The sequence below is a fragment of the Copadichromis virginalis genome, linkage group LG6 (genome assembly GCF_057382275.1).
Source record: "Copadichromis virginalis isolate Kocher_CV1m ecotype Utaka linkage group LG6, C_Virginalis_male_GT1.1, whole genome shotgun sequence".
Lineage (NCBI taxonomy): Eukaryota > Metazoa > Chordata > Actinopteri > Cichliformes > Cichlidae > Copadichromis > Copadichromis virginalis.
In genome coordinates, this window is record NC_140623.1 from 11,590,671 (window position 1) to 11,722,416 (window position 131,746).

The following is a 131,746-nucleotide window of genomic DNA, read 5'->3' on the forward strand; positions in this document are numbered from 1 at the left end:
GTGAACTTTTATTGAGACAGAGACAACCTCTCAACACAGCTCACATCAGGAGATTCCCAAGATTTGCTGTGAGGATAGGTATATATTCTCTAAAACTTACAGGAGGGGGTTGTGAGGAAAGTGCTGCATTAGCAGAAAAACAACTCCATAAAAGGAAATCGGCCTTGGGTGTTCTAGTCTCTTCGCTTGCAGATATCTTGCACCTGCAGGATGAGGCGATCGCTTCTTATCGCTCTCAAGGCCAAAGTCGTGAGCACATTTTTATTACACAGTTGCACAGTAACTTTAAAGCTGAACAATATTTAAAGCTGAATAATGTTTGATCAGATTATATTTTCTTCACCAGGTTGCCTAGCAACTATGATACTAACAGCTGGAAACGTGTCATACAACTTTTTTTGACAGAAATGAAGGAGAACATATTTTTTTTCATTTGTTTGTTTGTTTCTACAAGAGCTTTGTGTGATTTGATAAGTATCTGAGGCTGAGACCACAGGACAGTAAAACATGATTTTTGGGCTTCATTTCTGTACTGAACAGTCATTTAAGATTAGCTAGTAAATAACAATTAGCTAATGTTGTTCATGAGACTAAAGTCATATCACTTTGGTAATGTAAATATAATATGGCCAATATTATGGTTATTATATTAGTCATTATTAGGTATTACAGCAGTGAACATGAACTCTTTGTCAAATACTGAGCTTCAGTACAGATTCAAGTTGCAGTTATTTACATGTCTTACCACCTTAAATCTTCACTCAAAGACAAGTATATAGGAATGACTGCCAAATTTATTTGCCACTGAAGCCGAAGGATGGCATCTGAATAAAACCTCTCTTGACATGCCTAGATGACATTAAAGCTTGGTTGGCTCTAAACTTTTTAAATTTGAATGAAAAGAAAACAGATTTGTTGGTGTTTGGACCCAGTGGCCCCTGTGAGTCCTCTTCTTTTCATTTGGAACCCCTGGAGGTTTATTTTAAACCTGTTGTTACTGCCCTTGGTTTTAAGTTGGACCAGTCCATTTTTATCATTTAAGGCGACTGGCAAGAGTGAAATCGTTTCTTTCTAGGCAGCACTTTGAAACCGTGATCCATGCTTTTATTTCTTCCCCTGTGGACTACTGTAACGCACTTTATGTGGGGGTTAGTCAGTTGTTACTCTGACATCTGCAGCTGGTTCAAAATGTATATTGACAGTGCATATATAGGTGTATCATATATAAGAGACAAATGTTGTTCCTTCAGTATGTTGGCATTACTAAATTTGGCTCAAATGCTTACATACATGTGTAAAAAGAAAATGTACAAGCTGTGAGCTGTTTCAAATCAAATCACTTTTATTGTCACATCACATGTGCAGGTACATTGGTACAGCACATGTGAGTGAAATTCTTGTGTGCGAGCTTCACAAGCAACAGAGTTGTGCAAAATACAATAATGTAAACAAGCAAAATACAAGAATGGCTACATCTGAAACTAATAAATATATGTACAATATATAATAGTATATATATGTTTCTGATAAAATGAAGAGTAGACTGATGTATTAAATATTCCTTTATTGGGTGAGAAAATCAGACCATGTCATAACTGCTTTAAGTCACACAGAATAGATATCAGAGCTTTAAACAGGCTGACGTCTGCTAAATGGGTCAAACTGGGCAGAAAGTATACAAACACATAACATCCTTATAGAATATGATGTAACACTATAGATCAACTTACCTCAGAATATATAAAGCATATAAACAATTACAGCAATATGATGCAACAAACACAGCAGTGCTACTGATCCAAAATACTCAAAGCTTCATAGAACTGAAACAAACATTTATTTTTAGTTCCATTCTGCTGCTAATACAGACTTTAGGTTTCTGAACATTAAACTTGTTGCTGCCTTTCATAGTGTGTAACTTGAAGGCCCTGAGTACTTTCTCCCACACTGGAAACACTGGAATGATAAAATTATTTGAACATTACCTAATAAGACTGATTCAGGACAGACAATTAGTTATTTTAAACTTTTCTAGCAGTCCTTCACAAACAGGGAACAGTCTGTCTATTCTCTCCATCTGTCAGCTGCTGCTGGCTCTTCCTCCTCCTCTTCCTCACATACTGCTGAGATTGTCCTGGTGGATCATCAGGGGTGCAAAGCCTCACAGATGATGTAATGCAGTGGGTCCCTCAGTCTGTCCTCACTCTGGACACTTGCAGGTGTCACACATAGAAATCAAATGTGTGATAAGCTGCAGGATTCAAACACAAGTGTGACTTATAAATACATGTTCATACTTTTATTCCACAATCAGAGAGAAAGAAACAGAGAGAGAGTGCAGGACAGACAGACAGGTGACAGTCTCAGGTGTATACACTGCTACAAAACAGCACCAGAGAAGGAGGATTTAGTGTTTGTGTCATTACGAGTGCTAAACAAGAAGAGTTCCCAGATGGTACAGTGGACACATGTGTGACTCCTGTGATTAAAGCATCTTTCTTTCAGCTTAAGGAGTGAACCGTCAGCTGACTGACATGACTGACTTTAATTACGCATAAAATCATCACATTCTCTGTAAGATTAAAGTCAGCTATTGAACGGCGAATATTTTGAAGTGAAGGCTTTAAAACCAAGTTAGTACAAACGTCGCTAATGTCACATAACTTTCCCGACATGTTGCCAACAGTAATGTTTTAATGTTCTTCATTATAAAAACATTTGCGCATAAATAAGTGACATAATATTCAGTACTTACTTCTGGAAGTTTACTCTTCGTCCGCTCCGCTTCCGCCGTTTTTTTTCGGCAAAATTATCCAAACCACCGCCGCGCTATGAAGTCTGGGATATGTTGGGCCATGAAGGCTACACAGACCCATCCTTAAAATTCAGGGAAATTAAGGACGCATTTGAGGGCCGCATTTCGAGCAGCCTTTGAATTGGGACAGTCTTTGTCGTGTCGCTGTGACATAATCGGCCTTAAAATGCGGCCTTTAAGGCTGCAGACCCCAAATCCGGTCATTGGTACTTCCTGGCTTGTGTAGTTACTAGGTAACAAAAGCTCAACACTGCCCCTAGCGTCCTGGAGCACTTCCGTTGTGTTTTGGATTTTGCATGTGTTTTGGAGTTTGCGCGTGTTTTGGGGTTTGCACGTGTTTTGTATTTTGCACGTGTTTTGTATTTTGCACGTGTTTTGTATTTTGCACGTGTTTTGTATTTTGTACGTGTTTTGTATTTTGCATGTGTTTTGTATTTTGCACGTGTTTTGTATTTTGTACGTGTTTTGTATTTTGCACGTGTTTTGTATTTTGTACGTGTTTTGTATTTTGCATGTGTTTTGTATTTTGTAAGTGTTTTGGAGTTTGCACGTGTTTTGTATTTTGCACGTGTTTTGTATATTGTACGTGTTTTGTATTTTGTACGTGTTTTGTATTTTGCATGTGTTTTGTATTTTGTACGTGTTTTGGAGTTTGCATGTGTTTTGTATTTTGTACGTGTTTTGTATTTTGCATGTGTTTTGTATTTTGTACGTGTTTTGGAGTTTGCATGTGTTTTGGATTTTGTACGTGTTTTGGAGTTTGCACGTGTTTTGGATTTTGTAAGTGCTTTGGAGTTTGCATGTGTTTTGTATTTTGTACGTGTTTTGTCTTTTGCATGTGTTTTTTATTTTGTAAGTGTTTTGGAGCTTGCATGTGTTTTGGATTTTGCACGTGTTTTGGATTTTGTAAGTGTTTTGGAGTTTGTACGTGCTTTGTCTCTAGGGGCCACCGTAATACGGAAATGTGTGCAAATGTATCTTGTTTACACACCTTTCTACTCTGTGCCATCCATTCACTGATGGTAAAATTGCACCAGACTTTGATACATTTCAAGGGTGTAACATCCTCTTACTTAACAGTGAATCACATGTTTTCTTACACCCTTTAATAACTTTCCAGAAATTTTCTACTATTGAAACATTTTTTTTCAGTCTTCAGTCATCATAAGAAGAAGAAATAGTAATTCCTACCTGAGAGGTAAAGAATGAAACCCAAAAAGAAAAATCCAACTTCTGCCAACACCATGACTGACATACAATCAATCACTAATCAAAAAGTTGATTGTATGAGTCTTTACAGCTGAATATTCTCACAGGAAAGGCTGAAAACAGAACTAATGTCAGTGGGCCTAAAGATAAACCACATGCAGCTTTAACACAATTAACACTTCGTCATTCATGATGGTTTTTAGAAGGAAACCCCCTAATTAGGACTTTTATAACACAGCAGCGTAAATTCACTTCTGGATAGTTTTAACAACATTCTTATCCATTTTATAATTATTAATAACATGAAGAAACAAAAATATATTTTACATTACTTAAATATAAAGTATATTGTTGATTTTAAGAAACTGAGTGTACTGTACATTACAAACCTATATAGTAGATTACAAATGACACTAAGTATCGATATATGTAAAAGTGGCTCAGCACCTCATACAATATTTAAATCAAAACACTGCAACTACAGCCTAAAAATTAACATAGTACTACAATGTGCTACTGTACTGTAGATGTGTCAGATTACACAAACTGTTACCCACTTCAATATATTTTTAATGGTTCATTTCAAGGTTTATGAGAATTAATCATTTTTTGAAAGAAATAATTACACACTAACATATTTATGATTGTATATTTATGAGAACAATTTTCTTCCTTTTTTCTGTAAAAACAAACAAACAAACGACTGACTGCACCTTTAGAAACGTTTGCACTCGCCTGACGTAGCGGTGATGCAATATCAAGTTCCGCCAGTAGATGGCAGTAACAGATTGGATAAATGAGTGAGTAGCACAGTAATCATAGCAGAAGCAAGAAACCACCGTTGCAGGGGAGAGACGGTCAGGTGTACATGTAAAGGTAAGCTTTTGAGTTTCTTTTTATTAAGTCTGGAAACATGGGGGATCCCAGGTTTCACACTTTGATTAAAAAAAAAAAAATCCCTCATCATTTCCATTGGATCACAGCTGATCACAGACTTCAGCTTGGCCAAATTCCCCCTTAAAAAAATGTAGATTACATACATAAAAACATACATAAAAATAATTAGTATTTCTTAAATATTTTTTTTAGGAACAGTGTTGTTTATTTACTTTGATTTGGCCATCTTTAAGGTGTGTTTCTCTTTAAAGGTGTTTCTATTACACTGTGTGCAGACTGAGTCCCCAGCTGTCTCAGGAGGACCAGTCCTGGTGGACATGTTGTGGGAGACTCAAATGGATGAGAAAAAAGGAGATCCTCTAATCTCTAGCAAAAATACACGGAAACAACTGTGTAGTTTTCTTTCTTTTCTCGTACCACACAAAGGTCAGAGGGTCCGTCAGAAAACACAGGGTCAGGGATCGATCTCTTTGGCAGGAATCCCCTTTACCTGCAGCTCAGTGAAATATAAATAAATAACATTCATATATTGATTATTAAAGTCATTATTTTGTTAGTTGGTAAAACCATTGTACCTGCAACACATAAAATCTGCTTTGCTGACAGTTTTGTGATTTGTCAGCAGTTTCTCTGCAGCAGGAAAAAACTTCACTGCTCTATGTTAGACTGTTAGAGTGACGTTCCTCTCTGCTCCCATGATGCTGTACATTATAGGATCACTTTATTTCTTGCAGTGGCTTGTTGATCTGAGCAGGACAGATTCACTGATGAACCTTTCAAGGCACATATTCTGTTTTGTTTTCCCAGAACACCTTTAACACAACATTTGAATAATAAACATTACTGTTAAGGATTAGAATCTGGTACTTTAATACAGTTGAGAGAACATAGCAGGAAGAGAAACAACAGGTGAAAACAACAGTAAACTTCCTGTTTTCTAAAATAATTTCATAACTTTTGCATTTACATTGAAGATACAGAATTCCAGCAACATCATCAAGAGGAGGAGAAACAAATTATTTTTACCTGAAAGACAGAATGAAACACAAAAACAAGCCTCCAGCTTTGGTCACCATCATGGCTGCTATATGTTTTTAGTCTAAATGAGAAAGAAGGTTGTATGTTGATTAACATTATTATGATAAATGGCTGATTACTGGTAGTACATATTTCTTAAAACTCATCAGAGATTAGAAAATATCAGAACTATGAATAAATGTCAGAAATCAACTTCTGTCTAACAGGAATGACCAACTTGTGTGAGTGTGGCTGCAGACAAACTGCATTTAGCTTTAACATCATCACTTCCTCATTTATCTTTTTTTTCTCTCGAAGATGAGCCCTCTAGTGAAGAATTGATGTATTGCAGGTGGTTTTTCCACTTCATACTGATTTTACCTCTGAGGTTTTTGTTTTGTACTACTTATCAACATTCTCTGGATTTAAACATGTGATATGACCACATTTCATTACATTTTCATCCCCCCCCCCCCCCCCCCCCCAAAAAAAAAAAAAAGTTCCTGCAGACATGATAGCGTGTTTTCATTTCTGCCAGAAACAGTTAGTTTTACATTTAAAAGTGCAAATCAGCCAAAAGATAGTAAAAAAAGCAAGAACACACTTCTTTTTTATAAAGTTGTCCTATTTTTTTTGTCTTGAGTTATGTTTCACAGGAATTTTTAACACATGTATTTCATTATCAGACATGTTTGAATGGGAAAGCTCAGACATTTCTGTATTTCTGTTATTCCTTTCTGTATTTTATGTTCCAGTACAGAGAGTACAAACACTGACAGATGAAGCAGCTTTGGTGTCTCTGCTATGATACTGAACTCATTTTAGACACAAAAACCTTAAGGGGAAACGGTTCCTTTAAATCACCATGGTAACAACCTTTTCTTTAGTGAGCAGGCAGTGGCTCGATGGTGGAGTAGAGGTCAGCTGTGTGGTTGTCATTGAAGTGCAGTCTGCTGTAGTGATGATCATCCTGCTCTGCTGACTGAGTTGAGATGTTTCCATACATGTGGTCAGGGTTCATCTGAGGAGACGAGACAGTTATTATAAATTCATATTAAACTGCATTAAACATTTCATTGTTCTATCAGAATATTATAAAATATCTGTTTGTAGGTCTGAGCTGATAAAGGTTGGTTCATTGGCTTATTAAAAAACTATTTAAATCACAGGTTTTCATGCCATTGAATTCAGAGAGAGCTGATGTTTCCCATCAGTTATATCACTACTGTTTAATCCAGTCAGTTACAAAACCGACATATGAGACTGATATGAATCTACTGTGTTGTAAGAACTGTTAATGTAAAGTTTCTATTAAATGTGATACAATGATAAACAGGTTAGTGTAAATGTCTTGTCTTATAGTGATATATCAATGCTTAAAAAACAATCAAATAGTTGTACTTGACAGGAAAAAAAAATCAAAGGATAAAGTTGCATTGAAGAATCTTTGTTACTGATGCTCATCAGTAATCATGATTCTTAAAGGCACTATGACCATAACCACCTCAGGAGCAGGTTTTGTTCTTGATTAGACATCAGCAGGTATGAAGTCATCACAGGCTAAACAATCATTTGTCAAGAAAATAGCATCACTATTTTAGGACATTTCCTTTGATAGAAGTACGGTCTAAAGTTTTTAAAGAGCCTCTAAAGTCTTTGCATTTCCCTGAGAAGGATCAGTAAGAATACAGATTTTTAGAGGACTCTTTATTTTTTGACTTTTGACTGTTGGCTGCAAAAAAATTTAAGACACTTGCCAGGAATATTGACGCCTGTAATTATTTATATGTGATAATAAAACAGAGCACCTGTTTCTACTTGTAGACCTTATTTCAAATTTGCACATAGACAAAGTATTATCATTGAATTATGTTTATAAGGTAATTATTTTCTTTATATGATAGTTTCTTGATCAATTCTTAACTTTAATTGATAAGCCTGATCAATTTTTACATCTGCTTTTTTTTTTTTAACCAACATTTTGTTTTCCTGTCTTCAAATGCTATGCAGCAGTTCTGATCACACTGCTAAATACTGACACATTAATTGATTGGCTTTAATACTAAAATACTGTACAGTGTGATCAATACACACACACACACACACACACACACACAAACATTTTTTTCCTGATGGAGAATAAATGATCATTCAAATAAACAGTAATAGAACAGATGAGGAGTTGTTCTTGTTTGAATCCTGTTAGTACCTGCTGTTCGTTGTGTGAAGTTTCCCTTCTTGGAGGTTGACTGAAAGTCCTCTTTTTCCTGATTCATAAAAATTAATGAAAAAGTCAAGAAATATGACATTAAAAATAACAGGATCAATTTGAAAGAAAACATATGTTTACCTAACACACCAGCAGACAGTGAGAAGTACTAAAACCAGCAGAGCAGCAGAAACTCCTGCAGCTGCTGGTGTCCATGTTCCTGTGATACTTTGGACAGTGAGAGTCTTTGGAGCAGAGCTGATATCTTTGTTGGTTTTCACAGCACAGGAGTAGTTTCCTGCATCCTCCCTGCTGACTGGGTCTAGGATCAGATGTTTGTTCTGGTTCTCTCTCGGGGTCAGAGGTTGACTGTTCAAGTTCCAAATGTAGTTTGTGTTGTCAGTCAGAGGACAGCTGGTGCTGCAGGTCAGTGTGACTCTCTGACCCTCTGTCACCACTGCAGAAGGACTCATCTTCACTCTCAGCTCTGGAAGAGGAACATTGGTCAAAAACAAAAAATCTCCTGTGTGGCTTAGACATGAAAGATGGTTTCATGACTTTACTACAAAACCTCCTTGGTACAAGAACCAAAAAACCTCTCGGGTTTACACAATCCTTTTCTCCAGTGATGAAAAGTATTTATTTATTAAAGCAGTGTACTTAAGTACAAATTCAAGGTACTTTTGCTTTCAGTTTTGTGTAACTTTATATTCCACCATCTCAAATGATTATACTTTTTACTCTTCAATATTTATCCATCTTGCTATGTCTGGTATTAAAACTATTGTATTAAACCTGAAAAGAGTCAAATTTAATAATGTAAATATATTTAGAAATTAACGGGTGACAGCAAAACTACAAATGATTATTATGATTTAAGGAACTCCAGTTTGAAATACCAAACAATCTGTGCATAAAACTGTCAAAATTAGCTAAGCACAGATGGGGAAAACTTTTATTTATTTAAGTTGATTTCTTGAAAACATGTAAATACTTTCAAGGTGTTACAGAGTGCTGATACTATATTCACAACATTTGAATATTTCTTCCACCTCTGCTCCTGTTCAGACATTAATGAGTAAAGTCTGCTGAGGGAGGAGTTTAGATTTACCTGTGACAATCAAAAAGACTCCAGGCAGATCAGACTGTGTCCATCTTTTATGATCTTTGTTGAATCTGAATGTGTATCCTCCTGAGTCATTCTTCTTCAGGTTGTTGATGGTCAGGATGTGTTGGTTCTTCATGTTGTCCTGATATTCCACACGACCTGCAGCCTGAAGCAGCTCTTCAACTTCCACTTTATCTTTTCTCCAGTTTTTACTCCAACATTTGAACTCTGCCTTCATGTTATCAGGATGTGAGTATTCACTTGTGATTTTGACTGAAGATCCTTCCAGAGCACAGATTCTCCTGCTGACATAATTCCTAATCCGGCATTTTTCATCCTGAACACCTGAAATATAGATGGAAGATTTAGAGTTGTTTGAATGGTCTGTATGCTGAAACTTTTGTCTATAGTTAACTGACAGAAAAAAACGAGTTGTGTATTACTCACAGACTTCTGCAGACTCAAGGTACTTGTGGTTTTTTACAGCACAAGAGAACTTGTATGTTGAATTGTTGTGAGTTAAACATTGTTGATTCTTGTAGTTTCCGCTTGTGTTTCTGCAGCTCATGTAGGCAGTTTGAGGGTCAAACAGCTTACAGGTGGTGTTACAGGTCAGTGTGACACTATCTGATGTGTAGGAGGTTTTTTGAACACGAACCTCTGAAAGATGATTAAAAAGTTTTCATAAGACACAATAATGTATAAAATTTTATTTCTGTTTTTAGAATGCCTGCTACTAGATTTATTAACAAAGGCAATATTTAGCCTTATCTTATATAAGGAAAATGACATTAAACTAATATAGAGGTTTGATGGAAGATATTTGCTTATTTGTTGAAGCTTCACCTCTGGGATATGTGATGGAGCACGGCTCATCTACTGTTGTCTTCCTGTAAGAACACATTCTCCCTTTAGCATAGGTCACACTGAAGCAGGTCTCTGTGAGGGAATCTGTACAACAAAGAAATAATATTGATTCAAATGATTCACTGTGTGACTCGTGTTTGTTTTGTTGCACAATAAACATCATGACTCACCCACAGAGACTTGAGGGGCTCTGAGATGCTCGTAGCCTTTGACAGCACAGGAGTATGTGACTGCTTCCTCACTGCTGAGCAGCTCTTGGTACCAGGGAGACCAGTCCTCATAGAGAAACTCTCTGTTCTTGTACCAGATGTAGGCTGCAGGCTTTTCAGTCAGAGGACAGCTGCTGCTGCACATCAGTGTTACTGTCTGTCCCTCTGTGGCAGGAATCACCTTTACCTGCAGCTCTGAGAGGATGATGGAGAACAACGTTTACAATGATGTCATTTGGAAAGTTATTAATGAGTAAAAGTCACTGTACCTGTAACTACTTGAAGAGTAATGTTACTGAGTGAACAGTTTCCTGGTCTGTCTGTAGTCTTCATACAGCAGTAAGCGTTTGCATCACTCTCTCTTAGATCATTGATGGTTAAAGTTGACTTTTTCTCTTCAGACATGTTGTACGTTACACGTTGTCCATCCACAGAGAGCTCACTCATTGATCCATTTAAGTGTACAGTGAACCATTTGCTGCTTGAGGTCAGATGTTGATGTGAGCAGTGCAGATCCACTGATGAACCTTTGAAAGCACAGATCCTGGTTTCTCCTCCATTAACACCTTTAACACAAACTTGCATTAGTGAGCAGATCAGCTGTGATTGTTGCTGTTCGCTGACATTTAAAGTTAAGAGTAAATGTAAAAAAACTCAGACATTAGAAAGACAAACTAACCACCTCACCTTGCTGGGTTAACTTCTCTTTATCAAAGCAAAGGATTAAAATGACGACAGAGTGACAGTTTCATATTCAGTTTAACACACTGCACAGTGAAACTTAACTTCCTGTACATGCATCTTCCTCTTCATGTACGTGTATGCTGTGTCTTTAGGCATGAAAAATTACATGCAACCATTTCCCACATTATTTACAACACAAAGTGTATTTTAGTACTTTGTGTTGTCTCTACAGCATGCTGTTGTCTTTAGTCACATGTTCAAGTTCAAGTTTATTTTTTCCTTTTGTGAGAGCAGAAAGCTGCAGAGGTGTTAAAACGGTTTTCTGTTTCTGGTTTATGATGGAAACACGTCTGTGGTGTCAAAGAATCTCCAGACTGATGCTTCGTGAGCATGAACAGCTGTAATGATGTAAACCTTACTCTGGTGTCAAGCTGCAGCTGCTCTTTGTATCAGTGTAAAGGATCATGATATTTCAAAGACAGCAGTACCAAGCACTGTTTCATGGGAATTTGTAGTTCTTGTGTTGTGTTTCAGGGGCTTTAAACTGATTTTAACAGCTGTTTTCTGTTGGTTTCACTCTTTTTAAACCTCCATCTGGGCTGAGAGTGGATTTTTCCATTAATGATGTTCTAATGACAAAATATTCATTCTGTGAGCTGAAAAAAAAAAACAATTTCTGATTTCTTTATATGTTCATGGCTTTTAAGAGTTCAAGTGTGAAGAGTCCTGCATGGTATCTGTTCAGTTTCCCTTCAGTGGATTAACACAACATTCATTACAAACATCTGTTTAGACATGTTTCTACTCTGTTCCAGTCATTCAGTGATGATATTATTGTCCTTTTGTGCACTTCAGGAGCTCTTCAAAGCAGAACTCCTGCTGCCTAACAGTGAATCTCATGTTTTCTAACATTCTTTAATAACCTTTGTAAGTTTTTCTAAACATTTTTATAGTCTTCAGTTATCATAAGGAGGAGAAAGAGGCATTCCTACCTGAGAGACACAGAATGAAACCCACCCCAAAAAATCCAGCTTCTGCCAAGATCATGATTGCTGTAGATTTCAGCTTCTAGTCTGAAAGTTGGTTGTTTGAATCTTGAAAAGATCTTTACAGCTGAGTGTGCTCGCAGGAAAGGCTGAAAACAGAACTAATGTCAGTGGGCCTAAAGATAAACCACATGCAGCTTTAACACAATTAACACTTCCTCATTCATGATGGTTTTTAGAAGGAAACCCCCTAATTAGGACTTTTATAACACAGCAGCGTAAATTCACTTCTGGATAGTTTTAACGACATTCTTATCCATTTTATAATTATTAATAACATGAAGAAACAAAAATATATTTTACATTACTTAAATATAAAGTATATTGTTGATTTTAAGAAACTGAGTGTACTGTACATTACAACCCTATATAGTAGATTACAAATGACACTAAGTATCGATATATGTAAAAGTGGCTCAGCACCTCATACAATATTTAAATCAAAACACTGCAACTACAGCCTAAAAATTAACATAGTACTACAATGTGCTACTGTACTGTAGATGTGTCAGATTACACAAACTGTTACCCACTTCAATATATTTTTAATGGTTCATTTCAAGGTTTATGAGAATTAATCACTTTTTGAAAGAAATAATTACACACTAACATATTTATGATTGTATATTTATGAGAACAATTTTCTTCCTTTTTTCTGTAAAAACAAACAAACAAACGACTGACTGCACCTTTAGAAACGTTTGCACTCGCCTGACGTAGCGGTGATGCAATATCAAGTTCCGCCAGTAGATGGCAGTAACAGATTGGATAAATGAGTGAGTAGCACAGTAATCATAGCAGAAGCAAGAAACCACCGTTGCAGGGGAGAGACGGTCAGGTGTACATGTAAAGGTAAGCTTTTGAGTTTCTTTTTATTAAGTCTGAAAACATGGGGGATCCCAGGTTTCACACTTTGATTAAAAAAAAAAATCCCTCATCATTTCCATTGGATCACAGCTGATCACAGACTTCAGCTTGGCCAAATTCCCCCTTAAAAAAATGTAGATTACATACATAAAAACATACATAAAAATAATTAGTATTTCTTAAATATTTTTTTTAGGAACAGTGTTGTTTATTTACTTTGATTTGGCCATCTTTAAGGTGTGTTTCTCTTTAAAGGTGTTTCTATTACACTGTGTGCAGACTGAGTCCCCAGCTGTCTCAGGAGGACCAGTCCTGGTGGACATGTTGTGGGAGACTCAAATGGATGAGAAAAAAGGAGATCCTCTAATCTCTAGCAAAAATACACGGAAACAACTGTGTAGTTTTCTTTCTTTTCTCGTACCACACAAAGGTCAGAGGGTCCGTCAGAAAACACAGGGTCAGGGATCGATCTCTTTGGCAGGAATCCCCTTTACCTGCAGCTCAGTGAAATATAAATAAATAACATTCATATATTGATTATTAAAGTCATTATTTTGTTAGTTGGTAAAACCATTGTACCTGCAACACATAAAATCTGCTTTGCTGACAGTTTTGTGATTTGTCAGCAGTTTCTCTGCAGCAGGAAAAAACTTCACTGCTCTATGTTAGACTGTTAGAGTGACGTTCCTCTCTGCTCCCATGATGCTGTACATTATAGGATCACTTTATTTCTTGCAGTGGCTTGTTGATCTGAGCAGGACAGATTCACTGATGAACCTTTCAAGGCACATATTCTGTTTTGTTTTCCCAGAACACCTTTAACACAACATTTGAATAATAAACATTACTGTTAAGGATTAGAATCTGGTACTTTAATACAGTTGAGAGAACATAGCAGGAAGAGAAACAACAGGTGAAAACAACAGTAAACTTCCTGTTTTCTAAAATAATTTCATAACTTTTGCATTTACATTGACGATACAGAATTCCAGCAACATCATCAGGAGGAGGAGAAACAAATTATTTTTACCTGAAAGACACAGAATGAAACACAAAAACAAGCCTCCAGCTTTGGTCACCATCATGGCTGCTATATGTTTTTAGTCTAAATGAGAAAGAAGGTTGTATGTTGATTAACATTATTATGATAAATGGCTGATTACTGGTAGTACATATTTCTTAAAACTCATCAGAGATTAGAAAATATCAGAACTATGAATAAATGTCAGAAATCAACTTCTGTCTAACAGGAATGACCAACTTGTGTGAGTGTGGCTGCAGACAAACTGCATTTAGCTTTAACATCATCACTTCCTCATTTATCTTTTTTTTCTCTCGAAGATGAGCCCTCTAGTGAAGAATTGATGTATTGCAGGTGGTTTTTCCACTTCATACTGATTTTACCTCTGAGGTTTTTGTTTTGTACTACTTATCAACATTCTCTGGATTTAAACATGTGATATGACCACATTTCATTACATTTTCATCCCCCCCCCCCCCCCCCCCAAAAAAAAAAAAAAGTTCCTGCAGACATGATAGCGTGTTTTCATTTCTGCCAGAAACAGTTAGTTTTACATTTAAAAGTGCAAATCAGCCAAAAGATAGTAAAAAAAGCAAGAACACACTTCTTTTTTATAAAGTTGTCCTATTTTTTTTTGTCTTGAGTTATGTTTCACAGGAATTTTTAACACATGTATTTCATTATCAGACATGTTTGAATGGGAAAGCTCAGACATTTCTGTATTTCTGTTATTCCTTTCTGTATTTTATGTTCCAGTACAGAGAGTACAAACACTGACAGATGAAGCAGCTTTGGTGTCTCTGCTATGATACTGAACTCATTTTAGACACAAAAACCTTAAGGGGAAACAGTCCCTTTAAATCACCATGGTAACAACCTTTTCTTTAGTGAGCAGGCAGTGGCTCGATGGTGGAGTAGAGGTCAGCTGTGTGGTTGTCACTGAAGTGCAGTCTGCTGTAGTGATGATCATCCTGCTCTGCTGACTGAGTTGAGATGTTTCCATACATGAGGTCAGGGTTCATCTGAGGAGACGAGACAGTTATTATAAATTCATATTAAACTGCATTAAACATTTCATTGTTCTATCAGAATATTATAAAATATCTGTTTGTAGGTCTGAGCTGATAAAGGTTGGTTCATTGGCTTATTAAAAAACTATTTAAATCACAGGTTTTCATGCCATTGAATTCAGAGAGAGCTGATGTTTCCCATCAGTTATATCACTACTGTTTAATCCAGTCAGTTACAAAACCGACATATGAGACTGATATGAATCTACTGTGTTGTAAGAACTGTTAATGTAAAGTTTCTATTAAATGTGATACAATGATAAACAGGTTAGTGTAAATGTCTTGTCTTATAGTGATATATCAATGCTTAAAAAACAATCAAATAGTTGTACTTGACAGGAAAAAAAAAATCAAAGGATAAAGTTGCATTGAAGAATCTTTGTTACTGATGCTCATCAGTAATCATGATTCTTAAAGGCACTATGACCATAACCACCTCAGGAGCAGGTTTTGTTCTTGATTAGACATCAGCAGGTATGAAGTCATCACAGGCTAAACAATTATTTGTCAAGAAAATAGCATCACTATTTTAGGACATTTCCTTTGATAGAAGTACGGTCTAAAGTTTTTAAAGAGCCTCTAAAGTCTTTGCATTTCCCTGAGAAGGATCAGTAAGAATACAGATTTTTAGAGGACTCTTTATTTTTTGACTTTTGACTGTTGGCTGCAAAAAAATTTAAGACACTTGCCAGGAATATTGACGCCTGTAATTATTTATATGTGATAATAAAACAGAGCACCTGTTTCTACTTGTAGACCTTATTTCAAATTTGCACATAGACAAAGTATTATCATTGAATTATGTTTATAAGGTAATTATTTTCTTTATATGATAGTTTCTTGATCAATTCTTAACTTTAATTGATAAGCCTGATCAATTTTTACATCTGCTTTTTTTTTTAACCAACATTTTGTTTTCCTGTCTTCAAATGCTATGCAGCAGTTCTGATCACACTGCTAAATACTGACACATTAATTGATTGGCTTTAATACTAAAATACTGTACAGTGTGATCAATACAGACACACACACACACACACACACACACACACACACACGCGCAAACATTTTTTTCCTGATGGAGAATAAATGATCATTCAAATAAACAGTAATAGAACAGATGAGGAGTTGTTCTTGTTTGAATCCTGTTAGTACCTGCTGTTCGTTGTGTGAAGTTTCCCTTCTTGGAGGTTGACTGAAAGTCCTCTTTTTCCTGATTCATAAAAATTAATGAAAAAGTCAAGAAACATGACATTAAAAATAACAGGATCAATTTGAAAGAAAACATATGTTTACCTAACACACCAGCAGACAGTGAGAAGTATTAAAACCAGCAGAGCTGCAGAAACTCCTGCAGCTGCTGGTGTCCATGTTCCTGTGATACTTTGGACAGTGAGAGTCTTTGGAGCAGAGCTGATATCTTTGTTGCTTTTCACAGCACAGGAGTAGCTTCCTGCATCCTCCCTGCTGACTGGGTCTAGGATCAGATGTTTGTTCTGGTTCTCTCCCGGGGTCAGAGGTCGACTGTTCAAGTACCAAATGTAGTTTGTGTTGTCAGTCAGAGGACAGCTGGTGCTGCAGGTCAGTGTGACTCTCTGACCCTCTGTCACCACTGCAGAAGGACTCATCTTCACTCTCAGCTCTGGAAGAGGAACATTGGTCAAAAACAAAAAATCTCCTGTGTGGCTTAGACATGAAAGATGGTTTCATGACTTTACTACAAAACCTCCTTGGTACAAGAACCAAAAAACCTCTCGGGTTTACACAATCCTTTTCTCCAGTGATGAAAAGTATTTATTTATTAAAGCAGTGTACTTAAGTACAAATTCAAGGTACTTTTGCTTTCAGTTTTGTGTAACTTTATATTCCACCATCTCAAATGATTATACTTTTTACTCTTCAATATTTATCCATCTTGCTATGTCTGGTATTAAAACTATTGTATTAAACCTGAAAAGAGTCAAATTTAATAATGTAAATATATTTAGAAATTAACGGGTGACAGCAAAACTACAAATGATTATTATGATTTAAGGAACTCCAGTTTGAAATACCAAACAATCTGTGCATAAAACTGTCAAAATTAGCTAAGCACAGATGGGGAAAACTTTTATTTATTTAAGTTGATTTCTTGAAAACATGTAAATACTTTCAAGGTGTTACAGTGTGCTGATACTATATTCACAACATTTGAATATTTCTTCCACCTCTGCTCCTGTTCAGACATTAATGAGTAAAGTCTGCTGAGTGAAGAGTTTAGATTTACCTGTGACAATCAAAAAGACTCCAGGCAGATCAGACTGTGTCCATCCTTTATGATCTTTGTTGAATCTGAATGTGTATCCTCCTGAGTCATTCTTCTTCAGGTTGTTGATGGTCAGGATGTGTTGGTTCTTCATGTTGTCCTGATACTCCACACGACCTGCAGCCTCAATCAGCTCTTCAACTTCCACTTTATCTTTTCTCCATTTTTTACTCCAATACTTAAACTCTGCCTTCATGTTATCAGGATGTGAGTATTCACTTGTGATGTTGACTGAAGATCCTTCCAGAGCACAGATTCTCCTGCTGACATAATTCCTGATCCGGCAGTTTTTATCCTGAACACCTGAAATATAGATGGATGATTTAGAGTTGTTTGATTGGCCTGTATGCTGAAACTTTTATCTATAGTTAACTGACAGAAAAAAACGAGTTGTGTATTACTCACAGACTACTGCAGACTCAAGGTACTTGTGGTTTTTTACAGCACAAGAGAACTTGTATGTTGAATTGTTGTGAGTTAAACATTGTTGATTCTTGTAGTTTCTGCTTGTGTTTCTGCAGCTCATGTAGGCAGTTTGAGGGTCAAACAGCTTACAGGTGGTGTTACAGGTCAGTGTGACACTATCTGATGTGTAGGAGGTTTTTTGAACACGAACCTCTCAAAGATGATTAAAAAGTTTTCATAAGACACAATAATGTACAAAATTTTATTTCTGTTTTTAGAATGCCTGCTACTAGATTTATTAACAAAGGCAATATTTAGCCTTATCTTATATAAGGAAAATGACATTAAACTAATATAGAGGTTTGATGGAAGATATTTGCTTATTTGTTGAAGCTTCACCTCTGGGATATGTGATGGAGCACGGCTCATCTACTGTTGTCTTCCTGTAAGAACACATTCTCCCTTTAGCATAGGTCACACTGAAGCAGGTCTCTGTGAGGGAATCTGTACAACAAAGAAATAATATTGATTCAAATGATTCACTGCGTGACTCGTGTTTGTTTTGTTGCACAATAAACATCATGACTCACCCACAGAGACTTGAGGGGCTCTGAGATCCTCGTAGCCTTTGACAGCACAGGAGTATGTGACTGCTTCCTCACTGCTGAGCAGCTCTTGGTACCAGGGAGACCAGTCCTCATAGAGAAACTCTCTGTTCTTGTACCAGATGTAGGCTGCAGGCTTTTCAGTCAGAGGACAGCTGCTGCTGCACATCAGTGTTACTGTCTGTCCCTCTGTGGCAGGAATCACCTTTACCTGCAGCTCTGGAGGATGATGGAGAACATCTTATACAATGATGTCATTTGGAAAGTTATTAATGAGTAAAAGTCACTGTACCTGCAACAACTTGAAGAGTAATATTACTGAATGAACAGTTTCCTGGTCTGTCTGTAGTCTTCATACAGCAGTAAGCGTTTGCATCACTCTCTCTTAGATCATTGATGGTTAAAGTTGGCTTTTTCTCTTCAGGCATGTTGTACGTTACACGTTGTCCATCCACAGAGAGCTCACTCATTGATCCATTTAAGTGTACAGTGAACCATTTGCTGCTTGAGGTCAGATGTTGATGTGAGCAGTGCAGATCCACTGATGAACCTTTGAGAGCACAGATCCTGGTTTCTCCTCCATTAACACCTTTAACAGAAACTTTCATTAGTGAACAGATTTATTATTTTTGTTACTCTCTGTTTTTATATCATGAATTTTAAAATAATGTTATAACTGCAGTGTAAGAAATAACTTGAGTATTTTAAGTTATAGACAGCTTATATAATTTATAATATATTTATAATAATATAATCCTTTTTATTCATGTTTAGTGACTCCTAAATAATTACTCATATCTTAGAGGCAAAGCACAAATTGAACACGGTATCAGACACCCATCATTTGTTCTTGTTGTAACTTTTACATGTAAAGTTGAGAGAATAAATACAACAGCTTGAATATTAAAAAGACAATCTAAGTGCACCAGCTAACAGGACAGTTTCGTACTTAGTTGTCTAACACATCGAACACACAAAACACAACTTCTTTCTTTCATTTGAGTCTGTTTTGTTCATCATATTATAAATGACGTGTTCTTTGAGGTTGTTTTTGCAAGAGCAGGAAGCTGCAGTGGTGAAAACTGTTGTCTGTGTCTGGTTTATAATGGTAACACCTCTGCGGTGAAACAGAATCTCCAGGCTGAAGATCAGCGATCAACATGAACAGCTGTGATGATGAACTCTGCTTACTCTGCTGTTTTTAACAGCAGAGTAAGCAGAGGTAATTGGAAGTAATTGGAATCACAAACAGCTTTAACATTCACACAGCATGTGTGTTCTAGAAAACCCCCACAAACAATGACATGGGATAGGAATTTTATAAGGTGGCCTTCAGAGGTCAGATGCACTGCAACATGGAAAAAAAAGAAACAAAAAGCTGCAAAAACATGCAAAACACAATGGAAGTGTTGTTGGGGCGACAACAATATGATTTCCTGCATGTTTTTGTGTCTCACAACATCAACGAATACTCATCTTCTCATCAGCATGTCTCAGTGCAATCCTTTGTATCAGCAGCTGTTCTGTCACATTTTATTTTTATTATTTTATATTATTTATTTTTTATTACACAGGAAGATGTAATAAAAAAAATCGCCTACAAATAGAAATGCACGTGTAAAGAAGAAACAGAACAGCTTCAACACAAAATAAAAAATGCACAGGTACATAAATCAACAATATTCTTATGGGGTGTGAATGTGTGTATCTTTGTCACAAAATGTACTTGAAAATGACATGGGATGCCACAATAACGCTCCCATGAGACAGAGGCAAACGGAGATGGATCCGGGAGAACCGGGCCATCTGCAGCCCTGTAGAGCAGCGGTCCCAAAAGTTTTTTGCGCCACCTGTTTAATGTCAGACAATATTTTTACAGACCAGCCTTTAAGGTGTTGCGGATAAATACAACAAAATAAAATGATACAACCAAGACAAAAACTGTGTAATTTTATAAATATAATAATAAATGTGAATTCACCTTGTAATTGTGTAACATTATCAGCAACATCCTCCTGAAATGCACCAAAAACATCCCCCTCTCTGCCCCTTAATGCTCTCTGGTTGCTATGGTAACTCGGAAATATTTCTCTCAAAATAAGACACAGAACTACAACACGGGAAAAGACCCAGGTAAGCCAATTTAACAATAAAAATCCTGAAAACCATAAATTTCACACCTGAGCCTCAACTCTCGTGGCATGGTACCAAACGACACATGGACCGGTACTGGTCTTTTGCCCGGGTGTTGGGGACCACTGCCGTAAAGTACTGAAGACCTAAGGCCACACATCTTGGCAATATCTGCACATACATCCCAGCAGGAGAGGAAGGGAGGCCTTAATTGGGCCAAGGTTCATGGCCAAAAGGGTTTGAGTTCCAGCGGACCAGATGATCTGTCATAGGCCGCCCCTGGGCTCCAGGCGCCAAGAACTGCCCAGTTTGCCTGCACACGCATACCTGCTCAAGATCAGGTTATGTGTTCAACAAAGGTTACGCTGGAGATCTGACATTGTACTAAGACAGCCACCTCTGTGATACTGACTGCACTTTAATCTTAACACACCTCATAATAATTATCTCAGTCTGGGGATTGTTGTTCCAGTAATGATGTTATACTTCTTATACTATCAACATATTCATACTGTGAGCTGACAGGAGACCATTTTTGATCTTTTTATATGTTGAAACACAACAGAAGATTCATTATCAAATGTGTGCAGATTTAAGTTTACACGTCTTTCTACTCTGTGCCAGTCATTTAATGATGATATTATTGTACCATAAAAGATTATAATCTTGCACTTTCGGACTCTTCAAGAGCTCATCAAAGCTAAAACGCTAAGACCTGTAAGGAGGAAGGAGGAGAAAGAGTCATTCCTACCTGAGAGACACAGAATGAAACCCAAAAACAAAAATCCAGCTTCTGCCACGATCATGGCTGCTGTAGATTTCAGCTTTAGTCAGAAAGTTGATTGTATGAATCTTTAAAAGATCTTTAGAGCTGAACGTGCTCCCGGGAAAGGCTGAAAACAGAACTGACAGGTATGAACATCACTACATCTAAAAATAAACTGTGTGAAGGTTTAACACCTTTTAATCACTTCCTCCATCATCATGAGTTTTAAAAGGAATTGCGTAATGCAGTATTTTTGTCTCTGTATGTTTTTCATCACCTTACAACAAAAAAAACCCCCAAACATTTTTAATGTTTTTAGTGTGGAAAAAAATGTCATTCTACATTTCTACATTGATATGGACTGGGTAATGTGTTAGGAGTGAAAGGACACCACTACTCTGATCAACCAATGAGCAACCAACAGAGAGCAGAATTCAAACACACTCTGAAAATCAAAGTGGAAATATGATACAAAATTTTGTTTTTGTAAATAAAAATGATTCTTAGTAGTTTGTACTGCCCCCACATGCTTTTATGCATGCCTGACAACATCAGCACATCCTCCTGAAGTCACAACAGATGCTATCCTGGGGGTCAGGCGAGTGTTGGGGTCAGTCAATGCTATTAATTCTTTCATCCTCCAATAACTGCCTGCATACTCTCACCACATGAAGTTAGGCATCGTCGTGCACCAAGAGGAAACCAGGATCCTACACTGCACGAGGTCCGACAGTAGGTTCAAAGATTTCATCCTGGTACCATGTCAGTCAGGGTCCAACACAATCAGAGTGCTTGTGGGCAAGAGTTTGTGTGCAAGTGGGGTTGGGGCAGTCAGTGAAAAAGCGATGGTGGAGGTTCAGAGTTTTGCATGTCTCGGGGGTGGAGGGAGGAGGAAGGAGGAGGAGAATGTAGGTCTGGAGTTCATGTGTGAGAGAGTCGAGAGGTAATGTAATGCAAAGGGCTTTTCCCGTGAGATAGTAAATGTCCTGGAGAGAGGGAAGGGAAGTACCCATGATCTCTCTGCTGCTCTCACTACTCGTTGTAACTTTTTCCGGAAGGACCCAGTGCAGGAGCCATACTACCCAGTGATGGAGCTGGTGAGGATACTCAATGGTGCCTTTGTAAAAGGTGCTCATGATGGGGGTTGAGGCTCTTGCTCTCCTCATCTGCGGGGTGGGGGGTTCAGAAATGAGGGGGTGAAGTTACTGGGAGGTCTCAGCCTACACAACAAAATCTCCAGTGTTAAATTAACACTGGAGAGTGTCTATATGGGTCCACACCTCTGAGTGTTAAATACAACACTGTTGAGTGTTAAATTAACACTTTTGACAGTGTTATATGTTTAAAAGTAACCTAGTCAGTTTTGAAGATTAACAATGGCTAACACTGAGCAGTGCTGATTTTCTAACACTGGAAAATAACTCAAAATGTTAGAAATATTCCAGTATTGTGAGTACAAGAAAACAATTATTACAATATGATGTGTTAAATTTGCTTAGATGAGAGGGTCCAGCAGTAGATCAGAGGAATAGGTCTGTGTGTTTTAGTTTGGCTTAGCTGTAGGCCTGAGAGTGTGTGTAATTGTGTAGAGGGAAAGGAATTTATTGACACTGGCGATCTGCCTGTCATAAAAGGAGACAGGAAGCTACAGTTGGGGGGATGCTGATGCTGATGTTTTTACCTGAATTTAATAAAAGCTCATAATTGTCACAAGTTAGAAGTAGGTTTGCAGGAGACTCTCCACTTGCTTACCTGTAAATGTAAGACAACAAGAGGCCAATGGCCCAGTGGGTGCAGAGTGGGGGTCTCAGTGCTTGTAATCTGTTAACTCTGTTTTGTATGTTGTGTAGAGGAATTTGGTGTAGCTTGGGAGAGGGGAGATGCTGCTATAACTACACATGTTTCTTTTCCAAATATTTATTTATAAGTGACTTATGTATGTATGTATGTATATATATGTATATATTGTACTATTCTTAGTTAGTGTATTGTCTGTCTTGTCTTAATGTTGGTTTAAAATGGAGCACTGTAACAAAAAATAATTTCCCCCAGGGATCAATAAAGTATTCTGATTCTGATTCTGATTCTGATTACTTTTTTGACCGGCAGGAAGTCACACACACACACACACACACACACACACACACACACACACACACACACACACACACACACACACACACACACACACACAGTGCTTTGATGGTTACGCTCACACACCCACATGCACAGTCACTAACGTGTACTCACATAAACACACGGGTACATGCACACACAGGCACTCACGTGTTTGCACATACATACACAAACACAGAGTTTGCAACACACCATGGGGGTTTTACAATGGGGTTGCTTCTATAAAACTGGTTGTAACAAACAAAGAAGTGAAGATCTGCAGAGGGACACCGGCCTTGCACATCTCCCCTTCTAGAAGATGCATGCGTAACTGGATGAATAAAGGTTTTGTAAAATGACTACTGAGTCCGGTGCCATCTCTGGATGCCCGAGGAATAAAAAAGAACAGGGGCGAAACTGCTTTACTTAACAGTAAACAGTTTGTATTTGCTAATGTTTGTTGAGTTGATAGAAATGTAGAATCGTTATGTTATGCTACTCTCTTTAAGCTGATTCCTGTTCTGTAGTGCTAGCTAGATGCTGGCTACAACTTACAGACACCAGAACTAATTCGGGCCCATTTTAACCCCCTGAGTAACCAGTATAAATGTTATAAATGAAAGATGTTCTTCTGTGTTTATTCTCCTTCCCTACATGTAGGATGGTGGGGGAGGCTATAGCTATAGTGTTTAACTGCAGGCACATTCCATGTAAAGATTCTGGTTTCCTTATTTAGTTAGAAATTTTCCCTTCCTGCCCTTTATGGGCTCACCTGTACTTAGGGATGGGTACCGGTATCCGGTGCCATGTTCTGACATAAACGGTAGTAACCAGACCGAAAAGCAGCGCACATTTTGGTGCTTTATTTCGGTGGGTTTTTTTTCCTGAGATGCCATACATTTTGGATTCTAGCCAATCATTTTACCTTTCCGAGGATAGTAGGTGGGCCCAGGTACGTACGTTCTTTTAGAGCAGAGCTACAGATTGAAAATGCCCAAGGCGAAGCGGTCAAAGTCTGGCTGTACTTCACAGCAAAAGATGCAAACTCAGCAGCCTGCAACAAGTGCTTTAAGGTGATACTGTGCAAAGGAGGTAACTCCTCGAATGTGATGAAACACCTGGCGACCTATAGCATTTAGTTAAAAGCCAAGAAATGCACCGTATTTGATAGCTTGCTGCGAGACCTCACACCGTGCACATCTATTGCGGGTGGGTTGCCTTTTATCGGACCCGGAGTTAGCAACATCCCCCAAAAACCCAAAGAGGAGAGTCCTGGCCCCTAGCCCTGCCAGTGTAGCAGAAATGATGACGGATGATGATGGCAGCAGCCGTTCTTCTCTGTGTGAGTAGCTTAATGTTGTGTGTGTGTGTAATTTACATTGAGTAGGCTAACCATGTTATTACATTAATGCATGTAAGGTGAACTAGCAAACTCCATCGTAGTTACATGCGGCTCTCTTCTTGTTTGATGGCAGATACTCCCCTCACCCTGGCCAAAAAGGTTAAAATGACCAAAGAAAAAGTGGAAAACAGTTAAACATGAGAGGTTTTTGGACAAAGTTTGTTTTTTCCATTGATTAAGCACTGCTTCCAGCCAAGAGTGATACCATAAATCCCCTATAGCTTCAGAAAAGGCTAAAATTGTTATCTTTTTACAAAAAACAGCTAAACATGAGAGGTTTTTGGACCAATTTTGTGTTCTCCATTCTTTAAGCACCGGTTCGAGCACCGTTTAAGCACCGGCACCATTTCAAAAGTACCGGTTTGGTGCTGGTATCGGATAAAACCTAAACGATACCCATCCCTACCTGTACTTGTATATGGTGGACCATTAAAGGGGTTAAGCCCTATACGGGGTGTGAGGGGAGATGACCCTTCTATGAACAGAGATGTTGTTAAAACGGTTGTAACCAGGAAGTCACGTATACAGACACACATACACACACACACACACACACACCCACATTCACACACATTCACTCACATACTCGCACGTGCATATACACACATAGCCTTAGCTTCTACGACACACCATATGGGGTTTACAGTGGGGGGTTGTGTAACTGTTTTCATTCAATAAAAGCTGCGAAGGGAAGCTGGGGCTTTGGAGCTGACTGAGGTCGGGTGCAGAACTTGCAACTCTGAGAATCTGACTGGGCTTCCCTTGCACAAGTAAAACCAATTGAGCTCTGATTGTCTTGCTTTGTTCATGGTGATAAGTCTCTGAGTTAGCAAGGCCTGAGAGTGCAGACCTAACAGAAGGGAGTAAAAGTAAAAAGTTGTCAGAAAAATACTCAAGAAATGCAGAGATACCTGAAAATTGGACTTAAGTACAGCAACTGTCCCAAACACAATCCAAGACAAGGGATTTAAGTTGTGGAGGAAGCTTTATTTGCTGAGATGCAGAACTTAAAATGAAGTATAAAAAACACTAAAAGAAACAAACAAAAGCTAAACTAGAAACTAAGACTCTTTCAACTAGGAACTCACAACTTAACATAAACATACTTAGCATAAACAACGGAACGTGGACCACACACGAACGAGATTCAGGACTTAAATACACACACACAATAACGAGAGAATGGACAGCAGGTGGCAACACAAGGGGAACAAATCCAGCATAACAACACAGGGGCAGCAAAACTGAACACAATGAACACAGGATGAAAGACTAATAAAATAAAACAGGAAGTACAAAAAATATAACTCATTAAATCACAAAGAACTGAAGACTGACTGAAACAAACTTAATAGAAGATGTAAAAATAACCATGAATATTTCAAAAATAAAAAGCATAATGTCCACAAACTAGAAAACACTGGGTTACAGGCACTGACAACAGCATCATGGAAATGCTCCTGTTTTCAGGGCTGAACCGACTGTAAGGTGGAATAAAGAGGTACCACGTGTTTGTTTGTGAAGTGCACTCTGCTGTAGTGGACTTCATCCTCCTGCTTCAGTTGTGTTGAGATGTTTTCATACACAGGACCAGGGCTGACCTGATGGAGAAAAACAGCATTACATTATATTGCACTTTAAACTTGACTCCTTCTACTATATGATGGCAAAAATGAAATGGCCACTGGAAAGATTAGACAATCTACAACCCTAATCTTTACCTGTTCAATGTGGTCAGAACTTGTTGTTGTTGGAGACTGAGCAGAAGTTCTCTTTTTCCTGGTTGAAGTGAATAAACTGAAAATAAGTGACTTCAGAGCAGAGATTAAAGGTACTGCTGTGAACCAACACTTACCTAACACACCAGCAGACAGTGAGAAGTACTAAAACCAGCAGAGCTGCAGAAACTCCTGCAGCTGCTGGTGTCCATGTTCCTGTGATACTTTGGACAGTGAGAGTCTTTGGAGCAGAGCTGATATCTTTGTTGGTTTTCACAGCACAGGAGTAGCTTCCTGCATCCTCCCTGCTGACTGGGTCTAGGATCAGATGTTTGTTCTGGTTCTCTCTCGGGGTCAGAGGTTGACTGTTCAAGTACCAAATGTAGTTTGTGTTGTCAGTCAGAGGACAGCTGGTGCTGCAGGTCAGTGTGACTCTCTGACCCTCTGTCACCACTGCAGAAGGACTCATCTTCACTCTCAGCTCTGGAAGAGGAACATTGGTCAAAAACAAAAAATTTCCTGTGCGGCTTAGACATGAAAGATGGTTTCATGACTTTACTACAAAATGATCCTTTAGTCCTGTTCAGCGGTGAAAGGTATTTACCAAAGAAGTGTGCAAATTCAAGGTATTTGTAACTTCAGATTTGTGTAACTTCAATCTAAATCCTCTTACACAAAAGTATTGTAATTATTACTCCACAACATTTTTTCCATTTTGTAAATTAGTGTTTTCTCCATTTTTTTTTTACTATGATTTGGAATCATTTTCCTAATAAAATAAAATACCTATATTTTCATATGATTCATACCTATGATTTATTTCACTGAAGGCACTGAAGGCTGATCTAGCCAACAGTGTACATGTAGAGTTGTTAAGAACTGTGTAAATCTTACACAAGCACAACTATAAAAATACTTCATATACCTTCATGCATTTTTTACAGAAGGAAAAAAACTTGAAGGATGTGAAGCCTAAAACCCTTCTACATTACATGTAACAGTTATTTTTACAGTCAGAAACAGGCAGGTTGTCTGAGTCCTTTTAAAGTCGACTATTCAGAGATACATTGATCTGACAGAATGACAACATTTGAAATGGTGATCTTACAGATAGAGTTTTATTACTGTAGATTAATCTAATCAACAGTATACATGTAAGGTAGTTAAAATGAACTGATCCTTAAACAGCCACAGCTGCAAATCAAACACATGAATGTATCGATACACTTTTCTTTTTTCATCAGCAAGCCGAAATCAATTTCTTGTAAAGGGGTTTTGTGGGCCTACAGATTAACAACCTATAAATGGCACTGACAGATACAATGAATTTACCTAAGATTTACCTGTAACAACCAAAAAGACTCCAGGCAGATCAGACTGAGTCCATCTTTCATGATCTTTGTTGAATCTGAATGTGTATCCTCCTGAGTCATTCTTCTTCAGGTTGTTGATGGTCAGGATGTGTTGGTTCTTCATGGTGTCCTGATACTCCACACCACCTGCAGCCTGAAGCAGCTCTTCAACTTCCACTTTATCTTTTCTCCATTTTTTACTCCAACACTTAAACTCTGCCTTCATGTTGTCAGGATGCGAGTATTCACTTGTGATGTTGACTGAAGATCCTTCCAGAGCACAGATTCTCCTGCTGACATAATTCCTAATTCGGCAGTTTTTACCCTGAACACCTGAAATATAGATGGATGATTTAGAGTTGTTTAAATGGCCTGTATGCTGACATTTGTATTTATAGTTAACTAGAAAAAAAAAGACTTCTTTATTACTCACAGACTTCTGCAGAGTGAAGGTACTTGTGGTCTTTCACAGCACAAGAGAACCTGTATGTTGAATTGTTGTGAGTTAAACATTGTTGATTCTTGTAGTTTCCGCTTGTGTTTTTGCAGCTCATGTAGGCAGTTTGAGGGTCAAACAGCTTACAGGTGGTGTTACAGGTCAGTGTGACACTATCTGATGTGTAATTCGTTCTTTGAACATGAACCTCTGAAAGATAATAAATACAGTTTTCATCAGTAACCGTAGCATAATGTTTATAATTCAAATTTTGTTTTTAGGATGCTAAGAAAAAAAATTATTATGTCAATTAAGCTAAATATGACCTTTGTTAAAAAATTAACAAAGGTCATATTTAGCTTAATTTTTTATAATGAAAATGACATTGAACAAATATATATTAGAGGTTTGATGGAAGATATTTGATAATTTGTTTAAACTTTACCTCTGGGATATGTGATTGTCCCTTTAGCATAGGTCACACTGAAGCAGGTTTCTGTGATGGAATCTGAAACAAAGACATAATACTGATTCAAATGATTCACTGTGTGACTCATTCTGTTTGTTTTGTAGAACAATAAACATCATGACTCACCCACAGAGACTTGAGGGGCTCTGAGATGCTCGTAGCCTTTGACAGCACAGGAGTATGTGACTGCTTCCTCACTGCTGAGCAGCTCTTGGTACCAGGGAGACCAGTCCTCATAGAGAAACTCTCTGTTCTTGTACCAGATGTAGGCTGCAGGCTTTTCAGTCAGAGGACAGCTGCTGCTGCACATCAGTGTTACTGTCTGTCCCTCTGTGGCAGGAATCACCTTTACCTGCAGCTCTGAGAGGATGATGGAGAACAACTTATACAATGATGTCATTTGGAAAGTTATTAATGAGTAAAAGTCATTGTACCTGTAACTACTTGAAGAGTAATATTACTGAGTGAACAGTTTCCTGGACTGTCTGTAGTCTTCATACAGCAGTAAGTGTTTGCATCACTCTCTCTTAGATCATTGATGGTTAAAGTTGGGTTTTTCTCTTCAGACATGTTGTACGTTACACGTTGTCCATCCACAGAGAGCTCACTCATTGATCCATTTAAGTGTACAGTGAACCATTTGCTGATTGGAGTCAGATGTTGATGTGAGCAGTGCAGATCCACTGATGAACCTTTGAGAGCACAGATCCTGGTTTCTCCTCCATTAACACCTTTAACAGAAACTTTCATTAGTGAGCAGATACATTATTTTTGTTACTCTCTGTTTTTCTATCATTAATTGTTAAATAATGTTTGTACTGTACTGTAAGAAATAACTTGAGAAAGTATTTTAAGTTATAGACAGCCATGCAGTATCTACTTTCTAAATTCTTTTTATTCATGTTTAATGACTCCTAAATAATAATGGATTGCATTTATATAGCACTTTTGAGACCCTCAAAGCACTTTATAGTTCCACTATTCATTCACTCTCACATTCACACACTGGTGGAGGCAAGCTACAGTTATAGCCACAGCTGTCCTGGGGCAGACTGACAGAAGCGAGTCTGCCATATCACACCATCAGCCCCTCTGGCCATTACCAGTAGGCGGTAGGTGAAGTGTCTTGTCCAAGGACACAATGACCGAGACATTACAAGACGAACTGCCAACTCTTGAGCCACAATCGCGCTTACTCATCATAATTCAATACTCAATAATTACTCATATCCTATAGGCAAAGCACAAAATGAACACAGTATAAGACACTCGTCATTTGTTCACAGCGTTATTGTTGTAGCTTCTACATGGACAGTTGAGAAAATAAATACAACAGCTCATATGTTAAAAAGACAATCTAAGTGCATCAGCTAACTGAACAGTTTCATATTTAGCTGTCTAACACATCGAACAGCAAAACAGAACTTCTTTCTCTCATTTTAGTCTGTTTTGTTCATCATATTACAAATGACGTGTTCTTTGAGGTTGTTTTTGCAAGAGCAGGAAGCTGCAGTGGTGAAAACTGTTGTCTGTGTCTGGTTTATAATGGTAACACCTCTGCGGTGAAACAGAATCTCCAGGCTGAAGATCAGCGATTAACATGAACAGCTGTGATGATGAAGACCTTACTCTGCTGTGAACCCTACAACCCCAATCAGAAATAATTGGAATCACAAACAGCTTTCACATTCACACAGTCTGTGTGTTCTAAAAACCCCACAAAAGATGGCTTAGAAAAAAAGAAACAAAAAACTGCAAAAACATGCAAAACACAATTAAAGTGTTGTTGGGGAAACAACAATGTGGTTAGCTGCAGCTTTTTGTCTATCACAACATCAATGAATACTTATCTTCTTATGAGCATGTCTCTGCAATCCTTTGTATCAGCAATCTTTAAGCAGCTATTCCGTCACATTTTATTTTTATTATTTTATATTATTTATTTTTTATTACACAGGAAGATGTAATAAAAGGATAGAGTACAAATAGAAATGCACGTGTAAAAAAGAAACAGAGAACACCTTCAACACAAAAAAATCAAAAATGTACAGGTACATAAATTAACAATATTCTTACAGGGTGTGAGTGTGTGTCTTTTTCGCGAAATGTACTTGAAAATGAGGGTGGGATGCCACAATTACGCCCTCATGAGGCAGAGGAAAAACAGAGATGGAACCGGGAGAACGGGGCCATCCGCATCCCTGAAGAGCCGCGGTCCCACCCCTTTTTTGCGCCACGGACTGGTTTAATGTCAGCCAGGATTTTATATCCTCCTCTCTGCCTCTTAATGCTCTCTGGTCGCTATGGTAACTTGGAAATATTTCTTTCAAAATAAGACACACAACTACAACGCGGGAAAAGACCCAGCTAAGCCAAGTTAACAATAAAAACCCTGAAAACCATAAATTTCACACCCCAGCCTCAACTCTCGCGGCCCGGTACTGGTATGTTGAGGCCACACTTCTTGGCAATATCTGCACACACATCCCAGCAGGAGAAGAAGGGAGGCCCTAATTGGGCCAAAAAAAAGAGGGGGGGGGGGTGCAAGTTCAGAGGACCATAGCCAACAGGCAACTGTCCCCATCATAGGCTGCCTTTGCGCTCCAGGCGCCCAAGAACTGCCCAGGACTTGGCAGAGACCACCCTGATTGAGCAATCCCTGATCAAGACAGTTGGTCAATGACCACGCCACAACATTCAGCCTCAAGCCCCCAAACCCCTCACTTCATGACCATGTCCCCAGAGACCAAGGCTCAGCAAGCCCTACACACGCATGCATAACTGCTCAAGATAAGGTTATGTGTTCAACAAAGTGCTTTACTTGTCCCTAAGGACCCCAAAGCACTTTACACAACCAGTCATCCACACATTCACACACTGGTGATGGCAAGCTACATTGTAGCCACAGCCACCCTGGGGTGCACTGACAGAGGCGAGGCTGCCAGACACTGCCGCCACCGATATTATTGTACCATAAAAGAAAATAATCTTGCACTTCCAGACTCTTCAAGAGCTCATCAAAGCTAAAACGCTAAGACCTGTAAGGAGGAAGGAGGAGAAAGAATCATACCTACCTGAGAGACACAGAATGAAACCCAAAAACAAAAATCCAGCTTCTGCCACGATCATGGCTGCTGTAGATTTCAGCTTTAGTCAGAAAGTTGATTGTATGAATCTTTAAAAGATCTTTACAGCTGAACGTTCTCACAGGAAAGGCTGAAAACAGAACTGACAGTTATGAACATCACTACATCTAAAAATAAACTGTATGAAGGTTTAACACCAGTTAATCACTTCCTCCATCATCATGGGTTTTAAAAAGAATTGCATAATGCAGCAGGTTTTCTCTGTATGTTTTTCATCACCTTACTTAGTAATATTATAGTTTTTATTTCCTTTTAAACAAGTGCCTGACTTTATTTTTTTCAGCAAACCCCCCCCCCCCCAACCCCCAAATTTTTAGTGTGGAAAAGAAAATGTCATTTCTACACTGATGTGGACTGGGTACTGTGTAAGGAATTAAAGGACGCCACTACTCTGGGCCATGTGTGATGGAAATGAGAATGACCAAGCAACAGAGGGCAGAATTCAAACACACCCTAAAAATCAAAGTGGAAATATTATACAGCAGGCTTTTTTGCCAAAATTTTGTTTTTGTAACTCAAAATGATACTTAGTAGTTTGTACTGCCCCCACATGCTTTTATGCATGCCTGACAACATCAGCACATCCTCCTGAAGTCACGACAAATGCTATCCTGGGGGTCAGGCGAGTGTTCGGGCCAGTCAATGCTATTAATTATTTCATCCTCTAATAACTGCCTGCATACTCTCACCACATGAGGTTAGGCATCGTCGTGCACCAAGAGGAAACCAGGACCCACTGCACCAGTGTAGGGTCTGACAGTGGGTCCAAAGATTTCATCCCGATACCTAATGGCAGTCAGGGTGCTGTTACCTAGCCTGTAAGGTCTGTGCATCCCTGCTTGGATATAACTCCCCGATGTTACAGACAGCATAACATCCTCCACAGCTTCTCCAGATTCTTCCACATCTGTCACATGTCAAAGTCAAAGTCAGCTTTTATGACAAAAACCCAATCTACAGGTCATACACAGGAATTTGAAATTGCAATGCTCCCATGACCCTCCTGTACACTAAAACAGTATAAAGATTAAAAAATAAAATAAAAGTCTTAAGTACAACACAATACAATACAATACAATCTTACATAAATAACAGTGTCCAACACAATCAGAATGCTTGTGGGCAAGAGCTCATGTGCAAGTGGGGTTGGGGCAGTCAGTGAAAAGGCGATGGTGGAGGTTCAGAGTTTTGCATGTCTCGGGGGTGGGGGGGTTCAGCGGGAAGCGGCAGGAATGCAGGTCTGGAGTTGGTGTGTGAGAGAGTCGAGAGGGACAGAGCAGGGAGAGAATTCAGCACAGCCTGATGGATGAAGCTATCTCTCAGTCTGCTGGTTCTGGCCTGGAGGCTCTTCAGTCTCCTTCTGGATGGAGGAAACACTGCAAAGTGTGACATAAGATAAAGAAAAAAGTGCACAAGCAGCCATATCTGAGTCGTGTTGGGTCCTTTCTACAAAATGATATTGATTGAAGCGTTTCACTGTATGACCCACTGTGTTTTTTCCTGTCATATCTTTAAGACTTCTTCCTCTAAAGCAGTGGTGGGGGAATTTCAGTCCTCAAGGGCCAGTGTCCCACAGGTTTTCAACACAGCTGATTTAAATGGTTAAATTATCTCTTCAACATGTCTTGTAGTTCTCCAGAGGCCCAGTAATGAACTAATCATTTGGTTCAGGTGTATTGACCCAGGATGATATCTAAAACCTGCAGGACACAGGCCCTTGAGGCCTGGAGTTCCCCAACCCTGCTCTAAAGTGATATGGCAGTAATATTCAGTTTTGTCAGTAGATGGCAGTGTGGCTTAAATAACTGTTGCTAAAACCAGTTGAGATATTCATGCATAAATTTAACAGAAGCTTTTAGCCCCAAATGGGCAGCATGGACACAAAGTTTGTGAATGTGATAACTCAAGAATGAAGCAACATAGGATTTTGGCATTCATGTCGTAGGTGCATCTACCAAAAACATGAGTTTAAATCATTTACTGGTGACTGGTCAAGGTGTGAGTTTTCGCCTCAAAAAAAAAAAAAAAAAAAAACTAATACAGATGTTATACAGCTTATTCTTCTGTGATTTGTGAGTACAGAGGAAATGTATACTGACTGTGACAGCGTCATTTGGCTGTTGCATTCCTTCTCTTTTCTTTTTGTCTTGTTCCTCATTCTCACTCCAGCAGTTTCAAAAGGCATCCAAGTCACTGAAATTTTCCCTTAAGCTGCGCAATAAAAAGAACCTTTAATACAACCAGACCATCAAGAATATATTAGGTGCAGCTGAGATGATGGTGATGATGAACCAGTTCTGAGTCCTCTGAGTCTGGGATCAAGATTTTTACCTTTTGTTCCATCCACAATAATGTACAAAGTCATAATACCTAAAATAGCACATTTATTAGAACAAGTTCAAATATGGTTTGTGTTCAATGAAAAGTTCCTGGATTTTAGTAGGCCTGATTTCAGACAATTTACTGGTTTGCTTGCCTTTATATGAAGCTAAATCTGATTAGGTTTCACAATGAACACACCCGAAACTCTGGCTGATTGGGACCCACGCCCAGTTTCCCACCTTGGCTCAGGCGATTAGAGGATCATCAGGGGGTCCTTTTGTCCCTCTGTGGGGGGTCACTCCCACTAGATTTATATCTGGGACTCTCCACCATTTGACCTTAGAACTGAAGAAGCTTCTCGGATGAGAGGTGAAACGTCTTCAAGCAACTTAAAGAGGTCCAGACGCTTTTCTTTGCAAGCTCCTTTGATTAGGTTTTGGGGCTTCCTCTTATTTGGTGTGAGAGAGCCTGACAGAGACAGAGTGTCTCAAGTTCAAGAGCTGCTAAGTCTTTAAATATCTTACTTTCAGTTCCTATAAGAAACTGCATCATTTCAGAAGAATTTTGGCCAACCCTTCTTTACAGCATTGCTTCATTTCATGGAGGTTTGCACATCCCTCTTAATGACTCAACACAGTATTTCTATCAGGCTAAGGTCTGGAAAGACTGGACTGGACCATTGCAACACTTTGATTCTTTTCTTTTTAAGCCATTCTGTTGAAGATTTGCTGCTAAGCTTGGGTTCACTGTCCTTTGTATCACTCATTTTAGTCTAGGATTTAGCTGTCACACAGATGGCCTTAACTTAATAATTAATAATAACTTACAGTAATAAGTCCGTGAAGGTTCTCAGTCATCCAGGTCATCGTAGTCAAAGGAGCTTGCAAAGAAAAGCGTCTGGACTTCTTTAAGTTGCTTGAAGACGTTTCACCTCTCATCCGAGAAGCTTCTTCAGTTCTAAGGTCAAATGGTGGAGAGTCCCAGATATAAACCTAGTGGGAGTTTTCCCCCACAGAGGGACAAAAGGACCCCCTGATGATCCTCTAATCGCCTGAGCCAAGGTGTGAAACTGGGTGTGGGTCCCAATCAGCCAGAGTTTCGGGTGTGTTCATTGTGAAACCTGGCCCCACCTTATCATGTGAATTCCTGAGATCAGATGGCCCAGGATGTGAGTGGGCGTTAAGGCGTCTGGGAAGGGATCTCAAAACTGGATTATAGATGGCAGAGAGTTGGTGTCATAAACCACCGCCTCTGTTCAAAGATGGTCGCTCACAGTGGACATAAATGGCTTATTTCACTTCATCTGTCCTCTCTGTCCAAAATGTGAACACTGGCATCCTCGAAAGAGTGTCCTTTATCCTTAAGATGCAGATGGACTGCTGAGTCTTGTCCTGTGGAGGTGGCTCTTCTGTGTTGTGCCATGCGTTTGTGAAGTGGCTGTTTGGTCTCTCCAATGTAGAGGTCTGGGCATTCCTCGCTGCACTGTACAGCATACACCACATTGTTAAGTCTGTGTTTTGGCGTTTTGTCTTTCGGGTGAACCAGTTTCTGTCTGAGCGTGTTGCTGGGTCTGAAATTCACCGGGATGTCATGCTTGGAGAAAACTCTCCTGAGTTTTTCTGATACACCGGCTACATAGGGGATGACAATGTTGTTGCGTCTGTCCTTCTTATCCTCCCTCGCTGGTGTCTGGTCTTCTTTTCTGTGCCTCTTTGCTGACTTTAAGAACGCCCATTTAGGATAGCCGCACGTTTTGAGTGCTTCCTTTACATGTGTGTGTTCCTTCTTTTTCCCTTCAGGCTTAGAGGGAACATGTTCTGCCCGGTGGTGTAGGGTCCTGATTACTCCAAGTTTGTGTTCCAGAGGGTGATGGGAGTCAAACAGGAGGTACTGGTCTGTGTGTGTGGGCTTCCGGTAAACTTCGATGTTGAGGTTGCCGTTTTCTTCAATGTGCACAGCGCAGTCCAGGAAAGGCAAACAGTCGTCCTTTGTGTCTTCCCTGGTGAACTTGATGTTTTTATCCACAGTGTTAATGTGCGCAGTGAAGGATTCCACTTCTTGTGTCTTGATTTTGACCCAGGTGTCGTCCACATATCCGTACCAGTGGCTGGGTACTCTTTCTTTGAAAGAGCCAAGAGCCTTCCTTTCCACTTCCTCCATGTAAAGGTTGGCTACAATAGGTGACACGGGGGAGCCCATGGCACAGCCATGTTTTTGTCTGTAAAAGCCTTCGTTGTACTTGAAATATGTAGTGGTGAGGCAGAGGTCTAACAGTGTGCAGATCTGATCGGGTGTGAAGTTGGTCCTGTCTTCCAAGGAGCTGTCTTCTTGTAGTCGTTTTCTGACAGTCTCCACGGCCTCCGTGGTGGGTATGCAAGTGAAGAGAGAGACTACATCAAAGGACACCATGGTTTCATCTGGATCCAGGGTAAGTTTCTGGACCTTGTCGATGAAGTCGGTGGAGTTCTTGATGTGGTGTGGGGTGTTCCCCACGAGAGGAGCAAGGATGGTAGCAAGGTGTTTAGCAATGTTATAAGTGGCTGAGTTTATGCTACTGACTATGGGTCTGAGTGGGACAGCTTCCTTGTGGATTTTAGGAAGTCCGTAAATGCAGGGTATGGCATCCCCTGGGTAAAGGCAAATTACTGTAATAACTTACAGTAATTTGTGAGGGCCATGGCCACCTCAGTCACTGGAAGGTTACTGAACCCCGTTACACATATTATGTATATACTTCATTTTGTTTGATCATTGTATTTGAAATAAGCTTGAATCAGGTTGGTACAGTTGTTGGTAGGTTAGGACATCTTAGTTGCACTGCACAGCAGCATGTTATAGTCAGAAGCCAGTTTTGAATGTTTTTCACTTGTCGATAATCTTTCTCACTGTAGAATGATGGACTTCATGTGTGAAGAAAGCACGTTAGTGTTAAGGATGCAAATCTGGTACTTTAATACAATTCAGAGGTCATACAGATCAAATCAAATTATAAACTTAAATAAATTAATGAGTAAAATTATGCATAATTTCTACATTCCAGAAACATCATTTTCATTACTCCTACCTGAAAGGCTGAAAAGAGATTTGATTTTTCTGAGTCTTTCTCCAGACAAACTACATTCAAACAGCTCAGTTAAACATGTGACATGGCTACATATTATTATATGTTCATCTAAAACCTGACAGTGCTGACAGTGAGAGCAGAGACATGTGACACTGTTAGTGGTTATTTTGTGGTACAGACAAAAACCTAACAGAAGAGAAACCTGCAGACACAATGACTTTGATGTTTTCATTAATGGCATCAGAAGCACACAAAATAAAGTGCTTAAGATTAGAGCTTTTCAATCTCAATTGGATTTCAATTTCAACTTATTTCTCCTGTAATTTATATTCCAATAAAGTGAGCGTAATCCACTGATGGATCAAGAAGCTGCAGTGTCTTTGCTGTGATGGTAAACGTTTATCATTGGAGAAAAAAATCACCATATTAACAAACGTTTCTTTATTGAGCACACAGTGGCTCGATGGTGGAGTAGAGGTCAGCTGTGTGGTTTTCACTGAAGTGCAGTCTGCTGTAGTGATGATCATCCTGCCCTGCTGACTGAGCTGAGATGTTTTCATAAATGAGATCAAGGGTCATCTGATGAGACGAGACAGTGATCATAAATTCATGTTAAAGAGAAGACCCTTGGGCCCCCACCCCAGCAGGCCCTGGACACAGCCAGGGGGACCAGGCCACACCAAGCAGCAGCTGGCGGGTGGGGCACCAGCCACCAGCAGGGAGCATGGTAGGGTGAAATAGGCCCCCACACCTGGAGCAGCATGAGATGTTCTGAGAAAGGTGGAGTCTAAGACACAACCTGACACACACACATACATTCATATTGCTGCAATGTCTCTGAAATTCTGTAAAGTTTATGGATTGGAAGTCCTGTTGTACAAAAACAAATAAAGTTTAAACGTGACTGGTCTTAGAGATAACACAATAATGTTCACCTAATACACAAGAAGACAGTGATAGGGAGAAGTATTAAACCCAGCAGAGCTGCAGAAACTCCTGCAGCTGCTCGTATCCGTGTTCCTGTAGTACTTTGGACAGTGAGAGTCTTTGGAGCAGAGCTGATATCTTTGTTGGTTTTCACAGCACAGGAGTAGCTTCCTGCATCCTCCCTGCTGACTGGGTCTAGGATCAGATGTTTGGTTTGGTTCTCTCTCGGGGTCAGAGGTCGACTGTTCAAGTACCAAATGTAGTTTGTGTTGTCAGTCAGAGGACAGCTGGTGCTGCAGGTCAGTGTGACTCTCTGACCCTCTGTCACCACTGCAGAAGGACTCATCTTCACTCTCAGCTCTGAAAAACACTCAGACTGGTCAGTAACTGTAACGGTTTCTCATTAAAGAGACAACAGGATTTGGTGCTTTGGATTTTCACTAACTTCTGAAGAGTGCAAGAAGCATTAAAAACTCTTTGTAGCTTTTTGACTAAATAAAACATCATCATCACCTGAGGAAAATTCCTGCATCTTTTTCTTGTCAATTCAGTTGAAAGCATTGCAGAGGATATTGTGTTGACAGCTGTTTTTACATATATAATGACAAACCATGATTACCTGTGACAATCAGAGTAACTCCAAGAAAATCAGACTCTATCACTTCTTCAGCTTCTGTTGTGATGGTGAACCTGTATTCTCCTGAGTCATCTCTCTTCAACTTCTTTAATCTGAGGATGTGTTGGTTCTTCATGCTGTCATCATACTCCACATGATCTGCATCCTCAGTCAGCTGTTCAGCTTCCTCCTCAGCATTTCCCTTAAATTTATACCAACATTTAGACTGTATCTGCTCGTAGTCAGGATGTGAGTATTTACTGGAGATGTTCACTGAAGATCCTTCCAGAGCACAGATTCTGCTGTGGACATAATTCAAACTCCAGCAGGAATCACTGAAACCTGAAATATGGATGAAACAGAAATATAACATACATAAACAGAAATAATTAACAAATCATTTCTGTTTATGTATGCTCTTGTATCACATATGTAAATGATTTCCCTTGATCATAAATTTTTAATCAATTGCTATGCAAATATTTTATCAGAACCTATAAGATATACAGTAAATTATTGATTCAAAAAAACTGTTTTCAGAAAAAAAACCCTCAGTGAATTATTACAAAATCATTACAAAATATATAAAATTATTGCAAAATAAGCACTGACAATTGCCAATAGCTATAACAGAGACTCACACCTCATACAATAATGAGTCAAAACAGCATAAAAATGCAAAAGAACAACATCTGTGACTGTTCCAACAAAATAAAACATTATCAGATCTTAAAAATGGTGTTTACCACATTATTATTGTAGCATTAAAATTTACAGTGTTTCTGTTATTGTGGTCAGATATTCTAACAACAACACAGAACAATCAACTGTACCATACCATAACTGTTCTATTTTGTAAGTTTACAGACAATAAGTAATAAGTTTACTCACAGACGTCAGCAGAGCGCACATCCTCAAGACCTTTTACAGCACAAGACAAACTGTCTGGCTGAGAGATGGAAACTAGAATCTGTTTTCCCTTCTGCACTGTAGGCTTTCTGTTTTCATACCACACAAAGGAAATCAGAGGGTCAGTCAGAAAACAGCTGCTGTTACAGGTCAGTCTGATGTGATCTCTGTGTTCAGCAGGAGTCCTCTGGACATGAATTTCTGTTGGGAGATGATGAACACATTTTCCACCAGTTCATCTCTGTCATGTCAAATAAATTAACAAATAAAAATGAAATTTCAAAGTGCAGTTTGTCCAGAACTTCACCTCTGGGATATGTGATGGAGCAGGACTCGTCCACTGATGTCTGCTGAGAAGAACACATTCTCCCTTTAGCATAGGTCACACTGAAGCAGGTCGGAGTTACAGAATCTGAAAAACACCACTGATGTTTAAACAGTGAAATTATTCATGTCTGTCAGACATCTCATAACATGATGAGGAGGTGTCCATCATGACTCACCCACAGAGACTTCAGGGGCTCTGAGATGCTCGTAGCCTTTGACAGCACAGGAGTATGTGGCTGCTTCCTCACTGCTGAGCAGCTCTTGGTACCAGGGAGACCAGTCCTCATAGAGAAACTCTCTGTTCTTGTACCAGATGTAGGCTGCAGGCTTTTCAGTCAGAGGACAGCTGCTGCTGCACATCAGTGTTACTGTCTGTCCCTCTGTGGCAGGAATCACCTTTACCTGCAGCTCTGAGAGGTCACATGACCAACATGAATACACTGATCATTCATAAACTCATTCATTTGTGATGCATTTGTAAAAAGAACTGTACCTGTAACATGGAAATTAATTCCACTTTGTTGGCACGTTGATCTGTCAGCAGTTTTAATGCAGCAGTAAAAATTTCCATCACTCTCTGTCAGATTATTGATTGTTAGAGTGAAATTACTCTCTGCTGACATGCTGTACTTTACATGTGTTTCATCTGTAGTGAACAATATCTTGGAGATACTCAAGTATCCAGTGTACCAGCTATTTCTTGCAGTGGGATGTTGATGTGAGCAGGGCAGATTCACTGATGAACCTTTCAAGGCACAGATGCTGTTTGGTTTTCCCTGAACACCTTTAACACAACATGTGATTAGAAAACATGGTGAACATTTATGCTAACTTTCTTTTCTGTGCTAATCTGTGATGACAGCATGTTACTGTGAAGGATCACAATCTGGTGCTTTGATATATTTCAGATTTCAGAACAGCAGAACAAGTAACTGAGACTTTTCTCATTTCTTAAATAAACTTGTAACTCTCTGCGTCTTTTTTCTACATTCCTGACACATATTCCTTACAGTTATCATGAAGAGAAACAAATTATTCTTACCTGAGAGGCACAGAATGAAACCCAGAAACAAACATCCAGCTTCTGCCAATAACATGGCTGTTATTAAATTTAACTTCTAATGAGAAAAAGTTGGCTGTATGAATATTTTAAAGGCCTAGTTACTGCCGCTGTTTATTTTAAACTTGAAAAAATATCAGAAACCAGAATCAATCAAAAGCCATCTAAGAGGATAGACTGAATGCAGAGCTGATTTAAGTGTTTCTCCAAGCTGCATTCAGTTTTAATACCGTCGCTTCCTTGTTTATCAATCATTTCTTTCACTACAAAGAGACCTCTAGTGTAGAACTGATATACTGCAGCAGAAATTAAAAATCATATTGGATTCATGTTAATGTAATTCTCATTAACGTGACAGGTAAGACCTGAGTCTGGGAACCACCTCTGGTAGGCGGGGCTGTTTTTCCTCTTTATAATCACAGGAATCTGGGGCTGTGTGAATGCCTGGTCTAAGCAGTGCTATTTGGCCTTCTAAACTTTCTAAGACAGCTTGATTTAGGTTTTATACAGTGTTGGGGAGTAACAGAATACATGTACTGCTGTTACATATTTAAAATACAAAATATATGTGTGTTTTATTTTTAATTAACAATACTTTTATGATGTATAAGCAAAGTCCAACATCCTAAACTCTCACAGGAGCCATTTTATAGTGACTTCATTTCTGTTTAAATTGTTGAAATCATCACATCACACTGGCTTTAATACTAATCTTCATATCTACTTGTTATCCAGTTATTTAACAATGGATGCTCAACATCTTTAACAGCACAAGAGAAGCTTTCTGAAGAGTCTGAACAGTAAAGTATTAGTGTTTAGCATCTCATAATATGATGAGAACTTGAACTAAGCTTTTCAAAAGCTAAATGTGGCCTTGGAGAGGTACCTATTTCAATAGGAATTATCCTTAGTGGCAATGGACTCAGTAAACTTGGAGAACACATCAGTAAGAATCAATACATTTATATGACCATCAACAGAGGGTTCAAGGCATTAGAAATTAATTGCTAGAATCTGATTAGGCCTCCCAGCCATGAGGTGACCCATGGTTGTTTTAGGTCTGGAATAAACTGCCTTAGTCTGAACACAGTGTTGCTGACAATGATCTTCAACCTCTAAACACACCTGGACTATAACATCTCTTCTGTATCAAGTTTTCAATTCTGTCTATCCCCTGGTGACTATGCCCATTATGTAAGTCATGCAAAACCTCATTCCTGAAGCTCTGAATGAGCTAGGGAGGCAAAACTTGGGACAAAGCGGTGATAATAGCTAGCAAACCCTAAGAATGATCTTAACACAGCAACAGAGCAACATTCAAGGACTCCTCAATTCAAGGCAGGTGAAAAGCATCCTGCCTAGTCCTTGAATTCAACAGACGGTAATCCACACAAAGCCTCAGTTGCCATGGTAACACATTTTTACTGGTTGATCTACGTTCCTACCCTCACCTATGGTTACAAGCTTTTGCTAGTTCCAGGCATGTCCCACTGAGAGGATGCCCCAGGGCAGACCCAAGACATGCTGGAGAGATTATATCTCTCTGTTGGCCTCTGAAGCCTTGGTTTTCCCCTGGATAAGATGGAGGAGGTGGCTGGTGAGAGGGAGGTCTTGGTCTTTGCTTTGGCTGCTGCCCGTGGTACTAGTTTACTTTACTAGTTTACTATATTTATAATCCACATATACCATAATGGTTTCCTAAATGTTGCCAATACAAACAAAGTAGTAAACCTAAGTAAGTCACATTTTAAGCACAGTTTAAAAAAAATAAAATAAAAAAATAAAGCCTTAATGTCAATTCAAACAATGGCAGTGAGAAACAAAGTTTAAAATAGCACAGGGTGGGCCATTTATATGGATACAATGTAATAACATGGGAATGGTTGGTGATATTAAAGCCCTGTTTGTGGCACATTAGTATATGTGAGGGGGAAAACTCCTCAAGATGGGTGGTGACCATGGTGGCCATTTGGAAGTCGGCCATCTTGGATACAACTTTTGTTTTTTCAATAGGAAGAGGGTCATGTGACACATCAAACTTATTGGTAATGTCACAAGAAAAACAATGGTGTGCTTGGTTTCAATGTAACTTTATTCTTTCATGAGTTATTTACAAGTTTCTCTTTGTTCACAGCCATTGACATGTCGAACAGGTTAACACGTGAGCAGCGGATCGAAATTGTGTTGATATCTGGTGAACGCAGTAACCGGGTCATTGCAGCAGATTTCAATGCAAGACACCCTACGAGACCACCCATCTCCCATGCTACAGTTAGCAAACTGCTTGCTAAGTTTCGTGAAACTGGTTCAGTGTTGGATTTTCCAAAATGTGGACGCAAGAAAACTGTCACTAATGAAGAAACATCAGTGGCTGTCCTAGCTTCATTCAGCAAGAGCCCACAGCGTAGCACTCGCCGCATGTCACTGGAGAGTGGCATCAGTCGAACATTCCTTGACTGAGTGACATCCTATTTTTATTTATAAAGCACTTTAAAAACAGCAACCACTGACCAAAGTGAATGATATGGAAATAAAAATAAAATTTTAATAAATTTAAATAAATAAAAACAAATAAAGGGCAGCACGGTGGCACGGTGGTTAGCACTGTTGCCGCACAGCAAGAAGGTCCTGAGTTCAATTACAACATCAGGCCGGGATCTTTCTGTGTGGAGTTTGCATGTTCTCCCCGTGTTTGCGTGGGTTCCCTCCGGGTACTCCGGCTTCCTCCCACCGTCCAAAGACATGCAGCTTGTGGGGATAGGTTAATTGATTAATACAAATTGTCACTAGGTATGAATGTGAGTGCGAATGGTTGTCTGTCCCTGTGTGTTGGCCCTGCGATAGACTGGCGACCTGTCCAGGGTGTACCCTGCCTCTCGCCCTATGACAGCTGGGATAGGCTCCAGCGCCCCCTGTGACCCTGAAAAGGATAAGCAGAAGCGGATGGATGGATGGATGGAAAACAAATAAATATAAAAGAAACAAAATTAAAATTAGAACACAAAATAAGAGCCTCAATACAATATACAATTAAACATGAGCATTTTTAAAAAAAAACTTTTAACAAATAAAGTTACTTTATAACCTTAGAAAGGTTTTATATATGTTGACAATACCCACTACACTTGTAAGGTTCATAGTTTGTTTAAGTTATACTTGTCTATGCTTTTTGTCAATTTTCAACAAATGACTCATTAAGTTAATTCAGGTTTTGAGCTATCGTGTTTACAGGCAGAATGACACTCAATCAAAAACAAACCTGATGTGATATTCAGTTTCATGATGAGGTGAAACTGAATATCAAAAGATAACTACAGCAGCTTGAGTGGTGTGGAGGGAAGAACTCACCGCTGCAGGGTCAAGGAAAGATGTTTGTGTGAACATTTTTCAATTTTAAAATAAGCTTTTCAGCTTCTACAAACATCTGGGAACCCAAATGCTGCAGTCTCACATGGATGATGCAGAATTTCAAAACACACAAAATATTTTTACAGCATCACAGGTCTAGAGACTTCAGCTGGCTCAGTTTAACTGTCACACTCCTAATACAAGTACATGATACATGATTTGGAATTGTCTTTTAGCCAAAGTCTGAATGTCAACAAACGTTTGCTGCTGTCTTGTGACAAAAGGGTTAACTGCAGGTAGCTCTGCATGTTGGATTTGGCATTTTTAAACCAGATGCAAGCTCAATGGGGATTTGTGTCTCTAGCTGGAAGTGAACCAGCAAACTTTCACTTTTCTCTCTTTAAAGAACTGTCTGTTTCCATTATCTAGTAATCACTGTGTGCAGATTGAGTCCCCAGCTGTCTCAGGAGGTGCTGCTGGAAGAGGTGAGCGATGCAGTGTAGTGTATGAAAAGAGGGAGGTCCTCCAGTATGTGGAAAAATATTAGTGGAGAACTGAAAGCACAAGAAAATCACAACTGAATGAGTCAGTTTAACCAAAGTTCCTTTCACTATTACTCTGAAATTGAGTGCAAAGCAGTATATATGGAAAACTAACACAGGAAACACCTGACGTGCTAAAGCCTCTTTAAAGATGTTTTACAGCATCTGGTCACCTTATCCTGCTGCTCAAGTTTACTTTTAACACATTAACCAGTGAAAAGGTTGTACAGCTTATCCTTTTGTGGACTGAGTAAAGAGGAAATGTATACTGTCTAAGACAGTGTCAAGTGACCATCGAGAAAAGAGTTGCATTCCTTCTCTTTTCTTTTTCTCTTGTTCCTCATTCTCACTCCAGCACTTACAGGAACACTCCTATGACTGATTTGTTTTTTTGCAGAAGAAGTAGGCAAGGAATTACTTAGCATTCTTTTATTCATCTGTTTTACCTGACTTAATCCTGTAATACAATGGTATGTTAATAAAATGTATGAATAACATTTGAAATTGGTCTTGTTTTAAATAATCCCAGTCAGGCTACACTCCTATATTTTATTAAGAAGTGTGGCCATCAAAAAAACATTGGAGCACAGGTTTAATTTAACTCAACTTTTATAAAGACAGAAGTAGACACAAAAGTGAAAAACCATGGACATTAATTGTAATGATAATGTGCATGTCAAATTACCTATATTTTCAAAAGTAGTCATATTACAAACCAAAAAAATAACATAATGCACATGATTATGGCAAATACTGAAAACACATGAGAACCTTTGGATATTATAAAACATATTATGTGTAACTATAAAAGTAGACAAGAAATCATAGGGACCCCGGCTTATTAAAACATAAAATTCATAACTGTAGCCTAAATAAAAGCAAAAGTTGAAAAAAGAGTTACTTACTAATACTATATTTTATTAAAATATCCAATTAACTGGGTATATGTCATCTGACGGCAGATGTTTCATGTTGGTTGAGAATTTATTTTCGTTATCTTGCTCCAGAATGCTTCCAGCAAGTCTTGAAACTTGACAGAATTACATCTGGGAACTTGGGAAGTCATTTATGAATCTCTAAATCCTGTGTGTCCAACTCCAGTCCTCGAGAGCTACTCTCCTGTAGCTTTTAGATGCATCCCTATTCCAATACAGTTGAATCAAATGATTGGATTACCTCTTCAGCATGCCATCAAGTTTGGTAAAGGCCTGGTAACAAGCCATTCATTTGATTCAGGTGTGTCAGAACAAGGACGCGTCTAAAAGCTGCAGGACAGTAGCTCTAGAGGACTGGAGTTGGACTTTCCCCCACCTGGAAGTTGTGTTTCTATGACCTCTTATCCTGTTGTCAACTCTGCAGTCTTGGAGTAACCAGTCTCTTTCTTCTGTAGTGTCTCTGCAATGCCTAAAAGTCTACAAGAGTAACTTGCTTGCATAACATAACCATAACCTGGCAAAACATCTCTGACTTGCAAACCTGCTAGTCAACAGTTTTGATTAAAACAGTAGATGATAGTTAAAAAGGTTAAATAAGACTCCCAGTTTGATACTAAAAAGTAATAACTCCTAAAATGGCACATTTTTGGGAAACAGTTCATTATATATTCAGTGGAAAATTCCAAGACTTAACTGAGATTTTGTAATGTGTGAAAGACTAGTGCTTTTAATTACACACTATACAAAAAGCACAGGTTTTGAGGCTTCCTCTTATTTGGTGTGAGGCAGAGCCTGAGAGCGAGTGTCTCAAGATCAAGAGCTGCTCAGCCTCCCTAGTCACTTAGTTTCAATTCCTATAAGTGTATCCATTAATGCTGTCAAGAGCACCCACAACACGTAAATACTCATCAAAAAAAGGCCAACATCTCAACAAATTCACTCAAGTCCTGTACAGCCAGATGTGTTGTTATATTTTATCTTCTTTAGGTTGATGTGTTGTAAAGTTTCTAGGTGTCCAGAGCCTGTTCATTGAGCCTGAAAGTAAGAAAACTAGTGCATTAATTAAAATAATTCAATTAAAGTGTGATTTATATCCACAGAACATACTCACTCAGGAGCAGTCTTGTTTCTCAAGTCCACGACATCATAGGGGTGATGGTCCTGCTTTTGTGGTTGAAATGGCTGAATAGTGGAGTAGAGAGTCTCTGTTTTATTCTTGGACAAGCAGATTTCACTGTAGTCAGGTTCCTCCTCTGTCAGCGGAGGTGAGAAGCTTTCATACTTGAAATCAAAGTGTAAGTGATGCAAAACAGAACAAACATTTCAAATTAAGTGGTGAAAAAGAGGAGTGGTAGGATTAAATGTGGAAAAGACTGTCCCTATACAGAAGCAAGATTATTAAATGTATTTTCTTTACCGTGAAGTTCTCCATTGTTTCATTTCCTGACCTCTGTTTTCTGGTCAGTGAAACAGATGAATATAGAAACAGGTTAGTGTGTGAACTTGAGATTGAATCTGGTTGATGTGAGAGACAAAACATTGATGTTCACCTGATCCACCAGCAGACAGTGAGAAGTACTAAAACCAGCAGAGCAGCAGAAACTCCTGCAGCTGCTGGTGTCCATGTTCCTGTGATACTTTGGACAGTGAGAGTCTTTGGAGCAGAGCTGATATCTTTGTTGGTTTTCACAGCACACGAGTAGCTTCCTGCATCCTCCCTGCTGACTGGGTCTAGGATCAGATGTTTGTTCTGGTTCTCTCTCGGGGTCAGAGGTTGACTGTTCAAGTACCAAATGTAGTTTGTGTTGTCAGTCAGAGGACAGCTGGTGCTGCAGGTCAGTGTGACTCTCTGACCCTCTGTCACCACTGCAGAAGGACTCATCTTCACTCTCAGCTCTGAAAGAGAAACGTTGGTCAAAGAAATCTCTTTTATAGCAAATCTCCTCTGTGGCTTATGCATTAAATGTGAATTGTGAATAAGAACAAAATGATAAATGAAGTGGTTCTTATATAACACTTTTCTACTCTATTTTGAGCACTCAAAGTGCTTTACACAACTTGTGCATTCACCCATTCACACTTTTTTTCTACCATTTCTCAGTGCTTCATAACTAACATCCACATATATTCATACTCTGATGGATGCATTGGAGAGCAACATGGGTTTAGCATCTTGCCCAAGGATACTTGGCATGCAGACTGGAGCAGACTAGGATTGAACCACCAACCTTCCAGTTAGTTGGTGACCTGTTACAGCCACCCTGTAACATATGATACATTACACTGTATTATTATTTTTTTTAAACTAAAATGAAAACAAAATGCAGAAGCAGTGTGTTAAAAACTAGCAACATTTTATGATTATAGTATAGTAGCAGGTAGTAGCAGTAACATGTATAATAATTGTACAGAAATAAAGCTGACTACTTCATGGATTTCCCCTATCGCGAGTTAGTGCCTGCCTTTTGCTTAGTATTTTTTGGAATAAATAGTGGCCCAGGATACAGGAGGAACAATGCAGTTTTCGTCCTGGTCGCAGAACACTGGACCAGCTCTTTATCCTCTCCAGGATACTTGAGGGTGCATGGGAGTTTGCCCAACCAGTCAACATGTGTTTTGTGTACTTGGAGAAGAATCAGAGAATCTCATCTCTGATTTTTGCAGATGATGTGGTTCTGTTGGCCTCATCGGGTGAGGGCTCCAGCTCGCACTGGAACGGTTCGCAGCCGAGTGTGAAGCAGCGGGAATGAGGATCAGCACCTCCAAATCTGAGGCCATGGTTCTCAGCCGGAAAAGGGTGGAGTGCCCACTCCGGGTCGTGGATGAGTTCCTGCCCCAAGTGGAGGAGTTCAAGTATCTCGGGGTCTTGTTCGCGAGTGTTGGGAGAAGGGAGCCGGAGATCGACAGACGGATTGGGGCTGCAGCTGCAGTAATGCAGACGCTGCACCGGTCCGTCGTGGTGAAGAGGGAGCTGAGTGTAAAAGCGAAGCTCTGAATTTACCGGTCGATCTACGTCCCTACCCTCACCTATGGCCACGAGCTGTGGGTAGTGACCGAAAGAACGAGATCGCGGATACAAGCGGCAGAAATGAGCTTCCTCCGAAGGGTGGCTGGCCTCTCCCTTAGAGATAGGGTGAGAAGTTCGGCCATCCGGGAGGGGCTCAGAGTAGAGCAGCTGCTGCTCCACATCGAAAGGAGCCAGCTGAGGTGGTTCGGGCATCTGACAAGGATGCCTCCTGGGCGCCTCCTGGGTGAGGTGTTCCAGGCATGTCCCACCGGGAGGAGGCCCCGGGGCAGACCCAGGACACGCTGGAGAGATTATATCTCTCGGCTGGCCTGGGAACGCCTTGGTATTCCCCCGGATAAGCTGGAGGAGGTGGCTGGGGAGAGGGAGGGAGGTCTGGGCCTCTTTGCTTAGGCTGCTGCCCCCGCGAACCGGCCCCGGATAAAGCGGATGAAGATGGATGGATGGATAGTGGCACAGATATGCCATGTGTTGTTGTTTATCTCAGGTTACATTTGAATGAACATTATGCATAAGTTTCTATGGTCTCACATCTGTCCACTTCTAGGTGCTACCAGCTAAATCTAAGCTTAATCACTCCAACTCTCCCACACTGTCAAACTGTGCCATCACTGGTCTTGTCCAGTCACCTTCTCCAGGCCAATCAGCATTCATGCTTCATACATTAAATTTCATTGCACATCGCCTCTGTCAGTGCGCCCCAGGGCAGCTGTGGCTAAAATGTAGCTTGCCATCGCCTGTGTGTGAATGTGTGTGTGAATGGGTGAATGACTGAATGTAGTGTGAAGCGCTTTGGGGTCCTTAGGGACTAGAAAAGCGCTGGCCATGCAGGCCATTTACCATTTACCATATCTGTCATTCTCCTTTGCAAATGCCTTTGCATAACCCACCCCCCCTGCATCTCTAACACTCAAGCACCCAAGCTCCATTCGAGCCACCTTCTTCACCTCTACAATCAGAGTCTAGGCTCTGATACAGACTGAGCAGCATTATTCTGAAAATTTTCACAATTTGTACATGCAGTTTTTTGCAGGTTAGTGAACCTCTGCCCATTTTTACATGTAAGAAATTCTACATGTTCTTTTTATTTCTTATTACAGACCTGTTGCCAATGAAACTTAGCTGCAAAACTTCCTCCAATTTGCTTTACTCTTGCCCTGTCCCAACATTTTTGAGAAACATTTCTGGCATCAAATTCATAAGAAAAATATATTCTTATATGCTTGATTTGTTTTCTGTTTTATATTGTGTGATTTTTACAAATCACTGCATTCTGTTTTTATTTTGAATTAATTCAGATTTTATAATAAAGAATAATATAGCAGAAACATTTTTGCCTGGCTAAAATAGTTTCTTCTTTTTTCTTTCCTAACTGATCATACTAACATCAGAACATGCATGGGTGAAAAACATGAAGACACTATACAGGTGTCAATAGAGAATTGTATTTGTTCAGTCAGTATAAGCTTTTAATGATATAAGTTTATTTGTGATAGAATGCTGCATGATGATCTTTTCATTGCTCAGAACTGATTGTTCTTTATGAAACGTGTTCTGATATTTGTATCTGAATCTATCCACAGCGATAGTAAGAAGTTGAACAAGCAGTTCTGACCTTGTGCACACACACGCACACACACACACACACACACGCACGCACGCACGCACGCACGCACGCACGCACGCACACACACACACACACAATCACATATGCACATGCTCATGTCACTGAACGAATGTATTAATTCCTGTTGTATAAATAAAGAAAGCAGACGGTGACAGAGTGCAAGTCCGTGAGTGTCTCTTACGTGTAGGAGCGCTCTGTCACTTGTCCTCGCAAGTAAAGACAACTGCAGTGTTTGTGTTTTCTAACTCAAGTGTCTCAGCTGAAGAATTGTGGGGTGATTTTAAGAAATCCCCTGTCAACAGGAAATGCAGAGTTTCTACCTCAGGTAGTGTTTAGAAATAAAATTAAGTCAGCATTAACATAGCATAAACATTTTATGAGTGGGTGAGAAGGTGGTTAGCACTGTTGCCTCACACCTGGTTCAAATCCAGGCTTCAGTCTCTCTGCATGCTGGAGCTGTGTCTGTGTGCGCTCTCTCTGAGTACTCTATCTCACAAAGACATGGGTTTGGTCAACTGATGAAATTAAGCATAGGCATTATGTATTATGCCTTAATCAAGATATGTCAGAAGTACAATGTGTCTGTGAAGGTTCTCAGTCATCCAGGTCATCGTAGACAAAGGAGCTTGCAAAGAAAAGCGTCTGGACTTCTTTAAGTTGTGTTACGTTCTGGTCCCGGCAAGTAAATAAACGTAACAAATAGTTTGCCCCACTCACTTCCCACCCACGCACAAACCCCAACAACGACACCTTTTTTAAGTATTTAAGCAGCCATTTATTTTCATCAGCAGTGAGCAATGCCAAAACAATAAACAAAACTCCCTATAAAACAATCCCTAGTCTTCCCTACACCAAAATAAAAAGAAGCCAAAACAAAAGACAAGTCACTTACCTAACTATCTAACGAAAAACAGGAGAAAACTTGTTCAACAAAAGAAAACGGCTTCTCACGCCTACTAGGCTGCGACAGTGAAAGTTATACAGCAAAGGAACAAAAAAAGTGACCGCCACTGGTTAACTTATTTACAATTATTTACATGGCAAGGCTAGAGGTACACGTGAATACTCCAGCCTGCACTACAATGACACAACACACAACTCTGTGACCGAGTCAACAGGGTTCCAAACAGCACTCCCAGGTGACTGTCATCCGGACGTTAAGTACTGGAGGTGGTCCATCAATTATCCAGTCGGAAGGTGTGTAGAGACTCCACCCAGATACCTAGCAGCCACGCCCAGGTGTCCACCTCCTAGGAGAGAAAAAAGGGAAAATACCGCCACCATCCTCCGGTGGGAGGCACAACACCAACAAACACATCACTGGGTCATAACAGTTTCCCCCACCCAAAAAAAATCAAACATCCAACCCCACACAAAGATGTTTGATTTACGACCTAGAGAGGGCATCAGCCATAACATTCTCTAAGCTCTTATATATCGGATCTCAATGTTGAAATCCTGTAGGAGTAAGGACCAACGCATGAGGCGCCGGTTGCTGTTTTAGAAATGTTCTAGAAAAGAAACAGACTGGGTGGTCAATGCCATTTTCATCCTCCTGCACGAGCACTGCACCCGCCCCCAAAACACTGGCGTCCACCTCTGAATCCTTGGCCCCTCAGGAACCGCCCAGGGACACCAAAAGTCTCCAGATTGCTCTTTCGCTCCTCTGCCCACGTCAGTCTGAGCCCATTATCAGATGAGATGTTGTCAAAGAAAAACTTTGCTTTGTCATAGTAGCACTTTGGACCAAAATGATCCTCCCCTGAACTCAGCTGCAGCCCCTCCTTTTCCCTTCCCTCAGAATTCCCATCTTTTAGATTCAGCCCCTCCTGTAACTTCTTCTCAAGCGCCTCCTTAATGAATTGCGCGTTGGAGGAATCAAAATCAAAGTCTGTGTCAAATTTAAGGGTGGGAGATGGAGCATTAGCCACCATCAGCTGGCCTCTTCTGCGGTCCCTATGCCGTCGAGGTCCTTGTCTTTTTCTAGCAGGTGGCCTGGTTTCAGCATTTTGCTGCTGACTGTCCTGAAAAGTGAATCTACTTGGGTCTGATTGCATGGTGGCTTCAGCGACCCTTGTGGTTTGAATATTTGTTCTTCTCGTCCCCTTGGGCTGCCTCCTATTCTGCTGCTGCTGCTGCTGGGATCCACTCGCACCTCTCCTCTGCCTAAATGTCGTTACACTGACGGTTTGAACAGCCTTTGATGTGGCACGATCGAAACCACTGTTATCTGTAAGTGGTATATCGACTACTTCTGGCGACGGAAAAACTGTGCCGCCAGCTAGATCGTTTCCCAAGATGATGTCAATACCTGCAACCGGTAACTGGGGTCGCACCCCAAGCTTAACCTCACCAGACAAAAACTGAGACGAAAGCTGCACCAAGTGTAAAGGAACCCGTATTACACACATCCTAACTCCCCAGGCTAACACATCCGCCCCACAACAGGATTGAGCTGAAAACGGTAAGACCCCCTCACGAATGAGCGACTGTTTCGCACCAGTGTCTCGCAAAATACTGACAGGAGTCCGCCGATCTTCTCCTATCAAGGAAACAAAGCCGTTTGACACAAACGGCTTAAACTCCTTATCTACTTTATCATTTTCGGGTGCCATCACCTCCCCCCAAGTAGGAGAGTTTGTCTGTAGAAGGTTTATTGGGGAAGGAGATGTACCCTCCCTGGTCATTTCTTTTCTCTTCAGAGCAGGGCAAACCGCAATAAGGTGTCCCTGCTCATGGCAAAAAAAACACACGCGGTTCTCAATGGATGAGGGGATGGCACGGCGGGTGCCCCTTGGAGACCATCTGGGCGGGCTACTGGAAGACGGAAAACTGTGAGCAGGAACCGAAAACACCACTTTGTGTGTCAACACAAACTCATCAGCCCGTATAGCAGCAGCGGTGAGAGTCGTAACCTTCTGTTCGTTTAAGTAGGTTACCACAGTGTCTGGTAGTTGGTTTTTGAACTCTTCCAACGTCACCAATTCACGCAGGTCATTCAAGGTGTTTACTGCTCTAGCATGACACCACTTATCAAACAGAGTTTTCTTTTCTCTGGCAAACTCCACATAGGTCTGGTTGGCGGATTTTTTCCCATTCCTAAATCTCTGCCTGTAAGCCTCTGGCACAAGCTCGTAAGCGCGCAGGACAGCAGCCTTCACCGTATCATAGTCAAAACTGTCCTCCAGAGAAAGAGCGGTGCATACCTCTTGAGCTTTCCCCACCAATCTACATTGGAGTAAAAGAGACCACACATCCTTTGGCCAGTGCAGCGCACCTGCGATACGTTCAAACACTGTGAAATACGAATCCACCTCAGTTTCCCGAAACGCCGGCACCATTTTGATGTGTTTACTCACATCAAAGCCACCACCTGGCATCGGGGCCGGTGGCTGCGGAGATGGCGACTGCGGGGATGATGACTCCGGGGAGGGTATCTGCGGGGATGATGACTCCGGGGAGGGTACCTGCGGGGATGGTGACTGCGGGGCTAACCGAGGTACAGGAGGGCTGGCAGACACAGAGGCTCCCCTCTCTACCTCCAGAGCCCTGATCCTCAAGTGCATAGCGTCCACCTCCAACTGCTGTTTCTTTAGCTCCACCTCCTTAATGCGCAGCGTTAACCGCAGCTCCTCCACAGAAGGGCTAGGTGGAAAAGGGAGATTTTTCAGTGGGGCAGAAACACCAGCAACAGCCCCCAGCTCAACCCCCCCTGCAGGACCCGGCTCACCAAACAACCCCCTGTCCGTCAACTGGACACACAGGAGCTCCCTAAGCTCTTTCTTCTTCGCAGTCAACGGCACAGTCACATCAAAGAATTCAGCAACAAGCAAGAGGTCAGCCTTTTTACACCTGTCCAACTTCTCCGCAGACGGGCTCAGAGTGAAGTCCTCCAACTTAAACTCCATCCTAACACACACACACACACCCCCCACACAAGAAAAAACCGCCAACCAAGAAAACAAGCCACAAAAAGAACCACCAAAGGGACGAGCCCCCAATATGTTACGTTCTGGTCCCGGCAAGTAAATAAACGTAACAAATAGTTTGCCCCACTCACTTCCCACCCACGCACAAACCCCAACAACGACACCTTTTTTAAGTATTTAAGCAGCCATTTATTTTCATCAGCAGTGAGCAATGCCAAAACAATAAACAAAACTCCCTATAAAACAATCCCTAGTCTTCCCTACACCAAAATAAAAAGAAGCCAAAACAAAAGACAAGTCACTTACCTAACTATCTAACGAAAAACAGGAGAAAACTTGTTCAACAAAAGAAAACGGCTTCTCACGCCTACTAGGCTGCGACAGTGAAAGTTATACAGCAAAGGAACAAAAAAAGTGACCGCCACTGGTTAACTTATTTACAATTATTTACATGGCAAGGCTAGAGGTACACGTGAATACTCCAGCCTGCACTACAATGACACAACACACAACTCTGTGACCGAGTCAACAGGGTTCCAAACAGCACTCCCAGGTGACTGTCATCCGGACGTTAAGTACTGGAGGTGGTCCATCAATTATCCAGTCGGAAGGTGTGTAGAGACTCCACCCAGATACCTAGCAGCCACGCCCAGGTGTCCACCTCCTAGGAGAGAAAAAAGGGAAAATACCGCCACCATCCTCCGGTGGGAGGCACAACACCAACAAACACATCACTGGGTCATAACAGTTGCTTGAAGACGTTTCACCTCTCATCCGAGAAGCTTCTTCAGTTCTAAGGTCAAATGGTGGAGAGTCCCAGATATAAACCTAGTGGGAGTAACCCCCCACAGAGGGACAAAGGACCCCCTGATGATCCTCTAATCGCCTGAGCCAAGGTGTGAAACTGGGTGTGGGTCCCAATCAGCCAGAGTTTCGGGTGTGTTCATTGTGAAACCTGGCCCCACCTTATCATGCGAATTCCTGAGGTCAGATGGCCCAGGATGTGAGTGGGCGTTAAGGTGTCTGGGAAGGGATCTTGCATTTACGACACCAACTCTCTGCCATCTATAATCCAGTTTTGAGATCCCTTCCCAGACGTGAGTGGGCGTTAAGGCGTCTGGGAAGGGATCTCAAAACTGGATTATAGATGGCAGAGAGTTGGTGTCGTAAATGCGAGATCCCTTCCCAGACGCCTTTGACTCAGAAGTACAATATTTTCCTTTTTTGCACTTAAAACATCACTGTAGTATGGCTAGTGCATATATAGTGCAAAATTCACAAATACACAACAGTGGCAGTAAAGATTAGATGTTTATAGTTTTACTGCTGTTTACATTCACTGCCACTACCTTGGATGGGACCTTGAAACTTGAAAATGGATATGCAGAAGAAATGAATGGCTCGAGAAATCTGATGATTGCATCATGCATTTGGTTGGATCTGTGCGATGACTTACATTACATATGTAAGACACAGTTGAATGATGGCTCTTCATATTCTTTTGTAACACAACATGTACCTATTAAGAGCTAGTAGGTTTGAAAAATATAATATTTTTACTCTTGCTTACTGACAAACCATAATTACCTGTGACAGTCAGAGTAACTCCAGGAAAATCAAACTGTTTCACTTCTTCATTTTCTGTTGTGATGGTGAACCTGTATTCTGCTGAGTCATCTCTCTTCAGCTTCTTTAATCTGAGGATGTGTTGGTTCTTCATGCTGTCATCATACTCCACATGATCTGCATCCTCAGTCAGGTTCCTCCTGATGTCCTCCTCAGCATTTCTCTTGACTTTATACCAACATTTAGACTGTATCTGCTGGTAGTCAGGATGTGAGTATTTACTGGAGATGTTGACTGAATATCCTTCCAGAGCACAGATTCTGCTGTGGACATAATTCAACGCCCAGCAGGAATCATCATTAACACCTGAAATATCGATAAGACACAGATATTTTAACTGAATTTGTCAAATCAGTTTATTTATATTATATATTTAAACATAACAGATGTTGTGGGTCGGCTAACAACTGACAACAAAGTACAACGCAACAACTAAAAAGTACTTTAAATTACTGTAATAATTAGTGATAAAAAATACAAAATCAACTAAATAATTTATAAGAATAAAATAATAACATTAAAAATATATAAATCAGGAAAAGAAATATATTCAGGAAAATGAGAGACTGAGTTACTCTTGGCTGAGACTGAAAAAGCTGAGCAGAAGTCAGGAGATGAATACTGTTAGTATCATAGATGAGCAGATCTGAAGAGGGAGATGAGTCCAGAGTTTTGGATCTGCAGCTGAGAATTGTGATGTGATCACCAACATTTACAAAATAATTTATCACTCATTAATGATCAAGAAACTGACCTAGTTTCAGTCATTGTGGAAATGTACAGTTTATGAGGTTGGGGAAAACTGCAGTGAGCTGAGACTCAAGAAGTCACTTAGATGAATGACGAAACGTTTCTCCTACTGAAAATGCTATGTCCAGATGAACAGAATGAACCGTTTTGGATTTACTAGTGTGATGACTAATAGACTTAGTATTAATTGCAAGAAGGGGTGATAATATTTTGAGAAACAAAAGCTTTAGTTCTTTGAAAGTTGAGAGACAATAAGTTTACTCACAGACGTCAGCAGAGCGCACATCCTCAAGACCTTTTACAGCACAAGACAAACTGTCTGGATGAGAGATGGAAAACTGAATTTGTTTTCCCTTCTGCACTGTAGGCTTTCTGTTCTCATACCACACAAAGGAAATCAGAGGCTCAGTCAGAAAACAGCTGCTGTTACAGGTCAGTCTGATGTGACCTCTGTGTTCAGCAGAAGTCCTCTGGACATGAATTTCTGTTGGGAGATGATGAACACATTTTCCACCAGTTCATCTCTGTCATGTCAAATAAATTAAGAAATAAAAATGAAGTTTCAAAGTGCAGTTTGTCCAGAACTTCACCTCTGGGATATGTGATGGAGCAGGACTCGTCCACTGATGTCTGCTGAGAAGAACACATTCTCCCTTTAGCATAGGTCACACTGAAGCAGGTCTCTGTGATGGAACCTGAGAAAAACCAACAACTTCCAGTAAATTCATTAGAGTCTGAAGAGTAAAGTGTTTGTGTTTAACATCTCATAACATGATGAGGAGGTGTCCATCATGACTCACCCACAGAGACTTCAGGGGCTCTGAGATGCTCGTAGCCTTTGACAGCACAGGAGTATGTGACTGCTTCCTCACTGCTGAGCAGCTCTTGGTACCAGGGAGACCAGTCCTCATAGAGAAACTCTCTGTTCTTGTACCAGATGTAGGCTGCAGGCTTTTCAGTCAGAGGACAGCTGCTGCTGCACATCAGTGTTACTGTCTGTCCCTCTGTGGCAGGAATCACCTTTACCTGCAGCTCTGAGAGGTCACATGACCAACATGAATACACTGATCATTCATAAACTCATTCATTTATGATGCATTTGTAAAAAGAACTGTACCTGTAACTTGGAGATGAATTCCACTTTGTTGGCACTTTGATCTGTCAGCAGTTTTAATGCAGCAGTAAAAATTTGCATCTCTCTCTGTCAGATTATTGATTGTTAGAGTGAAATTACTCTCTGCTGACATGCTGTACTTTACATGTGTTTCCTCTACTGAGAACATTATCTTGGAGACAGTATCGTGTCCAGTGTACCAGCCATTTCTTGCAGTGGGATGTTGATGTGAGCAGGGCAGATTCACTGATGAACCTTTCAAGGCACAGATGCTGTTTGGTTTTCCCTGAACACCTTTAACACAACATGTGATTAGAAAACATGGTGAACATTTATGCTAACTTTCTTTTCTGTGCTAATCTGTGATGACAGCATGTTACTGTGAAGGATCACAATCTGGTGCTTTGATACACTTGACAGTTCAGAACTTCAAAACAAGAAAAAATCACGTTAACAGTAAATCTCTTAAGTGAGGTTTTTTTTTAGGAAATTCACTTTAATTTAACTTCTGAGAAAAACTTGTAACTTTCTGCATCTTTTTCTAGATTCCAGAAACATCATCACAGTCATCATGAGGAGGAGAAACAAATTATTCCTACCTGACAGACACAGAATGAAACCCAGAAACAAACATCCAGCTTCTGCCAACAACATGGCTGCTGTAGATTTTCTCTTCTAATCAAAAAGTTGATTATGTGAATATAATTTAGTCCTTGCTATGACTTCTGTTAATATCAAAATTTATAAAATATCAGAAATGTGAATAAATGTTCAAATTCATGAGCTGTCTAAGAGGAAAACCTGAATACAGAGCTGATTTCAGCGTGTCTGCAGGACAAACACGTTTTAACACGACCAAAGTCACTTCCTCCTTTATGATAATTTTTTTTCACAACAGAGCCCTCTAGTGAAGCATGCATGTTTGCAGCAGCTATTGGACTCTTACTTTTGAATTTATAGTGGGTTTTTTTGTGTATTGTCACACTTCTTGTCTTTGTTATTTTTAAAATTTACAAAGCATCCCAATTAAATATGCTACATGACCACATTTCATTACATTTTCATCAAAAAACCCAAAGTTGTTACTATTGGCAGAGTAACAACAATGGTGCGGCATTAATGGTTATTGTGGTGCAGAAAAAGAAACTTACCAGAACCACTAACAGGCGTGATATTTTTATTTTTCAAAATATCATTTCATTTCATTCATCTGTAAATATACTTCAGTAAATGAGCAGTAAAGGTAGTCTATTGCTATATATAATAAATACATGTGTGTTTTTATATATTACTAGTATACTCACCTTTGTAAAGTCTAAATTTAAAAAAATCAGACCAAGCAGATTTACTGATAAAGATGCAGTGACTGGCCTATATTAGTATACAGAAATAGAAAAAAGAAGAAAAACGATTACATTTTTTTTTATAACACATCAAATGTCTTCACTGGGTCTATACTTCATCCATGTTTGGACGAGAGAGAGAGAGAGAGAGAGAGAGGGGGGGGGGGGGGTATTATATGAATGGTAGCAGTGTGAGCCTCTAAAAGCTGTGTGTACTGTTCAGTAATATTTGTACCCTCTTTTACTCTGTTTTATTCATATTTTGTGGGAACCAAAATTTTCATTCATTTTATCTCAAATATCTTTAGCGTTTCTCTGAATTTCAATTTTCTATCACTGCTAAGATGGAGCTGTTTTCAGGTCGTGATTAGGCAGGAATCACCTTTACCTTCAGCTCTGAGAGGATATGCATTCATCGGTGTGATAATCATAAAATAATCACTGTTTGCAAGCATCATACTGAAACAATGAGTTTAACTCTCCTGTCCCAGCAGTGTTCTTGGTTGTTTCTATACTTGTTGCAGTAGTAAATGTTTGCATCACTTTCTCTCACATCCTTGATCACCTGTGTGGGGAAGCCATCAGACACGCCCACGACCCTGGTTTCGTCTGTAGAGAACATACTTGTTGCCCTGCTTGTGCATAGTGTACCATTTCCAGTTGGACTTTGCTTTATCTGACCTTTTAATCCATAGATGTTTTAGATGTTTTTTGTGTGTCCAGTCATCCCTTTACCAGAAACTTTCATTAGCAGACATCAAAGTTTTTAAATGAAACAAAGAAGTGAACCTTAAAGAACATGTATGCTTTCCTGCTTACATGTTCTAAAAGCATGGCTCTCCTCAACCTTCTCCTCATCCTTCAACTTTATTCAGAAACATTGATGGTACAGCTGTTTTTGTATGCCTAATCACTGTCATGACAACAAGGTAGGTTGTTGTTTTGTAGGTGATGACAGATGGCGTTAAGTTATTATATAAAAATGTCCTTCCTTCTTTAGAAGGAATTCATCTTAGTAAAAGAAGAAGAGGACATAGCGTGACAAGAAAGGAACCTTGGTACTGTATGAGGAGGACAGCAGTGGGACAGAGAGGGTGAGGCTGCTGGAGGACATGTATCAGAACAGTAAAACAGAGGTGAGGTGTGTGGTTGGGGTGAGAAATGGATTCAAACACAGACACACACACTGTAAGACTTGGCCCTAATGTCTCCTCAAATCGCACACTGAGCACTGGCTCCCCACCGGGCTGTGTGCTGAGCCCCCTCCTGTATTTTCTCTACACCCACCACTGCAGTTCGACCCACAACAACAAACTCATCATCAAGTTTGCTGATGACACCACAGTAGTCAGACTCATCTCAAAGGCAGAGGAGGCAGACTACAGAGAGGAAGTCCTGAAGCTGGCAGCATGGTGTTCAGAGAACAACATGCCAGTGAACACTAAGAAAACCAAAGAGGTCATTGTTGACTTCAGGAGGCACAGCACTGACATACCTCCCCCCCCTTTACATCCACGGGGACTGTGTGGAGAGGGTCCACTCCTTCTGGTTCCTTGGTGTCCTCATCTCTGCTGACATCTCCTGGACAGATAACATCTCAGTGGTCATCAAGAAGGCCCAACGTTCGTCGGGGGGTTCCCCAGGAGCATCTTCCTTGGGTGGCTCAACCCGGGGTAGCGGTCATGGCCTATTAGGGGCTCTGTTGGCTCTTAGGTGACGGTTTCCTCGTGGCTGCGTGCAGCATGGCTAGGGGAGGGTCTGTGCTGACGGACGTGGGTTACTGACCTGGTAGCCTGGCTGCCCCTGGGTGGGTCTGGGACGGGCGTGAGGTTGTGGGGGCGCTCCGTCTCTGGGCTGGGGCCCTGGCTGGGCCTCGGGGGCTTGGGTCCTGGTTGGTATGTTGCTGGGGTTGTGGGCGGGTGGGTGTATGGGGGCCCGGCCCTGGCGCAGGGTGCTGCCAGTGCATCGAGCCACCTGGGGGGCTCTTCAACTGGTGGGGGGGTGTTACACCTTGCAGGAGCTCTCCTCTCTTCAGGAACTCACTCTGCAGGAGGGGGAGATATAGGAGAGGTGGAGGAAGATCTCAGCCTGGGCGTCTATTGTCTTGTGTAGTCTGGAAGATGAGTGGATGACGGGGTGGGTGCAGTTTTCTCTGTGGTGGGGTCAGGTGGGCTGTCCCGGGCTCTGTGGGGCTGGGCGGCGCTGCTGTTCTGGGCCCCGGTCCGGATGGGCCTGGGTCCCCTTTCCCTGGCGGGTTGCGGAGTATGGAGGTGCCTACTGGGCAGCGGGGGAGCTGGCCCCAGGGAGGGGTCACTTGCCCCTCCCTTCCTTCCCTCCCCATCTCCAGCTGCCTCCCTCTTCCCGTTCCACCACAACCACCCACACATGCAGGTCCTTGGGGTAAAGGTGTGTCACCAGGGTGCAGGGGAGGCATCCCCCCCTCTGTCCCCTTCTGGCTTCTTGTGCCTTAATTTTATCTCACAACTTAGACATTCACATTACTCACACTCTCATAACACATACATATAGGATCTTGGGGGTGGGCACGCTACACGGACTCCAAAAGACCATCAGGGTGTACACCTCACCCCTGGCGTCGTTGCCCACCTCTCAATTTTAAATACAGACACTGAGGGCTATCAGGAGGGACTACCTGCTGCTCTCTGGCAGGTAGCTCCATGCCCTCCTGGGTTTTAAATGCACCTTAGAACACACATGCATCAACACTACATATGAGTGGGCGGAGGGAGGTTTTGGAGTCTTCTCTCACCCCCATTCTCTGCGACCTGCTGGAGCGGGGGGCCGGGAGGAGGAGTTGGCCATCCGACTGGGGTCTGGAATGTGGGGCCTCCCTGCTGCTGCGGAGTCGGGACGGTCTGCTTCTCGCCACCACAGGGAAAAAGGGTAACACCACCTGGGTCTGGGTGCAGTTCCCCCCTCCAGGGGCAAAGGTACCTAGACCAGGTTCTTAGAGTACGCTTGGGGAGTGTGATCGTGTGTACAGCGTCTCTTTATGTCTGTCTCCACGTTGGTTGAGTGTGGAGTAAGTGCATATGAGAGCATGAGGGTGGGAATGGATGTTTGTATCTGTGTGTGCCTGTTTGTCTGTGTCCATATGTCAGGTCGGGTATCAGACGCCACCTCTCTGGGGACATCTCAGGCCCTCTAAGGTATGGAGGCCTATCACCCACCACCACTTCCCCTGCCAGTGGCAGACGCCCTCAGACATCAGCGCGTTGGTGGTTCTTTGTGTCCGGGGGTGGGCGCCCAGGTACACACCGGCTCACTCCTTGGTGGCTGCTTATCAGGGCCTGGAGCCTGGGGCTCGCTCGGGCCACTTTGGGGGTGGGGTGCCCTCGGCCTCTCGGCCTGGGGTTCAGTCACTCTGGCGCAGCTGGCTGCCGGCGGAGCTCACGGGCACATCACTGCAACCCCCCCTGGCTTCTGCTCCGCAGCTGCTGAGTGAGCCCTCATCTGGGACTCTCCTCAGCTCTTTCTGGGACAGTGGCGCGGCTGCCCCTCTGTTGGTCTTCCTTGGTCTCTTGTGTTCTGGGGGCCTCTGGATGTCTGGAGTCTTGATCTCCTCCATACCTGCTTCATGCCCTGGAGGATGGGGCTGTGGCCCCCCCACACCCTCTAGCAGATCATTACATGAAGGAACCTTTTAAAAACAAACGTGTTCATGCTCACAGGTGTACACACGGGTGCTCACACACACAAACGACACCCTTTTTGGCTCCTACCTCAAAGCACACTGTGCGCTGTTGATATTACGTGCTGCACAATAATGTTTAATATTTAATATTTACTGTTATATTCCCATATATCATCGTGATGTTGTTTATTGTATTGCTCTCGTTTTCTTCTGCTTGTTTTCTTTTTTCTTTCTCAACAGGCGATCCAGGTGATTGATATATGCATTTTTTTTTGTGTGTCTGCTTATTTAGTTGGTTTTTGGGTTTTTTTGCCCTTTATCCCCGTCCCTCTTCTCCGCAGTTTTTTCCCCCTCTTCCTTTCTCCCTTTTCTTTTCCTCATTAAAGTCTGTCCCGTAACTATCCCATCCCATCTTCATCCGCTTATCCGAGGTCGGGTCGCGGGGGTAGCAGCCTAAGCAAAGAGGTCCAGACCTCCCTCTCCCCAGCCACCTCCTCCAGCTTGTCCGGGGGAATACCAAGGCGTTCCCAGGCCAGCCGAGAGATATAATCTCTCCAGCGTGTCCTGGGTCTGCCCCGGGGCCTCCTCCCGGTGGGACATGCCTGGAACACCTCGCCCAGGAGGCGCCCAGGGGGCATCCTTGCCAGATGCCCGAACCACCTCAGCTGGCTCCTTTCGATGTGGAGCAGCAGCTGCTCTACTCTAAGCCCCTCCCGGATGGCCGAACCTCTCACCCTATCTCTAAGGGAGAGGCCAGCCACCCTTCGGAGGAAGCTCATTTCCGCCGCTTGTATCCGCGATCTCGTTCTGTCCCGTAACTAGCAAGTGAAAATTAAAAAAAAAATAAAATAAACAATAAAAGGTGAATCAAATAGACCATTACGGCAAGGCTGGGATGGTCAACTTGGTAAAGTAAATCCGTTGGGCATCTTTCCTCGCCTTTAGACAATAATTCTGATGGCAAAAGAACCAAACGGGACAGGCAAAAAAAAACAAAAACAAAAAAAAAAGGCCCAACGTTGCCTGCACTTCCTGAGGGCCCTCAGGAAGTACAAGCTGAACTCCAACCTGCTGCTGACCCTCTACCACTCGTGCATTGAGAGCCTGCTAACTTACAGCATCACGGTATGGTACGGCAGCTGCACTGAGTTGGATAGACCGAGGCTTCAGAGTGTAGTCATGACAGCACAAAAGATCATCAGCTGCCCTCTCCCCTCCCTGATGGACATTTATTCCTCCCGCTGCCTCAACAGAGCAGCAAACGTCATCAACGACGGCTTCCACCCTGGTTTCAACATGTTCAGCCTGCTTCCCTAAAGGAAGTGCTACAGGTGCATCAGCAAATGTTTGCCAGGGGGCCAGAATTTTCTTTCTAATTGTCATGTCTAGCTTTTCATAAATAATTATCTGAATCCTACAACCAAAGTTTTCATCTGATGTAAAATGTATAAAAATTCATTATTTGATATAGGAACTATTAAGTCAAATTTATAACCTAGCAAGCTGTAGTACCTTTTCCTTTGGGAAGATACCATCTGTGCAGTCTGCAATTTTGTTGAAGAAAGATGTTGAATCTATTTAATTATTGTAGAAAAATTATTGATTTCTGTACATTTTCTTACGCGTGCATTAAATTAAAGTTGACTACGTCAATTAAGCATTATGAGGTGGAAGGTGGGGGGTGGTTCCCTATTTTTTTTTTTTGCTGGGAGTAGACTTGTAGTCAAGACCGCCTAATCCAAGACCAAGACAAGACCAAGACCAGAGGGTATCGAGACCAAGACAAGACCAAGACCAGAGGGTATCGAGACCAAGACCGAGACCAAGACCAAGTCGAGTCGAGACGAGACCAAGACCGGGACAAAAAAAAGACTAACTTTTGTGTGCTTTTGAGGGCTGACATGATGGTACTGACTGGCCCCAAAGTCATCTGACAAAACAGCGATCACCTCCAACAACTAAAATATGAAATATGTAACTGGTTTCAGTTATACTTTATATATAGATAAAATTGTAACATCAAACTGAAGATTATAAACTTGAAATTGCATCATGTCCTATTGTAGTAGTACTAACCAAATTACACTGTATGATACCAACTTCCCTAAAATGGATAAGGCCTGTCAACACAAAGTGATATGCAGATTTAAAAGTCAATGGTCACATTTATTTAGTCAAACAACACCATTTTAAGTAAAATTCTGTAATCAAACAATATAAAGACATGTGCACACCTCACATGAATCAGATGCAAACTACAAATATTACATACCAATACAAATTGTGCATTAATAAGAATAAGAACAAGTGCTTAAAAGATTCTGGCATCTTGATGTCTTCAGTGGCATGAGATTACAACACACTGCCAATGAAATCAAGCCTGTTGTTCAGTAGGGCAGGAACAATAGAACACAGACATTATGAACAAATAACAAATATCTTATGAACAAATATATAATGAACAAACAGCATATTTTCAGAGAGGAGTGAGAGAAAACAGTTCACATTTTAAAACAGTGATTGATTGCACTTCAAGAAAACTAAAGATTGCAACATCTTATAGCCTAGCCGTGCGCGGTGGGGTCTCATTAGAATGCCTCCTCTACTAAAAACCCTCTCAACTGGGGCAGAAGAGGCAGGGACAGAGAGGACCTTCAAGGCAACACTGTGTAGACTGGGGAAACGCTCTTTGTTTTTTGACCAAAAGGTGAGTGCATCACAGTCAGAGTCATTTATGCCGTCTAGGTACTTGTGCATCAGTGCTCGAGTCCTGGCTTGTGCTGCGTTGCAACCTAAATGCCTTGTAGCGTGAAAGAAGACGTTGTTTTGGGGGTGGCGCTGAGTCACTATCTGATAATTCTGTGTCTTCTTCTGTTGGTGCTGCAGGTCCGTCTCTGTCTACCTCTGCGATCAAAAGGTCTGGAAAAGGGTGCACACACACACATACAAAGACAGGATTAGACAGGATGCTTCTAATGATGCTATAAAACCAAAGACAGTGATATTAAGTGGAACAACAAAAACAACAATAACAATAAATTATTATTATTATACAGTAACCTATTAATGACTTTTTAAGGTCATCTCTGAACCTCTTCAGCGCTGGTCCGGTTTCACCATTTTGCACATCTAAATCTACCCAGGTCAGTCCAAACTGGGGGTCGAGCATGGTGGCAAGGAAGTAGATCCGATGGCTAAACGGCTCTTCTGGATCCTTTTCGTCCATGCAAATCTGCCTGAAAATTCCAGAGAACCGTTTCTCTAAAGATCTTTTCAGTGCCCTGACTATAGTTACGGCCTGGGGCATTTGTACTTCCATCTTTATAAGATGATTCTTCAAGTCCAGAACAGTGGGGACCACCATGCTAATAGTCACCTGATGATCACCTTCTGTAAGGTCTGTTGCATCAGAAAAAGGCTCAAGCAAAGCACAAAGGTCTTTCAGCTGAGCCCACTCTCGGGTTGAAAACACTAAATTCTCTGTATTGCTGCACATTTCAGTGATGGCCCCGTGGTCAAGTGTGATCAGAGCCTTTAACTGTCTGTAGGTGCTATTCCAGCGGGTGTTGTTTCCTGCTGGGATGGACTTATTGGAGCCAAAGTGTGCCTCAAACAAGTCTTTGTGGTTACTACTGCTGTGCAGCAGGTTTGTAAACTTGCTGGCTTTGGCAATGGCTCTAGCTATTGCCTTTACCTCTTTCATCCCATCACTGATTACAAGTTGCAGCGAGTGGGCGAAGCAAGAAAGACGTTCACCCGTTGACCATGGATCAGAACCTTCTGCATCCTCCCACATTGTTTCATCATCGAGGTCATCACTGCTGTCACCTTCAGGGTGCTCTACTTCTGGCATCTTGACTTTAAAGGCCCGCTTCATATTGGATGCATTATCCATCAGAATGTAGCTTATTTTATGGCCAATGCCATACTCCTCAACTATTCTGTCAAATGCTGAGGCGATTCGTTCGCCGCAGTGCTTCCCTGTGAAACGCCTACAGTCAAGCAAAAATGATTGTAAACTGTAAGAGTCCTTGTTCTTGCAGGCAGCATGAGCAGTAACTCCCAGGAAAGTACGAAGCCTCCGGTCAGACCAGAGGTCTGTTGTTATTGCTACATTTGGCTGGACTTCCAGGGCTTTGATTATGTCACCCTTCAATTTAGTGACAAGGTGAGGTATCAGCTTCTCTGTCAAGGTGGTTCTAGACACAGGAGTGTATTTGCTATCCAAGACATTCAGGAAGTGTCTAAAATGTGGATTCTCAACGATAGACAAGGGGAGAGAGCATCCAACTATAAGGTCCTGGAGGATGGACTGGGTGATGGCCTGTTGCCTGGGTGAATTTGGGGAAAATAAGTGGATGCTTGGAGCAAACAATGATAATTGAGGCTGTGTGGGATTGACCGCTATCACTGATGTTGCAGATCCTGCCTTGTACTCCAAGTACCTACAAAACAGGGAAATAGGAATCTGTAAAACATCGGTTTCTATTCAACCACAAAAACTACTGTATCTTACAAGCACAGTAATTTTAAACCTATCAATGAGGGCAGACCTTTGCATACAAAATAACCTAATCTAATCCAGTGTGACACATATAGATCATTAGGCACAACTAGTAATAATGAAAATACTGGAGTGTTCAGGGTTGCAAGACCTTAAATAAGAAGAACAGAAAAACAGTTGAATGGAATCTACAAAAGACAAAATGTCTGTGCATTAACTTTGCAGGTTGCATTAAGCCTCCTCCTGCCAGTCAGCTATCAGACACAGCTGTATTGACAAGAAATGAACTACTCAATAAAGTCTGAAGTTACACCAATACAAAATAACTGTGTCTAATAATGCTAAAATAGCCCCTACACACTGGACTGGTTTAGTAGGGCAACATAGTAGAAAACACCTAAGAAAGTCATAGTCAAAGGTCCTTAAGTTCGATTTAAGAACCTTAGGACTCAGTTTTGCGATCCGTGCTATCTGGACCAGAGCCATAGACCGCTCTGATCTGGTCTTCACTGTCGAGAACGCTGCTGTTAGCCGAGCAATGTTATAGGGACACTCTTGAAACGCCCGTCCTTACGAGTCAGCAACCATATAAATATGCCCATTAAAGTCCACAACAAAGCACCATACCAGCCCTTAAAGTGCTCACTGAAATGGTTTCGATATATTTCTGCTCAATGAATTCACCAAAATACCTAAAGTTAATGAAAATTGTTTAAGTAGCTGATAGCCACTGCTAGCTCTAGCTACCTGTACATAGCATGTAACGTAACGTTAAGTTAAAGTTAAGTCTGCAGGGACGGTTGCAAAAAAACTGTCCCTACATAATTTATAATGTTTGAAGAACACATTATAAATAACAATATTACATAAACATGACCTGGTCATCTGAGGTTGGAAAGGTAGTTAGAAGAGTTTGAAGATGGATAGATGGCTACCGGCTAACTTACCTTTGAGGGTGTTTGCGCTCCAGGTGCCTGGTGAAGGTTGAGGTAGTCCCGGCTGTCTCGGTCAAGGAGACTTTACAAAACCTGCACTTTGCCGAATGCTTCTTTTTTGCATTTACCAAAAACTCTTTGTGTTCTATGAACGCAAACTTTATGACAGACGAAGTCGCTGAAATTTCTGTAACTGACTCAATCTAACGGGTTGCATTTAGTTGTGTGTGAAGGGCGCGAAAGGCGAAATAATAAAATGCCACAATGTGGAGGGATTTGAGCATGGCTGAGCCACTGTGTGTCGCTGTGTGACAGCTGAGCAGCAAAAGGAAATTAATTGAGGAGCCGGCTCTCGCTCAATGGGAGTTGACTATTCTGATTCACTACAAAGCACTCTCTAAGCACGGCTCTCAGAGATAAAGCTTTTCCACATGATACATTATCGAACGTTACGCTGTGTGTGATGGATACTGTTGACTCCAAATCTCCCGACCACTATGTTGACCTGAGACAGCAAGACAGCGAGACCAAGACAAGACCGAGACCAAAGTACGTCGAGACCAAGACAAGACCGAGACCAAAGTACGTCGAGACCAAGACAAGACCAAGACCAAAGTACGTCGAGACCAAGACAAGACCGAGACCAAAGTACGTCGAGACCAAGACAAGACCGAGACCAAAGTACGTCGAGACCAAGACAAGACCAAGACAAAAGTACGTCGAGACCAAGACGAGACCAAGACGAGACCAAGACCACGTAAAAGTGGTCTCGAGACCAAGACCGGTCTCGAGACATCCAACTCTAGCTGGGAGTTGGCAAACCTATTAGTTAGGTTGCTTAATATTTCTGCTAAGTACTCTTTAAAATACCAGAATAGGAAGGATGATGTAGGTTTAAGTTTATTAGATTGAGCAGAATTGCTGAACTATGAAATATTTTGGGTGCAGTGTATTTTTTGCTGAATAGCTTCAGTGTTTTTTGTTTTGTTTTGTTTTTTAAAAACTTCAGTATGAACCTATACAAAATGCAGCAACATATTTGAAAAAAACATTATGTTGATTATAAAATACGCTACATCGGATTTATATTGGTATTGGCAGATATCCAAATTTATGATATCGGTAACGGTCTCAGACATAAAAAAGTAGTATGTGCCATCTCTAGTATATACATAACACTATTTATTACATATTACTTTTTAAAACTGGTTTGTATATTTGTAAACTTTATATATTTTTTCTCTGTTAATACTGTCCATGCGTATATAGTGCTGCAGAACTGTCCCCACCCAGCATGTTTGTACTGAGTAGGAGATGCCCTCTATCTCATTGTACAACTGTATAGGGAAAATAAGGCATTCTTTTCTCTTCTATTCTACTCTACACTACACACACACACACACACACACACACACACACACACACACACACACACACACACACACACAATGTGAAACTACATTTGCTCTCCCCTGATTTAGTGGTAAGGTATCATTCATTTTCACCCTGGCAGTAGTTTGGTTAGGTGAGTGACTGGCCAAATATTAAGAGCAGATGCAAAGTAACTCAGTGGTAATGCACTCCAGTTGAAAGCAGAAGAAGCGAACAGTATTCAAAGACAGTTTTTTTGGTTGGCTGATGTCAATGGAAAATTGTATTTAGTAGTCAGTATAATCTTTTAGTGATATAAGTTTGCATATGGTAGAATACTGCATGTAGTTATTTGTATTAGGAAATATTCAACCATGTATACTTAGAGGCATATAATTAATTGTGTGTGATCACTAACAGGCTGCAGGCTTGGGGTGCACCCCAGGAATGCACCCCCACGTCCTGGGAGCACGAGAGAGCTTGTACCTGGTTTTATTGTTTTATGGCAGGATTAACGTAGTTACGTTTGTTTTAGTCTAAGTGCTCTTTGTTTAGATGAACTGCAGGACTTCCTCACCGTGTTATCTAGGGTGAACCATCTAGGGTGAGGGGGAGGCTACCCTCTTCCTGACCAAGGATGTTTGACCCTTTGATCAGCAGTAACACACACACACACACACACACACACACACACACACACACACACACACACACACACACACACACACACTGAAGTATAAATAAAGACCGGGGCAGTTTCTTAGTGCGAGTCTCTCAGTAGGGAGCTGCCCTTGCTAGCAAGAACTCTGTGTGTTTCTCTTCTCTGAGTCTTTACTGAAGAAGTGTTTTAGAATATTTTCCCTAACAGCTGACATAAGCAAGTGTCGTGTCCTGTAATGACTATACCATATTGCACCACTAGAGGGTGGTGTCATGAAATAAGAGTAAAGTGCAGTCGGGAAAATTTAGAGTTAGAATAAAGTTAAGATGCTAACTGATAACTCAATGTGCATGTTTTTTTCTGCTTAGTTTTTTTGTCATCATGGCTGCAAACGCCTCTCCACTGCTTTGCCTTGCCCTGGAGATCCTGCTTTGGCCTTTAACATGTGGATGCGTATGTTCAACAATTATTTGCACGAAGAAGAGCTACTTTACTTCACTGCTTAGGAACAGAGGGACAAAGGATTTTCTGCTCAATGCCAAATACAGGTGATACTTCCGCCTCTGCTGTTACTGCCCTAGAACAACACTTTTCACCCAAGGTAAATGTTGTTGTGGAAAAACATGCTTTCAGAAAGCGAACACAAGCTTCACATAAGACTGTTATCCAGTATGTGGCGAGCTTGCGTGACCTTGCTTCTAAATGTTTGTTTGATGACAGGACAGAAGAAATGATCCGTGAACAGCTAGTTGAACATGTGTCTAGCCCCAGCATAAGAGAAAGAAATTTGCTTGAACCCGATTTGACTCTAGATAAAGCTGTTACACTGGGAACACAAATGGAATCTGCAGTTCAACAAGCTAAATCCATAGCTGCAGACAGCAGTACTCCAGTCCAAGCTGTGCAGTCTCACTCACACTCCATGCAGGAGCGTGAGTGAGAAACACAAATCCAATGCTCAACCTGCAAAGCCATCTCATGCAACCACACCCACTAAGAACTGTTTTAGATGTGGTTCAAACAGTCATTTAGCCAACCTTCGTCAGTGTCCTGCTGCCAAAGCTACATGTAAAATGTGTCATAAAATTGGACATTTTGCTCGTGTCTGCTGCTCATCCAAGAAAAAAGATGTATGGGAAGTCCATTTACCACAACTCACAGTCCTTTACTTAACAGATCCTTCGCATGCATCAAAAGGATTGCAATGCAGCATAAATGTGAGAACACCTACCTCATCAGCTAAGGACATTGAACTGATTGTGTACACAGGTTCTGCAGTTTCTATCTTGCCTAACCACATCTACAAAGAGCACTTCAGTGATACGCCACTACAACCACCTGACCTTCAACTGGTTACATACACAAAGAAAACAATTCCTGTTAGGTTGCCTGCAAGTCACAGTGAGCAGAGGAAATGCATCTGCCTCAGCTGTGTTCTTTGTTGTAAAAAAAAGAACTCCTCTTCTTGGAAGAAATCTGATGGAAGCACTGAATGTCAGCATTGCAGGCAATACTGTTCTACCTCCATGTACTGATCGTACTGCTTTTGTGATGTTTACAAACCAATCACCTGCTCCTTGCATCCCTGCTGCCCCAGATATTGGCTGTGTGCGTGCCTTTGTGTATAAAGTGAAAGTTGACCCAACAGTCAAACCTGCCCGTCAGAAGCTGCGACGTCTCCCGTTTGCTGTGAGGGCTTCAGTTTCAGCAGAACTGAATCGTTTACTCAAAGCTGGTGTCATTGAACGGATTGATGCATCACCATGGGTATCCACAATTGTTGTGACAGGATGGAAAACTGGTGGAATAAGGCTGTGTGCAGACCTCCGTGAACCAAACAAAGCTGTGATCACTGATTGCTTCCCCTTACTACATGTAGATGAATTGTTTGCCAGCTTACAGCGTGCAAAGAGGTTTTCTACAATTGATCTTGCAAATGCATACTACCAGCTGCCCCTGCATGAAGATAGCAGAGATTTGACAGCATTCATTACACATGATGGACTCTTCAGATTCTGCAGAGTACCTTATGGACTGGCCTCTGCCCCCTCAGCTTTTCAGAAAAGTGATGGCTGAAATCCTTAAAAAAGACCTCCCAGGTCTCCAAAATTACCTGGATGACCTTACTGTCTACAGTAAAAGTGCAGCTGAGCATGACCAAAACCTTAGCACTATCCTGCAGAAGCTCAAAGATGCTGGACTTGTGCTTAACGAAAACAAATGCCATTTTAGGAAGACATTACTATGCTTCCTAGGTCATGTTGTCACTGCTGATGGCATTCTTCCTGATGAGGAGCATATTGATTTTGTTTTAAGAGCCCCTCCCCCATCTGATGCTGTTGCTTTGAGATCCTTCTTGGGCTTGATGTCATGGTACTCCAAGTTCTTGCCAAACTTTGCAACTGTTGTAGCCCCTATGCATGCCTGTGCTAGCGACAAGAACACCTTCACACGGACTTTAGATGCACAAGCGAGCTTTGAAGAAGTTAAAAAACTCCTGGTGAATAGTCCTGCACTGCTACTGTTTGACCCTGCCTTGCGTGTAGTGATCTCTACTGATGCAAGTGACTATGGGCTTGGTGCTGTATTTGCTCAAGTGCAATCTGATGGCACAGAAAAACCTGTGGCGTTTGCTCCCCGCACACTGTCTGCAACACAACAAAAGTACTCAACTGTTGAAAAAGAAGCTTATGCTTGTGTGTGGGCTGCAGAGAAATGGAGAACATATTTGTGACGCCGACGTTTTACTCTGCAGACAGACCACCAAGCTCTGACAACACTGCTGAGCACCAAAGGGATTAATCGGGCTGGCATGTGCATCGCCCGCTGGTCTGCCTAGGTTCTCCAAACTATACAGCTGACTGTCTCTCTCGCCTGCCCCTGTCTGTTTCTTCCCATCCCACATCAGATGCAGATCATGAAATGATAGCTCAAGTTGCTGCTGCCATGTCCTCACTTCCAGTTGCTGACTCTGACTCTGCCTGTTCAACTTGCCCTGAACTGGTTGCTTTGCGTTCACAAATATAAAGCGGCTGGCCTGCCTCAATCAAAGCACTTGATGTCACACTTGCACCTTACTACAAAATCTGTAATGCACTCTCAACCCTAAGTGATTATGTTCTCAGAGGCTCAAGGCTCATTGCACCACTTTCAGTGAGACCTAAACTGATTGCACTGGCACATGGAAGTCACCAAGGGATTGTGCTCACAAAACGCCTTTGCCAGTTCAATGACAAAACTGCACATACTAATCCTGCTCCCAGAACATTGTAACTGACAATGGTACACAGTTTACCTCTGTAATAGAGGCATCTCCCACAGCAGAACATCTGTCTACTACCCAGCTGCAAATGGAGCAATCGAAAGGTTTCATGGTGCCCTCCGCACTTCTATCCAGACAGCAATCCAGCAGTCAAAACCATGGAAGGAGACTGTGCTGGATTGGCTTCAAGTTTACCATGCAACACCGCATGTAACTACTTCCCTCTCTCCCTATGAACTCCTGTATGGAAGAAAGTTGGTTACTAAACTGGATGTACTCCCTTTGCCTTCTGCTGTGTCTCCACTGGATAACATTGCACGTCACTCAGTTCAGAAATATCAGTTGAAAATGCAACGTTACACTGATTGTAGGCATCACGCACAGAAACCTTCGTTTCTACCAAGAGAGAGTGTGAGGATGAGGAAACCCCACCATGTTCCCAAAGGACATCCCAGATTTACCCCTCCTATAACAGTAACAAAAGCCAAAGGCTCAAAACTTTTTTTGTATGTCTTGTTTTTTTTCTTGAATAAATTTCATCTAGGTCATAATGGATGGAAAAACAGAAGGACTAACATGACTGTTTTATGTTCAGCAGGCATAGAAAGCACTGGATGTCTGGGGGTCTGGGTCTCTTCCATTCCTGCTTCATGTCCTGGGGGCATATGGCTCCCTACACCTACTATTAGACATTTAGATGGAGAAATCTTATGAACACAAGAGCTCTTACACACAGAGGTGTACAAACAGGTAATCACAGATGCACAGTATCTTGGTCGGCTGCTGCCTCTAAACACATAATGCATTATTAGTACTCTATGCTGCTCAGTAACATTTAATATTTATTATTTACTGTTACTTTTGCATATGTTGGTTGTTGCTGTGGTTTCCCTGCTGTTGTTTTTTTTTGCTCATTTTTTTTCAGCAGATTTTCAGTGTCTTTTCTCTCTCTATCTCTCCTCTCCTTCTGTTAACTGTCTTCCAAACTTCTCTTTCCTTTTTCTTTCTCTTTCCTCTCCCCGTCTTATCTGTTCTGATTGTAATAACTCATAATAAAAAATCCTCTATTTTATCTATCTATCTATAAAAACTATTACTATCAAGTGGACCAGGACAGCAAAAGCGGAACTTGGTCAACTTGGGAACATAAATCTGCTGGGCTTTTTCTTGGGCTTCAGACAATAATTCTGATTGCCGGGCAGGACAGGCAAGGACAAAAAGAAAAGAGAGTAAACATGAATGTCCTTCCTCTGTGGTTCTTTTGCTGTCTGCAGGAAGAACAATGGGGCTTAGTTGTCTTGTGCTGAATATTTTAGATGTTCAGGTAACTTTCAGTCTCAATGACTGTTCTAAGTATTGATATTATTCCTCTACATTTATGTATATATATGTATGCTGTATGTATTCATTACTTTTTCTAAAACTCTCCTGCTCAAACCTGATGGAGTGCAATAAAAAATGGCACAAGAGTTAAAATGCTTAAAATACAAACATTTTTACAAGGCATGTTTACAGCCTGTTAAAATAATAATAATAACAATAATATTAATAATAATAGTGACCATTTGGAAAACATCACCATTATTAAGCACCAGTCTAGCTTGTTCTGCTCTTTAGCAGTTTGTGGTCTGTCCACCGTAGGCTGCCATTATCACAGCTCATGATCTCAGCAGCAGTCTCTGCAGATGGGTATTTGGTTGGCGCTTGCAGGTTATGTTTTCAGTAATATTTTCCACTGAACCCTGTTATTATCTTTGAGTTAGCACGCAAAAAGACTCTCTGCTAGAAACTGATTGCAATCGCAGCAATGCACATGCAAGTGTGGGGGCTGGGTGAGGAGTTTACAGATGAAAAGCCTTTTATCTCTGCTTGTTGCCACAAATAAAATAATTTCTAAATCAGGTTATTTGTCTTTATACTGTGACACTGATATCTGTATTTGTAATTGTCATACTTTGTAAATCCAAATTTTCAACAAGGTTTACATATATACACAAAAACACATCATATGTTTATACATATATAAAAGTGACAAAGGGCAGCGCTAAGTGGCAAAATTCACCAGTGATATAATGATATAAGAACAAACCGTCAATGAAATAAAAATTACTAACAGCAATGAAATGGTTAAATGTACAGTTCTGAAAAAGACATAACAAGGTTTCCAGTTGTTACGAAATAAATAAGAGTAACAACTTGGACTTAAATATTCTGCACTGTGACAAAATCAAGGCTATAATGCAGTGACATTCCCGCATTTCAGTGTCTTCTGCTATAATAGCACATGCACACAAGGGTCATCCCCACAGCAAACACTACAGTTGTTGTATCCCTTTGTTCTTGGATTATAGTGAACAACCTTTCTTTGTGTGTAATTGCTCTCACAGTTAGAAAAGGGAGACAAAAGGCACGTGACCTGCTAAAATAGAATAAAAATAAAAATACATGAGCATAATATTTACATGATCATGAATTATTCCATTCATATGAGTAACATGTGAAGCCCATCGAACTGCCTAATCTAATTTTGTCGAACACAGCAAAAAGGTAAAATGAAGATTCAAGTGTGATGCACAAAATTTTAAATGACAGTTGCAGAGATGTGTTAAAAGGCTTGTTCAACACCATGTGGGGTCTGTTTCTGTTGAAAGGACAACAGATTCTTCATCAGAGCTCGTGTTATTTCTATACTTCACCACAGTGTAATCAGCATGCTGCTCTTTGTCTTGGCTGAAGTGGCTCTATGGTAGACAAAAGAGGATCTGTGTGGTTTTTAAAGAAGTAGACTTTGCTGTAGAGGACTTCATCCTCCACCTGTGGCTCACCTAAGATGTCTTCACGCATAGGATCAGGATTTAGCTGAGAACAAAAAGCGATACATCATAATTCACTTAAAGATTTGACTCCTTTGACTCTGTAAGAAAGATCATTCAGTATGAAAATGTGTTTTCCAACTCTACAGTAATCTTTACCTCCACTATGTTGTTTGATGTTTCGTTTGTGGAAGACTGACTCGTAGTCCTCTTTTTTCTGATTATTGAAAGTAATAAACAGAAAAAATAAGTGAGTTCATGCCAGAGATAAAATGTTGTCACTTTGAATCAAACACCGTGTTGCGTACCTAATCAAAAAGAAGAAAAGGAGAAGTATTGAAACCAGAACTATTACAGAAACTCCAATTGTCCATGTTCCTGTGATACTTTGGACAGTGAGAGTCTTTGGAGCAGAGCTGATATCTTTGTTGGTTTTCACAGCACAGGAGTAGCTTCCTGCATCCTCCCTGCTGACTGGGTCTAGGATCAGATGTTTGTTCTGGTTCTCGCTCGCGGTCAGAGGTCGACTGTTCAAGTACCAAATGTAGTTTGTGTTGTCAGTCAGAGGACATCTGGTGCTGCAGGTCAGTGTGACTCTCTGACCCTCTGTCACCACTGCAGAAGGACTCATCTTCACTCTCAGCTCTGAAAGACGAACATTTAACAACAACAATAATAATAATAGTAATAATAATAGTATTAAGGCAAGACATGAAACTCTTCCAAATCGCAACATGAATTACTCACAAAACATGAGTTTTAATTGAGGCCTGACTGCAGGCAGACCCTCCAGTCCTCATATTCAGTTAAATAATAAAACATTTATTTGACTTTGAGTAGTTTTCAGTTTAAATATTATATTTTCTTAGGTTAGGGTGTCATTCTAAATGTGTGTTTAAGATTTCGTTGTTAGTTATTCTCAGGTTTTTCCTGTCCTCCTATGTCTGTGTTTCTGTTGTTGCCCATATTTACTCAGTTTTATCTTTGTGTTTACTTTGGCCTGTTAAATTTGTGTTTCAGTCTCAGTGTTACTTTCCTGTTTTATTTTGTTAGTCTCTTGTGTTGTGTTCAGTTTTGCTTCCCTTGTCATTAGTCTGACTTATTTCACATGTGCCTTGTTTTTCCCAGCTTCCCAGTGTTCCTTGTCACGTTGCTGGTTCCTCATGTTGAGTGTGCGTCTCTGTTAGTGAGTATTTGTGTCTCTGCCTGCCATGCAACTGTGGTGGATCATAAATTTGATTAGTTTTGAAGTTGTACATCTCTGTTCCTTACATTTCATGTCATGCCCTTATTAATGTTTTATTTGTTGCTTTGACTGTTTTCAAATAGAATATGCAGTGGGAATATAGAGGGAGATAAGTAGTGAAAGTTTTGCCTGGGTTGATTGTGCATCGATCCATTGTTAATGCCTCAGGGCTCCAGTAGGTGGGTTCGCGCGCTTCCTCCTTCACTCAATACAGACGAGTGAGAGTGAGAGCTGCGTGTCTGTGCCTTTCTTTCACCTCTCCTCACTATTTCCCCTGTTTAAGGTAACTGTCATGCACAAATTTATATAAATGTGTGTTACTGTTGATTAATACATTGTTATCATTGTTCATTGTAGCGGAAGATGTGAATTGCGGACTATTTTGCTGAGAAGTTCCAGTTAATCTCTGTTGCTGCGTATGCTAGTTTTCGCTATTACTCCGCCATATTGTGTGAAGATTTTTCTGTTACTATCTGTATAAGTTAACTACTGAAAGACATGCAGTACTTAAAGTATTATTTCATTGCTGTGGAAAGTTAGTGACTGTGTCAGCTAACATGTGCGAGTTAAAAAGATGTTTTTGTCTAATGCTACAGTTCATGTTATCTAAAGTATTCTCATCAGCTAATGCAGCGAACAATAGTGACTTAGTTTGGATACAGAATATTGTTTTGGTTGTATTGCTTCTGAAACTCAATACAGACGAGTGAGAGTGAGAGCTGCGTGTCTGTGCCGTTCTTTCACCTCTCCTCACTATTTCCCCTGTTTAAGGGCACAACACAACCAGCCCATGATACCTTATCCAGTGGGACTGTGAAACACTATTGCATTTGAGGCATTTGGCCATCATTCTGGTACAAATGAATCTTGATTCATTTGTCCAAATATTTCATTTTTCCAGAACATTTTAGTAAATAAACATGAAATATTTGAAATAAACTCCGGATCTTTCTTTGCTTAATGTATCTTGCTATCAGATATCCAGTTCCCTTTTGAGCCTCTGAAAATGGGGGACCGTATAAATATGATTGTATTTCCTGAACCGTTTAAGTAATTCTTTCATTAAAATGCCTCAATTGAAGATGAAAGTTGTTACAAAAATTATTTCTTTGTCGAAAAACTCATTTGTATATAATTTTAAAACTATTATATTAAATCAAGCAAAATGCCAGTTTTTACTTTTGATATTTTAACTATAGTTATTTTTCATAGCATTTACATGCTTTTAATTAAGAACAAACTTTTCATTGTAAGGGAATATTTTAACATTGTTATATAACCGAGAAAGATCTGAATAGTTCTAGCGCTACTGCTCATATTGAAATATTAATGAGTAAAGTCTGCTGACTGAGGAGTTTAGATTTACCTGTGACAATCAAAAAGACTCCAGGCAGATCAGACTGTGTCCATCCTTCATGATCTTTGTTGAATCTGAATGTGTATCCTCCTGAGTCATTCTTCTTCAGGTTGTTGATGGTCAGGATGTGTTGGTTCTTCATGTTGTCCTGATACTCCACACCACCTGCAGCCTCAATCAGCTCTTCAACTTCCACTTTATCTTTTCTCCATTTTTTACTCCAACATTTAAACTCTGGCTTCATGTTATCAGGATGTGAGTATTCACTTGTGATGTTCACTGAAGATCCTTCCAGAGCACAGATTCTCCTGCTGACATAATTCACTCTCCAGCAGTTTTTATCCTGAACACCTGACATATAGATGGAAGATTTAATGTTGTTTGATTGGTCTGTGTTTCATTATTAGTTGAAAAGAAAAACAGATTTGACACTTACAAACTTTTTTAGATTGAAGATGTGTGTGACCTTTAACTCCACAAGAGAATGTGTCTGTTGAAGAGTTATGAGTTGAAAAATGTTGATTCTCATGATAGTTTATTTTGTTGTGATACCACATGTAGACAGCTTGATGGTCAGTCAGATTACAGCTGTTGTTACAGGTCAGTGTGACAAATCCCAAGGTGGAAGAAGCTCTTTGAACATAAACCTCTGTCGATCGAAGATAAATACACTTCTCGTCACTATTTAGATATAATCATGCGGCTCATTTAAGTCACATAATTGTGCAGTTTAAACGAATATGATATAAAGGTTTGGAGAAGTGTTTATACAATTTGTTTGTGGAAACTTCACCTCTAGGGTATGTGATGGAGCACGGCTCATCCACTGATGTCTGATTATAAGAACACATGTTTCCATAAGCATAAGTGACACTGAAGCATGTCTGTGTGATGGAATCTGGACAAAAAGAAATAAGATTTAATATTTTTACTGAGGTTATTTTTACAGTTTTTTGCTGAAGGGTTTGTAGGGACTATAAACATCATGACTCACCCACAGAGACTTGAGGGGCTCTGAGATGCTCGTAGCCTTTGACAGCACAGGAGTATGTGACTGCTTCCTCACTGCTGAGCAGCTCTTGGTACCAGGGAGACCAGTCCTCATAGAGAAACTCTCTGTTCTTGTACCAGATGTAGGCTGCAGGCTTTTCAGTCAGAGGACAGCTGCTGCTGCACATCAGTGTTACTGTCTGTCCCTCTGTGGCAGGAATCACCTTTACCTGCAGCTCTGAGAGGATGATGGAGAACAACTTATACAATGATGTCATTTGGAAAGTAAGTAATAAGTAAAAGTCACTGTACCTGTAACTACTTGGAGAGTAATTCTGTTTAGCCAACAGTTTCCTGCACTGTCTGCAGTCTTCATACAGCAGTAAGCATTTGCATCACTCTCTCTTAGATCATTGATGGTTAAAGTTGGGATTTTCTCTTCAGACATGTTGTATGTTACACGTTGTCCATCCACAGAGAGCTCACTCTGAACAAACTTGTAACCATCCCAGTCTATAGTGAACCATTTTCTGCTTGAAGTCAGATGTTGATGTGAGCAGTGCAGATCCACTGATGAACCTTTGAAAGCACAGATCCTGGTTTCTCCTCCATTAACATCTTTAACAGAAGGGAGTTAATAAATGTTTTTATCTTATTAATATGTCTTTGTTATTAATTACTTAATAATTTTCAGTACTTTACATTAGAAACTAATCTAAACTAAAATTCCTCATCTGTAAATATTACAAGATCTTTTTCTTAAGTTAATATTAACTAACGATTTTTACATAAGAACTCATAAATAATCTCTGATACCTGAAATGTAAAAGATGAGACCCACAAGCAGACGACCAGCATCTCTCAACTCCATTGTTGTTTTAGTCCAGACTTTGAGCGTAAAGCTGACAGTAAAAGCTCAAACCAAAAGATACAAAGTGAGTCATCAGACAAACTAAGCAGTACTCTTTATCAGAGCGAGGGGTGGGCTGCTGGTTCATATTCTTTGGTTTCACATATCTTGCATCTTTGAAACTAAAAGTAAACTTGCTTCCTCTTCCTTTGAATCGTTTGCATCCTTAAATGCTTTGTTGTAGCATGAATATTATTTTAATCTACATCAGTTCAATTCCTCAATAATAATGCTTTTAATTTATTTACTTGCTGCATGCAGTTGTGTTTTGAATGCATTAAATATTCAGTTTATTAAATATAAGTTGTTGAACAGAAAGGTGTGGAGGTGATAAACTGCTGAGCATATCTCAGTATGACAATTTGTAATAAACACAGCTGGAGCGATTCAGACTTTAATCTACTGTGACTATATTTTGTTTTAAAAAATATGAAACAGTGAGCTATGGGGAACAATTGATTAAAAATATCTGAAATGTGTTTGAACTCTCAGACTGAATTGTATTTTCCATTTCTATAAACATTTATTTATGAAGCACTTTTAACAGAAACTCATTTTCACTTTCCTATCGTTAATCACACAATAATATTCTGTAACTAATTGGACCTGAAAGTCATGATCTATGAATCATACAGTATTAACTCATCCTGTCGTTCATAAGTAAAGTTACTCCTGTTCTTATATCAGGATTCATGTATATTATATATAAAAACACCCAGCGCGCCCCTGCGGGCGGTTTATCCTTCAAGCTCGGGTCCTCTACCAGAGGCCTGGGAGCTTGAGGGTCCTGCGCAGTATCTTAGCTGTTCCCAGGACTGCGCTCTTCTGGACAGAGATCTCCGATGTTGTTCCCGGGATCTGGGAACAACATTAGCGTACAGCCTCAGGGTGCTGGACTTGGGGTGAAACCCTCCATGCATGGTAAGGAGCTTTCTTGTCTTTATGTCAGTGGCTTCTATCTCCTCCTTTGGCCAGCCTATTACCCCAGCAGGGTACCTGATCACGGGCAGGGCGTACGTGTTGATGGCCCGGATCTTGTTCTTACCATTCAGCTGACTCCTCAGGACTTGCCTGACCCTCTGCAGGTACTTGGTGGTTGCAGCTTTTCTAGTGGCCTCTTCATGGTTCCCATTCGCCTGCGGGATCCCCAGGTACTTGTTGCCTTCTGGTAGTTCAATCCCCTCAGTTCTGACTACCTTCCCTCTCTTCGTTAATGATCTCATTAATATGTCGTATTCTTGTTCGTTTAATGTCACTGCTAAGTGTGGCTCCACAGTCAAAACGTCTGCCAGTCTTTAGCCTTTTTTAGCCGCACCCAGAAGGAAAAATAGGATTTGAACCATAGAGGTAAACACTGGTGACAAGAATTTTGTTTTAAATTCACTCTGTTTTTGTTTTTGTTTTTTGGTCTTACTGTGCTGCATGAAACACTATCATATATAAATAATTAACATATAAAAGTCATATATATCATGTATTACTTTTATAAAATAAGTACTTTACTTGTTGCTGTGTCAACTTTAAGATAAATCCAGACAATTTTGGGTGACTTCTTGAAGTTGGTTAGCAGTTCAGGCCATGTCCACCAGAGGACACCATTATAACTCTTCATCTCAGCAACATTTTCTATTGTTCTCTGCCTACTTCTTTTCAAGTTCACAGACAAGATAAGTTAGGTATAAATATCTGTAGTTATTTCATTATCTTATGTTGCAGATTTAAAAAAAATGGTTGATCTTTATTTTTGTTTAAATAATTGGGCCCCACAACGTAAAAGGACCCAATTTTACTTGTATTTGTTTTCTGTCATTTGCATACAGTTACAGTGGTGGATGCCCAAAGTTTGGAAAAATAAATTTAACATATATACAAATGATCCCTGTAAGCCAAACGCTCAGGCTTCAGACTTTATTGCCTTTGTTTTTCTTTTCTTTATTAAGGTTATCAGTTTCACTTCTCGAACAAATCGTAACAATTTGAATTTTTCCAGGTAATTTTTAACAAATCATGGTCTACTTTCAAGTAGTCAGAGCCTTCAGTGAATTTTACAGTAAAACATAAATAACAGCTTCAATACTTCATATGTATTGTGTATGTATATTGTTCTATGCAGTATCTTCCATTACTGCTCCTAGAACTGCACGCTTCTGTACAGAGACCCTTGATGTTCTGCCTGGAATCTGTTGAAGCCACTCATCCTGATTTGGGGTGGCAGCTCCTCATGCTTCTATTACTACTAAGACAATTTGGACTTTACCTCCAGTTGGTCCTTAAGCCCCTGGTACTCCTTGATTTCATTGTGTTTCTGATTTCTGATCTTGCTGTTAGCTAGAATTGACACATTTATCCAACTATGGTCCTCTCGTCCTTGCAAACCACAAATTGGTCTGGTTAGTTATATATTATATATATCATATTATTATATTATGTTATATATATTCTGTATAATTTTGTCTTTATATGACCCTACACCCTCCTGAGAACCAGCTGTGGCGAGAATAAGGCACGGCGGGACCACGGAGTATCATTCGGATATGTACATCTCACCACAACACACCCAAACCCCTGAATCCCCGTGTTTTAACTAGGATGATTAAGGATGCCGTGCAGGTGCATCCGCCCTCCCTTCACGGCACCGCAGACCACGCCCCACCACACCAGCCTATTCATTTATGGCCTCTGTAATGGACATTTGTTTTTGGTCACATTCACAATATATGGAAACACAAGTCCATTTTATTTATAAAAAAATGTGTGAAAACAGAATGACAAGTTGCTAATACAATGACATGAGTGACATGTGTGATCACTCCAGCTTTACATGTTCTCTCCTCTGCCTGTTCCTGTAAAAATGGCATAAACATCATGACTCACCCACAGAGACTTCAGAGGCTCTGAGATCTTTGTAGCCTTTGACAGCACAGGAGTATGTGACTGCTTCCTCACTGCTGAGCAGCTCTTGGTAAAAGTGTGTTTGCATCACTCTCTCTCAGGTCATTGATGGTTAAAGTTGGGTTTTTCTCTTCAGACATGTTGTACGTTACACCAGGGCCGGCCCGTGGCATAGGCCGTATAGGCAAATGCTAAGGGCGCCGTCCAGTGCCACAAATGTTGAAAAAAAAAAAAGTTGGTACTATTATTTCTAAATACAAAAAATAATCCCACGTTAATTAAAATGCAAAGTAAAGCTTATTTAATAGAAATATTATTTGTTACAACATTACACTACACTGCTGATGTAGGGGGGCGCCACCTAAAATCTTGCCTAGGGCGCCAGATTGGTTAGGGCCGTTTCTGCGTTACACGTACAGAGAGCTCACTCTGAACTTACTTGTAACCATCCGAGTGTACAGTGAACCATTTTCTGCTTGAACTCAGATGTTGATGTGATCAGTGCAGATCCACTGATGGACCTCTGAGACCACAGTAATAGTAATTAATTAGTTAATTAATTAATTAATTAATCCAGCATAAATTCAGATTATTAATTTACTAAATATGTAATGAGTAAGTAACGTAAACCTTACTTAATAATCACTTATAGCTAAGATGTACAAGATGAAACCCAGAAAAGTTTAATGAGCATCTTTCAAAAGATTCATCTTCATCTTCGAAGCATAAAGTTCACAAAATCAAAGAAAGGGAAAAGAAAAGACATAAGAGTCAAAGAAGAAATCTCAGCCTTTTACTGGTGGGAATTTTAAATGTTGATTATCACCTTAGTAAATATACATTACTTTTTAAAAATTTGTGTTATGATTTTAACGGTTCTTCCTCTCAACTGATGTGGTAGTGATAGTCAGTTTTGCCAGGAGATGGCAGCGTAGCTTAAGTAAGTGTTGCTAAAACCAGTCGAGATATTCATGAATAAATTTAAGTGAAACTTTGAGCTCCTTTTACCCCTTAGCTGCAGGTGCATCTACGAAAAACATGAGTTTGAATTCTTTACTGGTAACTGGTCAAGGTGTGAGCTTTACCTCAAAGTCAAGGTCACCAGGAAGTTTAAAAAATAAATTAATACAGATTTTATACAGCTTATTCTTCTGTGATTTGTGAGTACAGAGGAAATGTATACTGACTGTGACATCATCATTTGACTGTTGCATTCCTTCTCTTTTCTTTTTGTCTCGTTCCTCATTCTCACTCCAGCAGTTTCAAAAGGCATCCAAGTCACTGAAATTTTCCCTTAAGCTGTGCAATAAAAAGAACCTTTAATACAACCAGACCATCAAGAATATATTAGGTGCAGCTGAGATGATGGTGATGATGAACCAGTTCTGAGTCCTCTGAGTCTGGGATCAAGATTTTTACCTTCTGTTCCATCCACAATAATGTACAAAGTGATAATACCTAAAATAGAACATTTATTAGAACTGAACACATTTATTTGTGTCCAGTGAAAAGTTCCTGGATTTTAGTACGCCTGATTTCAGACAATTTACTGGTTTGCTTGCCTTTATATGAAGCTAAATCTGACAAAGTTTTGAGGCTTCCTCTTATTTGGTGTGAGAGAGCCTGACAGAGACAGAGTGTCTCAAGTTCAAGAGCTGCTAAGTCTTTAAATATCTTAGTTTCAGTTCCTATAAGGAACTGCATCATCGCAGAAGAATTTTGGCCAACCCTTCTTTACAGCATTGCTTCAGTTTGCAGACATGTTTTTATGCACATCCCTCTTAATGACTCAACACAGTTTTTCCATCAGGCTAAGGTAAATGGCCTGCATTTGTATAGCGCTTTTCTAGTCCATAGGACCCCAAAGCGCTTTACACTACATTCAGTCATTCACCCATTCACACACACATTCACACACTGGCAATAGCAAGCTACATTGTAGCCACAGCTGCCCTGGGGCGCACTGACAGAGGCGAGGCTGCTGGACACAGGCGCCACCGGGCCCTCTGACCACCACCAGTAGGCAAACACGGGGTTAGTATCTTGCCCAAGGACATTTGGCATGCAGCCAGGATGCAGCCTGGGATCGAACCACCGACCTTCTGATTAGTGGCTGACCTGCTCTGCCACCTGCTCTGCCACCTGAGCTACAGCCACCCCTAAGGTCTGGAAAGACTGGACTGGACCATTGCAACACTTTGATTCTTTTCTTTTTAAGCCATTCTGTTGAAGATTTGCTGCTGAGCTTGGGTTCACTGTCCTTTATATGACTCATTTTACTCTAGGCTTTAGCTGTCAGACAGAGGACTTTAAAATATTTTAGAGTCAAATGTGAGGGCCATGGCCACCTCAGTGACTGGAAGGTCACTGAGCTCCGATACACATATTATGAATATACTTCATTTTGTTTGATTATTTATTTGAATCAAGTTTAAATCACGTTGTCGTTGGTTTAGGACGCCTTAGCTGCACAGCAGCTTGTGACAATCAGAAGCCACACCTTAGCTATTAAGAGTGGCTCATGGTCAAAGTTCCCATTCATTTTACCTGAATCCCTGAATATCTCACTTCATAATCATTTATTTTCTTAATACATTAATTTCAACTTCCTGTGTCTCTTCCTCACTTTTTTATTGGGATTGTTGTCCCTACAAAAGCACCCCACTGTGACTGTGAGGGCTTGTTAGTAGTTGTTACTGATTGTACTGCTGACAGTGCAGTGACAGCAGCCCCAACAGCTAACATACCGATTCTTTTGATTTTACTATTTTTTCTTTTTGTTTTTTGTTTTCTCTTAACTTGTCAACTCTTATCCTTTCTCATTTCTTCAAAATTAAATTCTGTTCTTCAAGGTGCGTATCGCAGATACGTGAGGGCCCGGGTGCCTTAAGATATATGGCGTAGCAGCAGTTCAGCTGCCCAGTTCAGCCCTGGTGTCCTGGTTCTGTGTAGGCAAAACTGCCCATATCATCAGCCCTCGTTCAGTGTATATGACTTGTGTGCTTAATTAGTTTGAGATGCTCTCCAAATGTGGTGCTGTTCATTATTTGTATTGACCATATTTGTTCAGTCTTTTTCTAATTGCACTTAGATGAATATTAATATTTAACATGCTAACTGAGGCCTTTGGAGTCTTGTAGTTCCTGGGGGGATTTGCAGTTTCTCTGAGCCTTATGTGGTCTGACTGGGGTGAATTGTCTGGGACGTCTACCCCTATGAAGATTGGCAACTGTTTTGAATGTTTTTCACTTGTCATCTTTGTTTCATCTTTCTCATTGTATAATGATGGACTTCAAATTGTGTGAAGAAAACACTTTAGTGTTAAAGAGTCCAAATCTGGTACTTAAATACAATTGAGAGGTCATACAGAACAAATCATGTCAAACAGTGAATCTGCTCTTTACTTAAATAGTTCATTCCTACCTGAAAGGCTGAAAAAAGATTTTAATTTTGTGAGTCTTTCTCCAGACAAACTGCATTCAAAGCAGCTCAGTTAAACATGTGACATGGCTACATATTATTATATGTTCATCAAAAACCTGACAGTGCTGACAATGAAAGCAGAGACAGGGGACAGTGTTAGTGGTTATTTTGTGGTACAGACAAAAACCTAACAGAAGACAAACCTGCGGACACAATGGCTTTGATGTTTTTATTAGTGACACCCAAAGCACACAAAGTAATACAATGTCTAACAAAGTTATCAAAAATAGCACCCTTTAAGTGGGTGATCAGTAAATGCACACTCGTGGGCTTTTGGACATAGCAGAATTTTTAAACGGTTGCGTCATTTTTTGCAGGTTTTTGTGACAGACGTACATCATTACCAAATATGTTTTAATTCAAAAGCTTGAGAATTTCTACTTGAGCTTTTCAATTTCAATTGATTTCAATTTCTACTTATTTCTACCTTTATTTTATATTCCAGTGAAGAAAGTGTAACCCACAGACAGATCCAGATGCTGCAGTTTCTCTGCTGTGATGGTAAAGTAATATCACTGGAGTTGAAATCATCATGGTAACAAACGTTTCTTTATTGAGCATACAGTGGCTCAATGGTGGAGTAGAGGTCAGCTGTGTGGTTCTCACTGAAGTCCAGTCTGCTGTAGTGATGATCATCCTGCTCTGCTGACTGAGCTGAGATGTTTTCATACATGGAGTCAACGTTCATCTGAGGAGACGAGACAGTTCTTATAAATTTATAACAAACTGCATCAATAACTCATAGCTGGTTGTTTGTTGTTTGTTACATTGTCACTGTACTGCACTGTCACTGAGATTCTCAAATAGAACCTGTCTGACAAACTGAAACAAGTTAAGAGACCTAACCCCCCCAAAAAACAACCTCTAAAGAACTTCAGGTCTCAATTGTGTCAATTAAGGTCAGAGGTCATGATATAACAATGAGAAACAGACGGGACAAAAATGGCAATGAACTCAAAAATTATTTTTCCTGTCAGTGGTAAACATCACGACTGTTCAATGTCCAATCAATTACAAATCTAGTTGAAGATGATATTAATGTAATGTGTGGTAAGGATTGCTGATGTATATCTGACTTATTTGATACAATGATGAACATGAACATCGGGTGTAGGTAGGGACACTGAAAAGAATGCTACAGTTGGTTACTCAGAAAAAGGCAGACATATAATAAGTTTAAGCTTTTTTCCAGAATAAATGATCGTGTGAGGAAAAAAGGAAAGATGAGGGGATGTTTTTCTAACACAGCAGAATTATTTGAATCTTATTTCGTACCTGCTGCACTGATTCTGACATTTCTCCTCTTGGAGACTGACTGGAAGTCTTCTTTTTTCTGTTGCATAAAAGAAACAAATCAGTGAATGGGTAAAACATTTCACATCACACTTTAAACATAACTGGTCTTAGAGATAACACAGTAACGTTCACCTGATCCACCAGCAGACAGTGAGAGGTATTAAAACCAGCAGAGCTGCAGAAACTCCTGCAGCTGCTGGTGTCCATGTTCCTGTGATACTTTGGACAGTGAGAGTCTTTGGAGCAGAGCTGATATCTTTGTTGGTTTTCACAGCACAGGAGTAGCTTCCTGCATCCTCCCTGCTGACTGGGTCTAGGATCAGATGTTTGTTCTGGTTCTCTCTCGGGGTCAGAGGTCGACTGTTCAAGTACCAAATGTAGTTTGTGTTGTCAGTCAGAGGACAGCTGGTGCTGCAGGTCAGTGTGACTCTCTGACCCTCTGTCACCACTGCAGAAGGACTCATCTTCACTCTCAGCTCTGAAAAACACTCAGACTAGTCAGTAAATGTAACACAAAGTAGTTTTCATTAAAGATAAAACAAGATTTGGTGCTTTTGGTTTTCACTAACTTCTGAAGAGTGCAAGAAGCAATAAAAGGCAAATATCTGTAGCCTTTTGACTAAATAAAATATTTCTTATCGCATCATCAGCTGAGGAAAATTCATGCATTTTCATCTTGTTAATTCAGCTGAAAGCATTGCAGAGGATTTTGTGTTGACTGTTATTTTTATTATTTTTATACGAAGAAAGACAAACCATAATTACCTGTGACAATCAGAGTAACTCCAGGAAAATCAAACTGTTTCACTTCTTCATTTCCTGTTGTGATGGTGAACCTGTATTCTGCTGAGTCATCTCTCTTCAGCTTCTTTAATCTGAGGATTTGTTGGTTCTTCATGCTGTCATCATACTCCACATGATCTGCATCCTCAGTCAGGTTCCTCCTGATGTCCTCCTCAGCATTTCTCTTGACTTTATACCAACATTTAGACTGTATCTGCTGGTAGTCAGGATGTGAGTATTTACTGGAGATGTTGACTGAAGATCCTTCCAGAGCACAGATTCTGCTGTGGACATAATTCAACGCCCAGCAGGAATCATCACTAACACCTGAAATATCAATGAAACAGAGAAGAGATATTTTAACTTAATTAGTCAAATCAGTTTATTTCTATCACACATTTAAACACAACAACAAGTAAAAAGCACTTTAAAGTATACTTATAATAAAAACAACCAAATAATTAACAAAAGCAATAATAAAATAATAACATTAAATATATATAAAAGAAGAAAGAAATACACTGGGCAAAATGACAGACTGAGTTACTCTTGGCTGAGACTGAAAAAGCTGAGCAGAAGTCAGGAGATGAATACTGTTAGTATCATAGATGAGCAGATCTGAAGAGGGAGAGTTTTGGATCTGCAGCTGAGAATTGTGATGTGATCACCAACGTTTTAAAACTGATCCTGAACTTTACAGGAAACCAGTGTGATGATTAGTCTTAATTGCAAGAAGTGGTGGTAATACTTTGTAAGTGGAGAGACAATAAGTTTACTCACAGACGTCAGCAGAGCGCACATCCTCAAGACCTTTTACAGCACAAGACAAACTGTCATGATTAGATCTGGAAACTAGAATCTGTTTTCCCTCCTGCACTGTAGGCTTTCTGTTCTCATACCACACAAAGGAAATCAGAGGCTCAGTCAGAAAACAGCTGCTGTTACAGGTCAGTCTGATGATACCTCTGTGTTCAGCAGGAGTCCTCTGGACATGAATTTCTGTTGGGAGATGATGAACACATTTTCCACCAGTTCATCTCTGTCATGTCAAATAAATTAACAAATAAAAATGAAGTTTCAAAGTGCAGTTTGTCCAGAACTTCACCTCTGGGATATGTGATGGAGCAGGACTCGTCCACGGATGTCTGCTGAGAAGAACACATTCTCCCTTTAGCATAGGTCACACTGAAGCAGGTCTCTGTGATGGAACCTGAGAAAAACCAACAACTTTCTGTAAATTCATTAGAGTCTGAAGAGTAAAGTGTTTGTGTTTAACATCTCATAACATGATGAGGAGGTGTCCATCATGACTCACCCACAGAGACTTCAGGGGCTCTGAGATGCTCGTAGCCTTTGACAGCACAGGAGTATGTGACTGCTTCCTCACTGCTGAGCAGCTCTTGGTACCAGGGAGACCAGTCCTCATAGAGAAACTCTCTGTTCTTGTACCAGATGTAGGCTGCAGGCTTTTCAGTCAGAGGACAGCTGCTGCTGCACATCAGTGTTACTGTCTGTCCCTCTGTGGCAGGAATCACCTTTACCTGCAGCTCTGAGAGGTCACATGACCAACATGAATACACTGATCATTCATAAACTCATTCATTTGTGATGCATTTGTAAAAAGAACTGTACCTGTAACTTGGAGATGAATTCCACTTTGTTGGCACTTTGATCTGTCAGCAGTTTTAATGCAGCAGTAAAAATTTGCATCTCTCTCTGTCAGATTATTGATTGTTAGAGTGAAATTACTCTCTGCTGACATGCTGTACTTTACATGTGTTTCCTCTACTGAGAACATTATCTTGGAGACAGTATCGTGTCCAGTGTACCAGCCATTTCTTGCAGTGGGATGTTGATGTGAGCAGGGCAGATTCACTGATGAACCTTTCAAGGCACAGATGCTGTTTGGTTTTCCCTGAACACCTTTAACACAACATGTGATTAGAAAACATGGTGAACATTTATGCTAACTTTCTTTTCTGTGCTAATCTGTGATGACAGCATGTTACTGTAAATGATCACAATCTGGTGCTTTGATACACTTGACAGTTCAGAACTTCAAAACAAGAAAAAATCATGTTAACAGTAAATCTCTTAAGTGAGGTTTTTTTTAGGAAATTCACTTTAATTTAACTTCTGAGAAAAACTTGTAACTTTCTGCATCTTTTTCTAGATTCCAGAAACATCATCACAGTCATCATGAGGAGGAGAAACAAATTATTCCTACCTGACAGACACAGAATGAAACCCAGAAACAAACATCCAGCTTCTGCCAACAACATGGCTGCTGTAGATTTTGTCTTCTAATCAAAAAGTTGATTATGTGAATATAATTTAGTCCTTGCTATGACTTCTGTTAATATCAAAATTTATAAAATATCAGAAATGTGAATAAATGTTCAAATTCATGAGCTGTCTAAGAGGAAAACCTGAATACAGAGCTGATTTCAGCGTGTCTGCAGGACAAACACGTTTTAACACGACCAAAGTCACTTCCTCCTTTATGATAATTTTTTTTTCACAACAGAGCCCTCTAGTGAAGAATGCATGTTTGCAGCAGCTATTGGACTCTTACTTTTGAATTTATAGTGGGGTTTTTTGTGTATTGTCACACTTCTTGTCTTTGTTATTTTTAAAATTTACAAAGCATCCCAATTAAATATGCTACATGACCACATTTCATTACATTTTCATCAAAAAACCCAAAGTTGTTACTATTGGCAGAGTAACAACAATGGTGCGGCATTAATGGTTATTGTGGTGCAGAAAAAGAAACTTACCAGAACCACTAACAGGCGTGATATTTTTATTTTTCAAAATATCATTTCATTTCATTCATCTGTAAATATACTTCAGTAAATGAGCAGTAAAGGTAGTCTATTGCTATATATAATAAATACATGTGTGTTTTTATATATTACTAGTATACTCACCTTTGTAAAGTCTAAATTAAAAAAAATCAGAACAATAAGATTTACTGATAAAGATGCAGTGACTGGCCTATATTAGTATACAGAAATAGAAAAAAGAAGAAAAACGATTAAATTTTTTTTTATAACACATCAAATGTCTTCACTGGGTCTATACTTCATCCATGTTTGGACGAGAGAGAGAGAGAGAGAGAGAGGGGGGGGGGGGGGGGGGTATTATATGAATGGTAGCAGTGTGAGCCTCTAAAAGCTGTGTGTACTGTTCAGTAATATTTGTACCCTCTTTTACTCTGTTCTATTCATATTTTGTGGGAACCAAAATTTTCATTCATTTTATCTCAAATATCTTTAGCGTTTCTCTGAATTTCAATTTTCTATCACTGCTAAGATGGAGCTGTTTTCAGGTCGTGATTAGGCAGGAATCACCTTTACCTTCAGCTCTGAGAGGATATGCATTCATCGGTGTGATAATCATAAAATAATCACTGTTTGCAAGCATCATACTGAAACAATGAGTTTAACTCTCCTGTCCCAGCAGTGTTCTTGGTTGTTTCTATACTTGTTGCAGTAGTAAATGTTTGCATCATTTTCTCTCACATCCTTGATCACCTGTGTGGGGAAGCCATCAGACACGCCCACGACCCTGGTTTCGTCTGTAGAGAACATACTTGTTGCCCTGCTTGTGCATAGTGTACCATTTCCAGTTGGACTTTGCTTTATCTGACCTTTTAATCCATAGATGTTTTAGATGTTTTTTGTGTGTCCAGTCATCCCTTTACCAGAAACTTTCATTAGCAGACATCAAAGTTTTTAAATGAAACAAAGAAGTGAACCTTAAAGAACATGTATGCTTTCCTGCTTACATGTTCTAAAAGCATGGCTCTCCTCAACCTTCTCCTCATCCTTCAACTTTATTCAGAAACATTGATGGTACAGCTGTTTTTGTATGCCTAATCACTGTCATGACAACAAGGTAGGTTGTTGTTTTGTAGGTGATGACAGATGGCGTTAAGTTATTATATAAAAATGTCCTTCCTTCTTTAGAAGGAATTCATCTTAGTAAAAGAAGAAGAGGACATAGCGTGACAAGAAAGGAACCTTGGTACTGTATGAGGAGGACAGCAGTGGGACAGAGAGGGTGAGGCTGCTGGAGGACATGTATCAGAACAGTAAAACAGAGGTGAGGTGTGTGGTTGGGGTGAGAAATGGATTCAAACACAGACACACACACTGTAAGACTTGGCCCTAATGTCTCCTCAAATCGCACACTGAGCACTGGCTCCCCACCGGGCTGTGTGCTGAGCCCCCTCCTGTATTTTCTCTACACCCACCACTGCAGTTCGACCCACAACAACAAACTCATCATCAAGTTTGCTGATGACACCACAGTAGTCAGACTCATCTCAAAGGCAGAGGAGGCAGACTACAGAGAGGAAGTCCTGAAGCTGGCAGCATGGTGTTCAGAGAACAACATGCCAGTGAACACTAAGAAAACCAAAGAGGTCATTGTTGACTTCAGGAGGCACAGCACTGACATACCTCCCCCCCCCCCCCCCCCCCCCCTTTACATCCACGGGGACTGTGTGGAGAGGGTCCACTCCTTCTGGTTCCTTGGTGTCCTCATCTCTGCTGACATCTCCTGGACAGATAACATCTCAGTGGTCATCAAGAAGGCCCAACGTTCGTCGGGGGGTTCCCCAGGAGCATCTTCCTTGGGTGGCTCAACCCGGGGTAGCGGTCATGGCCTATTAGGGGCTCTGTTGGCTCTTAGGTGACGGTTTCCTCGTGGCTGCGTGCAGCATGGCTAGGGGAGGGTCTGTGCTGACGGACGTGGGTTACTGACCTGGTAGCCTGGCTGCCCCTGGGTGGGTCTGGGACGGGCGTGAGGTTCTGGGGGCGCTCCGTCTCTGGGCTGGGGCCCTGGCTGGGCCTCGGGGGCTTGGGTCCTGGTTGGTATGTTGCTGGGGTTGTGGGCGGGTGGGTGTATGGGGGCCCGGCCCTGGCGCAGGGTGCTGCCAGTGCATCGAGCCACCTGGGGGGCTCTTCAACTGGTGGGGGGGTGTTACACCTTGCAGGAGCTCTCCTCTCTTCAGGAACTCACTCTGCAGGAGGGGGAGATATAGGAGAGGTGGAGGAAGATCTCAGCCTGGGCGTCTATTGTCTTGTGTAGTCTGGAAGATGAGTGGATGACGGGGTGGGTGCAGTTTTCTCTGTGGTGGGGTCAGGTGGGCTGTCCCGGGCTCTGTGGGGCTGGGCGGCGCTGCTGTTCTGGGCCCCGGTCCGGATGGGCCTGGGTCCCCTTTCCCTGGCGGGTTGCGGAGTATGGAGGTGCCTACTGGGTTCAGCGGGGGAGCTGGCCCCAGGGAGGGGTCACTTGCCCCTCCCTTCCTTCCCTCCCCATCTCCAGCTGCCTCCCTCTTCCCGTTCCACCACAACCACCCACACATGCAGGTCCTTGGGGTAAAGGTGTGTCACCAGGGTGCAGGGGAGGCATCCCCCCCTCTGTCCCCTTCTGGCTTCTTGTGCCTTAATTTTATCTCACAACTTAGACATTCACATTACTCACACTCTCATAACACATACATATAGGATCTTGGGGGTGGGCACGCTACACGGACTCCAAAAGACCATCAGGGTGTACACCTCACCCCTGGCGTCGTTGCCCACCTCTCAATTTTAAATACAGACATTGAGGGCTAGCAGGAGGGACTATGCGCTTACCTGCTGCTCTCTGGCAGGTAGCTCCATGCCCTCCTGGGTTTTAAATGCACCTTAGAACACACATGCATCAACACTACATATGAGTGGGCGGAGGGAGGTTTTGGAGTCTTCTCTCACCCCCATTCTCTGCGACCTGCTGGAGCGGGGGGCCGGGAGGAGGAGTTGGCCATCCGACTGGGGTCTGGAATGTGGGGCCTCCCTGCTGCTGCGGACTCGGGACGGTCTGCTTCTCGCCACCGCAGGGAAAAAGGGTAACACCACCTGGGTCTGGGTGCAGTTCCCCCCTCCAGGGGCAAAGGTACCTAGACCCGGTTCTTAGAGTACGCTTGGGGAGTGTGATCATGTGTACAGTGTCTCTATATGTCTGTCTCCACGTTGGTTGAGTGTGGAGTAAGTGCATATGAGAGCATGAGGGTGGGAATGGATGTTTGTATCTGTGTGTGCCTGTTTGTCTGTGTCCATATGTCAGGTCGGGTATCAGACGCCACCTCTCTGGGGACATCTCAGGCCCTCTAAGGTATGGAGGCCTATCACCCACCACCACTTCCCCTGCCAGTGGCAGACGCCCTCAGACATCAGCGCGTTGGTGGTTCTTTGTGTCCGGGGGTGGGCGCCCAGGTACACACTGGCTCACTCCTTGGTGGCTGCTTATCAGGGCCTGGAGCCTGGGGCTCGCTCGGGCCACTTCGGGGGTGGGGTGCCCTCGGCCTCTCGGCCTGGGGTTCAGTCACTCTGGCGCAGCTGGCTGCCGGCGGAGCTCACGGGCACATCACTGCAACCCCCCCTGGCTTCTGCTCCGCAGCTGCTGAGTGAGCCCTCATCTGGGACTCTCCTCAGCTCTTTCTGGGACAGTGGCGCGGCTGCCCCTCTGTTGGTCTTCCTTGGTCTCTTGTGTTCTGGGGGCCTCTGGATGTCTGGAGTCTTGATCTCCTCCATACCTGCTTCATGCCCTGGAGGACGGGGCTGTGGCCCCCCCACACCCTCTAGCAGATCATTACATGAAGGAACCTTTTAAAAACAAACGTGTTCATGCTCACAGGTGTACACACGGGTGCTCACACACACAAACGACACCCTTTTTGGCTCCTACCTCAAAGCACACTGTGCGCTGTCGATATTACGTGCTGCACAATAATGTTTAATATTTAATATTTACTGTTATATTCCCATATATCATCGTGATGTTGTTTATTGTATTGCTCTCGTTTTCTTCTGCTTGTTTTCTTTTTTCTTTCTCAACAGGCGATCCAGGTGATTGATATATGCATTTTTTTTTGTGTGTCTGCTTATTTAGTTGGTTTTTGGGTTTTTTTTGCCCTTTATCCCCGTCCCTCTTCTCCGCAGTTTTTTCCCCCTCTTCCTTTCTCCCTTTTCTTTTCCTCATTAAAGTCTGTCCCGTAACTAGCAAGTGAAAATAAAAAATAAAATAAAATAAACAATAAAAGGTGAATCAAATAGACCATTACGGCAAGGCTGGGATGGTCAACTTGGTAAAGTAAATCCGTTGGGCATCTTTCCTCGCCTTTAGACAATAATTCTGATGGCAAAAGAACCAAACGGGACAGGCAAAAAAAAACAAAACAAAAAAAAAAGGCCCAACGTTGCCTGCACTTCCTGAGGGCCCTCAGGAAGTACAAGCTGAACTCCAACCTGCTGCTGACCCTCTACCACTCGTGCATTGAGAGCCTGCTAACTTACAGCATCACGGTATGGTACGGCAGCTGCACTGAGTTGGATAGACCGAGGCTTCAGAGTGTAGTCATGACAGCACAAAAGATCATCGGCTGCCCTCTCCCCTCCCTGATGGACATTTATTCCTCCCGCTGCCTCAACAGAGCAGCAAACGTCATCAACGACGGCTTCCACCCTGGTTTCAACATGTTCAGCCTGCTTCCCTAAAGGAAGTGCTACAGGTGCATCAGCAAATGTTTGCCAGGGGGCCAGAATTTTCTTTCTAATTGTCATGTCTAGCTTTTCATAAATAATTATCTGAATCCTACAACCAAAGTTTTCATCTGATGTAAAATGTATAAAAATTCATTATTTGATATAGGAACTATTAAGTCAAATTTATAACCTAGCAAGCTGTAGTACCTTTTCCTTTGGGAAGATACCATCTGTGCAGTCTGCAATTTTGTTGAAGAAAGATGTTGAATCTATTTAATTATTGTAGAAAAATTATTGATTTCTGTACATTTTCTTACGCGTGCATTAAATTAAAGTTGACTACGTCAATTAAGCATTATGAGGTGGAAGGTGGGGGGTGGTTCCCTATTTTTTTTTTTTTTGCTGGGAGTAGACTTGTAGTCAAGACCGCCTAATCCAAGACCAAGACAAGACCAAGACCAGAGGGTATCGAGACCAAGACAAGACCAAGAGCAGAGGGTATCGAGACCAAGACCGAGACCAAGACCAAGTCGAGACGAGACCAAGACCGGGACAAAAAAAGACTAACTTTTGTGTGCTTTTGAGGGCTGACATGATGGTACTGACTGGCCCCAAAGTCATCTGACAAAACAGCGATCACCTCCAACAACTAAAATATGAAATATGTAACTGGTTTCAGTTATACTTTATATATAGATAAAATTGTAACATCAAACTGAAGATTATAAACTTGAAATTGCATCATGTCCTATTGTAGTAGTACTAGCCAAATTACACTGTATGATACCAACTTCCCTAAAATGGATAAGGCCTGTCAACACAAAGTGATATGCAGATGTTATTTAAAAGTCAATGGTCACATTTATTTAGTCAAACAACACCATTTTAAGTAAAATTCTGTAATCAAACAATATAAAGACATGTGCACACCTCACATGAATCAGATGCAAACTACAAATATTACATACCAATACAAATTGTGCATTAATAAGAATAAGAACAAGTGCTTAAAAGATTCTGGCATCTTGATGTCTTCAGTGGCATGAGATTACAACACACTGCCAATGAAATCAAGCCTGTTGTTCAGTAGGGCAGGAACAATAGAACACAGACATTATGAACAAATAACAAATATCTTATGAACAAATATATAATGAACAAACAGCATATTTTCAGAGAGGAGTGAGAGAAAACAGTTCACATTTTAAAACAGTGATTGATTGCACTTCAAGAAAACTAAAGATTGCAACATCTTATAGCCTAGCCGTGCGTGGTGGGGTCTCATTAGAATGCCTCCTCTACTAAAAACCCTCTCAACTGGGGCAGAAGAGGCAGGGACAGAGAGGACCTTCAAGGCAACACTGTGTAGACTGGGGAAACGCTCTTTGTTTTTTGACCAAAAGGTGAGTGCATCACAGTCAGAGTCATTTATGCCGTCTAGGTACTTGCTTATTTGTGCATCAGTGCTCGAGTCCTGGCTTGTGCTGCGTTGCAACCTAAATGCCTTGTAGCGTGAAAGAAGACGTTGTTTTGGGGGTGGCGCTGAGTCACTATCTGATAATTCTGTGTCTTCTTCTGTTGGTGCTGTAGGTCCGTCTCTGTCTACCTCTGTGATCAAAAGGTCTGGAAAAGGGTGCACACACACACATACAAAGACAGGATTAGACAGGATGCTTCTAATGATGCTATAAAACCAAAGACAGTGATATTAAGTGGAACAACAAAAACAACAATAACAATAAATTATTATTATTATACAGTAACCTATTAATGACTTTTTAATGTCATCTCTGAACCTCTTCAGCGCTGGTCCGGTTTCACCATTTTGCACATCTAAATCTACCCAGGTCAGTCCAAACTGGGGGTCGAGCATGGTGGCAAGGAAGTAGATCCGATGGCTAAACGGCTCTTCTGGATCCTTTTCGTCCATGCAAATCTGCCTGAAAATTCCAGAGAACCGTTTCTCTAAAGATCTTTTCAGTGCCCTGACTATAGTTACGGCCTGGGGCATTTGTACTTCCATCTTTATAAGATGATTCTTCAAGTCCAGAACAGTGGGGACCACCATGCTAATAGTCACCTGATGATCACCTTCTGTAAGGTCTGTTGCATCAGAAAAAGGCTCAAGCAAAGCACAAAGGTCTTTCAGCTGAGCCCACTCTCGGGTTGAAAACACTAAATTCTCTGTATTGCTGCACATTTCAGTGATGGCCCCGTGGTCAAGTGTGATCAGAGCCTTTAACTGTCTGTAGGTGCTATTCCAGCGGGTGTTGTTTCCTGCTGGGATGGACTTATTGGAGCCAAAGTGTGCCTCAAACAAGTCTTTGTGGTTACTACTGCTGTGCAGCAGGTTTGTAAACTTGCTGGCTTTGGCAATGGCTCTAGCTATTGCCTTTACCTCTTTCATCCCATCACTGATTACAAGTTGCAGCGAGTGGGCGAAGCAAGAAAGACGTTCACCCGTTGACCATGGATCAGAACCTTCTGCATCCTCCCACATTGTTTCATCATCGAGGTCATCACTGCTGTCACCTTCAGGGTGCTCTACTTCTGGCATCTTGACTTTAAAGGCCCGCTTCATATTGGATGCATTATCCGTCAGAATGTAGCTTATTTTATGGCCAATGCCATACTCCTCAACTATTCTGTCAAATGCTGAGGCGATTCGTTCGCCGCAGTGCTTCCCTGTGAAACGCCTACAGTCAAGCAAAAATGATTGTAAACTGTAAGAGTCCTTGTTCTTGCAGGCAGCATGAGCAGTAACTCCCAGGAAAGTACGAAGCCTCCGGTCAGACCAGAGGTCTGTTGTTATTGCTACATTTGGCTGGACTTCCAGGGCTTTGATTATGTCACCCTTCAATTTAGTGACAAGGTGAGGTATCAGCTTCTCTGTCAAGGTGGTTCTAGACACAGGAGTGTATTTGCTATCCAAGACATTCAGGAAGTGTCTAAAATGTGGATTCTCAATGATAGACAAGGGGAGAGAGCATCCAACTATAAGGTCCTGGAAGATGGACTGGGTGATGGCCTGTTGCCTGGGTGAATTTGGGGAAAATAAGTGGATGCTTGGAGCAAACAATGATAATTGAGGCTGTGTGGGATTGACCGCTATCACTGATGTTGCAGATCCTGCCTTGTACTCCAAGTACCTACAAAACAGGGAAATAGGAATCTGTAAAACATCGGTTTCTATTCAACCACAAAAACTACTGTATCTTACAAGCACAGTAATTTTAAACCTATCAATGAGGGCAGACCTTTGCATACAAAATAACCTAATCTAATCCAGTGTGACACATATAGATCATTAGGCACAACTAGTAATAATGAAAATACTGGAGTGTTCAGGGTTGCAAGACCTTAAATAAGAAGAACAGAAAAACAGTTGAATGGAATCTACAAAAGACAAAATGTCTGTGCATTAACTTTGCAGGTTGCATTAAGCCTCCTCCTGCCAGTCAGCTATCAGACACAGCTGTATTGACAAGAAATGAACTACTCAATAAAGTCTGAAGTTACACCAATACAAAATAACTGTGTCTAATAATGCTAAAATAGCCCCTACACACTGGACTGGTTTAGTAGGGCAACATAGTAGAAAACACCTAAGAAAGTCATAGTCAAAGGTCCTTAAGTTCGATTTAAGAACCTTAGGACTCAGTTTTGCGATCCGTGCTATCTGGACCAGAGCCATAGACCGCTCTGATCTGGTCTTCACTGTCGAGAACACTGCTGTTAGCCGAGCAATGTTATAGGGACACTCTTGAAACGCCCGTCCTTACGAGTCAGCAACCATATAAATATGCCCATTAAAGTCCACAACAAAGCACCATACCAGCCCTTAAAGTGCTCACTGAAATGGTTTCGATATATTTCTGCTCAATGAATTCACCAAAATACCTAAAGTTAATGAAAATTGTTTAAGTAGCTGATAGCCACTGCTAGCGCTAGCTACCTGTACATAGCATGTAACGTAACGTTAAGTTAAAGTTAAGTCTGCAGGGACGGTTGCAAAAAAACTGTCCCTACATAATTTATAATGTTTGAAGAACACATTATAAATAACAATATTACATAAACATGACCTGGTCATCTGAGGTTGGAAAGGTAGTTAGAAGAGTTTGAAGATGGATAGATGGCTACCGGCTAACTTACCTTTGAGGGTGTTTGCGCTCCAGGTGCCTGGTGAAGGTTGAGGTAGTCCCGGCTGTCTCGGTCAAGGAGACTTTACAAAACCTGCACTTTGCCGAATGCTTCTTTTTTGCATTTACCAAAAACTCTTTGTGTTCTATGAACGCAAACTTTATGACAGACGAAGTCGCTGAAATTTCTGTAACTGACTCAATCTAACGGGTTGCATTTAGTTGTGTGTGAAGGGCGCGAAAGGCAAAATAATAAAATGCCACAATGTGGAGGGATTTGAGCATGGCTGAGCCACTGTGTGTCGCTGTGTGACAGCTGAGCAGCGAAAGGAAATTAATTGAGGAGCCGGCTCTCGCTCAATGGGAGTTGACTATTCTGATTCACTACAAAGCACTCTCTAAGCACGGCTCTCAGAGATAAAGCTTTTCCACATGATACATTATCGAACATTACGCTGTGTGTGATGGATACTGTTGACTCCAAATCTCCCGACCACTATGTTGACCTGAGACAGCAAGACAGCGAGACCAAGACAAGACCGAGACCAAAGTACGTCGAGACCAAGACAAGACCGAGACCAAAGTACGTCGAGACCAAGACAAGACCAAGACAAAAGTACGTCGAGACCAAGACGAGACCAAGACGAGACCAAGACCACGTAAAAGTGGTCTCGAGACCAAGACCGGTCTCGAGACATCCAACTCTAGCTGGGAGTTGGCAAACCTATTAGTTAGGTTGCTTAATATTTCTGCTAAGTACTCTTTAAAATACCAGAATAGGAAGGATGATGTAAGTTTAAGTTTATTAGATTGAGCAGAATTGCTGAACTATGAAATATTTTGGGTGCAGTGTATTTTTTGCTGAATAGCTTCAGTGTTTTTTGTTTTGTTTTGTTTTTTAAAAACTTCAGTATGAACCTATACAAAATGCAGCAACATATTTGAAAAAAACATTATGTTGATTATAAAATACGCTACATCGGATTTATATTGGTATTGGCAGATATCCAAATTTATGATATCGGTAACGGTCTCAGACATAAAAAAGTAGTATGTGCCATCTCTAGTATATACATAACACTATTTATTACATATTACTTTTTAAAACTGGTTTGTATATTTGTAAACTTTGTATATTTTTTCTCTGTTAATACTGTCCATGCGTATATAGTGCTGCAGAACTGTCCCCACCCAGCATGTTTGTACTGAGTAGGAGATGCCCTCTATCTCATTGTACAACTGTATAGGGAAAATAAGGCATTCTTTTCTCTTCTATAGGGCTTTGGAGCGTGATGTCACGGGGGTGGGCGTGGAAAGGATTTTGGCCCGATCCGCCATTTTGGGGGTCTAGCGCAAGTGAAAAGGGAGCGAAGGCACACACAACAGCCATGGTTTGTATTTGCTGTGTGGTCGGCTGCAATGTTCGATCGCACGACCAGCAAGAAAATAAGCTTGAAAAGGGTTTATCTTTTCATTCTTTCCCAACCTGGAAGCAACATGAGGCAGCTCGTGTATCGATGTTAGCAAACGAAGGCGTCCAGCCTGGATAGCAGCTGTGAGACGAGCTCCAGTTCTCTTCCATCTCCAAATATCTGTTGGTGCTCCAGACATTTTCATTACGGTAAGTTCTAAATATGTTCATATCACTCTTTATAGCCTATTAGTTTCATTTTCAATGCACTCTGAGGTCATAGCAAATTAGAACAAACATCCTACTGAGTGATTTTGCAGAACTACCGTCTATTTATAGAGTTGCTAATTATTTGGCATTATTGCAGCAAACCAGCCTATGAAATGGATGAAACATCGTGACTGGGTCCCAGCGCTACACGAGGGACCTGCTTCAAACAAACCACCATGCCAATCAGATTACTTCTTCCATGTGAGGGTGAAGAGGTGACCCTCCTGGATAAGATGGTGAAGGTTTGCTGCGTTTGGTGAACAGTGTGATAATAAAACCAGGGAAGAATGAAACCTGCTCCTGTTAAATGTTCTTAAGTCTTGTGCTGTTATTTTTTCAAAAGATACAGTAAATAAAGTAATGTTAGTAGTGGGTGATATCATGTAAACACTCATGATTTTGTGTAAACATTTTGTCATTTGTAAACTATAAATGACATGGATTCTACACTGTTACTGATGTGATGCTCTATAAGGTGGTTTTAATAAAATAAAATAAAAAGAGGCAAAAATTAGTTTGTTTCTTTATTCAACTTTTGAACAGTGGGACTCAGTCAGTACATATTCAGTAAATGCAAATTATTTACACGGCAGTGCACTACAGGCATACATCTAGACTCCTCCACAGTAGCAGGTGGGATTTTCCTTTTTTGAGGACGGCTTCTTTTACCTGTCACTACGGATGGTCTGTTTATGTTTTGATCAAGAGCCTTTTTTTGGGCAGCTGAAGAGGAGAAGTCTATCTTATGGCCAACCTCTGGCTGTATCTTGGTCACATTACCCAGCAAAACCCAGTAAGCAGGTTCATCTGTAACAGTCCTTGTGCCACGATCAAGACTGTTGCTTCTACTTTAAACAGAAGAGCAGCGACATGGCTGCAGTTCTCTGCGACTCCGGCCATACAGCTGCAGTGGGCGACTTCAACCTTCCCTGTGATGCTCACAGTGACCCATGGCTGCAATGCTGGTTCATTCAGTCTTTGAGAGTGCAGTACCTGAAACACACACAGACAAAGTTCATTTAAAGACAAGAACTAATGAGCCATGGCCGACATAAATGTGTTTTATCTACTTTATCATAAATGTAACAAAGTGTTTAGAAAGTTAGCACATACATGTGATTTTTCATTTCTTTATGTGTCCATCGCTGCATGTTATAGTGTAAATCTGTCTGTTCTCTGTCAGAAACCTGCCTGCAGAGAATGAACCTAAAGTATGTAATGCAAGGATGTCATCACTTTAGAGATGGGGAAAGCATAAAGTGACAATTATGAATCACTTAATATGATAAGGAGATTCTGCAGGTCATTAATCAATGTATAAAACTAAAATAAAATGTATTTTTAGTGACACAGGATACAAACATGGAAGCAAGATGTATAATTAGGATTATTTATAATAAATATGAATAAATTAGTGCAATTTCTTTAACCATAAAGAATAACTAAATCCTTCAGGACAATGTCACATCAATGCACTGAACTCACTGTTATCCCTCTAACAGCCTCCACATGTTCTCACTGTAATTTCCCCTCATGAATGAATTTATGCTGCACTAATGTGAATGTTTGCAGGGAAATCAAACGCATTTCACACGCAGTACTCGAGCTGACTTACCTTTGTTTGAATGACGACTTGTACGCGCTGACTCCACAGACAAGGTATATGTCAGGCTACGTCAGTAGCGCTAGGTGTTCGGGGTTTCTACTCCACGGCCATATTTCATACGGGTCCACATTTCCAATGCACGCTATTTTCTGCAAGTACCGCTGCTTCGCCTCTGGACGCAATCGGTCTCTATACAGTTCACTCTCTTTTGAGCTGCTTTTAAGCATCTTTCTTGTAGTCGTCGTTCCAACACAGTGTGTTTTTTTGATTCGTAGACCCCGAAAATGGCGCTGCGCTCCCACAATGCATTGCGGCGTGACGTCAACTCCAAAGCCCTATTCTACTCTACACTACACACACACACACACACACACACACACACACACACACACACACACACACACACACAATGTGAAACTACATTTGCTCTCCCCTGATTTAGTGGTAAGGTATTATTCATTTTCACCCTGGCAGTAGTTTGGTTAGGTGAGTGACTGGCCAAATATTAAGAGCAGATGCAAAGTAACTCAGTGGTAATGCACTCCAGTTGAAAGCAGAAGAAGCGAACAGTATTCAAAGACAGTTTTTTTGGTTGGCTGATGTCAATGGAAAATTGTATTTAGTAGTCAGTATAATCTTTTAGTGATATAAGTTTGCATATGGTAGAATACTGCATGTAGTTATTTGTATTAGGAAATATTAAACCATGTATACTTAGAGGCATATAATTAATTGTGTGTGATCACTAACAGGCTGCAGGCTTGGGGTGCACCCCAGGAATGCACCCCCATGTCCTGGGAGCACGAGAGAGCTTGTACCTGGTTTTATTGTTTTATGGCAGGATTAACGTAGTTACGTTTGTTTTAGTCTAAGTGCTCTTTGTTTAGATGAACTGCAGGACTTCCTCACCGTGTTATCTAGGGTGAACCATCTAGGGTGAGGGGGAGGCTACCCTCTTCCTGACCAAGGATGTTTGACCCTTTGATCAGCAGTAACACACACACACACACACACACACACACACACACACACACACGCACACACACTGAAGTATAAATAAAGACCGGGGCAGTTTCTTAGTGCGAGTCTCTCAGTAGGGAGCTGCCCTTGCTAGCAAGAACTCTGTGTGTTTCTCTTCTCTGAGTCTTTACTGAAGAAGTGTTTTAGAATATTTTCCCTAACATTATTTGGTCCTTCGTAGCCGGAGCAGAAAATATCAGAATTGTTATCTGTGACTCTGTTCCAGGATCCAGCACTGATTCCTGACGCCGTGGGGAGCCAGCACCGAAGCCTGTGCACAGCCCTCTTGGACGAGGAGAGAGCCCCAGGACGTTAAATTCGGGTCTGGGCCGGTGTTATAATCTGGTCCACGGCGGTGGGATTCAGTCCAATGATCTGAATCACCAGTGGGACGTCAGGGGTGAGAAACACTATTTTGGTATATAAGACGGCCGCAAAAGTTTAAAGAAATGTGGTAAAAAAGGTTTAAGTTCGCCAAAAGGAACTGTGTTTCGACCAGTTTTAGAGGTAGCTGAAATTATCTCGTGACAAATTAGGTTTAAGTTTGGCAAAAGGAACTATGTTTCGACCAGTTTTAGAGGTAGCTGAAATTATCTCGTGACAAATTAGCGCGCAACTGTCTATGTGTGTGTATGTGTTTGGAAGTAAGTTGATTTTACAGCACAATACGCTGCTGAACTACTTCCATTTTTGTTTTCTTTGCTGAGGCTCACGTGCTGGTGACAGGAGAACGGTTGAGTTTCATCTCATAAAACTAATACCGCTTCACCGTTAGGGTGAAGTCGAAGGCCATATCAGTAAACCACTCTGAAGTCAAGCGTGCCAGCGACGGCCCAGCAAAATCTTTGAAAATGGGTGATAAACAAGAAAAATTAACACCTGATGAGAAATGTCTAGAAAAACAGCAAGCCGGAGCAGGACTAATCCAAAAGAAAGAGAGAGGAATGCATAGTGGAAGAGCAAGAGGTAGAGGCTACACACACACACCAAACAGTGGCTTTAACACTACATGCTGGAGGTGTGGAAAAGAGGGACATTTTGTACGTGACTGTAAGAAACAAAGAAGACAGTAACTCAGAATAGGATAGCAGCTCAGGTAAAGAGAGCAGTTCAGACTAGGAAGAACATAATAATCCCTCACCCAGCAAAAATTAGAGATCACAGTAGTTTGAAGTAGTTTAAAAAAGGGTTGGAAACAGACCCGACTGAATAGATATAAATGCAAGAGGAATAAAGTAAAATAAACAAAAAGCTAAATTACAACTTAATTTTAATGCATTCAAACTAATAATAAAAAGGATAACAACCTATAAACTGGTATTAATAATGAAAGCAGATAATTCACACAAACAGAACTGTGATAACTGTGATAACTGGAGTGTGCAGCGTTTCCGTGAGCAGTTTTCCTGCATCTTGACTTGTGTGTAGAGTGTTCATAACATCAGCATCATGTTTTTGTTTATTTGTTTTGTTGGGTTGAAAAATAGTTAAATAAACTGGTGATCATATTTATGGATCACCATGGCACATATCATCAGCCATGTGATTTATTTACGCAGATGAAAAAGTGAGTGTGAATGTGTCTGACGTCACAGTGTTTTTGTGCGCTGTGTAAAAGTAATTGCCTTTGATTGTGAGAGCGGTGATTCTGCAGGTCACCAGCTATTTAAAAAATATATATATATATAAAAAAAAGAGTGAAAAAGAGACAAAATTTACATTGTAGATGAAAAATAATTATAGGAAAAAGGTTTTGTGTTGATCAGCCAAGAACAACTACAATCTTATTTTCTGCTTTTAAGAAAGGACTGTTCACAAAAACAGAGAGAGAGAGAGAGAGAGAGATGTGTGTTGATTAAGCAGCGATGATAATAATGAACATGTCTTAGTTTGTTACTTTCAGGTGAAAAGCAGACCTGAATCAATTTTCCACATGCAGCGGTCGAAAGAAAGTTATAGTTTAACATCATTGGAAACATGCAGGCCAAGTTTCTGGCTGACTTATTTAAAGCGCCATGTGTCTCTCAACCTCACAAGCAAGTGCTCACTCCTCCCTGAAGAATGCAGCTCCAAAGAGCAATAACATGGCAGATAAAGACAGCAGCAAGTCCTGAGCAAAGAGCAAAGCAGCAGCAATGTGGACAAACAGCATCAGAGAAAAAGAGCAAACCCATCATCCTGACTGATCAGATGAATGGCACTGTGTCTACAACAAGCTGAAACTTCACTGTGCATGTGAAGAAAACGTTTGAGGAGAACTGAACTGTTGGAGTTTGACATTTGCCACCTGTGGAGTAAAATGCCAAGAAGAGACAGTGGGACACAGGACAAAGCGGAAGAACTGCCGGCTGTTGGACTGTTGAAAGTGGGAGAGGAACACAGAGTGAGAAGACTAGGTGAGAACACAGAGGAATGCTGTTATTTAATGTGGGAAATCAAAATTTGGGTTAGCAAACCTGGGGAAAAGAAAACTGACTGCTTAAGTTGGAAAATTGTGAAGGAGTCTGAAACATTGTGAAAATAGAAACATACAAAATCACACAAACAAGCAAAACATGAATTAACCCTACTAACAATTCCAAACACAAAATGACTCATGAAGACTCATAGCACATTAGTTGAGAAATGATTAAATAATAGCAGAGAAGTGTGTAGAAAAGGCAGCTTTTAAGAACATGCTCTGCTGGATATGCAGCTCCACAGACATGCATTAGACCTGCCTAATAACACAAACACCCATGCAATGAAAATTAGCTTGTTATCTTTCATCAGTGTTAAAATAGTGTCAATTTAGCAGACACTCGTTATCAAATACTGAATTTATCCAATGCAAAAAATTGACTCTCTAGGTTGCAGGACAACAGTTTAACTTTTGTGGGAAAAAAGATCCTGGTTTGACCAACCAGTGATCAGACAATAAATTTAGTTGTTAATATAGTAAATTGGGAGAAGCTTCCTGCTTGATTGATGCAGCGCAAGTAATTTACTGTATGAGGGAAATTGTCTTTTGTGATACTATTTTGAACATGCTTTTCTGTCGTCCTGTCAACTTAGTGGGTTAATAGCTGATATGCAAATTAGTTGATCGGTTTTAGATTAATGAAAGGTGACTGAATTCTAGCACGAGTGAATGGGATGTTTGTTGTGTGTTGAGTGGAGACTCTAAAACACTGAGTTTCCTGTTTTGATGTGCGAGTGAATCCTGTATTTAGATACACAACTCTATGTCAGAACAAACTTCTTTTGTGAAGTGCATGACAGCATGTCACATGTTTTATGATGAAGGGAAAAAGGAAAATTGAATAAAATAGATCTGTGGTTTAAATGAGTGAAGAGCACAGACCTGGTGTTTAAACTCATAGCTAATAAGACATTAGGCTTATGTGTGTGTTGTGCAGCTGATGGTTGGTTTGGAGTTAATCTAGCTGATGATTTTTCTTTTGTTGTGAAGTTGAGCCTGCCAATTAGTATGATGGTATGATGAACCATGCTAATGGTGATTTACCCTCCTGAGATGAGGAGCTTGTGTCATGACTATAACAAGGCCTTTTTATTTTGATACTTTCACAGTGCACTGGAAGTTTGGTTTGATAACCTCGGTTATTTTTCATTTTTATCTTTTGAACAGGCACTGATTTTGTTTGTCTATTTCTTTTCTTTAAGCAGATCTGCACGTCGGGAATTGAAAGTGCTATACGACCTGTCGAGAAAGCCGTTACAAGTGAGTTTTCTCCACATTAAAATGGGCTCTGGAGAAAGCTACTTATTTGGGACAATATTAGATGAGCGTCCCTGCCTAAAAAGGATTCAGCGAGGTAATCCGATCTAGAAGTTCTTCTTTTTCTTTTTCTTTTGAAATGACGTCATTTTGCTGAAAGTGGAAACTAAATGCGACGATGGTTTCCACTATCAGCAAAGAAAGAATGAATGAATGAATGAATGGAAATAAAAAACAAACTGACTGACTGGTAAAAGCTGACAGGACTTGACCACGACTCAAGGTTAACCCCCACCTAGACAGGACACAAGGGTGGATGAATTTATGTGTTTTTGTTACAGGAGCAGAAAGATGACAGCAACATTCGAGGTTGCATGATGGTTTAACCTTTGAAATGCCATTTTCTGTGTCTGTGCATCTACCAGGGGTGTTATTCACTACCTTGTGTTGCTTACAGAGGTAACGGTGACAAAGTATGCATATGCCTGCGCAGCGCTAACATTTGCATTTTCTTTTCTACAGCATTGCAGTTTTTCATGTGTTTGATCATGTGATTTATAAGAGGATTAGTTAATGTTTTTTTTTACTATAGGATTTCTGGGTTTATATGTGACTGACATTCTTTCTACAGCTAGGGATGGCTAACTTTATGGTGTTTTTATGGCACCTCTGGAATGTGGATGGCTGGCGCCTGCCCACCAGGATGATCAATGTGTGTTGCTAATGTTTGTTTTTTGAGACTACATGTAAAAGATTCGGCAGAAGCAGACAAGTGACATGAGACAAACAAATAAGAGATGCGGTGTTATGGAATAGTTAATATGGGCTCATTTGCTGGCCACTCTTGAGCCCATAAATAATATATGAGTGGAGTGACTTTGCTTACGAGAAGTCACTGATTACATTACTGTTGACTGAGTACATGGGATGATCCATGTCTGAGGCAAATTATGGTAATAATTGTAGTTTACTGATTTGAGAAAACCTGCACATGACACTTGTCCTGCTAGTGCTGAATGCTTTATTACTTTATAGGTGTTTATAGGTGTGAAGTTTGATTTCACTTCCAGATTTTGCTTTCCAGGCCATGATGGTGTGTATGCAGGCTCCTGGCAGAGCCAGGTGTTATGCAAAACACACTAATATTTTTATTGCAGGATTATAGGTCTAGGGTGGTGCTGCTCCAGGGGAGGAGATGCCCTGATGTTGCCTGGGATATGATCTAGCTAATCTTTTTCTTTAAGACAGGAATCTGATTTTGATGAGTTGACTCATGGGAGTGTGCATGTGTCAAGAGAAGGGATCCAGGACTAATATGAAACAATGAATTAACATTAAATTTTGGAATTAACATTAAATTTTGTTTTATATAATTTTTGCAGCGATTTGTGTGATTAGCCGTTTTATTTACAAATATGCAAGTGGTGCACCCATGTTCAGATGAGGCTTTGATGGCCTATAAGTGAAGTTCACTGAACTAAAGAATGTGGTTTGATGATTGTTGACATACTCTCCAAATAGTTTGTCTTCCTAGCAAGGAAATACAGGTGCAGCAGTAATCTCCTGAGAAATCAGGACTATGCATGACGAGAAGGAGTGGCTGAGAGGATCGTCCACAAGATGGGAGCTGAGGCCAGGAGAGAGGCTTCAGGAGGATCAGAGATCATCTTCAGCACAGCGGACATCACACAGAGAGCTGTGCTACTGAGCTTCCGGGAGATCAAGAGGAGACTTCCCACACAGCGTTGGAATATGAAAACTTGAGGGATGGAGAGAGCGTGCCAAGCTCCATCGACAGCGCAGAGGGAATCTAAGGATGGCATCATGATTCTGTGAAAGCCCAGGAACCAGAAGCCATGGTGGTGATGACAGCAGTTTCCTATGAACAACACCTAATGCTGTGCCACTATACTGTGCATACGATGGCACACTGAAGACTGCTGGGATCACAACAGCAGTAAGATAACTGAACCCAGCACCCTTTCCACAGAGGTGTTTTTCTGCAGAGGATGGACAGTAGAAGAGTCATAAGTATTCCTACCGCAGGATGAAGGCCTGAAGTGAGGTGATGGGGGTTGATAGAGGCCAATTCAAGTGCTTCTGACCTTTTCAACTGCCTGCAAAATAGCGGAGAGATCCTCCTGGATTTATCAGAGCCACTGCAAAGAGGTCGAGGTCCCAAGAAACCCCGGCACCCTCAAGACAGCACAATAGAGAAATCTCACACTTGGTTGTTTCAGTGGTGAGGGGGGAGTGCTGATTGAGCCCCCGTAGGGTAAACTCGCACTTCAACCTCCAGCCTCTGATCAACTCTAGGGCAACCAAGTGCGAGGCGTGACGGACCTGTGTGCAACCATGGGAAGGTGGACCCTCTTGGTTACCTTGACTACGACGCTCACTTTTACAGGACCCCAGCTGGTGCCGGAAACAGCTGAACCAGGAGGAAGGCAGAGAAGATGGACACACGACAACTCTCACCTAAGGGATATGACGCAAGACCACATTCATCCGTGGATGAACAATGCCAGGTACCGTTATATCCACGAAAGAACAAAAGCAGAATCGGCAAATACAGACTGTTACCCAGCACGGCAACATACCCCACAATATATATGTTCCTGGACTAACTCTCAGGGAAGAACTACTCTATGATACTAGCAGAGAAAGGGGACTTTGTGTCCTCTTCAACAACACATTCTGCGTTTACATAAAGAAGACGCACATTCATCAAACATGACTGACGCCCTGAATGTTTTAAGACAGATCCAGCAGGCCCAAAATCAGGACTATGTAAGTGATACAAGTGACTGGTTTTCTTGGCTTTACACTGGCTCCTGGTTACAGGTGCTAAAAAGACTACTCATCGGAGTTGGGATATTTTTACTTTTATTTTGTGTCTTTGTAACGTGTATATTGCCATGTATAAAACTCATGATTAACCGCATAATATTTTCTACTGTTGCTGCATAAATAGCCATGACAAGTGATGATGATGATAATGACCCCGACCTGTTGGAACACGAAGACTTTGTGTGATTAATGACGATGTGACAGAAAATGTACAACAAGATGTTACAAACTGGTATCTCACTTTAAGTTTTACTGACAACAGGAGGGAATGTCAATGGAAAATTGTATTTAGTAGTCAGTATAATCTTTTAGTGATATAAGTTTGCATATGGTAGAATACTGCATGTAGTTATTTGTATTAGGAAATATTAAACCATGTATACTTAGAGGCATATAATTAATTGTGTGTGATCACTAACAGGCTGCAGGCTTGGGGTGCACCCCAGGAATGCACCCCCACGTCCTGGGAGCACGAGAGAGCTTGTACCTGGTTTTATTGTTTTATGGCAGGATTAACGTAGTTACGTTTGTTTTAGTCTAAGTGCTCTTTGTTTAGATGAACTGCAGGACTTCCTCACCGTGTTATCTAGGGTGAACCATCTAGGGTGAGGGGGAGGCTACCCTCTTCCTGACCAAGGATGTTTGACCCTTTGATCAGCAGTAACACACACACACACACACACACACACACACACACACACACACACACACACACACACACACACACACACACTGAAGTATAAATAAAGACCGGGGCAGTTTCTTAGTGCGAGTCTCTCAGTAGGGAGCTGCCCTTGCTAGCAAGAACTCTGTGTGTTTCTCTTCTCTGAGTCTTTACTGAAGAAGTGTTTTAGAATATTTTCCCTAACAGCTGACATAAGCAAGTGTCGTGTCCTGTAATGACTATACCATATTGCACCACTAGAGGGTGGTGTCATGAAATAAGAGTAAAGTGCAGTCGGGAAAATTTAGAGTTAGAATAAAGTTAAGATGCTAACTGATAACTCAATGTGCATGTTTTTTTCTGCTTAGTTTTTTTGTCATCATGGCTGCAAACGCCTCTCCACTGCTTTGCCTTGCCCTGGAGATCCTGCTTTGGCCTTTAACATGTGGATGCGTATGTTCAACAATTATTTGCACGAAGAAGAGCTACTTTACTTCACTGCTTAGGAACAGAGGGACAAAGGATTTTCTGCTCAATGCCAAATACAGGTGATACTTCCGCCTCTGCTGTTACTGCCCTAGAACAACACTTTTCACCCAAGGTAAATGTTGTTGTGGAAAAACATGCTTTCAGAAAGCGAACACAAGCTTCACATAAGACTGTTATCCAGTATGTGGCGAGCTTGCGTGACCTTGCTTCTAAATGTGAGTTTGATGACAGGACAGAAGAAATGATCCGTGAACAGCTAGTTGAACATGTGTCTAGCCCCAGCATAAGAGAAAGAAATTTGCTTGAACCCGATTTGACTCTAGATAAAGCTGTTACACTGGGAACACAAATGGAATCTGCAGTTCAACAAGCTAAATCCATAGCTGCAGACAGCAGTACTCCAGTCCAAGCTGTGCAGTCTCACTCACACTCCATGCAGGAGCGTGAGTGAGAAACACAAATCCAATGCTCAACCTGCAAAGCCATCTCATGCAACCACACCCACTAAGAACTGTTTTAGATGTGGTTCAAACAGTCATTTAGCCAACCTTCGTCAGTGTCCTGCTGCCAAAGCTACATGTAAAATGTGTCATAAAATTGGACATTTTGCTCGTGTCTGCTGCTCATCCAAGAAAAAAGATGTATGGGAAGTCCATTTACCACAACTCACAGTCCTCTACTTAACAGATCCTTCGCATGCATCAAAAGGATTGCAATGCAGCATAAATGTGAGCACACCTATCTCATCAGCTAAGGACATTGAACTGATTGTGTACACAGGTTCTGCAGTTTCTATCTTGCCTAACCACATCTACAAAGAGCACTTCAGTGATACGCCACTACAACCACCTGACCTTCAACTGGTTACATACACAAATAAAACAATTCCTGTTAGGTTGCCTGCAAGTCACAGTGAGCAGAGGAAATGCATCTGCCTCAGCTGTGTTCTTTGTTGTAAAAAAAAGGAACTCCTCTTCTTGGAAGAAATCTGATGGAAGCACTGAATGTCAGCATTGCAGGCAATACTGCTCTACCTCCATGTACTGATCGTACTGCTTTTGTGATGTTTACAAACCAATCACCTGCTCCTTGCATCCCTGCTGCCCCAGATATTGGCTGTGTGCGTGCCTTTGTGTATAAAGTGAAAGTTGACCCAACAGTCAAACCTGCCTGTCAGAAGCTGCGACGTCTCCCGTTTGCTGTGAGGGCTTCAGTTTCAGCAGAACTGAATCGTTTACTCAAAGCTGGTGTCATTTAACGGATTGATGCATCACCATGGGTATCCACAATTGTTGTGACAGGATGGAAAACTGGTGGAATAAGGCTGTATGCAGACCTCCGTGAACCAAACAAAGCTGTGATCACTGATTGCTTCCCCTTACTACATGTAGATGAATTGTTTGCCAGCTTACAGCGTGCAAAGAGGTTTTCTACAATTGATCTTGCAAATGCATACTACCAGCTGCCCCTGCATGAAGATAGCAGAGATTTGACAGCATTCATTACACATGATGGACTCTTCAGATTCTGCAGAGTACCTTATGGACTGGCCTCTGCCCCCTCAGCTTTTCAGAAAAGTGATGGCTGAAATCCTTAAAAAAGACCTCCCAGGTCTCCAAAATTACCTGGATGACCTTACTGTCTACAGTAAAAGTGCAGCTGAGCATGACCAAAACCTTAACACTATCCTGCAGAAGCTCAAAGATGCTGGACTTGTGCTTAACGAAAACAAATGCCATTTTAGGAAGACATTACTATGCTTCCTAGGTCATGTTGTCACTGCTGATGGCATTCTTCCTGATGAGGAGCATATTGATTTTGTTTTAAGAGCCCCTCCCCCATCTGATGCTGTTGCTTTGAGATCCTTCTTGGGCTTGATGTCATGGTACTCCAAGTTCTTGCCAAACTTTGCAACTGTTGTAGCCCCTATGCATGCCTGTGCTAGCGACAAGAACACCTTCACACGGACTTTAGATGCACAAGCGAGCTTTGAAGAAGTTAAAAAACTCCTGGTGAATAGTCCTGCACTGCTACTGTTTGACCCTGCCTTGCGTGTAGTGATCTCTACTGATGCAAGTGACTATGGGCTTGGTGCTGTATTTGCTCAAGTGCAATCTGATGGCACAGAAAAACCTGTGGCGTTTGCTCCCCGCACACTGTCTGCAACACAACAAAAGTACTCAACTATTGAAAAAGAAGCTTATGCTTGTGTGTGGGCTGCAGAGAAATGGAGAACATATTTGTGACGCCGACGTTTTACTCTGCAGACAGACCACCAAGCTCTGACAACACTGCTGAGCACCAAAGGGATTAATCGGGCTGGCATGTGCATCGCCCGCTGGTCTGCCTAGGTTCTCCAAACTATACAGCTGACTGTCTCTCTCGCCTGCCCCTGTCTGTTTCTTCCCATCCCACATCAGATGCAGATCATGAAATGATAGCTCAAGTTGCTGCTGCCATGTCCTCACTTCCAGTTGCTGACTCTGACTCTGCCTGTTCAACTTGCCCTGAACTGGTTGCTTTGCGTTCACAAATATAAAGTGGCTGGCCTGCCTCAATCAAAGCACTTGATGTCACACTTGCACCTTACTACAAAATCTGTAATGCACTCTCAACCCTAAGTGATTATGTTCTCAGAGGCTCAAGGCTCATTGCACCACTTTCAGTGAGACCTAAACTGATTGCACTGGCACATGGAAGTTACCAAGGGATTGTGCTCACAAAACGCCTTTGCCAGTTCAATGACAAAACTGCACATACTAATCCTGCTCCCAGAACATTGTAACTGACAATGGTACACAGTTTACCTCTGTAATAGAGGCATCTCCCACAGCAGAACATCTGTCTACTACCCAGCTGCAAATGGAGCAATCGAAAGGTTTCATCGTGCCCTCCGCACCTCTATCCAGACAGCAATCCAGCAGTCAAAACCATGGAAGGAGACTGTGCTGGATTGGCTTCAAGTTTACCATGCAACACCGCATGTAACTACTTCCCTCTCTCCCTATGAACTCCTGTATGGCAGGAAGATGCGTACTAAACTGGATGTCCTCCCTTTGCCTCCTGCTGTGTCTCCACTGGATAACATTGCACGTCACTCAGTTCAGAAATATCAGTTGAAAATGCAACGTTACACTGATGGTAGGCATCACGCACAGAAACCTTCGTTTCTACCAAGAGAGAGTGTGAGGATGAGGAAACCCCACCATGTTCCCAAAGGACATCCCAGATTTACCCCTCCTATAACAGTAACAAAAGCCAAAGGCTCAAAACTTTTTTTGTATGTCTTGTTTTTTTTCTTGAATAAATTTCATCTAGGTCATAATGGATGGAAAAACAGAAGGACTAACATGACTGTTTTATGTTCAGCAGGCATAGAAAGCACTGGATGTCTGGGGGTCTGGGTCTCTTCCATTCCTGCTTCATGTCCTGGGGGCATATGGCTCCCTACACCTACTATTAGACATTTAGATGGAGAAATCTTATGAACACAAGAGCTCTTACACACAGAGGTGTACAAACAGGTAATCACAGATGCACAGTATCTTGGTCGGCTGCTGCCTCTAAACACATAATGCATTATTAGTACTCTATGCTGCTCAGTAACATTTAATATTTATTATTTACTGTTACTTTTGCATATGTTGGTTGTTGCTGTGGTTTCCCTGCTGTTGTTTTTTTTTGCTCATTTTTTTTCAGCAGATTTTCAGTGTCTTTTCTCTCTCTATCTCTCCTCTCCTTCTGTTAACTGTCTTCCAAACTTCTCTTTCCTTTTTCTTTCTCTTTCCTCTCCCCGTCCTATCTGTTCTGATTGTAATAACTCATAATAAAAAATCCTCTATTTTATCTATCTATCTATAAAAACTATTACTATCAAGTGGACCAGGACAGCAAAAGCGGAACTTGGTCAACTTGGGAACATAAATCTGCTGGGCTTTTTCTTGGGCTTCAGACAATAATTCTGATTGCCGGGCAGGACAGGCAAGGACAAAAAGAAAAGAGAGTAAACATGAATGTCCTTCCTCTGTGGTTCTTTTGCTGTCTGCAGGAAGAACAATGGGGCTTAGTTGTCTTGTGCTGAATATTTTAGATGTTCAGGTAACTTTCAGTCTCAATGACTGTTCTAAGTATTGATATTATTCCTCTACATTTATGTATATATATGTATGCTGTATGTATTCATTACTTTTTCTAAAACTCTCCTGCTCAAACCTGATGGAGTGCAATAAAAAATGGCACAAGAGTTAAAATGCTTAAAATACAAACATTTTTACAAGGCATGTTTACAGCCTGTTAAAATAATAATAATAACAATAATATTAATAATAATAGTGACCATTTGGAAAACATCACCATTATTAAGCACCAGTCTAGCTTGTTCTGCTCTTTAGCAGTTTGTGGTCTGTCCACCGTAGGCTGCCATTATCACAGCTCATGATCTCAGCAGCAGTCTCTGCAGATGGCGCTTGCAGGTTATGTTTTCAGTAATATTTTCCACTGAACCCTGTTATTATCTTTGAGTTAGCACGCAAAAAGACTCTCTGCTAGAAACTGATTGCAATCGCAGCAATGCACATGCAAGTGTGGGGGCTGGGTGAGGAGTTTACAGATGAAAAGCCTTTTATCTCTGCTTGTTGCCACAAATAAAATAATTTCTAAATCAGGTTATTTGTCTTTATACTGTGACACTGATATCTGTATTTGTAATTGTCATACTTTGTAAATCCAAATTTTCAACAAGGTTTACATATATACACAAAAACACATCATATGTTTATACATATATAAAAGTGACAAAGGGCAGCGCTAAGTGGCAAAATTCACCAGTGATATAATGATATAAGAACAAACCGTCAATGAAATAAAAATTACTAACAGCAATGAAATGGTTAAATGTACAGTTCTGAAAAAGACATAACAAGGTTTCCAGTTGTTACGAAATAAATAAGAGTAACAACTTGGACTTAAATATTCTGCACTGTGACAAAATCAAGGCTATAATGCAGTGACATTCCCGCATTTCAGTGTCTTCTGCTATAATAGCACATGCACACAAGGGTCATCCCCACAGCAAACACTACAGTTGTTGTATCCCTTTGTTCTTGGATTATAGTGAACAACCTTTCTTTGTGTGTAATTGCTCTCACGGTTAGAAAAGGGAGACAAAAGGCACGTGACCTGCTAAAATAGAATAAAAATAAAAATACATGAGCATAATATTTACATGATCATGAATTATTCCATTCATATGAGTAACATGTGAAGCCCATCGAACTGCCTAATCTAATTTTGTCGAACACAGCAAAAAGGTAAAATGAAGATTCAAGTGTGATGCACAAAATTTTAAATGACAGTTGCAGAGATGTGTTAAAAGGCTTGTTCAACACCATGTGGGGTCTGTTTCTGTTGAAAGGACAACAGATTCTTCATCAGAGCTCGTGTTATTTCTATACTTCACCACAGTGTAATCAGCATGCTGCTCTTCTCTTGGCTGAAGTGGCTCTATGGTAGACAAAAGAGGATCTGTGTGGTTTTTAAAGAAGTAGACTTTGCTGTAGAGGACTTCATCCTCCACCTGTGGCTCACCTAAGATGTCTTCACGCACAGGATCAGGATTTAGCTGAGAACAAAGAGCGATACATCATAATTCACTTAAAGATTTGACTCCTTTGACTCTGTAAGAAAGATCATTCAGTATGAAAATGTGTTTTCCAACTCTACAGTAATCTTTACCTCCACTATGTTGTTTGATGTTTCGTTTGTGGAAGACTGACTCGTAGTCCTCTTTTTTCTGATTATTGAAAGTAATAAACAGAAAAAATAAGTGAGTTCATGCCAGAGATAAAATGTTGTCACTTTGAATCAAACACCGTGTTGCGTACCTAATCAAAAAGAAGAAAAGGAGAAGTATTGAAACCAGAACTATTACAGAAACTCCAATTGTCCATGTTCCTGTGATACTTTGGACAGTGAGAGTCTTTGGAGCAGAGCTGATATCTTTGTTGGTTTTCACAGCACAGGAGTAGCTTCCTGCATCCTCCCTGCTGACTGGGTCTAGGATCAGATGTTTGTTCTGGTTCTCGCTTGCGGTCAGAGGTCGACTGTTCAAGTACCAAATGTAGTTTGTGTTGTCAGTCAGAGGACAGCTGGTGCTGCAGGTCAGTGTGACTCTCTGACCCTCTGTCACCACTGCAGAAGGACTCATCTTCACTCTCAGCTCTGAAAGACGAACATTTAACAACAACAATAATAATAATAGTAATAATAATAGTATTAAGGCAAGACATGAAACTCTTCCAAATCGCAACATGAATTACTCACAAAACATGAGTTTTAATTGAGGCCTGACTGCAGGCAGACCCTCCAGTCCTCATATTCAGTTAAATAATAAAACATTTATTTGACTTTGAGTAGTTTTCAGTTTAAATATTATATTTTCTTAGGTTAGGGTGTCATTCTAAATGTGTGTTTAAGATTTCGTTGTTAGTTATTCTCAGGTTTTTCCTGTCCTCCTATGTCTGTGTTTCTGTTGTTGCCTATATTTACTCAGTTTTATCTTTGTGTTTACTTTGGCCTGTTAAATTTGTGTTTCAGTCTCAGTGTTATGTTCCTGTTTTATTTTGGTAGTCTCTTGTGTTGTGTTCAGTTTTGCTTCCCTTGTCATTAGTCTGACTTATTTCACATGTGCCTTGTTTTTCCCAGCTTCCCAGTGTTCCTTGTCACGTTGCTGGTTCCTCATGTTGAGTGTGCGTCTCTGTTAGTGAGTATTTGTGTCTCTGCCTGCCATGCAACTGTGGTGGATCATAAATTTGATTAGTTTTGAAGTTGTACATCTCTGTTCCTTACATTTCATGTCATGCCCTTATTAATGTTTTATTTGTTGCTTTGACTGTTTTCGAATAGAATATGCAGTGGGAATATAGAGGGAGATAAGTAGTGAAAGTTTTGCCTGGGTTGATTGTGCATCGATCCATTGTTAATGCCTCAGGGCTCCAGTAGGTGGGTTCGCACGCTTCCTCCTTCACTCAATACAGACGAGTGAGAGTGAGAGCTGCGTGTCTGTGCCTTTCTTTCACCTCTCCTCACTATTTCCCCTGTTTAAGGTAACTGTCATGCACAAATTTATATAAATGTGTGTTACTGTTGATTATTACATTGTTATCATTGTTCATTGTAGCGGAAGATGTGAATTGCGGACTATTTTGCTGAGAAGTTCCAGTTAATCTTTGTTGCTGCGTATGCTAGTTTTCGCTATTACTCCGCCATATTGTGTGAAGATTTTTCTGTTACGATCTGTATAAGTTAACTACTGAAAGACATGCAGTACTTAAAGTATTATTTCATTGCTGTGGAAAGTTAGTGACTGTGTCAGCTAACATGTGCGAGTTAAAAAGATGTTTTTGTCTAATGCTACAGTTCATGTTATCTAAAGTATTCTCATCAGCTAATGCAGCGAACAATAGTGACTTAGTTTGGATACAGTTGTCCTGAGACTGAGTGCATCCATAAGAATATTGTTTTGGTTGTATTGCTTCTGAAACTCAATACAGACGAGTGAGAGTGAGAGCTGCGTGTCTGTGCCTTTCTTTCACCTCTCCTCACTATTTCCCCTGTTTAAGGGCACAACATTTGGAGGCACCGCTGGGATGATTGATTCGAGGACCATCCCTGACCTGTAAGAGAAATCCTCTCGTTGATCATCCCCCCCAGACGACCCAGGTATCAGAAAGGAGCATAGTAAAGCAGCAGAGACATCACTAGACCTACGTTGGTATCTGTATCCTGAAGTGAAAAAGTGGCCACTCGGGGGCAGTAAAAGCCAACTAAGTCTGATCATTTCTCAACTGACTGCTTGTGCTAACTCCTCTGACAACATGGAGTCTGAATTAGAAAAGCTACAGCTGGAGCTTAAAGGAACATTGTATCAACTGACTTTAGAGCAGCTGACTAAATTATGTGATGTACTTCAAATCTCAGGACCAGGAAAAGAGTTTGTGATTAATAGAACGCGCAGTCAGCTAGTCTCGCATTTAGTTAAGCACCTTGAACGCACCGAGCTGGCTACCCGAGAGGACGAAGGTATGTCAGAACTTCTTAATGTCCAGGACATTATAAGTGACATACAAATGGATAAAAAACAAGGTGTGAATGAAACAGTGGATCCAGCTGTTCAGGACCAGGAAAGTAGCCAGGAGGAGATAGAGACATTAAGACTGCTCTTACAACAAAAAGAGGGTGAAATGCATGACTTGATGAGGAATAGCATGAATCCTGCCTTAAGTCCTCGCACCCCAGTGAGAAACATTGTTCCAACAGCACCAAACAGTTCCATGTGGCGCAAAGATTTTAAGATATCAGGCCAAATAGGAGAGCCGGGGCAAAAAGACAGGCTGACATTCTCCAGTCTGGCCAGACAAATTGAAAGCGGGCTCAATAGAGGCTACCCAGAATCAGAAATCACTGATGCTGTAATTCGTGCTATCACGCCAGGCTTGCAGCTAAGGAGTTATCTTGAAGGAAAAGAAAACCTCACATTACCTGCTCTTAGGAGAATCCTCAGGTCTCATTACCAGGAGAAAGGTGCCACAGAGTTAAAAGTGACCTGCAACCTTACCTCCTGCAAACAAATACTTCAGATGAGTTGTTGCTCGAGAAGGTAAATATTGCAGTCGCAAATGAAAAGGAAAGACAGGACAAAAAGAAACATGCCGCTCCATCACGAGTAACAGCTGTAAATACTGTCCAGTCTAATGATTCCCCAGTGGGAAAGAGAAGCACAGCTCAAGAGAAACCAGCCCCTCTACCCCCTGATCTTCTAACAGAAATAAAGGAAATGCGTGCTGACATGGTGCTGCTGAAAGACTTGAGGGCTGAAGTTTCCCAAATCAGAGAAACCATTCAAAAGACAACCCCAGCACCTCAGCAGCCTTTCCCCATTAAGGCTGAACAAAACTGCATGCCATTTTACCACCAGCACCCTCCTGCAGCAGCACAGGAATACCACCCAGCACATGGACCTGGGCATGTGCATGGGACAGCACAGTTTCAACAAAGATTCGCACCACAGCGATATTATCCCTCACCAAGTAACCGTCCCAGATGTTTTGCATGTGTGCAGGCAGGTGAGGCATATTGCCAGCATTGTTTTAGGTGTGGGAGTAGTGAGCATTTCCATGCAGGTTGTAAAGCACCTAGACTGACCAAATCAGATAAAGGGAGCCCTTTAAACTAAGGGAGGTTGCTCCCACGGGACATGGGGCAACCGACAGCATTGAAAAGTCCCAATGTTGTGCTAACTGTGAGGGAAAGGAAGAGAGTATGAAGTTAAAATGTTGTTCTGTTTATAAAATAACATTGTACTGCTCAAAAGACTGTCAAGAGACACACTGGTCTGTGCACAGAAGGTACTGTAAGCCACATACATGTTCATCTATTAAGAAACAGGAAACACAGTCAAGTTGCAAACCAAAGTGTAGGAAAAGAAGTAATCCAGTGAAGATGCCTACTGTAAAAGAGCTTGTAGGAGAGAAATGTCTCATTCAGTGCTTTCTGCACAACCAAAGAATCCAGGCACTTTGGGACACAGGTTCACAAATTTGTGCTGTAGATGCAGCCTGGAAACAGACCCATTTGCCTGATGTCCAACTAAGAGATATAGCAGAACTAGTAGACCCACTTGAACCACTGCAACTTGAAGCAGCCAATGGGACGGAAATACCATATATTGGTTGGCTCGAGGTAAGCTTCAGACTTGCTGCTAATGATAAAGATCTGCTAATACCTGTGTTAGTGTTAAAAGGCAACCAACAGTCATGCCCCATAATTGGCTTCAATGTGATTTCACACCTAGTTGCAAACAGAGTACAGGATAAGACAAACACTAAGAATAAAGAGAAACTCATGAAAACAGTAAAAGTAGCTTTTCCTCACCTCAGAAAGAGTAGCGCAAGAGCTTTTGTTAATGCAGTGACAGTGGGACAGCCATGTGAGCACAGTGTAAGAACAACAAATGAGAGAGTTGAAGTGCCTAAACACAGCTCCATCCAAATCGAGTGTCGAGTGCAAGCCCCACCTTTCAAAGAAGATAGAACCCTGATCTTCGAGCCTCATGAGAACCCACAGTGGCCTGAAGGACTCGAGTTCTGTGATACCCTTGTTTTAGTAAAGACTGGTATGACACCAAAAATTGTCATTAGTGTACAAAATCCCACTAGCCATGACATCATACTGCCAAGTAGGACTGTTATTGGAACTGTGCAGTCTGTTGCATCAATATATCCTGCTAATGTATTCAAAACTGACTGCCTCCCTACTGCATCAGTCCGTCCCATCCAAGCTAAGAGCTCAGGTGAGAACACACCTAAAAGTGAACAATGGGACCCACCTGTCGACTTGACTCACCTGAATGACCACCAGAGACAAGCTGTTAGTCAGATGTTAAGAGAAGAGTCAGAGTCATTCTCTAAATCTGATGATGACATAGGCTGTGTTGAAAACTTGCAAATGAACATTTCGTTGAAAGATAATGAGCCAGTCGCACGGACTTATCTCTCTGTACCAAAACCCTTGTATCAGGAAATGAAAAACTACCTACAGGACCTAATAGCTCAGGGGTGGGTGGAAAAATCTAACTCATCTTACTCCTCTCCGGTAGTCTGTGTAAGAAAAAAAGACGGTACACTGTGCTTGTGTATTGACTACCGAGAACTGAATAGGAAGACTCACCCAGACCGCCACCCCATTCCCAGAGTACAAGACATCATGGACAACCTAGGTGGCAACACTCTCTTTTCTCTACTGGACCAGGGTAAAGCATACCACCAGGGGTTCATGGGCAAAGACAGTAAACACCTAACAGCTTTTGTGACCCCCTGGGGCCTGTATGAGTGGGTCAGAATCCCATTTGGACTGATGAACGCTCCGGCAGCATTTCAACGCTGCATGGAGGAGTGCTTAGAAGGGCTAAGGGATGAAATATGTGTGCCTTACCTCGATGATGTCCTTGTCTTTAGCAGAACGTTTGAGGATCATGTTGAGGATGTCAGGAAAGTGCTGCGCCGACTCAGGGAGTACGGAATCAAACTCAAACCAAGGAAGTGTGACCTGTTTAGGACAGAAGTGAGGTACCTTGGCAGGATTGTGTCAGCAGAGGGAAGCAGGATAGACTCCGCAGAAACTGCTGCTGTAACAGCTTTGAAAAACAAACGGCCAGGTACTGTTGGTGAACTAAGAGCAATGTTGGGCCTACTAAGTTATTACAGACAATACATCAAGGATTTTGCCAGAATTGCAAATCCTCTGTATGACTTGCTCAAGGGACCTGCAGATGCTGAAACCCAGCGAAACACAAGATTAAAGTGGCAAACAAAGCGAAACAGGTGTAGTGTCCCTTCGAGTACACCTATTGAGTGGACCGACATGCACCAGTTAGCACTAGAGCAGCTGATAGACTGTCTAACTCAGCCCCCTGTTCTAGGCTTTCCAGAATTTTCACAGCCATTCACCCTTCACACTGATGCGTCAAACCAGGGATTAGGTGCTGTGTTGTACCAAAAGCAGAATGGAAAGCTTCGTGTGATTGCTTATGGTTCCCGCACTTTAACTGCAGCTGAGAAGAATTACCATCTGCATTCAGGCAAGTTAGAGTTTCTTGCTCTCAAGTGGGCTATCACAGAAAAATTCCGTGATTACCTATATTATGCACCATTCTTTACCGTGTACATCGACAATAATCCACTTACCTATGTACTGTCCACTGCCAAACTGAATGCAACAGGGTGTCGATGGGTAGCAGAACTGGCAGATTTTCACTTCACAATTAAATATCGCCCTGGTAAAGAAAATGTGGATGCAGACAGCCTCTCCAGGATGCCGGTAGACATGGAAACGTTTATGAATGAATGCACAGAGGAAATGGCATACGATGTAATTGGAGCAACCACACAGGCAGTGGAAAGGCAGGATGACTCCAATGTGTCATGGTCCATGGGTGTCTCAGTCAGGTGTTCAGCCATGGCCACAGATGTTTCCATCATTCCACTGACAAAAGGCCAGATCAAACAGGACCAGAGAAGTGATCCGACTATTGGACCTGTAACTCAGTGTAAACTAACACAGGAAAAACCATCACGTTCAGAACTAAGAAAACTCAGCCCACAGGTCATATGTCTCCTGAGGGAGTGGGACAAATTGGAGATGGATGAGAATGGGATCTTGCACAGAAAAGCAGCAAACAGAAAACCGTTGGTCTTACCAGAAATACACAAAAGTACTGTACTAAAGGAGCTACATGATGAAATGGGCCATCAAGGTGTAGAGAGAACATTGTCACTGATACGGGACCAGGTTTACTGGCCCTATATGCAACGGGAAGTAGAGGATTATGTGACCAGAAGGTGTGTTTGCATAAAACAGAAGAAGCCGTGTCATGAGAGCAGGGCACCACTGACTAATATTGTCACTACTCACCCATTTGAACTTGTCTCAATTGATTTCCTGCACCTTGACAAGTGCAAAGGGGGTTATGAATACATCCTTGTAGTCATTGACCATTTCACACGCTTCGCCCAAGCGTATGCCACAACTTCCAAATCAGGTAAAACGGCTGCAGACAAAATCTTTAATGACTATGCTTTAAGATTTGGCTTTCCAGCACGAATACATCATGATCAAGGTGCTGAATTTGAAAATCATCTGTTTGCACAACTGAAAAACTACTGTGGAGTTGCTGGGTCCAGGACTACTCCCTACCATCCCCAAGGGAATGGACAAGTGGAGCGGTTTAATAGGACACTACTCCAGATGCTGAAAACACTCTCAGAGAGTCAGAAAACTAACTGGAAGAACTCGCTTAACAAACTGATTTATGCCTATAATTGTACCCGCAGCGAGGTAACTGGATTTTCCCCTTTTTACTTGTTATACGGACGCTCCCCACGATTGCCAATCGACATGCTGTTCAGCTTGACCTCAGAACAAGGAGATGGCAATCATCATGACTACATGGTAAAATGGAAACAAGGCATGGAAGAAGCATATGAGATCATGAGAGAAAATGCTCATAAAGCAGCTGTAAGAAGTAAAAGACATTATGACAGCAAGGTGAAGAGCTCAGTATTACAGCCAGGTGATCGTGTTTTAATAAGGAACATGACACCTCGAGGAGGTCCAGGCAAGCTGAGGAACCACTGGGATGATGTGGTTCACACAGTCGTTCGTCAGGTCAGCAGAGATATCCCAGTTTATGAACTCAGACCTGAGAAAGCAAAAGGGAGATCAAGGATATTGCATCGCAATCTTCTTCTGCCATGTGACCATCTGCCTGTTGAAACTGAAGTGCGACCACGAACAAGGAAAAGAGCCGTGGAGACAAGTGAGGAAGTGGAACAAGCTGAGGAAGAGGATGACGATGATGAGTACTATCCAGTGTCATCTCAGCAGCCATTTGAGCCACTTTATCCTGAGACACTGAATCCTATGAGCACTGATGAACCAGCCAAACACCTTCAAACAGTGGAAAACATGTCATCTGAGACAGAGAATGAACATGAAGTACTGAACCAATGTGAACAACCACCCGACCAAGAGGAAAATTATGTAGAGGAACCATCAGTGGAGGAACCTGTTCCTGCACCTGTTCCAGACAAACACAGCAGGACCTGTGAGCAAGAGCATCAGCGACCGAGTAGAGAGCGCAAGCCACCAAAGATCTTCACATATGATCGGCTTGGTTCACCAGCTTGTTATAACCTGAGAACACCATCACATCATACACACTTCATGGTTCCATGACTTTTGGACATTGAACTGATTCATATTGTGCTTGCAGCTTAACAGACACATCCAAAGCACACCACATGGCTACGGCCACTTGTATCACTCTCATGGACATTTGTCAAAGGAGAGAGTGACTGCTTTGACAAGCTGCACTAAAAGGACTTTGTTCACAAGCCAGCAGCAGACTGTGTTAATGTAACTGCATGGACACTGTAATTCATACAGACTGTATGAGAACACTGAAAGACTTTGGGTAATAACCCACACTAAAGAATGTATGAAAAGAGTTCCAGCTTGTGAAACTATTTTTGTAGAGTACATATAAGGTACAAGAAACAGTTATAGTATGCAATGGTTTATTGTATGTGGTTTTGGCGATATTAATGGTCATAACTCCACGTTTGTGCTAAATGTTAAACATTTGGATGTTGAGGACAACATCTATTCTGAGGGGGAGTATGTGGTGGATCATAAATTTGATTAGTTTTGAAGTTGTACATCTCTGTTCCTTACATTTCATGTCATGCCCTTATTAATGTTTTATTTGTTGCTTTGACTGTTTTCGAATAGAATATGCAGTGGGAATATAGAGGGAGATAAGTAGTGAAAGTTTTGCCTGGGTTGATTGTGCATCGATCCATTGTTAATGCCTCAGGGCTCCAGTAGGTGGGTTCGCGCGCTTCCTCCTTCACTCAATACAGACGAGTGAGAGTGAGAGCTGGTGTCTGTGCCTTTCTTTCACCTCTCCTCACTATTTCCCCTGTTTAAGGTAACTGTCATGCACAAATCTATATAAATGTGTGTTACTGTTGATTATTACATTGTTATCATTGTTCATTGTAGCGGAAGATGTGAATTGCGGACTATTTTGCTGAGAAGTTCCAGTTAATCTCTGTTGCTGCGTATGCTAGTTTTCGCTATTATTCCGCCATATTGTGTGAAGATTTTTCTGTTACTATCTGTATAAGTTAACTACTGAAAGACATGCAGTACTTAAAGTATTATTTCATTGCTGTGGAAAGTTAGTGACTGTGTCAGCTAACATGTGCGAGTTAAAAAGATGTTTTTGTCTAATGCTACAGTTCATGTTATCTAAAGTATTCTCATCAGCTAATGCAGCGAACAATAGTGACTTAGTTTGGATACAGTTGTCCTGAGACTGAGTGCATCCATAAGAATATTGTTTTGGTTGTATTGCTTCTGAAACTCAATACAGACGAGTGAGAGTGAGAGCTGCGTGTCTGTGCCGTTCTTTCACCTCTCCTCACTATTTCCCCTGTTTAAGGGCACAACACAACCAGCCCATGATACCTTATCCAGTGGGACTGTGAAACACTATTGCATTTGAGGCATTTGGCCATCATTCTGGTACAAATGAATCTTGATTCATTTGTCCAAATATTTCATTTTTCCAGAACATTTTAGTAAATAAACATGAAATACTTGAAATAAACTCCGGATCTTTCTTTGCTTAATGTATCTTGCTATCAGATATCCAGTTCCCTTTTGAGCCTCTGAAAATGGGGGACCGTATAAATATGATTGTATTTCCTGAACCGTTTAAGTAATTCTTTTATTAAAATGCCTCAATTGAAGATGAAAGTTGTTACAAAAATTATTTCTTTGTCGAAAAACTCATTTGTATATAATTTTAAAACTATTATATTAAATCAAGCAAAATGCCAGTTTTTACTTTTGATATTTTAACTATAGTTATCTTTCATAGCATTTACATGCTTTTAATTAAGAACAAACTTTTCATTGTAAGGGAATATTTTAACATTGTTATATAACCGAGAAAGATCTGAATAGTTCTAGCGCTACTGCTCATATTGAAATATTAATGAGTAAAGTCTGCTGACTGAGGAGTTTAGATTTACCTGTGACAATCAAAAAGACTCCAGGCAGATCAGACTGTGTCCATCCTTCATGATCTTTGTTGAATCTGAATGTGTATCCTCCTGAGTCATTCTTCTTCAGGTTGTTGATGGTCAGGATGTGTTGGTTCTTCATGTTGTCCTGATACTCCACACCACCTGCAGCCTCAATCAGCTCTTCAACTTCCACTTTATCTTTTCTCCATTTTTTACTCCAACATTTAAACTCTGGCTTCATGTTATCAGGATGTGAGTATTCACTTGTGATGTTCACTGAAGATCCTTCCAGAGCACAGATTCTCCTGCTGACATAATTCACTCTCCAGCAGTTTTTATCCTGAACACCTGACATATAGATGGAAGATTTAATGTTGTTTGATTGGTCTGTGTTTCATTATTAGTTGAAAAGAAAAACAGATTTGACACTTACAAACTTTTTTAGATTGAAGATGTGTGTGACCTTTAACTCCACAAGAGAATGTGTCTGTTGAAGAGTTATGAGTTGAAAAATGTTGATTCTCATGATAGTTTATTTTGTTGTGATACCACATGTAGACAGCTTGATGGTCAGTCAGATTACAGCTGTTGTTACAGGTCAGTGTGACAAATCCCAAGGTGGAAGAAGCTCTCTGAACATAAACCTCTGTCGATCGAAGATAAATACACTTCTCGTCACTATTTAGATATAATCATGCGGCTCATTTAAGTCACATAATTGTGCAGTTTAAACGAATATGATATAAAGGTTTGGAGAAGTGTTTATACAATTTGTTTGTGGAAACTTCACCTCTAGGGTATGTGATGGAGCACGGCTCATCCACTGATGTCTGATTATAAGAACACATGTTTCCATAAGCATAAGTGACACTGAAGCATGTCTGTGTGATGGAATCTGGACAAAAAGAAATGAGATTTAATATTTTTACTGAGGTTATTTTTACAGTTTTTTGCTGAAGGGTTTGTAGGGACTATAAACATCATGACTCACCCACAGAGACTTGAGGGGCTCTGAGATCCTCGTAGCCTTTGACAGCACAGGAGTATGTGACTGCTTCCTCACTGCTGAGCAGCTCTTGGTACCAGGGAGACCAGTCCTCATAGAGAAACTCTCTGTTCTTGTACCAGATGTAGGCTGCAGGCTTTTCAGTCAGAGGACAGCTGCTGCTGCACATCAGTGTTACTGTCTGTCCCTCTGTGGCAGGAATCACCTTTACCTGCAGCTCTGAGAGGATGATGGAGAACAACTTATACAATGATGTCATTTGGAAAGTAAGTAATAAGTAAAAGTCACTGTACCTGTAACTACTTGGAGAGTAATTCTGTTTAGCCAACAGTTTCCTGGACTGTCTGCAGTCTTCATACAGCAGTAAGCATTTGCATCACTCTCTCTTAGATCATTGATGGTTAAAGTTGGGATTTTCTCTTCAGACATGTTGTATGTTACACGTTGTCCATCCACAGAGAGCTCACTCTGAACAAACTTGTAACCATCCCAGTCTATAGTGAACCATTTTCTGCTTGAAGTCAGATGTTGATGTGAGCAGTGCAGATCCACTGATGAACCTTTGAAAGCACAGATCCTGGTTTCTCTTCCATTAACACCTTTAACAGAAGGGAGTTAATAAATGTTTTTATCTTATTAATATGTCTTTGTTATTAATTACTTAATAATTTTCAGTACTTTACATTAGAAACTAATCTAAACTAAAATTCCTCATCTGTAAATATTACAAGATCTTTTTCTTAAGTTAATATTAACTAACGATTTTTACATAAGAACTCATAAATAATCTCTGATACCTGAAATGTAAAAGATGAGACCCACAAGCAGACGACCAGCATCTCTCAACTCCATTGTTGTTTTAGTCCAGACTTTGAGCGTAAAGCTGACAGTAAAAGCTCAAACCAAAAGATACAAAGTGAGTCATCAGACAAACTAAGCAGTACTCTTTATCAGAGCGAGGGGTGGGCTGCTGGTTCATATTCTTTGGTTTCACATATCTTGCATCTTTGAAACTAAAAGTAAACTTGCTTCCTCTTCCTTTGAATCGTTTGCATCCTTAAATGCTTTGTTGTAGCATAAATATTATTTTAATCTACATCAGTTCAATTCCTCAATAATAATGCTTTTAATTTATTTACTTGCTGCATGCAGTTGTGTTTTGAATGCATTAAATATTCAGTTTATTAAATATAAGTTGTTGAACAGAAAGGTGTGGAGGTGATAAACTGCTGAGCATATCTCAGTATGACAATTTGTAATAAACACAGCTGGAGTGATTCAGACTTTAATCTACTGTGACTATATTTTGTTTTAAAAAATATGAAACAATGAGCTATGGGGAACAATTGATTAAAAATATCTGAAATGTGTTTGAACTCTCAGACTGAATTGTATTTTCCATTTCTATAAACATTTATTTATGAAGCACTTTTAACAGAAACTCATTTTCACTTTCCTATCGTTAATCACACAATAATATTCTGTAACTAATTGGACCTGAAAGTCGTGATCTATGAATCATACAGTATTAACTCATCCTGTCGTTCATAAGTAAAGTTACTCCTGTTCTTATATCAGGATTCATGTATATTATATATAAAAACACCCAGCACGCCCCTGCGGGCGGTTTATCCTTCAAGCTCGGGTCCTCTACCAGAGGCCTGGGAGCTTGAGGGTCCTGCGCAGTATCTTAGCTGTTCCCAGGACTGCGCTCTTCTGGACAGAGATCTCCGATGTTGTTCCCGGGATCTGCTGGAGCCACTCGCCTAGCTTGGGAGTCACCGCACCTAGTGCTCCGATTACCACGGGGACCACCGTTACCTTCACCCTCCACATCCTCTCGAGCTCTTCTCTGAGCCCTTGGTATTTCTCCAGCTTCTCGTGTTCCT

The 131,746-nt window shown here is 41.0% G+C and overlaps 9 protein-coding genes and 1 pseudogene across 10 annotated transcripts; all 10 read right to left on the reverse strand.

Moving 5' to 3' along the window:
* Window positions 1–6,821: 6,821 nt before the first annotated feature.
* Window positions 6,822–12,062, reverse strand: LOC146707314 (B-cell receptor CD22-like). Its single transcript, XM_085460852.1, has 9 exons — window positions 12,008–12,062; window positions 10,601–10,897; window positions 10,293–10,526; window positions 10,102–10,206; window positions 9,703–9,915; window positions 9,259–9,600; window positions 8,289–8,634; window positions 8,148–8,205; window positions 6,822–6,959 (listed from the first exon to the last, which is right to left on the reverse strand). Exons 1-9 carry the CDS (start codon window positions 12,060–12,062, stop codon window positions 6,822–6,824), a joined length of 1,788 nt encoding a protein of 595 aa, XP_085316978.1.
* A 2,771-nt stretch (window positions 12,063–14,833) lies between these two features.
* Window positions 14,834–21,273, reverse strand: LOC146707315 (B-cell receptor CD22-like). Its single transcript, XM_085460853.1, has 9 exons — window positions 21,219–21,273; window positions 18,627–18,923; window positions 18,320–18,553; window positions 18,129–18,233; window positions 17,730–17,942; window positions 17,286–17,627; window positions 16,316–16,661; window positions 16,175–16,232; window positions 14,834–14,971 (listed from the first exon to the last, which is right to left on the reverse strand). The coding sequence occupies exons 1-9, from the start codon at window positions 21,271–21,273 to the stop codon at window positions 14,834–14,836; spliced, it is 1,788 nt and encodes a 595-aa protein (XP_085316979.1).
* A 5,328-nt stretch (window positions 21,274–26,601) lies between these two features.
* On the reverse strand, window positions 26,602–31,854 carry LOC146707316 (uncharacterized). The gene is made up of 7 exons (XM_085460854.1): window positions 31,800–31,854; window positions 29,160–29,456; window positions 28,852–29,085; window positions 28,702–28,764; window positions 28,254–28,466; window positions 27,812–28,153; window positions 26,602–26,951 (listed from the first exon to the last, which is right to left on the reverse strand). The coding sequence occupies exons 1-7, from the start codon at window positions 31,852–31,854 to the stop codon at window positions 26,602–26,604; spliced, it is 1,554 nt and encodes a 517-aa protein (XP_085316980.1).
* Window positions 31,855–37,794: 5,940 nt separating this feature from the next.
* Window positions 37,795–41,295, reverse strand: LOC146707317 (uncharacterized). Its single transcript, XM_085458639.1, has 7 exons — window positions 41,079–41,295; window positions 40,530–40,820; window positions 40,213–40,446; window positions 40,017–40,121; window positions 39,692–39,910; window positions 38,804–39,142; window positions 37,795–38,544 (listed from the first exon to the last, which is right to left on the reverse strand). Exons 1-7 carry the CDS (start codon window positions 41,131–41,133, stop codon window positions 38,189–38,191), a joined length of 1,599 nt encoding a protein of 532 aa, XP_085314765.1. The 5' UTR covers window positions 41,134–41,295; the 3' UTR covers window positions 37,795–38,188.
* A 4,844-nt stretch (window positions 41,296–46,139) lies between these two features.
* Window positions 46,140–58,831, reverse strand: LOC146707318 (B-cell receptor CD22-like). Its single transcript, XM_085458641.1, has 10 exons — window positions 58,592–58,831; window positions 57,996–58,286; window positions 57,679–57,912; window positions 57,469–57,573; window positions 57,144–57,362; window positions 56,090–56,434; window positions 47,472–47,817; window positions 47,339–47,378; window positions 47,033–47,202; window positions 46,140–46,956 (listed from the first exon to the last, which is right to left on the reverse strand). The coding sequence occupies exons 1-10, from the start codon at window positions 58,644–58,646 to the stop codon at window positions 46,929–46,931; spliced, it is 1,833 nt and encodes a 610-aa protein (XP_085314767.1). The 5' UTR covers window positions 58,647–58,831; the 3' UTR covers window positions 46,140–46,928.
* LOC146707319 (uncharacterized) lies at window positions 51,238–54,000 on the reverse strand. Its single transcript, XM_085458640.1, has one exon. It carries the CDS (start codon window positions 53,951–53,953, stop codon window positions 52,121–52,123), a length of 1,833 nt encoding a protein of 610 aa, XP_085314766.1. The 5' UTR covers window positions 53,954–54,000; the 3' UTR covers window positions 51,238–52,120.
* Window positions 58,832–76,341: 17,510 nt separating the features above from the next.
* Window positions 76,342–80,469, reverse strand: LOC146707320 (uncharacterized; annotated as a pseudogene).
* A 7,107-nt stretch (window positions 80,470–87,576) lies between these two features.
* LOC146707321 (B-cell receptor CD22-like) lies at window positions 87,577–91,813 on the reverse strand. Of its 2 annotated transcripts, XM_085460855.1 has the most exons (9): window positions 91,721–91,813; window positions 91,126–91,416; window positions 90,809–91,042; window positions 90,599–90,703; window positions 90,274–90,492; window positions 89,476–89,820; window positions 88,843–89,188; window positions 88,690–88,747; window positions 87,577–88,102 (listed from the first exon to the last, which is right to left on the reverse strand). In XM_085460855.1, exons 1-9 carry the CDS (start codon window positions 91,773–91,775, stop codon window positions 87,965–87,967), a joined length of 1,791 nt encoding a protein of 596 aa, XP_085316981.1. In that variant the 5' UTR covers window positions 91,776–91,813; the 3' UTR covers window positions 87,577–87,964. The 2 variants fall into 2 exon arrangements, with proteins under 2 accessions (XP_085316981.1, XP_085316982.1); XM_085460856.1 differs by lacking the exons at window positions 87,577–88,102; window positions 88,690–88,747 and having other exon boundaries at window positions 88,839–89,188; window positions 89,476–89,813; window positions 90,270–90,492.
* A 6,142-nt stretch (window positions 91,814–97,955) lies between these two features.
* On the reverse strand, window positions 97,956–114,940 carry LOC146707322 (zinc finger BED domain-containing protein 4-like). The gene is made up of 4 exons (XM_085460751.1): window positions 114,827–114,940; window positions 101,187–101,377; window positions 98,796–100,180; window positions 97,956–98,654 (listed from the first exon to the last, which is right to left on the reverse strand). Exons 1-4 carry the CDS (start codon window positions 114,938–114,940, stop codon window positions 98,236–98,238), a joined length of 2,109 nt encoding a protein of 702 aa, XP_085316877.1. The 3' UTR covers window positions 97,956–98,235.
* Window positions 114,941–118,348: 3,408 nt separating this feature from the next.
* On the reverse strand, window positions 118,349–130,709 carry LOC146707323 (uncharacterized). The gene is made up of 9 exons (XM_085458642.1): window positions 130,655–130,709; window positions 130,151–130,456; window positions 129,843–130,076; window positions 129,642–129,746; window positions 129,285–129,497; window positions 128,858–129,199; window positions 119,084–119,420; window positions 118,935–118,992; window positions 118,349–118,821 (listed from the first exon to the last, which is right to left on the reverse strand). Exons 1-9 carry the CDS (start codon window positions 130,707–130,709, stop codon window positions 118,582–118,584), a joined length of 1,890 nt encoding a protein of 629 aa, XP_085314768.1. The 3' UTR covers window positions 118,349–118,581.
* Between the last annotated feature and the right edge of the window lie 1,037 nt (window positions 130,710–131,746).

Coding starts and splice junctions, on each gene's coding strand:
- LOC146707314 (XM_085460852.1), bottom strand. CDS start 12,062: ATGATCTTGGCAGAAGCTGGATTTTTTGGGGTGGGTTTCATTCTGTGT. Junction 10,207..10,292: donor AGCCCCTCAAGTCTCTGTGG/GTGAGTCATGAT, acceptor TTTGTTGTACAG/ATTCCCTCACAGAGACCTGC. Junction 8,635..9,258: donor AGTCTTTTTGATTGTCACAG/GTAAATCTAAAC, acceptor TTCCTCTTCCAG/AGCTGAGAGTGAAGATGAGT.
- LOC146707315 (XM_085460853.1), bottom strand. CDS start 21,273: ATGATCGTGGCAGAAGCTGGATTTTTGTTTTTGGGTTTCATTCTGTGT. Junction 18,924..21,218: donor TTTCATTCTGTGTCTCTCAG/GTAGGAATGACT, acceptor TTTCTGTTAAAG/GTGTTAATGGAGGAGAAACC. Junction 16,233..16,315: donor ACTGTCTGCTGGTGTGTTAG/GTAAACATATGT, acceptor TTTATGAATCAG/GAAAAAGAGGACTTTCAGTC.
- LOC146707316 (XM_085460854.1), bottom strand. CDS start 31,854: ATGATCGTGGCAGAAGCTGGATTTTTGTTTTTGGGTTTCATTCTGTGT. Junction 28,154..28,253: donor CCTTCACTCTGCAGAAGTCT/GTGAGTAATAAA, acceptor TCTATATTTCAG/GTGTTCAGGGTAAAAACTGC. Junction 26,952..27,811: donor AGTCTTTTTGGTTGTTACAG/GTAAATCTTAGG, acceptor TTCCTCTTCCAG/AGCTGAGAGTGAAGATGAGT.
- LOC146707317 (XM_085458639.1), bottom strand. CDS start 41,133: ATGTTATTGGCAGAAGCTGGATGTTTGTTTCTGGGTTTCATTCTGTGC. Junction 40,821..41,078: donor TTTCATTCTGTGCCTCTCAG/GTAAGAATAATT, acceptor GTTGTGTTAAAG/GTGTTCAGGGAAAACCAAAC. Junction 38,545..38,803: donor AGTTACTCTGATTGTCACAG/GTAATCATGGTT, acceptor AGTGTTTTTCAG/AGCTGAGAGTGAAGATGAGT.
- LOC146707319 (XM_085458640.1), bottom strand. CDS start 53,953: ATGCCAGGTGGTGGCTTTGATGTGAGTAAACACATCAAAATGGTGCCG.
- LOC146707318 (XM_085458641.1), bottom strand. CDS start 58,646: ATGTTGTTGGCAGAAGCTGGATGTTTGTTTCTGGGTTTCATTCTGTGT. Junction 57,913..57,995: donor AATTCATCTCCAAGTTACAG/GTACAGTTCTTT, acceptor GTGACCTCTCAG/AGCTGCAGGTAAAGGTGATT. Junction 47,379..47,471: donor ACTGTCTGCTGGTGGATCAG/GTGAACATCAAT, acceptor TTCACTGACCAG/AAAACAGAGGTCAGGAAATG.
- LOC146707321 (XM_085460855.1), bottom strand. CDS start 91,775: ATGTTGTTGGCAGAAGCTGGATGTTTGTTTCTGGGTTTCATTCTGTGT. Junction 90,493..90,598: donor CTCCATCACATATCCCAGAG/GTGAAGTTCTGG, acceptor ATCTCCCAACAG/AAATTCATGTCCAGAGGACT. Junction 89,821..90,273: donor TGTGCGCTCTGCTGACGTCT/GTGAGTAAACTT, acceptor TTGATATTTCAG/GTGTTAGTGATGATTCCTGC.
- LOC146707322 (XM_085460751.1), bottom strand. CDS start 114,940: ATGGCATTTGTTTTCGTTAAGCACAAGTCCAGCATCTTTGAGCTTCTG. Junction 101,378..114,826: donor TAGACAGTAAGGTCATCCAG/GTAATTTTGGAG, acceptor GCAACCCGTTAG/ATTGAGTCAGTTACAGAAAT. Junction 98,655..98,795: donor CATTAAAAAGTCATTAATAG/GTTACTGTATAA, acceptor ACCCTTTTCCAG/ACCTTTTGATCACAGAGGTA.
- LOC146707323 (XM_085458642.1), bottom strand. CDS start 130,709: ATGGAGTTGAGAGATGCTGGTCGTCTGCTTGTGGGTCTCATCTTTTAC. Junction 129,747..129,842: donor AGCCCCTCAAGTCTCTGTGG/GTGAGTCATGAT, acceptor CTTTTTGTCCAG/ATTCCATCACACAGACATGC. Junction 119,421..128,857: donor AGTCTTTTTGATTGTCACAG/GTAAATCTAAAC, acceptor TTCGTCTTTCAG/AGCTGAGAGTGAAGATGAGT.